At 42.1% G+C, this 132,780-nt stretch overlaps 1 protein-coding gene across 3 annotated transcripts; it reads left to right on the forward strand.

Annotated features, from left to right (window-relative positions):
• The first annotated feature begins 1,355 nt into the window (after positions 1 to 1,355).
• On the forward strand, positions 1,356 to 79,784 carry usp24 (ubiquitin specific peptidase 24). Of its 3 annotated transcripts, none has more exons than XM_051932682.1 (67): positions 1,356 to 1,790; positions 25,271 to 25,439; positions 25,523 to 25,590; positions 25,917 to 26,060; positions 26,349 to 26,471; positions 27,349 to 27,384; positions 27,486 to 27,551; positions 27,661 to 27,726; positions 27,902 to 27,976; positions 28,229 to 28,387; positions 28,616 to 28,730; positions 28,839 to 28,942; positions 29,054 to 29,161; positions 29,351 to 29,446; positions 43,483 to 43,644; positions 43,790 to 43,897; positions 44,666 to 44,815; positions 44,894 to 45,025; positions 45,106 to 45,217; positions 45,601 to 45,677; positions 46,047 to 46,187; positions 46,439 to 46,492; positions 46,640 to 46,755; positions 46,832 to 46,898; positions 46,979 to 47,089; positions 47,244 to 47,342; positions 47,462 to 47,641; positions 54,424 to 54,509; positions 54,603 to 54,711; positions 54,799 to 54,957; positions 55,310 to 55,407; positions 55,481 to 55,576; positions 55,794 to 56,022; positions 58,115 to 58,277; positions 58,403 to 58,558; positions 58,647 to 58,717; positions 58,792 to 58,952; positions 59,027 to 59,088; positions 59,170 to 59,361; positions 59,443 to 59,560; positions 60,446 to 60,590; positions 60,690 to 60,809; positions 60,901 to 61,026; positions 61,118 to 61,216; positions 61,568 to 61,650; positions 61,732 to 61,873; positions 61,954 to 62,073; positions 62,148 to 62,365; positions 67,555 to 67,679; positions 67,760 to 67,901; positions 68,005 to 68,155; positions 68,238 to 68,333; positions 68,762 to 68,865; positions 68,947 to 69,060; positions 69,304 to 69,400; positions 69,616 to 69,726; positions 74,325 to 74,414; positions 74,503 to 74,605; positions 74,708 to 74,829; positions 74,985 to 75,098; positions 75,205 to 75,270; positions 75,448 to 75,514; positions 75,597 to 75,675; positions 75,775 to 75,850; positions 75,954 to 76,040; positions 77,643 to 77,753; positions 77,862 to 79,784. In XM_051932682.1, exons 1-67 carry the CDS (start codon positions 1,476 to 1,478, stop codon positions 77,922 to 77,924), a joined length of 7,824 nt encoding a protein of 2,607 aa, XP_051788642.1. In that variant the 5' UTR covers positions 1,356 to 1,475; the 3' UTR covers positions 77,925 to 79,784. The 3 variants fall into 3 exon arrangements, with proteins under 3 accessions (XP_051788642.1, XP_051788643.1, XP_051788644.1); XM_051932683.1 differs by having other exon boundaries at positions 25,274 to 25,439; XM_051932684.1 differs by lacking the exons at positions 1,356 to 1,790; positions 25,523 to 25,590 and having other exon boundaries at positions 25,306 to 25,439.
• Positions 79,785 to 132,780: the final 52,996 nt, after the last annotated feature.

Here is a 132,780-nt window from a genome sequence, read left to right on the forward strand (position 1 = left end):
TTAAAACTATACAAATATGACAAATAAATACATATAACTCTATTTTAAAGTGATTTCTTTATTATTTAAAGAATATCACTACTCGCATTAAAAGAATGTAGTCTACTACAGAGAAAAAGGGTCTCTTCTGGCTTTTCGTATATAGTTCCTCTGTGTTACAAGACCAGCAATTCGCCACCTCTACATCCACTCTCTGACCGGCCATAGAAACTCCTTGGTGTGCCATATGTCTATAGCTAATAATGGTTTTGCTAATGTTAAGCTGCAGACAATTCCCTTTGCATCAAGAAACAAAGTTCTTCACCTGACTCCTGTTCTCTGCCTTATTCCCCTTTTATCAATACACCCCATTACTGCAGAATCATCTGAGAATTTCTGCAAGTGACATGACCTGGGGTTATATTTATAGACCATGGTGTACAGGAACAGCAGTGAAGGTGACTGGCCTGTTCATTGTTGTGCTCCAGTGCTACTCAGACAGTCCTTGAACCTCACAAACTGGAGTCTGCCACATAAATAAGCCCATTATCCAGGTTACTGTTGGTTCATCTACCTGCATATTCTGAGCCTGCCACTTAAAAGGTATGACACTGGAGAAATCAAAAAGCATAATCTCAAAGTGCTGCCAGTTTTGTCCAGCCTTGTGGAGCAGACAAGTAGTTGCTTCTTCCCCTTCCAATGTTATTAAGTGGAATGATCATTTTAAACTACCACCTAAATAATCATGTAGAAGATTGTCAACTAACTGGTGTTCAATATGTTTTTGTTTATGTCTTCTTTCTTATGTTTTACCTTTTTACATTTTTTGTCAGCTTGGGATCGATCTTCTCTTTTTTAATGTATATAGACGTTTAGTTGAGTCACTCGTTCTTCACGTGTTTCGGGCCTATTCTAGCAACATCAAGGGCAAAACTGAAACCAGCTCTAGGCGAGACCGACACCTTTTTTCTTTGTCTTCTGAGAAGTCTGCATCTGTACCACGTGTGATTTTATTCCACCATGTACTTGCTTCACATCATAATATTTCTTAACAATTACGTGATAATTCATTAGTAGTTCAGGTCACCGTCTTTACCCTCTGGCGCTGTAGGTGCTAACACTTAAAGGCGGGGCTAAGGGCGGACACAGGGGCGTGTCCAAGTCGTGTACTCTTTACTAGTGCTCTTTCTGCCTCGGTTATACATAGGGGCGTGCCTCACACATCTGGGCGGATCTGCATTCGAGCGGGATGTGCCTTCCCTCTGATTGGGCGGCAATGCCGAGTACAGGCGGACCTGAAAGTTTCCTAGGGGCGCGCGAAGACGCCCTCACCGAGTTTGGTGGGCGTGGCATCACGTCGACTCCTGACAGCCTATCGCTACCGGCGGGCAGAAGGGGAAGCCGAACTGTAAACATGGCGGCGTGCAGAGGCAGGAGTCTCTGCGGCCAACTCCCACCATCTTAGAGGGCCGCGACGCGTAGATTAAGCGCTGACCATGGAGACTGAGGAGGAGCAGCAGCACATGACCACGCTGCTGTGCATGGGCTTCCCGGATCCGGTCGCCATCCGCAAAGCCTTGCGCCTTGCCAAGAACGACATTAATGAGGCGGTGGCCCTGCTCACCAACGAAAGCCCCGGGCTCGGCTACACATACGAGCCCATGGAGAGCGGTCCCGGGCAAGGCTTAGGGAGCGACGGGGACAGCGGCGGCGGCGGCGGAGGAGGAGGAGGCGGCGGGCGCGGCCGTGGAGGCAATGGGAGCGGCGGATTCGACCCGCCTCCAGCCTATCACGATGTCGTGGACGGAGAGGTGAGTCCAAGCAGAGGCGAGAAATGGAGTTGTCCGTGAAGCCTAAACGGAGGCCCATGATAGTTGGAACAGAGCCCCGGCGTTTCGGGGACTTTTGCAGAAATCAGAGCAGGAAGCAAGGGTGCAAGGACACTGTATGTAATGGACGCATAACATTGAGGTAACGGGTAGGAAGGCACGAGGCGTGCGGAGAGCAGCAAGAACAGTTAAGTACGGTCAGCCTGAGGGGAAGTCAGGACAGAAGGCGTGCGAATCACTGCACAGCGTGGTAGCAGTTGAGTCATCAAGGGGTAAGACTGATCGATCACAGATTACTACAGAGGGCAAAGAAACAGACGAATCAGTTGGCTAAATGTGGAATTCAGTAATGGGCGTGAAATTGAGTAAAACGAAAAAACTGCGACAAGTCATACCAGGTATGTGATGGCACGGAATGTGAAAAAGAAAGTGATCGGTGCAGTAGACACAGCTAACAGAGAATACAAAATACATATTTATATATTGGCATTGGAGGGCAAGATAAATGAAGCAGAGGGCGTACTCGACAATTGTAACAATTACTTTACAGTAATACCCTTTGAAGTTTTGTCATAGAAATAGCATCTCAAAGGCAACTGTAGTTGTTTGTGCTGAATAGGCAAAAAAAAAATGCAATGAAAGAGACTTTAGGGTCTACAATGACAGGGGACACCACCATCCGCCGATTTGTATTCAGAAGTACAGTTGATGTCAAGGCATATTGTTCTAGAACGTGTATTTAGCTTTAAATACCAAACCTGTTGTAAAGATTATCCTTTGGCTCTGTCACATGGCTGTAAAAACACAACAGCTAATGTTTGCTGGATGTACCATTTTAAGATACACGGCTTCAGTTTTTTCATTATATGGTAAAATGCTGCCATCCTGAATGTAGTGATACATATTTAGAGAATTTCATAGTGAATATTCATTGGAGGTCTGTGATGTGTTTTTGATGGAGGGTCATTGCTTAGGCTGATTGTAAACATCTTATTAACACTCTGTGTTCAATACAGAATTGTCAACCTCTGCAGACAAATGGCTCAATCCTCACCCCTCTGCTGTTATGTATCTACAGTACATGCTTCCCTTTGGCCACATTTATCATTTTTATGTGCATGATATTTGGATCTGTTTCGGTGTTAAAAGTAAACCTTCATCAGAGCGTTCTCAGTGAAATTTAAAACCTGGATGGAATATAACTCCTTAAAATAAGCTGCAACAAAATCAAATTCCTGGTATTTGACACTAAAGCTCATCTTAATAAAATTAGATCTTTTTTAGCCACTTTTGGTGTTGATGTCATCAGACCACCACCTTCTGCTTTGGTGTCATTTTTGATTCCTCCCTTACTTATTCTACCCACATAGATCATACTGAGAAACTTTTTCTTCCACCTCTGTAATATATCCCATGTTTGCCCATTTCTGTCCTTTTCTGATGCTGACAAACGTTTCCCTGCTTTTATTACATCCTACATTGACTTCCATAACTCCGTACTGGCAGGTGCCACTTTTAATCTTTTATCACAGCTCCAGTTGGCTCATAGCCTTTATTTAGCTATATAGTATACAGGCTTTGGAACAACCTCACTAAATTAATAGATCAACTGACTCCATTTATTCTTTCAAAAAAAAAAAAAAACAACTTAAACATCATTTATGTAGGCAGGTATTTAACTTGACATTCTGTCTCTTCTTTCAGTTGACATTTTCTGTTTGTCCAGATGCTCAGTGTTTATATCACAAATTATGCTATTTGTTCAGGAATTTCTTGTGATATTTGTGTTTTTGTACTTTATTCTGGTTTATTTTCTCTTATTCTGTTTCAAAGAGTTTCTGTTAAGTGCTTTAAGCACAGGAATGGTGCTATATATATAAAATTATTATTACAAGTCAGAAAAAATGGGTTGCTTTTACTTTGGTAACATATTTAGTATCTTTTAAAATATGATTTGCCGTTTTTGGAATTGTCCAGAATAAGGAATAATTATGAGTGATCTTTCTTTGTAAGGTGTTTATTATGTTGGCTAGCTGCCTATCTTACTGAATTTTAAGAACCTGTGTAAAAAATCAAGTACACTAATGCATTAGGACAATTTTTTTCTTTTGGTTAAAATAAGTTATTGTTCAATCCTTTATTGTTAATTGGTGCATCATTATGAATTCCAATACAGCAGTAACAAGGTGGTAGAGTCTAAAATATAACTATTGTCCAAGAAGTAGCTTTTCCGTACAGCTCTTACCTGGGTAAGCAGATTAGAAAATTGATAAAAGGTAGTAGCAACAGTGTAGTTAATGAATGGCCATTTGTAAAAGTTAACTTTGAAAGCTTTTCACAGCACCAAGCGTCTTGCTCTGTGCCACTGATATCACTGTGTTTAGAATTTGCATTTGATGAATGTGTGTGTGTGTGTGTGCTAGAAGTATAAGTGTCAATGTGCTGTTGACTAGCACATGACAGTAATAATTTCATTGTACTATGTAAATGGGATAATTATGAACCCATACACCTATCTGAGCCACAGAACAAGGCACTTTTTAAAATGTAAAAATCCAGAGAGGAACTGGAAAACAAGATTGAAACTAAACACCACATAGAAATTGCCAGGATTTCAGATTTAGGAGTGAATTAGTGGGAACAAGGGACATTTATGAAATTGTTTGTGAACATTTGAATATGACGATAAAAAAAATAATGACTTTTAACACTTAACTGTTGCTGTGTATTTGTTGTGGTGTTTAATGTCTGAGTGTTGTCTTGCTGGAGGGCGTGGAGCTGTCCAGCCTTTGCTCCTTTTGTCCAAACCAAGCCACCTAGACACAACTCCAGAGACGTGACCTGAGCTATAGAAGTGAAAGATGCCATTGTTCATATTGTAACAGATTCTTATTTGATAGCATTGATGTGGTGCTTCACTAAGTGAGTTATGTTTTTTTCTTCCCAGAAGTCCAAGTGTTTACCTTCTTTCTCCCTTTCTGAGATGTCTGGGGATGTGTTTTGGATAGCAAGATAAAAAAAAAAAAAAACATCTATTTCAGGCAGTTTCTGCCCCTGGCAAGATGCACACCTATGATGGGTAGACGGTGCTGGTGACTATCTTAAGCGCTGTGTCAGTCCAAAGTGTGCACCTCCTTATGTCTGTAAATTACTTTTGTATTTTATCATATATTGTAACATACAACTACTCCTTCAGTGAAAGCTGAATCCAGCAGGATTTTATGCTGCTGTTTTTACACAACATTATATGGCATACACTATTACTAGTGATGATGCAACACCATACACAGTAATGCTCAGGAGACATGACTAATGACACTACAGTGTGATCACATTAAAAACATGCAAGTGGAGTGGACACTGGACCCAGTATATTTCATGCCACTTTAGGTGGCAGATGTGGTGGAATGATAAACCTGTGTTTATTGTTATTATTTCAAGTATGGCCTCCAAAGCTACTAAATAGGAAATCTTGCCCTGGAATTCCACTGGTCTGTATGATGTGACATTTGCCTTGCACTTCAGATATTGACCTAATAGGAAATTTCAGGAAGATTCAGAATTCTAAGCTCAGCAGCAGGTGAGGGTCCCTGCAACCGCAATGTGATCCCACCAGAGTACATATATATGAGGATAGTTGGGTTAGGAAATCACATCTCTTTTATTGTGGCATTTTTTTACATGTATTTATTTATTAAATAAAAGAGCTGTGAGCTTTCAGCAAGTTCAATTTTGAAGTAACATTAGTCCAGCAGTGGTTCTGCAGCCTTCTGTCACATGTCACCTGATTTAGATGTCCCACTTGGTGTGCTGGGAGGATGACTGAAATATCTTAGTGTCTTTTGCCTTGCTTATTAGAACATTAGGAAAGTGAGGATGAGAACCGGTTATTCGGACAAACAAACTTGTTCATACTATTTACTGTGAATGTCCAAAATAATGTCAAGTTGAGATTTGAAGGTCACAAAAGTCCTATTCTCCACCTGGCTACTTGGTTATTTATTCCATGTTCTTTCCATTTAGGAAATATGTATTTTTTTTTTTTACTTATTGCTTGGTTTGCTGTTTAAATGGTCTCATAGAAAGGTGTCCTGATTCTTTCACTTAGGGACTCTGGGTTTAAATGGTGGTCAGAGTGGCTTATGTCCCTGGAACCAAGGGCCTCATTGATGATATAATGGAATGCTTAGTTTTCTTGGTAGGTGAGTGCTTTGTGACTTGCTTGACTGTCCATGATGTGGTTTCATAGGCAAAATGACAGAGCTTTCATTTTTATCTGTCTCTTTATTTACAGCCACGCAAATTAAATATAACATTTTTTTCTGCTGGGGAAAATATTAGTGTGTTTCTTAAGAAAGATCATTACTGTATTGTTTTTTTATTTACCTAAATTAGATGAGTTACTGGCAAAACATATCTCTCTATTTTAAAAAAAATCCTGGGAGAGAAAGACAGGAGACAAGACGTGATCTTCACGTTAAGATCACGGAAGACACTTAAAAGACCCGTGAGATGAAAGAGAATGGCCATGGAGCGTCTCATGGGGACCTTAAACATGAGACTTTGTGCCAAGAGATTGACCCAGGACCATCTTCGCGATGACGTAGAACATGAGATTCTTGCAAGACATGCCCTACTTACAACCAATATCAAATAAGACAGCAGGCAGAAAAACATTCAGTTGTCTAAAGGATTTGAGCACGCACAGATCCAGGGTCTCAGCGCATATAAAGCATATAAGGACAATATGTTATAAATGAAACGTCGACAACTAAGCAAAGAAGAAAGCAGCACGGAGAAGAGACTCAAAAGCATTGGAGAGAAAAAAATGCAAAAAGAAAAAGAATAATTTACGTGCAAATTCAGAAAGTAAGGAAAGTAATTATCAGCCCGAAACAAGTGGAATTGAAAAAAAGCACATCCAATCGGGCTCAGAATTAAAAGACGGAGAGTAAAAGACAAAGTAGAACTTCATAAAGACGTTCACAAATGTTGGCGCAATACACATGCAGTGCAGGTTAGAAATTATGAAAGCAGTGAAATTCGAAAAGGCTTGAAATTCAAATTTAAAGATCGAAGTAGCACAAACAAACGGAAATTATTACTCGAAAAAGGAAAAATAATCACCATGGACCAGGTGTCATTGGAAAAAAAAGCAGAACAAAGCAAGGTCAGAAATAAAAGACGGAGTAGAAAACAAAGTAAAATGTCATAAAGAGGTTAAAAAACAAGGGGGCCAAACACATGCAGAGAAGGGTAGAGATAATGAAAACTGTAATTCAAAACACTAAAAAAAAACGTAGGCGCGATACACATGCTGAGCAAGATACAGAAAATGAAAGCAGATAAAAATGACAGTGCCACAACAAAGACAGTAAACATCACATTAGTGCAAAAAAAAAAATATTACTCGGCGAAATAACGAAAAGGCAAGTAGAGATCGAATATATGGACAACATAGGTGATATGTCAGAAGTATGTAACTATTGTAAGACTTTGAAGTTTAAGTCAGAGAATTTCAAAAACGGGGTTTACCTCACATGCATTTATTGGTTACTTTGCAAAAAAAATTATTAACTGCTGATGATGTGGCTCGTTTTGTCTGTGCTGAAATTCCAAACAGAGAAACCTATCCTGAATTATGGTACAAAGTCATTAAACATGCCGGGCACAGCCAGAAGAGGCAACATGGGTCCCCCTTCCCATGGGCTCACTACCTATGGGAGGGGCCAAGGAGGTCGGGTGCAGTGTGAGTTGGGTGGTGGCCGAAGGTGGGGACCTTGGCGATCCGATCCTCGGCTACAGAAGCTGGCTCTTGGGACGTGGAATATCACCTCTCTGAAGGAGAAGGAGCCTGAGCTAGTGTGCGAGGTCGAGAGGTTCCGGCTAGATATAATCGGACTCACCTCGACTCACAGCTTGAACTCTGGAACCAATCTCCTTGAGAGGGGCTGGACTCTCTACCACTCTGGAGTTACCCCCGGTGAGAGGTGCAGAGCGGGTGTGGGCATGCTTATTGCCCCCCGACTTGGAGCCTGTTCATTGGGGTTTACCCCGGTAGACGAGAGGGTAGCCTCCCTCCGCCTTCGGGTGGGGGGACGGGTCCGAACTGTTGTTTGTGCGTATGCGCCGAACAGCAGTTCGGAGTACCCACCCTTTTTGGAGTCCCTGGAGGGGGTGCTAGAGGGCATACCTTCTGGAGACTCCCTTGTTCTGCTGGGATACTTCAATGCTCACGTGGGCAATGACAGTGAGACCTGGAAGGGCGTGATTGGGAGGAATGTCTCCCCCCCCTCCCCCCCCCATCTGAACCCGAGCAGTGTTTTGTTATTGGACTTCTGTGCTTGTCACGGATTGTCCATAACGAACACCATGTTCAAGCATAGGGGTGTCCATATGTGCACTTGGCACCAGGACACCCTAGGCCTCAGTTCGATGATCGACTTTGCGGTCGTGTCGTCGGACCTGCGGCCACATGTCTTGGACACTGGTGAAGAGAGGGGCGGAGCTGTCAACTGATCACCACCCAGTGGTGAGTAGGCTTCGATGGTGGGGGAGGATGCCGGTCAGGCCTGGTAGGCCCACACGTGTTGTGAGGGTCTGCTGGAAATGTCTGGCAGAGTCCCCAGTCAGAAGTAGCTTCAACTCCCACCTCCGGCAGAACTTCGCCCACATCCCGAGGGAGATGGGGGACATTGAGTCCGAATGGGCCATGTTCCGTGCCTCTATTGTTGAGGCGGCTGACCAGAGCTGTGGCCGTAAGAAGGTCGGTGCCTGTCGTGGCAGCAATCCCCGAACCTGTTGGTGGACACTGGCGGTGAGGGATGCCGTCAAGCTGAAGAAGGAGTCCTACAGGACCTTTTTGTCCTGTGGGACTCTGGAGGCAGCTGATGGATACCAGCAGGCCAAGCGGAATGTGGCTTTGGTGGTTGCTGAGGCAAAAACTTGGAAGTGGAAGGAGTTTGGGGAGTCCATGGAGAACGACTTTCGGACGGCTTCGAGGAGATTCTGGTCCACTATCTGGCGTCTCTGGAGGGGGAAGCAGTGCAGTGTCAACACTGTATATGGTGGGGATGGTGCACTGCTGACCTCGACTCGGGACGTTGTGGGTCGGTTGGGGGAGTACTTCGAAGACCTCCTCAATCCCACTAACATGCCTTCCAATGAGGAAGCAGAGCCTGGGGACTCAGAGGTGGGCTCCCCCATTTCTGGGACTGAGGTCACCGAGGTGGTCAAAAAACTCCTTGGTGGCAGGGCCCCGGGGGTGGATGAAATACGCCCGGAGTTCCTCAATGCTCTGGATGTTGTAGGACTGTCTTGGTTGACACGCCTCTGCAACATCGCATGGACATCAGGGACAGTGCCTCTGGATTGGCAGACTGAGGTGGTGGTCCCCCTCTTTAAGAAGGGGGACCGGAGGGTGTGTTCCAACTACAGAGCGATCACACTCCTCAGCCTCCCTGGAAAAGTCTATTCGGGGGTCCTGGAGAGGAGGGTCCATCGGATAGTCAAACCTCGGATTCAGGGGGAACAGTATGGTTTTCGTCCCGGTCGTGGAACAGTGGACCAGCTCTACACCCTTAGCAGGGTCCTGGAGGGTGCATGGGAGTTTACCCAACCAGTCTACATGTGTTTTGTGGACTTGGAAAAGGCGTTCGACCGTGTCCCTCGGGGAATCCTGTGGGGGTACTCCAAGAGTATGGGGTACCGGACCCCCTGATAAGGGCTGTTCGGTCCCTGTACGATCAGCGTCAGAGCTTGGTCCGCATTGCCAGCAGTAAGTCAAACCCATTTCCAGTGAGAGTTGGACTCCGCCAAGGCTGCCCTTTGTCACCGATTCTGTTCATAACTCTTATGGACAGAATTTCTAGGCGCAGCCAGGGTGTTGAGGGGGTCCGGTTTGGTGGACTCAGGATTGGGTCACTGCTTTTTGCAGATGATGTTGTCCTGTTTGCTTCATCAGGCCGTGATCTTCAGCTCTCTCTGGATCGGTTCGCAGCTGAGTGTGAAGTGGCTGGGATGGGAATCAGCACCTCCAAATGCGAGACTATGGTCCTCAGCCGAAAAAGGGTGGAATGCCCTCTCAGGATTGGGAGTGAAATCCTGCCCCAAGTGGAGGAGTTCAAGTATCTCGGGATCTTGTTCACGAGTGAGTGAAGAATAGAGTGGGAGACCGACAGGCGGATCGGTGCGGCATCCGCAGTGATGCGGGCTCTGCATCGGTCTGTCGTGGTGAAAAAGGAGCTGAGCCGCAAGGCAAAGCTCTCAATTTACCAGTCAATCTACGTTCCTACCCTCACCTATGGTCATGAGCTATGGGTAGTGACCGAAAGAACGAGATCGTGAATACAAGCGGTTGAAGTGAGTTTCCTCCGTAGGGTGTCTGGGCTTTCCCTTAAAGATTGGGTAAGAAGCTCAGTCATCCGGGAGGGGCTCAGAGTAGAGCCGCTGATCCTCTGCATCGAGAGGAGTCAGATGGGGTGGCTCGGGCATCTGATCAGGATGCCTCCAGGACACCTCCCTGGTGAGGCGTTCCGGGCACGTCTAACTGGGAGGAGGCCCCAGGGGAAGACCCAGGACACGCTGGAGGGGCTATGTCTCTCGACTGGCCTGGGAACGCCTTGGGATTCTCCCGGAAGAGCTAGAAGTGGCGGCCGGGGAGAGGGAAGTCTGGGCATCTCTGCTAAAGCTGCTGCCCCCGCGACCCGATCTCGGATAAGCGGAAGAGGATGGATGGATGTCATTAAACACATGTCTCACTGACCTCATTTAAAAGATTCAGAATATTGGGACTCCAAGGATTCCAAATATTGTTTTTACAGAAGTTCTGAAATAAAAGTGAAACTAATGAAATAGTAACAATTCAAAGAAAAAAAAATCTTAAAAGTGTGTATCCGGAAAGTTTTGTTACATTCTTCACCTGGCAGTCTTGCTGTCACTGCTCATCTATGTAGTGGCTTAGCATTAATCCATTCATATTTCAGAGGCAAATATGGTATGATTGCCTCAGAAAGATTTAATGTCCTTTATATTTTTGTATTTAGATGAAACAAAATACTGTACATATACAATTATCAGAACACTAGGGTTGGCCAGTAGCGGGAGTCTTTCATTGTGATAATGCTGTTCAGAATCATCATGGCTGGGCGACTGTAATGGGGCTGGTCAGAGAAAGAGAGGAGGAGAGAATCTACTTTGACACACTGTGTGTCAGATGCATTGTGCAGGCTTAATATAACATGTGTTTGTACTCAATTCATAATAATGTAGCGCATGTCAAGTGGAATGAGTGGACCGGATCAGTTTAACACAGTGGCTCCCAAATTCCCATCCTCACAGGTGGCGCAGTGGTAGTGCTGCTGCTTTGCAGTAAGGAGATTGTGGGTTCGCTTCCCGGGTGCTCCCTGTGTGGAGAGCGCTTTGAGTAGTGAGAAAAGCACTATATAAATGTAAAGAATTATTATTTAGTCCTGTGGGACCCTTGTGGCTGCAGGTTTTCACAGCAGCCTGTATCACAATTGGTACATAATTCCTACTCATTTTTTACTTACATGCCCTTTTTTTTGTGTTTGTCAGAACATTTAGTGTTTAAGTTCTCCTTGAATTTTCCTTTTTAATTCAGTCTTTTCTGTAGAATTTGCTCACTTTATTGTATGCAAATGCTGACAACACTGAATGCTAAATGGCATCAGTTGCTTCAATGCTATATTTACTTGTTTTCTAATTTGTTAGAAACATTTCTTAGTGAAGTGGCACTGAAGTTGTTGCTCCCTTTTTTATTCAGTGTTGTTGCACGCATGTTTCTTCATTGCACTTAAGAACATAAGACATTTGATAAACAAGAGGATATCATTCAGTCCGTCAAGCTTGTTTGTTTAGCTAATATCTAAGCTTTCCCAGTATTTCATCCAGACCCTTCATAAAGGCTGTGTAGGTCTCTGTTTCAACTAATGTCATAGTAGTTTGTTCCAGATTCACACCACTCTTTGCATTAAGTGCTTCCTGGCTTCAGTCTTAAATGAAGTTCCCCTTAATTTTCACTGCTGTCCTTGAACATGTGATTCACTCATCCTTTAAGCTGAAAGAATACTGCTAGATCTATTTTATCAATGCCTTTGTGGATTCTGAAGACCTGGATGAGGTCCCCACACAGTCTTCTCTGCTCATAACTAAAAAGATTTAATTTGTCACAGCAGAGATGTCCATAAATCCTGGTATACACTTGGTTGTTGTCCTATGCACAGCATCTATTGCTGCTGTTTTTTTTTTTTTTTTGTAGTGTAAGGAACATGTTGCATACACCCATTTCCTCATGTTGACATGTATAAAAACTAAACTTGGGGTAAATGCCACGCAATTTTCACGGTAGCCTCAGACTGTGTGTATGCACATTTCTGATTGGTTTTATAAACGGGTGGCACCCAGCATCAAAGCAGTGCTACTGTTTCTGTGTGTTTTCATTTTTATTTTAATATTTGTATTCATGACACTGGTTTAATCAAATACACAGAATTTAATTACATATCATTTATAAATTTAAAGCACTTGAGTGTAATCAGTCTGTAACAATATAGTGGTGTATGGAATGGCCAAACTAATCCAATTACCATGGGTACTTTAGCATTGTTAGAAGACTTCGCAAATGGAAGCATTAGAAGAGAGTGCATATTTAGAGATCATACTAATTTTTTTGTCCCATGATGATGACTGGCTTCTAAGTCAATTTAGATTTCCAACAGCTATCCTTTTGGGGCTGTGAGCTGAACTAGGGCCCACTTTACAAAGACAGACTTTGAGGAATTGTGCTGTGCCTGTTCCTTTGCAAGTTTTGTTCACCCTTGAGTTTTTAATCACAGGAGTTTTTCAACATGAACTGGCTGACCGATCGGGTATTTCTCAGTCATCACTGAGTTGCGCCATGCTAGCTCTATGGGATGGTATCATCAGCTTGTCATCCAGATATATAAGATTTCTTTACACTGTGGTTGAGTGGACAAATCACCAAATGTGATAGGAGTGATAGACTATGTGCACATTGCTATAAAGGCACCTTCAGAGAATGAATTTACATCCATCCATTTTCCATCCATCCATCCATCCATTTTCCAAGCCGCTGAATTCGAACACAGGGTCATGGGGGTGGTCTGGTGGATCCAATCCCAGCCAACACAGGGCACAAGGCAGGAACCAATCCTGAGCAGGGTGCCAACCCACTGCAGGACACACACACACACCCACATACCAAGGCCAATTTAGAATTGCCAATCCACCTAACCTGCATGGCTTTGGATTGTGGGAGGAAACCGGAGGACCCGGAGGAAACCCACGCAGACACTGAGAGAACTTGCAAACTCCATGCAGGGAGGACCCGGGAAGTGAACCCGGGTCTCCTTACTGCAAGGCAGCAGCGCTACCACTGCGCCACCGTGCCGCCCAAGAATGAATTTGCCTATGTTAATAGAAAGAATTTCCACTCTACTAATGTGCAAATTATATCTGTGATGCAAAAATGCATCTTAGTAATGTTGTGGCGAGATACGTAAGTATACCTAGGTAAAAATATTGATTTTCTAATTAATCTTTTTTTTTTTTTTTTGTTCAAACGATTCGATATCTATCTTGCGAATCCCTATCCTGTGCAATTACTTTATGCAGATTTTTGCTTATCTTTGTTTTTAGCGTGCAGTCCAGTAGAAGTCACCAATGCGCCTGTTAACCTCCTTAGTATTAGGCCCGAGCTCCACTCAGGCTGTAAAAACAGTCCTAAAAGCATTAATCCCAAGCATCACTCGGGCAACTGTATAGATGCATCTTGTGTAAGTGTTAGACTTGAGTATTACTCGGGCTGTAAAAGTGCCAATAGCGTTGGTATCGAGTGCTGCTCGGGAAATGATATAGGTGTGTCTTGCATAAGTGATAGGCCTGAGTGTTACCAAGAAACAGTGCTGCCATGACTTCTCCTAGCCTCATAATGCCTTCTCGTAAGAAATGTTTTTCAGCAGCCCAGGTGTTGCATGTTCTTGATAACGAACATGTTTTGAAATTGAAATGGACAGTGAAATCAAAAGTGATTCTGATGAATCTGAAAGTGACGCTCGTATCAATCGCACATGCACAGTGTGCTGTTCAAAAGCTGATCAGTCTAGAAAGAAAATCCTCCAAGGAATCATACTATTGCCCTGACTGTGAGGTTACGATGCAAAAGATAGCTTGTGTTCAAAGCAGTTGACTTGAAGTAGCACTATAATAGCTGCCTTATCAGTCGTGATGGCCGTTTTTTTTTTTTCTTTTACGCTCCATTCATTCAATGCAGCTGTCAAGAAGCATCACCCCTAGATCTTCATCTTAAAATGCGTTTCTTGTCTGAGGACAGTGAGGACACATTTTTTGAGACTGATTAATGCAACTGCTACAAGTGAGTAAATGGAGAATTATAGAAAAACAAGTCTTCCCGCTGTTTCTTTAATTTGGACTAATTCAGGGTTATTTTAATTGCCCAATATGGGAATAAATTTGGCTAAGAGTTTAGTTGAAGGGTGTCTACATGGAGATTCATAACACATGAACAGGTTATTGAATAACAATTTATAACTTAAGAAGCAATATTTAATTCTTATAGTATTATTCACAATATGATATAGATATTTTATAAAGTAGATGCCATTGCATTGTATTAAAGCAATCCCATATGTTTGCATTCTGATATGGCGATACATATGTTCGTTAAATTATGGTGAATTCTGAATGAGTGCAGTGCTGTTAGGTCAGGTCAGGTTAGGGATCATGCACTGGTACAACTCATTGCCGCACCCAGGACACAATGAAAGAGCTCGGGATACCTGATGGCAACCCTCCAGTCAGACATGCAGTCCAGTCCCACCACCTTGAAATGACCATCTATCTGCTGCAGCCATGTGTTACATGGGCGACCACTTGGCTTGGTCCAGCTTCTCATGTCCTCAGCATGAGTGTCCTGTAAGCAAGATCACCATTTGGGAATCACGCCACATGGCCGTACTGCTATACTGTAACTGATGCTCCCTCACAATTCAATTAATGTGTCTCATTTGGGACTCCATGAGCAACTGCTCATTTGACACAAAGTCAAACCAACGGTACTCAAGGATTCCATAAAGAGACATGGTACCGAAGTCCAGTCTTCGTCTCAGGTCACGGGATAGCGTCCATGTCTCACATCCATATAGCAAAACAGGGAGCACCAGGACTCTAAAGACTTGGACCTTCGTCCTTTTACAGAGTTATGGGGAGCGCCACACACCCTTTTCCAGAGACCCCAAGGCCCCTAAGACATGAGACATGAATGTCACTGCCGATGTAAGTAGACCTCCCGATGCGGTCAACACTTTCTCTGCAAACTAGACACCGTGCTGATTGTTGTTTCCAAAAGATCATTAAGGCCTGGATCTTGGTTTTTGACTAGGTCACTTTCAGGCACAGATACTCAGACTCCTCATTCATTTTCTCAGGAGTCCCAATCAGAGCCTTCATTGACTCCGTGAAAATCACAGCATCGTCAGTAAAGTCAAGATCACTGAATCTCTCTATTCACCAACGGATGCCCCACAGCCGCTGGACCCCATGACCCTGCCCAGCACCCAGTCGATGCAAACATTGAACAGAGTAGAAGCAAGAACACACCCCTGACGAAATCCAGAATCAACTGGGAAAAACTTAGCCCCTTGTCTTTTGTCGCATTGTATGCGCTCAGTGGTTGATGGGTGCCCACGAGGTGACACTCCTCTGGTCATGGGTGACTTCAGTGCGACCACTGGCTGTGATAGGATTGCATTGGTCTCCATGGGTCTCTCAACCATGGTGAAAGTGGCTCCATATTCCTTGACTTTGCAAAAGGTAAAGGGCTGCGGATTGTTAGGTCCTGGTTCCAGCACCCTGAGCCACATCGTTGGACTTAGTACTCCAGTACAAGTGGTGCAGTGAAGGAGATCAATCCCAGTTCTCATGGGTAGACTCTGGAGGCTCCTACAAAACTGCAGGGTCTATACAAGTGCCTAGTTTGTAAATTCCAACCAAAGACTTGTTGTTCCTACTCTGAAGGTCCAGCTTAGGTCCAGTAGGCTACCACCTACAAGGAGAATGAGGCTGGACCTGGCCAGACTCCAAGATCAGGCTGTTTCAAATGCATTTGCATGCAGTTTGTGTGAGGAACTTGCAGACTTTGGTACAACTGCCAATCCTAATGTGATGTGGGAGGCCTTCCATGATAAGATCCTGAAGGTTGTGTTTGTATTGCCAGTGTTCCCAGATGGAGGTATTTCATCTTGCAGGGCACCCTGGATATCATCGGGAGGAGTCACAGTGCACAGCTTGACGGCAACTCTTGTCTGCACCGGGAACTGAAAAGGATGGCTAAAGGAGCACTGAGGACAGATAAGGAGGCATTTGTTAGACGAATCTGTGAGCAAGTGACACGTCATCTAGTAACCCACATCCTGCTTATAGAGGAATCGAAAAGCATTACGCACATTCAAATTTGTTCCTCAGAGAGTCGCAGTCAGAGTGGGTAATGGAACAGTCCTTATGGATGACACTGCAGTTGTGACCCGCTGTGTCTTTGAACAGCTGTTTAAAGCTTATCCTCCAGCTAGGATGTTGGACATCTCTGGATCCATGGCTCTTGAAGCTGATCCTCTAATTAGTTGTGAAGCACCCAATCTCATTGAGATTGCACAGGTGGTGAAGCAGCCGAGGGTAGGAGAGCCTGCAGGATCAGTGGTATCCAGGGTGAACTTCTCCTGACTGGTGGTAAGGCTATTCTCCTGCCATTGCCAGTGATCTTTGCTTCCATTTGGGAGACTGGCATTATCCCAACAAACTGAAAAAGGGGACTTGTCCCTCTGTGGAAAGGGAAGGGTGATCGCCTGGATTGTGGCAACTACAGGGTGATAACAGTGCTGTCAGTGCTTGTTATGGTCCTTACTAGGTTCATCCTCAATAGGATCTGTGATCATTTGCTTACCTACCAGTGACCAGAACAGTCTGGTTTTACACCTAAGAAGTCTACCATCAACAGCATCCTGACACTGAGTGTTCTCATCGAACACACATGTGAATATCGTCAGTTTCTTTGCAGCCTCTGTTGATTTTCTTAAAATGTTTGACTCGGTTGATCAAACTGTCCTGTGGGACATCCTGAGACTTTGCGGGATCCCCATGAAGTTGCTGGACATCATGTCCAGCTTTTACACTGGTACTGTGAGTACTGTGCAGAGATCTGCACTGCACAGATTAAGGCACTCTCTGTGCAATGCTGTCAAAAAGATTAAAAAGAGCAATGATGGCAATTCTAAATTGTGCTTGGTGTGTGGGTGTGTTTGTGTGTGTCCTGTGGTGGGTTGGCACCCTGCCCGGGATTGGTTCCTTCCTTGTGCCCTGTGTTGGCTGGGATTGGCTCCAGCAGACCCCCGTGACCCTGTGTTCGGATTCAGCGGGTTGGAAAATGGATGGATGAATGGATGATATTTTGTTCCACATCTTCTAAATACCGATGTTAACTGTTCATTACTAATCAAGTATTTATTCTTAAATGCCATTCCATTCTTATGCATATGTTATGAAGTCAATATGTAAGCACTTCAAATAAAGTGTTACTGAAATGTGTCACATTATATTAATGTTCTCTACGCATGGTTAAGTAATCTCTAAACAAATCAACACTTCAAATGTGTTGGTGCATGCTAATTCAGTCAGGATAAAATCGATATTGAATCGGAATCAAATTGAATCGGGACATCAGTGATGATACCCAGCCCTATATATAAGTCTGTCACCAACAACTGCAGCAGGTCGCTGCTCAAACTGTGAGCCCTGAAATTCCACTACTTTCTCCAGTGGTGTTGACACTCGGACGGTGGGCTGAAACTCTCCTTTTCAAACCGACTTTGATATCTGTCCACTTCTCTTTTTATTTCAGGCACTTTTTCAAGTTTCTGAACTTGAACTTTTGAGTACCTGTGCCACTCCATCAATTTCCTTTTGTTGCATATACCACTACTTAAGCCACCAAATAGTATGTTTTTCTTTGCTTCCAATCAGAGTAGGACCGCCATTTCGCTTTTGCTAAAATTTTAATTTTTTACACATGCTTTTGCCATTGTCTTTTAAGAAAACACTGAATGAAAGGGGCTGTTTATATTGATTTGCATATATGTGAAATTCTGGGAGGCATTGGGATGGGGCTGTAGGCTCGTGCATGTGTGTTAAAATTCATTTTGAGTTTTATAAGGGTAAAGTGTGTAGAACTTTGCTTATGCACAGTTTTATGCATCTGAATTTTTTTTGTGAGTACACTCATTTGTAGTTATGTCTGTATGCCACTTTTTTGTGTGAATTCTACGCAAGGTGTTTTACATGAGACCCCAGGTATCTCAGTTGTAAAACTTGCATGGATTTGAGCATGAAAACATAAGTATACCAAAGAACATGAAAATGTCCAAAGCCCAAACCCAAAAAATCTTGTTTATTAAACCTGGTGAACACACATCAAATGCAACATATCTTTATAAATCATTGTCATCTTGTAAATATATGTACGTCAATGTGCCCAGTTGCCACCTTTAAACAACCATATATGGACTATGCTAATCACCCTTTTCAATTGCTTCTGCATGGTGCTTAGACAATGGAAACACTGTCGCAACATAAACCCCTAAATCCTTTTCAGAGGTCTCTTCAAGTAGTTCACTGTCTGCCATTTTCCATTTATAATTAATGTTCCTTTTACCCATGTGTAACACTTTGCACTTTTCTACATTAAGCTCCATTTTCCACGTGTTCCCCCTGTTCTGACACTTGTGCAAGTCTTTTTGAGTTCTTTTTACTGCCTCCACAGTCGTCCGCCTTTCTTTGAAGTTTAGTGTCATCTGCAAATTTCATAAGTTTGCTAATTTTACTGGAATCAATGTCATAAATGTAACTCAGAAAAAGTAACAATCCATGCATACGACTCCTGACAAAAGCCACAGTTTCCCCCACTTCATTCACCTCTTATCTGTACTGTGAGATCCAGTTTTGTAGGTTACCTGAAATGCCTACAGCTCATAGTTTCAAAAAGCCTTTGAGTCAGTGTGATACTGAAGATAAATTCTAAAAGTCTGATTCAGTTCTTTTGTATGCTTTGCTTTTATCAACAATTGCAGTTGCCTGGTCAAAAAATCTAAAAGACTGGTTTAGCAAGATTTTCTTCTCATAAACCTGGTTGTTATGTAGTATATTATTATCATATAGATGCTATAGTTTATTTCTGCTATAGGTTCCATATTTTTGCATAATATTGCTCATTGGAAGTCCACCTTAATAAAAGGATAAATGTTTGTGTGTCCACCTGGTTGCTGTTTCTCTATCATTCCAACACATGGTATACAACAAACATTGTATAGTAATAAAATGCATTGCATTTGTCATTCCAGCAATTGGAGAGTTACAAGTACTAACACTGCTTTAACAAATTATGTATCAAATAGCATATAACAGAGACATATGCATTGCATGGTGAGCTACAAATATCAATACTGAGGTCTGCATTGATTACTTAAGCTGTGCTACCCTTCTAAAACAGGTTACACATCTGTTGTCAGTATGTAGTTACATTTGAGAATGTAATTTCAATAGAATAGGTTAAATTATAAAGAAAATGGCAAAAAATATCAACATTTAAAGCTAATGTAAAGAGCACAAATATTTATGAATTTCAAAGAAATATTTGTAGGCCACATAGCTAAACAGATCAATTTAATGTTAGAATGGCATGCAGCTTGTCAAATTGGTTGGAATAAAAACCTGCAGTCATAGGTGTCACTAGATAGATAGATAGATAGATAGATAGATAGATAGATAGATAGATAGATAGATAGATAGATAGATAGATACTTTAAGGACTGAACTTAAAATCCAACTGGTTTGGAACATTAAAAAAATGTATAAAGTGGACATAATAATACTACTTAATAGAAATGACTAATAATAGACTGTTTCAGATAATCCATTGTGCGTTATCTAACCAGCCTAATCCACTTTAAGGTTGGGGGGACCAGAGGCCATCCCTCTAGCATCGGGAACAAGAATGATGCCAACACACCCTGGAGTGTCTATCATGGGCCCATTGATTCTCACACACACACGCACACACACAAATATTCATAGGACCAATTTATTATCCATCCATCCATTTTCCAACCCGCTGAATCCGAACACAGGGTCACAGGGGTCTGCTGGAGCCAATCCCAGCCAACACCGGGCACAAGGCAGGAACCAATCCCGGGCAGGGTGCCAACCCACCGCAGGACACACACAAACACACCCACACACACACTAGGGCCAATTTAGAATCACCAATCCACCTAACCTGCATGTCTTTGGACTGTGGGAGGAAACCCACGCAGACACGGGGAGAACATGCAAACTCCACGCAGGGAGGACCCGGGAAGCGAACCCAGGTCCCCAGATCTCCCAACTGCGAGGCAGCAGTGCTACCCACTGCGCCACCGTGCCACCATTTATTATCCTTAATTCACATTACAAAAAACATCCACCTTGTCAGTTTTGGCTATAAGGATACAAGGGAATGCAAAGAAATATCAAAGTTTCATGCGGTACTAAAACTGGTTTTGAGGGTGTGCTTATCACTCTCATTGACAGGCAAGGTTTTCCTTCAGTGGACCAGTCGTTCCACTTTTTCCTGCATGAGAAACTTTATATCTGTATCAAACGTTCTTTTTAAGTGTAGGCAATTGAGATCTGTGACTCATAACCTTTGTGGATAAGATACAGGTCTGGTATACTAGATGCTTGAATCTCCAGTATGGATCCAGCTTAGTTGGGTTTGCATCTCCGTAAGCATTTTTATTTCAGTACAAAGTAGCAAATATGTGTTTTTAAGTCAGTAAGTTAATTTTATTTGGCTTAAAACTGTAAAATGGGCAGCTGTGTTTTTTTCTTTTTGTTATCCCCCTTCCAACTGGGACAAAGTCAATCACTTTGTCAGGCATGCTTTGTATGTTAACCTCAACTTTAACTTTTGCCACACATGCTTCCCATAAGTTTTACCTCTATTACAGTTTTTATTGCAACAGACTGCCTTCCTCAGTCAAATTTCTTTCTTTCTGTCTTTCTAAACAATACCAGACATATGCTAAAAGAGGAAAAACTGACTATTCATCACTTTTGTTTTGAAATGCTGGTGGCTTGTTAGTAAATCAGCAGTGGGTTTATGTGATTGATGGTGTTAACATCTAGTGGCATGGTCCATCTGAATAATTTTATTAATTTAGTGTTGTGAAAGTTCCTAGTAGCGTCTTGAAGAATATTAAGTTAAGTCTTCCTGTTGACATCTTGCTAAGTTCCGGCTTCCAGTTTCAGATGATTCCATGGGATTCCTGCCAGAAAGTACACCATCTAATGTATATGTTACAAAAAGTCTGAAGAAGTAAATAGCAATTGTCATAAGAATTTTTTCAGATGAGACTTTCCTTTCAGGTGCCTCAGCTGCCAATAAACATTAAATAAATAAACATTTCAATTACTTTGTTTTACTTTTGATATAAAACATTAATAGTTGACTATGGATTACTCACTGAATCATTTTCATCTCAAGAGGAACTCAGACATGTATACAGTCACTGGACTTTCCATTTACACATTCTAACATCATCGTAAGATGCCTAGTTCTCGGTCACTCTCCTGAGCGACAGTAGCTTTTGAATAGTAGAGGATGTTGTCAGAAGGTGCCCAACATTTCTCATGTGTTTTAGCCCTTACCCATAACCCCCTCCAGTTGGTGGGTTGGCAGTGTTGCCCAAATCACTGCCCATCAGCTCCTGACATCTAGGTCTTCTTCACCTTTTCATACCATAGCCAAATAGACTCATTCTGGTGCCTCATTCAGCCTGTTAGCTGTTGTCTTTCTCTCCTTTACTGACGATTCCAAGGCCATAAGCATGTCACAAGTCTTTTTTGTTGGGAATCCTCTACATCCAGCCTCAACTGAGAATAGCCAAGCCTCCAGACATTTGACCCTATGATGATTTTCTCTGTCTGTTCTGACCATCCGCTCTTTGGGATGTTGAACAACTGGTGGGAACTGCAATTTCCTTGCCAGGACCTCTTCTCCCACTTTTACACCTTCTGAAGGATGTTGCTTGAGGCAAGGAATCTCTACCCTGCTCTGATGATCTGGATTGAAGGTGTTACTGTCCCCAGAGTTTGCTGGTTTTTTTTTTTACCTAATTCCTGCTCCAAGATATTTGTTAGAGCAAGAAGCACTTTGTTATGCCTCCACCTGTATCTCTCTTTGGTGAGTGCAATATTTTAAAATGACAGGATGTGGGTTGTGGTGCCTTCATTTCCATGGCATTTGCACAGTGTGTCTTCTCTCCACCCCTACCTATACAGGATTGCTGATAATGGCAGGATTCCTTACACAGATTAGAGTAGGAAAGAAATCTTGTAGGGCTTCAGCTTCCCAAGAGTACATGAGTAGTGATGGTTGAGATTGAAATTAATGTGTAGGTTTTGCATCTTGAAAAAGTATGGGCCAATGGCAAATTTTATATCTCATGTATAGTCCTTTTCCTATGTGCAAAAGCATGGTGATGATGGAGTTTTGTACCTGCAAATAATTTGGAGGCACTCCATTACTAATATCCATTGAGCTAGATATGTGGCTGCTGGCAAGCCCCCCAGAGGGATCCTGGTTTAGATTTGCTTACAGAGTTTGGAAGGTAAGCACAGATGAAGTTACCACTAACCACAAATGAGCAGTGAGGTGAAATTGGTGGCGTGAATGCGCAGGTAGACTATACAGTGCATCCGGAAAGTATTCACAGCGCATCACTTTTTCAACATTTTGTTATGTTACAGCCTTATTCCAAAATGGATTAAATTCATTTTTTTCCTCAGAATTCTACACACATCACCCCATAATGACATCGTGAAAAAAATTTACTTGAGATTTTTGCAAATTTATTAAAAATAATAAAACTGAGAAATCACATGTACATAAGTATTCACAGCCTTTGCTCAATACTTTGTCGATGCACCTTTGGCAGCAATTACAGCCTCAAGTCTTTTTGAATATGATGCTACAAGCTTGGCACACCTATCCTTGGCCAGTTTCGCCCATTCCTCCTCCATCAGGTTGGATGGGAAGCGTCGGTGCACAGCCATTTTAAGTTTTCTCCAGAGATGTTCAATCGGATTCAAATCTGGACTCTAGCTGGGCCACTCGAGGACATTCACAGAGTTGTCCTGAAGCCACTTCTTTGATATCTTGGCTGTGTGCTTAGGGTCATTGTCCTGCTGAAAGATGAACCGTCGCCCCAGTCTGAGATCAAGAGCTCTCTGGAGCAGGTTTCAATCCAGGATGTCTCTGTACATTGCTGCAGTCATCTTTCCCTTTATCCTGACTAGTCTCCCAGTCCCTGCCGTTGAAAAACATCACCAAAGCATGATGCTGCCAGCACCATGCTTCACTGTAGGGATGGTATTGGCCTGGTGATGAGCAGTGCCTGGTTTCCTCCAAACGTGACGCCTGGCATTCACACCAAAGAGTTCAATCTTTGTCTCATCAGACCAGAGAATTTTCTTTCTCATGGTCTGAGAGTCCTTCAGGTGCCTTTTGGCAAACTCCAGGCGGGCTGCCATGTGCCTTTTACTAAGGAGTGGTTTCTGTCTGGCCACTCTACCATACAGGCCTGATTGGTGAATTGCTGCAAAGATGGTTGTCCTTCTGGAAGGTTCTCCTCTCTCCACAGAGGACCTCTGGAGCTCTGACAGAGTGACCATCGGGTTCTTGGTCACCTCCCTGACTAAGGCCCTTCTCCCCCGATCGCTCAGTTTAGATGGCCAGCCAGCTCTAGGAAGAGTCCTGGTGGTTTCGAACTTTTTCCACATACGGGTGATGGAGGCCACTGTGCTCATTGGGACCTTCATAGCAGCAGAAATTTTTCTGTAACCTTCCTCAGATTTGTGCCTTGAGGGAGGTCTACAGACAATTCCTTTGACTTCATGCTTGGTTTGTGCTCTGACATGAACTGTCAACTGTGGGACCTTCTATAGACAGGTGTGTGCCTTTCCAAATCATGTCCATTCAACTGAATTTACCACAGGTGGACTCCAATGAAGCTGCAGAAACATCTCAAGGATGATCAGGGGAAACAGGATGCGCCTGAGCTCAATTTTGAGCTTTATGGCAAAGGCTGTGAATACTTATGTACACGTGCTTTCTCAATTTTTTTATTTTTAATAAATTAGCAAAAATCTCAAGTAAATTTTTTTCACGATGTCATTATGGGGTGTTGTGTGTAGAATTCTGAGGAAAAAAATGAATTTAATCCATTTTGGAATAAGGCTGTAACATAACAAAATGTGGAAAAAGTGATGCGCTGTGAGTACTTTCCGGATACACTGTATATGAGGCAGATTAGCACATGGGAGCTGCGTGGAAGGAGCTGTGGAAGATAGAGGCATTGTTGGAAGGCAGCCAAAGAAGGAGATGGCAGATTAACCCATAAAGAGTAATATTCATTATTTTCCACTCCAGAAAAGCATTAAAAAAACCTCATTCTAATATGTTTTGTGTTTCACTGTTTTAAAATTGCATGCACAACAACTTTTAGTGACGTTTTCGCAAAGCTTGTTGCAGAACCAGTTTCTGCTGTTTCCCTTGTTAATGAAGAGATCAGGACTGAGCTCTCATCATTCATACCACCTTCTGGCCATTTGAGATGTGATTGATATCAATAAGCATACAAGAGCTGCTCTGATGTAACTGACAGAGAAAAAAGGATTGGTTTTCCATCACTTATCAGATACATGCTGCTAGCAGGCACTTGATGTCCTCACAAAACTACAGGGAAGTGGTGAGGCAGTTTTATTTGTTGTTATTAGGGATATTCATGATCAGTCATTGCTCGATTTAACTTAGAAGTTTAAGGCAATGTGCATGGATTTAATCTGCCTGCCTGTCTTCATTAATTTACTGGCACATTATTGTAACATTCAGTAACTCATGTTTGTTAGTGCAGTCCCAATGTTAGTTGTGAGTTTGAACCTATTGACTATGCCTAGATGTGTCTTCGACTCTTCCATCTTTTCAGTATATTGGTTTTTGATATAACTGCTACCAGTGCTTAAAGGATGGTTGAAGGTAATTGATTAGCTTTGGCACAACCCATGCTAATTGATAGCCACCCTTGATTTGTCATCACAGTCAATGTGCGATTTTCCTATTATGTTTGGATGCTAATGCTGCCAGTATGGTAGGGTGCTGCAGTCTGACCTTATAAGTGACGTGCTTGTTTTGGATGTGCTAATGCACCTGTGTTTCTTCACACACAAAATGTTTCAAGCTAGACACATAGCTGAAAGCCTTGCTGAATCTAATCTGTATTGTCATGTTTTGTTTTTTTTTTTTGTTTTTTTTCCAGAAGAGCAATGATGAGAATGGCAATTGTTCAGGTGGCAACATAGAGTTCCCCACTACTAATCTGTATGAGCTGGAAAGCCGGGTGTTTACAGACCACTGGTCCATTCCTTATAAACGGGAGGAATCCTTGGGCAAGTGCCTGATAGCTTCCACGTGCCTGGCAAGACTTGGTAAGTGGGCACTATACCAGGCTCTCACCTGCCAACAGCAGGGCTACCTTCTCCTGTCACTGTGTTTTTGCAATTTTCTGCAGGTCTTGCAGATGCCGATGAAAATTGCAAAAGATTCATGGATAGATGTATGCCAGAAGCATTGAAGAAGGTATGGAGAAACAGGGCAGGTGGGACAGAGCAGAACTTGTGTTTCAGCTTTTTAATATCTTAAATGTTACAATTTGTGGTTGCTGGGATACATTACAGTGGTAAAATGTGCTGCAAGACGTTTTCAGCCTTCATTTATACCATATTCACTGGGGGAAACTTATGAGCTTGGCAAAACATAGGCCACCAGTATATGTGCCATCTCACTAGAATTAGTGAAAGCTTCATATGCTGCCAACCTTTCATAGTAAAACCATTAACAAACTGGCAGCTCCTCTGATTTCTTATATAATAAGACACTTTTTTAACATATCTCCTTGTTTGCAGTTGTTGACGTCAAGTGCCGTTCATAAATGGGGTACAGAAATCCATGAAGGCATCTACAACATGCTTATGTTATTGGTGGAATTGGTGGCTGAACGAGTGAAGCAGGACCCCATTCCCGTCGGTTTAATGGCAGTGCTAACCATGGTAGGTGATACTATCTGAGTAGAATTCTCTGAAATATCCTTTGGCTTTGTTCTGTTGATGTGCAGTTTTGTGTCTTATCGCTGATCACCCCTGATCTTTTTGTTTTGTTGTAACAAAGCCTGCAAAGGAGCTGCATGTTCTCATCTGGTCTTTTTCAGTCCATCATTTTGTGTTTTTCAGTCCTAACCTTATTTAGTAGCAGCATTTAACACAAAGTATGCTGTATGGTTTCACAAAAATGGATTGCCATAGGCAGGCCATTTCAGTGTGCCTCTTTTTTTGTTTTAGGCATTCAATCCTGACAATGAATATCATTTCAAAAATCGTATGAAGTCCTGCCAGAGGAACTGGGCTGATGTGTTTGGGGAAGGCAGCATGTTTGCTGTGCCGCTCAACAGCTCATATCCAAAGGTGAGACCAGGAAAAAGGTTTTGTTTAATTTTAAAGCTTATGACCTATGACTATGCAAAACGAAGTAGCTGACTGGAGAGTTACTGCTGTCTGGCCACCCACGCTGATCTTTACACAGATGGCCCTCATGCCTGTGTGTTCTTGAATCAGCTTGGTGTTCAAGTCATAAGACTGAGTGGAATATTATACCAGCCAACTTCAAAGAAAGACTAGCTTGGCAGGTAGGGAGTTTAGTAGTACGTTCATAGGATCTTGACAGCCCTGCGACTTTCTAGAGGTTAATGGAGGACAAAGGATCTTGGAGCTCACCTGTCCAAACACCAGCTATGTATGGAGAAGAGAAGTCTGCATAGCTGCTGGCCATGGGCCTGATTCCGTTTATGTGGGAAAGTGCTACAGAGTATGTTAAATAACATCTGAGCTGTAAAGGAAGTCTACTTGTAAAATCTTGCATCTCCCACTTAACTTAACCAACTGTTTCCCTACTAATGCCCTTCAGAGGAGACCAGAAGGTCTAAGTAAAGTGATTCTCACATAAAAGTGTCATCATAGTCAGTCCTTCTAAACCTGCCCCTAGTGACATCATACCCTGCAGAAGAGACTATACATCTCCATGGGTAAAAGTTTTGTTTGTAGACATCTCAGTGAAGTCAATATTTTCCCTAGTAAAGTTAAAGTGGGAACACTCCACTCTCAATTTCAACATGCAGCCTTTAGTCCATCTACCAACATCCCTGTCCAGTAGTGCGCTTGAACGTGTCTTCTGGCTTACAGTATAAGTCCATCCCTGTCGATCAACCATAAAAATTAATTTTTACCTTTGATGAGTAGATACAATTTTCTGAAAGGCTATCTGTTCTTGTTTCTTTTTTGGCAGGAGCCCCATGGCTGGCTTGTTGACTTGGTCAATCGGGTTAGTGCCCTTTTTTTTTTGTTCTTTTTGTGAATCTGAGGCATGACTGCCACATCAGTAGCAAGTTTATTGCTAATCTTTTCTTTTTGTTTGCTTCATAGTTTGGTGAGATGGGTGGCTTTGCTGCTATACAATCCAAGTTGCACTCTGAGGATATCGAAATTGCGGTGAGTGGAGTGGAGTGAAGATGGCATCCTTTATAGATAGTCATTCTAATACTTGCACCTATTGCCTTTGTTGCTTTTTCGCATTTGATGATCTTCCTCATTTTATCAGTCTGTCTCAGCCCTGGTCCAGCCTCTTGGTGCCTGTGCAGAATATTTGAACTCCAGCTTGGTACAGGTAAGTTCTTCATTCTTTTCTTTTGCATGTACGCTTTAGGTTTGTAAACTTTAGGTTTTTATGCATCTTTGACAGCGTAGTCCCCCTTAGTACCCAGTCTGAGGATTAATGTGGTTTCAGACATTTAGATAGTGGCTGAATGTACAGAGTTACATGTTTGCTTTGTTTTTTGTAGCCCATGCTGGATCCAGTCATCCATAAAATGATAACATATGTGCAAAATTTAGAGGAGAAAGATTTAAAGGATAAGGTAAGTGATTTCACAAATACAAGCTTACATGGCTCTTTTGCCTTTGGACTGATAGCAAGTATCCTTCTCCCTCTGACTTCAGTGGCTTCATTGGCATGAAGCAATAAGGTGGAATTAGAAGCACCTGTAGATTGCACTCCCAACCCATTTGTACTGCTTATCTATAGCCCTTTTTCCACACTGTGAAAGATGCCACATTGCTAGTCTTCACTGGTGGTTCTGGTTTTGACTACTTTGCCTCTTTTGTGCTAGCGGCTGGTCAGCATCCCAGAGCTCCTGTCTGCCATAAAGCTCTTATGCATGAGATTTCAGCCAGACCTAGTGACTGTAGTGGATGACCTTCGCCTAGATATTCTGCTGCGTATGCTGAAAACACCACATTTTAGTGCCAAAATGAACTCCCTGAAGGAGGTAAGAGGGAATATCTTTCACTATCAATGAAAACTCCCTGTGCAATGCAACTCTCAGCTCGCATGTCATTGTGTGTTTTCTGTATTTGTGAATGGATACAAGAATAATGCTGAGTAACCACATTATTGAACTGTCAAAATGAGGTGTTTACATTTTGCTTTGAGTTTCGGTGATAATCTGAGATGTGGTGCCTGTGTGTTATGGTTGTGCTATGCTCTGTGTGGACAGGTAACCAAGCTGATTGAGGACAGTACGGTGACCAAATCTGTGAAGAATGCTATTGACTCAGACCGCCTATTGGACTGGCTAGTGGAGAACTCTGTGCTGTCCATAGCTCTTGAAGGTGCTTCTCCCACGTCTTTTATTTATCTTCTTTGAGGGAGTGACCTGTGTCCAAATGTTTTTTCTTTGTTTTGTTTTTTTTTTTTTGTTTTGTTTTGTTTTTTTTTAGGGAACATTGATCAGGCACAGTACTGTGAGCGGATCAAGGGTATCATTGAGCTGCTTGGAAGCAAACTGTCTTTAGATGAGCTTTCCAAGATCTGGAGAATCCAGGCAAGTGCTTTATCTGGCCCTTCTTGGGAATGTAGTGAAGTTAGACTTCACGCTATCCTGAGAACAGTTCTTGTAACTAAAATCAAGTGACTTTGTTCTTCCTGTGTACAGTCTGGCCAGTCCTCCACAGTTATCGAAAATATTCACAGCATCATTGCAGCAGCAGCCGTGAAGTTCAGCTTTGAACAGCTTAGTCACCTGTTTGTCCTGATTCAGAAGGTTGGTGCTTGAGTCCCATCAAGGAGAGTGTGCATGCACAGGGTGCTAGCAACCAGCTGCTGTGTCATACTGAGCAAACTTGAGATGTACTAGAATTAATCTTCCTGGCACGCCAAGGACTGTTTTCATCTTTTGTTCAATCCGTTGGTGTCTCACTGATTGCTAACTTTTTTTTTTCTTTTTCCTCAGAGCTGGGAGGTGGAAAGTGATAGAGTACGGCAGAAGCTTCTAAGCCTCATTGGACGAATTGGACGAGAAGCTCGTTCAGAGGCAACAACAGGCAAGGTATGTGTTTGTGTTGCACCATTTCTACATGGTACTTTACAGATTAAAAATGAACATTAATAGATGATTGAAAGGAATGTAACAGGCATTGAGTCTCCACAGCAGAAGAACAAAGGAAGGCAGAGCACTAGATCAAGACATAGGTGAAGACTTGAGGACACAAAGAATGAGACTCGGGAGGCAATAGAGTTGAGCAGTGATTGTGGCTGGATTTAATCCAAAACAGGCACAGGGCCAGAATTACAGATGGTGTCTATTACAAAATTGAGAAATGCAACAACACTACATTGTAACCTGTTATTGGTGCATAGGTAAGCAGCAGAGCTGTATGTGAGTGGCAGGGTGCTGATTTCTTTTTTTTTTGTTTAAATTATATATATAATAAAAACAGAGAATGTTGGTGGTGGGTCAGTATTGTGCATAGCAGATACTAGGCAGATTGAGAACTGGTTCCATGTTTACCCCACTGCTGGTTTTATTTGTGTCAGGGCTTGGGGTGTTGGTGGACGATGAGTCCTAGTGCAAAACACAAAGGCCAAGCTGCCTGTTTGGGGTTACATGCAAGACATGACTCACTATATGGAGTCATTTTGAAGCAGTGGGTTTTGGGAAGGAACAGTAAGACAGAACTGAGAAACTAGCTGAGTGATTTCTTATCAGATCATTAGAGACTGAGGGTCCTGAAACAAACAGGAATAAATTGCTGTGCAGTCTAGACAGGTTACGTGTCCCACACATGTAGTGTGTTTGATGTGTTTTTTTTCCAACTCTCTTGCGATTTTCCAAAAACTCCAGTTTATTTAGGTAGATATGAACACGCCAATCACACTCTGTTAAGGGTGAAAACAACTGGACCAAGACCTTTTGGAAAGGGTGGTGTGTCAATGTGGTACCAAGGGAATCCTGGGGCAGTTCATATGAGGTATGAATGTGGTCCAAAACAAGACCAATCTAAATACAGGAAATACCTTGCATTATGGGTGAATTTGTGCATTCTGTGGTAGTCATGCTAAGTGTCTGCTATCAGTAATTAGAGAATCTTATTCACAGCATAATGAGTCAAGGGTTAACAGGGAGAATTAAAATAAGTAGAAAGAAAGATCAAATTAAAATAGTACTTAGGTACAAATGTGGCAGAATATAAAAATAACAGTATAAAATAACTCCCACGATTACCAGTCAATTAGAGCAAGCCTAGCTCCTGATTTTAGCACCTGATACATGCATCTTGGAAAAATAAAAATAAAAAGTGTTAATTCAGCTGTGCTCAGATCGATCCAAACACATACAGAGGTGGCAAGAAATGAATAGCAGTGTTCTGTGAGACCGAACTTCAAGACCCCAATTGCTTACACAATGAAAGTGATGCGTGCAGGTGGGGCTTCACCTCAGTGTGACTGCTTTCCTGGTTTGATGTGGATAAGGCAACACACTAACTTTGACATACATGGTACACGTTGAACAAATATTCCAAAATGAACATCATTAATAAATATTTACAAGCGTTATGACAGTAAACATGTGATTTGAGATAAAGTACTCTGTGGCTACTGAAAACTAAAGTGTGCATCATCATACAGTTAATCTCGCCTGTTAAAGACTTCTGTCATAAAAGTGAAGCACATCACTGTTTGCCCTCAGCAGAGCTTTCCTTTATTTGTACACTCGCCTGTCTAAAATGCATCCTTTTTGTACCATGTATGATGTGTAATTTTCAATTAGCCTTCCAGTTGTTCAATAATAGGCATTTCGCTCACAGGGCTGTGTTTGGTAAATTAAAAAAAAAAAAATAATTATGGAAGTGCAGTTGTGCACAAATATAACTTTTGTATTCCCTGCATGATACTTTTTTCCAGGAAAAAAGTATTTCTTCTAGTGAAAGAAGTCCACAACATGGCCATGGGATGTTTGTTGATATGTTTAGTTTGCTTGAAAATTGAAGCGTGAAATGCAACCAAAAAACTGAAAGTGAAACAAAACAACAGTCATCCCCTGATTCTGAACAAAGCAAACACTATGATTGTGAAAACACCTCTAGTCATTCTCCTCGGCACTGCTTCAAGTGCTGCAAAGTCTCAGTTTTTACAATACGACTTAACATTTTATTTGTCTTTTTAATTGCTTCTCTGCTTTGTCTAGACCATAGGTGTTGAACTCCAGTCCTGGAGGGCCGCAGTGGCTGCAGGTTTTCATTCTAGAACCATCTTCTTCATTAGTGACCAGTTTTTTGCTGCTAATTAACTTATTTTGGCTTAATTTTAATTAACTTGACTCAGCCCCTTTGTTGTTTCTTTTTCCTTAATTAGCAGCAAAACAATAATGAGACACAAAATGAGCTGCCCACATGACCAGCTATCCACAATATCTGAAAATAAAGAAAGGTGAAGGTCGCAGTAAGACTGATCTCTCAGATCACCAAACAATTTTGCCGGTGTTCTTAGAAAAAACAGATAATCAACAATTTTGGAAATGTGTGCTGTGGCAGAATGAGAGCAGCAACAAGCCATGGAATTAAAAAACGAGTTTAATTAACAGCAGGAATCAGCTTCTCATTAAGAATCTGGTTGGAGTTAAATTGGTTGGAGTTTGAAGACCTAATTTAGCTGGTCTTCTGTTGGCTCGTTTCACATCTCATTTGTGCTTGGCTGTCATTTAATGAAGAAACGAATCAAGTCAGAGCACTGAATCCTTAAAAACAGGGCTATTAAAACAAAGGGCAAATGAGTTAATTAGCAGTGAAAACTGGTCACTGATTAGGAAAAGGGTTAGAATGAAAACCTGCAGCCACTGCGGCCCTTCAGGCCTGGGGCCTCATGTATAAACGGTGCGTATTCACAGAAATGTTGCGTACGAACGTTTCCACACTAAAATCGCGATGTATAAAACCTAAACTTGCCGTAAAGCCACGCACATTTCCACGATAACTCATACCTTGGCATACGCAATTTCTCCGCTCGGTTTTGCAGACTGGCGGCACCCAGCGTCAAAGCAGTGCTACTGTTTCTGTGTGATCACCCTTTCTTTCTTAGCTCCACATTCCTGACGCCGCTTTATAAATACACTGAAACTAACTGCATATTGTTTATTAGTGTAATGCATCTGATTGTTATTAACCTGCAGCAATATAATGGTCCAGGGAATAGCCATAGTATTCCAAATACCATAACTGCTTTAGCATTGTAACTCTCACTGCATCTTCTTCTTCTTTCAGCTGCTCCCGTTAAGGGTTGCCACAGCAGATCATCTTTTTCCATATTACTCTCACTGCACCACTCGGAATATTTATATCACTGTATCTGAGTGGGGAATCACAGCAGCAGCTGATTGGAAAGAGAATTATCGGTACACAGCATGAAGCAGACGCTGCCTGAGCCAAGGCAAAACGCTTCAGAGACTTCCCTGTACGGACTTTGCGGTTTAGAAAAAGTTTCATCCCAAGAACTATAAAAGCACTAAATCAGTCCATCAGGTGCTCCTTGTAGAACTGTTTGTACTTATAAGTACAATCACCTCACTGTAAACTTGCACGACAGTTATAATATTGCACAACCTGCACCACTTTATAAAGCGCGTATTTACATATGATGACAATATCATTTTTAAGATGAAATGCAGCAAAATATGTTGACTATATTATACAGATAAAACTTTAACTTCATTTAAATAATCTGTATTGTTAATAATTAAACATGTGAGGACACGGTGCCGCAGCACTAGCTAGTTCAGGGATTGTTCCTGCATTGCGTTGTATTCTTGCTGGTGCTGACGCGACACTGGAAGGATAGACGGATATGATCATTAAACATGTACTACGAAGATATTTCAATGTTCCTTAAAAGTTTTGAAGAATCGGAGTTTTAAGCTTGCAGATGGCTTCACGTCTACAGTATATAGCTGATTGTGTGGCGATTGGGTTTTTGGAGAAAAAAAAGTAAGGACAGGAATTGGAGATTAGTTCGTTTGAAAGAGACAGTACTTCTGTAATAAATTATTTCATCGAAGGTCGCGCATGGCGCTGCAAGCCTCTTGCGTGAGACATGAACAAGCACTGCGCCACCGTGTTCCCATGTTTAATAACATGCTTTCATTCCTATCATCATGAAAAAGATATCACGTATACATCTCAGTATTTTAATTATTCAGAGAGCTGTAATATCATGAATGTAATGGATTATGTGTCCTGTCGGAGAAAGAGAAAGCCCGTTTAAGAAGCAGGTAGTGATTCACACATGTAGAGCACATAGAAGATCAAATACAGAACAAAGCATTTAATGTGCCACTTTAGTTACAATGTGATTTGAGAAACTAGTAAATTAAACGATTTTAAGATGAAGTTTATGATGTTCTACCTTAATGGCAAAATAAACTACGTGATTAAAGTGGAAATTTCGAGATTAAAGTTGACATTTCGTGCTTTGTTCCCACTGTGTGCCTATTTTTTTTTATCTGTACCCTAATAAGCTTTCATATGACACTCAGACGGTGGGCTACGACTCGCCTTTTCACGGCGACTTTGATATGTGATTTCTTTTTTATTTCGTGCACTGTGCGACTTTGTGAACTTGAGCCTTCAAGTTTCTCCGACACTCTGTCACTCGATCAACTTCCTTTTGTTGATTATACCACTGTTTAAACCAACAAATAGTACGTTTTTCCTTTGCCTCCACTTGGTATTCGCTGAAATTCTTATATTTCCCCCCGTGCTTTTCCCATCGTCTTTTCACAGAAGGCTATTTATATTGATTTGCATATTCAAAGAGGTGTAATTCTGGGAGGAGTTGGGGCGGGACAGAAGGCGTGTGCATGTGCGTTACTTTTCACGCTGATCGGGATTTATGTAGTGGAAGAACGTGAAAGTTTGCATACGTACAGATTCCTGTATCTGGATTTTTCTGTGCGTACGCACAATCCCGCTTTTGTGCTTACGCCATGTTATAGTGTGAGTTCTACGCACGCCGTTATACATGAGGCCCCTGGAGTTCTACACCCCTGGTCTAGACAATGAGAATGTTGTGTCAACGTAAACCCTTTTAAATCCTTTTCAAAGGTTGCTTCCTGCAACATTGCTCCACCAGCCTTGAATGGATTTATAATTAACATATAATTAACATTTTTTTTTTTTTATATATTAAACTGTATATTCCGACTGTTTGCCTAGGTGACTTTGCATTGTTTTTACTGCCTCCCCAGTATTTTTCCAATTTTAATTTTATTTGGATAGATAGATACTTTATTGACCCCAAGAGAAATTTAAGTACCAGTAGTCAATAATAATACAGTAATCCCTCCTCCATCGCGGGGGTTGTGTTCCAGAGCCACCCACGAAATAAGAAAATCCGCGAAGTAGAAACCATATGTTTATATGGTTATTTTTATATTGTCATGCTTGGGTCACAGATTTGCGCAGAAACACAGGAGGTTGTAGAGAGACAGGAACGTTATTCAAACACTGCAAACAAACATTTGTCTCTTTTTCAAAAGTTTAAACTGTGCTCCATGACAAGACAGAGATGACAGTTCTGTCTCACAATTAAAAGAATGCAAACATATCTTCCTCTTCAAAGGAGTGCGTGTCAGGAGCACAGAATGTCACATAGATAGAGAAAACAATCTCTAGCAAACAAATCAATAGGGCTATTTGGCTTTTAAGTATGCGAAGCACCGCGGCACAAAGCTGTTGAAGGTGGCAGCTCACACCCCCTCCGTCAGGAGCAGAGAGAGAGAGACAGAGACAGAGTTTGTTTTTCAGTCAAAAATCAATACGTGCCCTTCGAGCTTTTAAGTATGCGAAGCACTGTGCAGCATGTCGTTTCAGGAAGCAGCTGCACAAAAGATAGCAACGTGAAGATAATCTTTCAGCATTTTTAGACGAGCGTCCGTATCGTCTAGGTGTGCGAACAGCCCCCCTGCTCAATCCCCATACGTCAGGATCACAGATAGTCAGCGCAAGAGAGAGAGAAAAGTAATCAATCTAGCTTCTCAGCCATCTGCCAATAGCGTCCCTTGTATGAAATCAACTGGGCAAACCAACTGAGGAAGCATGTACCAGAAATTAAAAGACCCATTGTCTGCAGAAATCCGCAAACCAGCAAAAAATCCGCGATATATATTTAAACATGCTTACATATAAAATCCGCGATGGAGTGAAGCCGCGAAAGGCGAAGCGCGATATAGCGAGGGATCACTGTAATAATAATATTTCTTTACATTTGTATAGCGCTTTTCTTAATACTCAAAGCGCTCTCCACGCAGGGAGGACCCGGGAAGCAAACCCGGGTCTCCTAACTGCGAGGCAGCGGCACTACCACTGCGCCACCGTGCCACTTATAATTATACCAAGTTAAATACAAACGTTTAAGTACACATTATACAAATACTATACAAATAATAAAGTCACAAGCTGGTGCATACAATAATGCCAGTGCAATGGGAATTGTGCATATAATACAATACTGCCAAAGTGACGGATAATAAAGTGACATTGATATTAAAGTAAAATCAAGTGACATGGCTTAAGCTGACAGGGTAACATGTTTAAAATGACACTTTCTGAAAAGGTTATACAGTAGTGACCAAGAAGTGAGATATCAGAAGTAGTGCATAGCTAATACAGCTTAATGTAGCTTATGAGCAGAGACGAAGCGTCAGGCTCATAACTCAACCACCCCCAACCCTGTTGGGAAGTTGTTAAAGAGTCGAATGGCTCTGGGGACCAAAGATCTTTTGTATCTGTCCGTATTGCAGTTCTGTGATAGCAGCCTACCACTAAACAAACTCCTCTGCCTAAGTATGATGGTGTATAGTGTGTGATGTTCAAATTCCGTAATAGATGGCAGCTTGCATAGTGTCCTCCTCTCTGCAACTGTCACCAGAGAGTCCATTTTTATACCAACCACAGATCCTGCTTGCCTAACTAGATATATGTGTGCAAGTGGGGTAATACATAACATTAGGCAGAATTTAGGCCCAAAGCAGGAATCTGCCCAACACACTCTTGTTCACACGGCGTCAATTTAAAGTCACCAGTTAACTTTTAGTTTTTAGGATGTGCAATGAAAATTCACATTGACATTGGGAGAGCCTGCACTTAAAATGACACAGTACTGGATTCCATCTTGGAATTTCCGGATTCATAAGGTAGTATTGCTTAAGTATTGAGGCAGTAGTCAGGTAGTATTGCACCAAAAATGATATATTAGAATTCTTTAATAAAATAATGTTAACTTATGTAAGATCAAGGTACTTAGAATGGCATAAGAAAAAATAAGAATATTGAAGTAATTACATGTAACTGTTGACCTTAAAAATACACCAAAATAGTATTTGTTAAAATGTGAAAGGCTAAAAACCCAAGTGAAACAGCTTAATAGAATGAATTTTGTGGAAAATATGCACCTGGTAATTTATTTTCATAACTTCTTGATACTGTGCAGGTGCCTGACAGATTCAGGACATTAGAACAGTTGTAACAAGAACGGGCCAACAAGCTTGTCCATCCTTTTCACCTTGATTGTTCAAAATAATATCAAATCGAGTTTTGAATGACCCTAAAGTCCTACTCTCCACCACACTCCTTGGTACTTTATTCTATGAGTCTGTGGTTATTTGCATGAAGAAACATTTTCTAACATTTGTGCAAACTTTACCTTTAACAAGTTCCCATCAGTGTCCCTGTGTTCTTGTTGAAGTATTTTGAAGTAGCAGCTGAGAATTATACTGTACTAATTCCCTTCATAATTTTAAAAACTCCAGTCAACTTAAATTTTCTTACATTTTATATGCTTGGCAGACAGTTTTATCTAAAGTGACTTACTAAAGAGGTAAGCATAATAAAGTAACAGTGGTGCTAGGCGCTGTTTGTTCAGCAAGTGTAGTTGTATAGGAAACAAAGTTGATTGCCACAAGTGAAAAGATGTTGTTAACTGATGAATATACAATCATAGATTACAATTTATAAAGCAATTAAACTTGCTGTAACAACAAATTAACCAACAATATAACATATCACAGTGCAAACTTTTTTTTTTTTTAATCAATTAGACAGATATTATCAAAACAGATGGGTTTTCAAATGCTTCATCAATACAGTGAGGGAACCAGCAGTACGGATGGAGGTGGGTAGCTCATTCCAACAACTAGGAACTACACTGAAAAAGAGTCTAGATTGCAGATGCAGCATAGCTAGATGCTTTTCCCTGGCAGACCTGAGTGGGTGACGAGGAGTACAGGACTTCGCCAGTGTCTCAATATACTCAGGTGCTGAGCCATTGACTACCCTGTAGGCATGCATCAGAGATTTGAACTTAATGCATGCTCCTACATGGAGCCAATTTAGCAACCTGAAGAGAGGAGTGACATGTGCCCTTCTTAGCTGTTTAAATTCAAGACGGGCTGCTGCATTCTGGACCATCTGCAGAGGCTTTGATAGCACATGCAGGTACACCTGCCAGAAGCGAGTTGCAGTAGTCCAGACGCAACAAGACCAAAGCCTGAACCAGAAGTTGTGCTGCATACTCTGTCAGATAAGGTCTGATCTTGTGGATGTTGTACGGCATGACCCTTCATGAATGAGAAACAGTAGAAATGTGGTCAGAAAATGCTGCTCATCAATCACCACTCTAAGGTTGGGTACTGACTACACAGGTGTTAGCAACAGTCAGCCAAGCTTTAAAGAGATGAACTGAGTGGCCTTGATCACAAGAAGCTCAGTTTTTGCCAGGCTGAGCTGTATATGGTGATATCCATGTTGAGATATCAGTAAGACTTTCAGAGTCTCTAGTTGATATCTTATTGTCCTCCAGAGAGAATGATAGATACAGCTGTGTATCATCTGCATAGTATTGATAAGATGAACCATGGGATTGGATGGTAGAGTCCAACAAGGTGGTGTACAAAGAGAAAAGTAGAGGACCCAGCACCAATCCTTGGGGTACACCTGTGCATGTCTGGTGCGCCCTTGACAACTCTCCTCGCCAAGACACACTGTAGGATCTGCCTGAGATGTAGGACTCTAACCATCTGAGAGTGGTCCCAATGACACCATGGCTAGAGAGGGTGACAAGAAAATGTTCAGCTCCTACAGTCTTTCATCATCCAAGCCTAGTCACCGTCTATATGGAATCTGCATATTTTCAGTGTCTGATTGGATTTTTATTTCACCTCCCAAAGACGTATAGTTTTAGTTTTAATTGGCAACTCTTAACTGACAAAAGTGTGCAAGTACGGTATCTTATCTAAGATTAGATACCTTCTTAGGTCTAATGTTGTTAGTGTAGTCATTTCTTGTTTTTTGCCTGGGTTATGTTTCTGAAAAACACCATAAATAGGAAACTGTGTAGGTAAATAGAATATCTTAACACCTGCCCCCAAACCATATGTTAAGGTAACCTGGCTTCCTTGCGGGGGTTGAAAGAGTTTAGCAGAGAAATACTCGCCAAACTGGTTTAAGGCACATCCCATTCCTAAGGGGGTAAACATGAATGCTTCTCACTAATGTAACACTATTTTGCCTAAATTACAAATAAAAACATACAAAATATTTATCAAGTTATATGCAAAATCTTGCATCACAGCATCATCTTATATATAAACGTCTATGTGTGGAAGTATATGTGTGTCTGTCTGTCTGGCCTGGAAGTGTGAGGCTACAGCATGAAGCTCAAAAACAAACCCGCTTAGCCACTAATACTCAAGCAAGGCGAGCACATCTGCAAAACAAAACCTCCGACGAGAGAGAAACTTGCTTACCTGCTGATAGACAAGTGGGGCGAGCATGTCCGCAAAACGAAACCGCAGACTCTGCATTTCAATTTTTTTTTCTGCCGATTTCATTAGTTTCTAGGAGCCTTGGCTTTTTACACCACGGTCTTACACAGTTAGTAATCACATAATTTAGTGTACCAAAACAACCAAAGCTCATCACAACAAATTTGTGCTTAGGAGCACCTGGCAAAACACTTCCATTAGCACTATGCTTCTCTGCATGGAATATTGTTAACAAAAGTCGCGAGAATGAAGTTGTTAAACTGAAGCACATAGGTGGGTAACTGGGCCACCGCAACCAAAAATGGAAGAAGGGGAGCCGAGCGAGTTAGAACAAGGGAATGAATCATTATAGTTCTAGCCTGTGTGGGACCATTGGGAAAGTGTCATGGGGTTGGGTGTTGGGAGCATGGGAGAGAGCAGTAATGGGGTAGTTGGATGGGACCCAGCTCTGGGGAGGCAAGCCAAAGGAGGACTGGCAGAGGAGACAGATTTTGGCAGATGCACCAGTCTTCTGCTCTTGTCCCTCAAGGCTTGGTAATGATCTTTCTACAAGTTCACCTGCAAAAACCTTATTTTTACTTCTAGAAAATCAAGTTTGATTGTCTTCTTGGTACTCCACCAGAGGCTGTAAGCAACTGCAGCAGGACCGATCCAAGGACATCATTACACCATCCAGTCAGTAGTAGCTATTGGGGATGTGTACAAAAGGCAGAAACTTAAATAGTGTGGGCTTATGAACTGTACTTCCTGGGAATTCCTCATTTATGGAGAACAATTGCAAGCTGTGGACCCCATCACAAATGCAGTTTAGAGGCTTACCCTCCCCTCTGAAAACTGGATAGACACAAGCTGATCCATTTAGTGTAATGTGTGTGCTGTCCAGAACATCTAAGGGCATCACAGACCTGTTATTGGTCAATGTCACATGTTACTGCTGCACAATAGACTTTTCCGAAATTTTTTTTCTACTGCGCATGGCCATGATTAAGTAGGAGTAGACCATAGGTGTCTTAAAATGGGTTACATTTTTGTAGGAACGTGTATGCAAATCCGCAGAGACCGATTCAGTGGATAATGAGGATTTACTGTATAGGCTTTGACATAAGAAACATTAAAATGGATTAAATTGATTCAGGAACTAGATGGCTGGGTAAAATAAAATGGTTTGTCTGAGCCTACTTGATGTATAAAAAGTGTGTGTGTGTTTGAGAACAGAACTTCAATTTTATGTAAAGCCATATAACCAACAGAATGACCTACTTTGTGATGTAATAGAACATGAAAATTGAATTTGCTTTAAATGTACCAATATATTTATAACAAGTTATGGTTAATTCTTAAAAAAAAAATTACATGACGCTAAGTCAAGCTCAAATTAGAAATGAGACAAAAAATAGAATCTGTCACATGCTGAATATATAAAGAGAGTGTACTGATGTGTGTGTTAATGTTTTAACAGAATTTGCCATTAGTAGTATAGAGAAAAGCCAAGCAAAATGACACCTTTTATTGGCTAACTAAAAAGATTACAATATGCAAGCTTTCGAGGCAACTCCGGCCCCCTTCTTCAGGCGAGATGTAATCCATTAGTAGTATGAAACCCTTACATAGAAAGGTCTGAATGTTATATTCATGGAATTTAAGCTGTTATGAACTAAAATGTTTTGCAAGGCTTGGTCACTTTATGCTAAAATGCTCCTTGTGTTCACGTTAAGAGCAGTACAATTGCGCAGTGGTAATGCTGCTGCCTCGCAGTAAGGAGACCAAGGTTCATGTCCCTGGTCTTCCCTGCATGGAGTTTGCATTTTCTCCCCGTGTCTGTGTGGTTTTCCTCTGGGTGCGTTGGTTTCCTCACATAGTACAATGACATGCAGGTTAGGTGAATTGGCAATCCTAAATTAGTCCTAGTTTGTGATTGGGGTGATTGTGTGTGTGTTCACCCTGTTATGGACTGGTGCCCTGTCTGGGGGATTGTTTCCTGCCTTGCACTCTATACTAGCTGGGAAAGGCTCTATTAGACCCCTGCGACCCTGTTCAGGAGAAAGTGCGTTAGATGATGACTGACTAATAATGACTGTTCACATTAGACTTCTTGTGTTGCAAAACCAAAAACAAGGGATTACCTGCTGTTCTCATTTAACAAAACTAAACCATGAGATACTTGACTGATGCCAAATACAGTAATCCCTCCTCCATCGCGGGGGTTGCGTTCCAGAGCCACCCGCGAAATAAGAAAATCCGCGAAGTAGAAATATGTTTATATGGTTATTTTTATATTGTCATGCTTGGGTCACAGATTTGCGCAGAAACACAGGAGGTTGTAGAGAGACAGGAACGTTATTCAAACACTGCAAACAAACATTTGTCTCTTTTTCAAAAGTTTAAACTGTGCTCCATGACAAGACAGAGATGACAGTTCTGTCTCACAATTAAAAGAATGCAAACATATCTTCCTCTTCAAAGGAGTGCGCGTCAGGAGCACAGGCTGTCAGAAACAGAGAGGAAAGCAAACAAATCAATAGGGCTGTTTGGCTTTTAAGTATGCAAAGCACCGCCGGCACAAAGCTGTTGAAGGCGGCAGCTCACACCCCCTCCGTCAGGAGCAGGGAGAGAGAGAGAGAGACAGAGAAAAACAAAACAGTGAAAAATCAATATGTGCCCTTTGAGCTTTTAAGTATGTGAAGCACCGTGCAGCATGTCGCTTCACGAAGCAGCTGCCCACAGAAGGACAAGCGTCCATATCGTCTAGGTGTGCGAACAGCCCCCCTGCTCACACCCCCTACGTCAGGATCAGAGAAAGTCAGCGCAAGAGAGACAGAGAAAAGTAAGTTGGGTAGCTTCTCAGCCATCTGCCAATAGCATCCCTTGTATGAAATCAACTGGGCAAACCAACTGAGGAAACATGTACCAGAAATTAAAAGACCCATTGTCCTCAGAAATCCGCGAACCAGCAAAAAATCTGCGATATATATTTAAATATGCTTACATATAAAATCCGCGATAGAGTGAAGCCGCGAAAGGCGAAGCGCGATATAGCGAGGGATCACTGTACTAGGTTGTAACACCATTGCAGGTTTAATTTGTCCTTAAGAGCTTGTACCCCTTCTTCTAAGTCTCTTCTGTTTCAAATGCATAATACTTCCCCATACTTCACTTTGGCTGTATGCCTTTTCTGTAAGGCCCAGACATCAGTGTCCTCATACACCATTTGTAGATCTTTCTTTAAATATAGTATTGCCCCTGTAATCAGAACGCCCCAGAACTCAAACAACCTGGAATCCGAATGAAAAATTCACCCAAATTTTGACCCGGGATCCGAACACCCAGCACATCGTTCGTGCGTACGTTTCCCCAGTGCTCAGGGCACCCATACGCTTTGTCGTTCAGTTTGTTGTCGGAAGCTATAGTGAAAGCATCTTGTGTGATTTTTGCTGCTAATTTTATGCTTTTGTGCTTGTTTTGTGTTATTTTATTATATAATATCAACTTAGTGTTTTCACCATGGGTCCTAAAAAGCCCTATTATTATTATTTGTTAATATTTTACCTTAAAATCCAGTGTATTTACTGTTAAAATCATTTTGAAAATTCGAGTTTGTTGGACCTAGGAATGGATTAATCCAGTGTATATTATTTTAAAGGGGAAAAATTGTCTTGGAACTTGAACGATTTAGAATTCAAACGGGGTTCTGGAATGGATTAAGTTCGGATTCCAAGGTACTGTACTTCAAAGTGAGTGCATTGACTTTACATTAAAATATGAAATGCTCTATGCACACTTTGATGACATTTGACTTGGATCACAACCTTTTTTTTTTTTTTGTGTAGTGGGAACTGGCTTAAGGATGGTAGGGACAACTCTAGTACTGAAATCATTGCGAACTGGTGGTCTGGAGACTGCTGGGGTGTTTAATGTAAGAAGCCGTACATTTCAGTAAAAGGGCAGATGTCATGCTAGCAGATGAGGCTATTTTTGCCATAGTGCTTTATACCTCCTGAAGCCCTTACAGTTTGTTGTGCCGTCACACTTTAGTGCTTTAAATCATAACTTGATGATAGAGTTCAAAGTTCAGCTGGTTGTCTGCCCAATGGAATTATGCCAGAGTCCCTTTTTTCCTTTTGTTCATACCTTAGATGACAATGCTGTTAAAGCAAGATGGCTGGTATCATCAGGAGGCTTTCAGAAGCAATAGGCAGAGTGAGCAGTGTTTTCAGAGAAAAGTCTGTCACTCCCAGTGTGTGATGGCACGCACTTGTCTTCTTGTTTTTCAGGTACTGGAGGTCCTCTGGGAACTGGCCCATCTGCCTACATTGCCCACTGGCCTAGTTCAGCAGGCATTAGAGGAGCACTTAACCATCCTGAGCGATGCCTGTTCTGTGAAGGAGGGGGTGAAAAGGAATTATATTATCAAGTGTATTGAGGACATTAAGAAAGTGAGTCTGAGCTTAGCAGGAGCACATCAGTTGCTGGTTTTGTCCCCAGTTGTGAGAAGCAAGCAGCCATTGAGACTGGTACAACTGCTCAAGGTTATTGGTCTTTTCACTGAGTACTCATGATTTTAACCCACTTGTCTTTCAGTTATCCCAACAGAGCAACCCTCAAACCATGTGGGTAGTGCCAGCACTTCGACAGCTTCATGAGATCACACGCTCCTTCATCAAGCAAACTTATCAGAAGCAAGACAAGGTACGGGAGAAGCCATGTCATGATTCTCAGATGACTGGGCACAAGAGGCAAGGTCACAGAGCTGTATTTTAGTCTTTATATAGCTCCATTAAGTGCATGTTCATTTGCAAACTGAAAAATTTTTCATTATGCAAATGATGTCCAACATTAAATTCAACATAACTAAAACCATACTCTGCAATGGAAGTTAATATGAAAAGCATGAACGCATACATGGTATAGTTTCACAGAAAGTGTTAAAAGGAGCTTGTCATATTACAAACATTAAATATAAAACAACAATGAAGGTTACTTTGAAAAATTTAAATTAACAATACAGAAGAAACTGGTAAATTGTATGCTTACAAAACAGGCAGACCCATGTTAGAACAGAGTACAGTATGGTAGAATCAGTACTGACTCGCGGAACTGCATGGAATGGAAAAACTCCTAAATGAAGGGATAGAACATTAAAACATCAGTGAAAAAGGTGGGTCTTGGACTGGAGTTGAGCATCAAGACAAATAAATCCTTACGAACTGATTAAAGTTTTAGAGAGTGTGAGCTCCAAAGCTTGAAGGAGCTTCTTCTGACAGTTTGGTAATATGATTTTTAGAACAGTGATAGGGCCAATGTCAGGTGACTATTAACTTTCAGGTTTATATGGTATAAGCAGCACAGGCAACTGTTTCTTTTTGTTCCTTGCATGGGTGAGCTTCTATGGGCAGCTATATTAAACTTTAGAATTGTGGCTGCAAATTGTTATCCCTTCCTTTCATTTTTCAATAGAGTATCATTCAGGACTTGAAGAAGAACTTTGAGATTGTCAAGCTTATCACAAGCAGCCTTGTTTCTTGCCATCGGCTGGCTGTGTCCATTGCTGGACCTTCTGGTCTGTCTGGCTGCACACTTGTGGATGGCAGATACACTTACCAGGAGGTAGGAGCACCCGTAAAAATTGCATCTAAATCATAATAGTACCACTGTACCTAATAATGTCTTCCTTTTTTCTTATAGTACCTGGAAAGTCACCTCAAGTTCTTAGCATTTTTCCTCCAAGAAGCTAGTCTCTACCTCGTGTGGAACCGTGCCAAGGAGTTATGGGAATGCCTAGTATCAGGTCTAGATGTGTGTGAACTTGACCGTGAGGTAGGTTTTTCACTACGTCAGGTGTAGCTTTGTCAGAAATATTCAGTTTTCATCTGATCTTTATTTGTATTGATGTCCAGATGTGCTTTGAATGGTTCACAAAAGGACAGCATGATCTAGAGAGTGACGTCCAGCAGCAGCTCTTCAAGGAAAAGGTTCTTAAATTAGAGCCATACGAAATAACCATGAATGGTGAGTCCAGAGGTGGGCCCATGAAATTCCTAGTTTGTTTATGCTACAGGGAGTAATTTTAGTGTCTCATGGGCTTGCTTCTCTTAACTGAGTTATTCCAAACACGGATAGTTTAAGAAAATGAAACGGGCAGTGTCCTGCTCTGCCAGTTTCTATTTACAAATGCCCGATGGCTGACAGCCTGTAAATCCCAGCTAGAGCAGGAAGTTGTGGCATTTATTCTCATTCATCCATTCATCCTCTTCGGAAGCACTGAGGAACAAGAGTGCTCCAATTCACATCCGATGTCTGCCTTAGGCCAACGAGTACTCTCAAAGCCTCATTCACAGCTGCTCGGAAGTGCTATTTCAATTAACAGGCTGCCTCTGTCTTTCTGCATTCAGGCTTTAATCTATTCAAGACCTTCTTTGAAAATGTCAACCTCTGTGATCATCGCCTCAAGAGACAGGGAGCACACCTGGTAAGTAAAGAAGTTTGGGGGGTAAGGAGAAGAAGATTGCCAGGTGACAGTAGCTGCTAATGTTTCAGGAGATTAGTAGGGCACATGCATGTTTCAGGTAGTCAGTGAGTCACTTGTTTCAGTGGTAGATCTATTGGCCAACTCGCCTCCAGTAGCAAGACTGGAGCCACATTCTCCTTATATTTTGGCAAACAATTGTGCAATTATTAGTTACAAGCCTGCAGTTTCCTTGTGCATTCAGTAGGTGGCACTGTTGCACTAGACAGGTTCAGAAAGACCCAAAGCTTGCAGCTGGTCTTTCTTTCACTGGTCAGAACATAGTGATGGTCAGGACTTATGCTCACTTATTTCTCCTGTTGAATGTGTCAGTTTGTGGAGAGACTAGACCTGACGGGCATGGACTTCATCTGGAGGATAGCCATGGAATCGCCTGATGAAGAGATAGCTAATGAAGCCATACAGCTGATCATCACATACAGCTACATCAACCTAAACCCCAAAATGAAGAAGGTAATCCAGCATTCTATAAAGCCATGATGATTAGGTAGTCTATTGACATTCTCACCAGGGCAACAGTCATGAGACAGTTCTAAAGGGGTCTTTGAGCATTGATTTGTAAGATATATCAATTAAGGGTTCTTTTGGATGTTAGTTTATTAGTGCAAGTTTATAATATTGCTTAAGATATTATGGAATATATTTTTGGTTTACGGCATGACTTTTTGGGCAGTCCTAAAATATCATCTGTTCTGTTCCACTAGGATTCTGTTTCCTTGCACAAGAAGTTCATAGCTGACTGTTACAAACGCCTGGAGGTAAGATCTGGAACCCTCATATCTGAGCCTTTTAATAACTTGGAATTACAAATTGTATAAGATGGCAGAGAATTTCCTCAAAGGATGTGGTACTTGCCTTTTAGTCTGCCCTTGAGAAGAGTTTCAGTTCTGATTTTGTGTTTTCAGGCTGCTAGCTCGTCACTGGGTGGACCGACTCTCACACATGCTGTGACCAGAGCCACCAAGATGCTGACAGCCACAGCTATGCCCACTGTGGCCACATCAGTCCAGTCTCCTTCCAGGTAGTGTATGAGGGTTAATGATCAGAAAGACAATACCAATATCTTCTACTAAAAGACTGCTTTATATGTGTTACAGGTCAACAAAGTTGGTGATAATTGAGCGACTGCTGCTGCTTGCTGAAAGATACGTCATCACGATTGAGGTATGGGTTTGGGAGCCGCCTACATCCCGTTATGTCTATTTTTGAATGCTTTTCACACTTACAGTATTGTGTCCCTGCAGGATCTTTACTCGGTTCCACGGACAATTCTACCTCATGGCGCTTCCTTCCATGGACACCCTGTGACACTGAACGTCATGTGCGAGTCCACCAAAGACACCTTTACACTAGAAGTGAGGCCATTTCTAAATAGGGTCCAGGAGTCTTTAGATCAAAAGCTACCCACTGTCTAAAACAGCTGAGGGTCTCCTCATTAAATGAACAATTATTTTTGGAAATAAGCCGATATGACCACTGAGGTTAATTGTTTACTTCTCCGTTTCTTAGGCACACAGCAATGAAACTATTGGCAGCATCCGATGGAAGATAGCAGAGCAACTTAACTGTCCTGTGGATAACGTGCAGATCTTTGCCAATGACAGCGTGGTGAGTAGCAGAGCTGGTACCTTCCTATGTACACATAACAAGTGACACCTTGCTAGCTGTGTACAATGGGGTAGTGTCCTTGGGGGGGAAAAATAATCCTTCTTACTTCGTTCTCACAGCTCACAATGAATAAAGATCAGAAACTCCTCAACCAGCTGGGTTTCTCAGATGAGCAAAACCTGACTGTAAAGACTTCAGGAACAGGCACACCCTCAGGAAGCTCTGCTGACTCGTCAGCCAGCGCTAGTAGTAGCAGCAGCAGTAGCAGTGTCTTCAATTCTGCATATGCCCTAGAACAGGTCAGTGGATGGGGCGTGGAAGGTGTCGTCTTTTGTCTCTGCCTTGGCCTTTTGTATCCTGAGTGCTTTAGGAATAGGAAACCAGTCTAGAAAAGAGTTAGCAGAAGATGCCTTAAACTGCATTCACATTCTATGGAACAGACTGGAAATTCAAATCCAAAATTTAATATAATGTGACATTTGACCTCATTTTAGTATAGAAAATGAAAAATAACTACCAGCTAAGCCAGAAAGGGCAATTTCTTTGCATTTGAAGTGACACCGTTCATGTTTATTGTGCTTCATTTTCTTTTTCATTTTCAAAAAAATGCTTTTTGTGTGACTCAAGCATAGAATCAAAAGAGTTCTTGTATTTCTTTTAAAACTCTTTCCGGAAATTCAAGTGAATGTAACAAAGTTGAACTATTGAATAGTTTGGTACCCCCAGACATTCCAGTAGCACATGACAGCACCATTGTATATCCCGTTTGTGTCAAAGTGAGAAAGTGAGGTTTCATGTAGCTTTTGCCCTTTGGATATGGTCAGTGTGTCTGAGAACATAAAAATGTGGGGTAAAAAAATCACCTGACTTTGATAGCTAGGCCAATAAGAATAATTTGCATCATAAGAAAATTAATGAGAGCAATTTGGAAATCAAAGGTGTAGATCATCTATTTAGTATAATTGTGAGAGCTGACATTTGTGATTAAACTTATTTTGTTTTCATGTAGTGCTTTTCACTGAATGTAGGCTTGGACTGTGGTTTGTCATTTAGGGTCCTATGTTAACCCTATTTTCTCTTTATATTTCCTTATTGTGTAGACCTTAAAATGTCTTAAATCCCATACACTTAGTACTCTGTGATCAGGTACTTTAGGACCTCTACATCTATAAGCTCAGGTAATTAAGTTCCACATTTAATTATGTACTATTGGTAATATGCTCAAAAACATTAAGGAAGCAGAATGCCCTGAATATTGGCAAACCATATCTTTACAGCCTAAGTAGCAGTGCATCTTGCACCCATAGCTGCTCTCAGCTTATCTTCAGTCTAGCTTGCTTTGCTACCGTATACCTTTGAATTGAGTATTGATACAGGCCACACACCTGTCTTAATATGGCTGCCAATACAGAGTTGTCTTTATCATGGGCTTCTTTTCATGGCCAGTGCTGTGAAAGAGACGTAAAGGCAAAGTGACCAACTCTATACCATTCTTACCACAAAACATGAACTAGTGGAGAATTGTGGTATAGAATGGCCTCCAATCCAAAACCAATCATAAATATCCTTATTTCAGACCAGTAGAATTAATCTACCTTCTCCCTTCCTGGGACAGTTACCAATGGAAGTGCTTGGGTACAACTCATCCCCAAGTTTCTTTGTTTAGGCAGTTTATGGTCTTCCTATGGAGGACAGCTGATAGGCTCTGTCCAAAAACAGTCACCCTTGCCAAGCTGGTTTGATACCTTAATATTGATAATAATGCATTGTATTTATATTGCACCTTTCCCATGCTTAAGGCACTAATTTTACACCAAACACACATTCTCTCCTTCAATAATTGGTTAATTAAACATCCAAGCACACTACCTAATCTTACTACATTTGCTTTGTCTAGGTTACAAATAAAAACATAGAAAATATTTATCAACTTATGTTCTGGATATCACTCCACCACAGACTGTTTGCACTAATTTATATTTATGGTACAGATCTAGATAATTGTAAACTTTTTAACTAGTTTACGCTAGTATTATGAGGTATAGGTTAAAGTAAATCTTTATTGTAAAGCATGCTATTGCAATTTAAACTTGAACTTTTTTGTTGTGGGACTGGACCTCATTAGAAGTTAAAACATCAAACTGCACAATCACAGTTGACTTCTGTTTCTCCAATATTAGCTTCTTTACACTGGCTGCCCATCAGTTTTCGAATTGATTTTAAAATCTTGCTAGTTTTTAAATCTTTACATTGGCATGCTCCTGCCTGTTTATCTGAATTGTGTGCTGTACACCAGCCATCTAGAGTGCTTAGATCTTCTGGTCAGTTGTCTCTTGTTGTCCCTCGTACTAAGTGTAAAACTAAGGGGGGCAGAGCATTTGCAGCTGCTGCTCCTCGCCTGTGGAACTCTTTACCTCATTACATAAAGGAGTCGTCTACAATTGAACTGTTCAAAACAAGATTAAAGACTCATTTCTGTTCACTTGCATTCCATGACCTTCAGTAATACTGATGGTTTCCTCATTGTGATTATGTAACATTACTTCTATTTATTATTTATTTTATTTATGTTCATATATTGTATTTCTTTTTTTGTTATTTGTTATTTGTATGTTTCCTTTTATTCTATTATTGTAAAACACTTTGGCCACAGCATTTCTATGTTGTTTTAAATGTGCTATATAAATAAATTGACATTGACTTCTGCACAGGTAACAGCATGCTGTGGTGCAAGTAACCTTATTTCTAGCTAACTAATTAACAGTGAGGATATTCAGAGATCACTAGTGAAGCCACTAACATTTTTAATTTATGGAATAGCTTTGCATTAGGTTGTTGATAATATTAAATTAGTTTATTTGTGTATGTCATTCAGTTAACAGAATCCCTTCAAATAAGGCCTGGACAATATTCAGATATAAGTTAAAAAATGGGGCAAATTTAGTTTAAGGTAAATATAAAATACAGAATAGTCAACAGCTGGGGACATTCAGCTTGAAAGTATGACATATGAAAAAGATTGAGGGGGTAATAACAGACTCATCTCTGTCACCAGCCAGTGTTCTAGTTAGATTAAAGAAAAATACCAAATTTAATTTAATCTTGTATGATGCTCTTTATTGAGTGCAGGCTCAGAGCAGTTACACATTTATTATAATACTTTTAAAGTAAATTACTAAACCAGGCAACAACATTTATTTATATAGCACATATTCATACAAACAATGTAGCTCAAAGTGCTTTACATGATGAAGAAAGAGAAAAAAGACAAATAGTCAAACAAACAACATTTACATATATAATCACACAGTAAAACAAATTAATCTGAATGATTAATATAAACAAATATGACCACATAATGTTCTAGTAACAGAATAATTGACCTGTGGCCACGTAATGCTGTGGAGTCGCACCACAAGGCATCCACATTCACATATTTGCACTGTGGTAAACTGACAGTGGTCAGCCATGAACCCACAACGTCTGGCTCAGAAGCAGTCTCCTTACTGTGTGAGCTTATAGGAGTTCTCCTGGTTTCTGGGTTTTACAGTATATATGTGCCAACTGATTTACATCGTGGTGTGAATCCAGTGCAGTACCCTTGGCAACAAGGCTGGGATTTGCATTTTGGACAGATTGGAGTGTAGCTGAAGCATTGCACAGAAAGGCTGAGGGGAAGAGAGCTCAGCTATCACAAGAATACAATACAATATGTTTTGTGGTGTAATAGTGTCAAGGAAAAGCACCTTAAATCGTTGTACATTGGAAGAGAAGTTAATATTGGAAATACTTTTAACTGTTTGCCTTGAATTTACACACGTGTCCTGCAAAACTTTCCTATTCACCATTTTCTCAGCACATAAATTGTAAATATAAAGCCGGGATATCTCGTCTCTGGCCTAGCCATGCTACCTCAACTTGGATACCTTACCAGGGAGCTCATGAGGCGTCCTTGCCAGGATTAGTTTACATGTCGACAAGTCTTCAGATTGCTTTACTTAAAGGGTTACACTTCAGAATATCCTAGCAAAAACCAGGATCCACTATTCCTGTCATAATTTCATATCCCAATGGCTACCTTTGAAAGGGGATACACAATCTTAACAAAAGCCAAGGGTTAATTGCTATTCCTAACAGTACATAACCTAAATCAGAACAGTCTGTTTCATTAGCAATCATCAGTAATTGCTAAATGTCAGTAAACAACAGGACACTTCAGCAAAGCAATACACTGAACTATTTTAATAATCAGTTATAATTTATTTGAATTTATAGAGTCATGCTGGCTGTCTTATGTAAGATATTGCATCAATCAAAACATTTCAGAGAACCAATAAATTCCCATCATCTGGTTGATTGTTAATAAAGTTACTTTTGGCTAGATATGGTACATGTTAATCTTAAAATCCCAAGCCTCAATTTCACATATTCTTGTAAGCTTCATCTAAGCTTAAACATATACATTCTAATAAACAATGCCACTCTTTTAATAATTGTATCTCATTTTCCCAGAATTCCTGTCTGTCTATTTCGCTTACACCCCAGAATTACAGTTAGGGCCATAAATATTTGGACAGAGACAACTTTTTTCTAATTTTGGCTCTGTACATTACCACAATGAATTTTAAATGAAACAACTCATGCAGTTGAAGTGCAGACTTTCAGCTTTAATTCAGTGGGGTGAACAAAAAGATTGCATAAAAATGTGAGGCAACTAAAGCATTTGTTTTAACACAGTCCCTTCATTTCAGGGGCTCTAATGTAATTGGACAAATGAAATAACTGGAAATAAAATGTTCATTTCTAATACTTGGTTGAAAACCCTTTTCTGGCAATGACAGCCTGAAGTCTTGAACTCATGGACATCACCAGATGTTGGGTTTCCTCCTTTTTAATGCTCTGCCAGGCCTTTACTGCAGCGGCTTTCATTTGCTGTTTTTTTTGTGGGCCTTTCTGTCTGAAGTTTAGTCTTCAACAAGTGAAATGCCTGCTCAATTGGGTTAAGATCTGGTGACTGACTTGGCCATTCAAGAATTTTCCACTTCTTTGCTTTAATAAACTCCTGAGTTGCTTTGGCTGTATGTTTTGGGTCATTGTCCATCTGTATCATGAAACACCACCCAATCAATTTGACTGCATTTAGCTGGATTTGAGCAGACAGTATGTTTCTGAACACCTCAGAATTCATTCGGCTGCTTCTGTCCTGTGTCACATCATCAATAAACACTAGTGTCCCAGTCCACTGGCAGCTATGCACGCCCAAGCCATCACACTGCCTCCACCGTGTTTTACAGATGATGTGGTATGCTTTGGATAATGAGCTGTTCCACGCCTTCTCCATACTTTTTTCTTGCCATCATTCTGGTAGAGGTTGATCTTGGTTTCATCTGTCCAAAGAATGTTTTTCCAGAACTTTGCTGGATTTTTTAGATGTTCTTTAGCAAAGTCCAATCTAGCCTTTCTATTCTTGAAGCTTATGAGTGGCTTGCACCTTGCAGTGCACTCTCTGTATTTACTTTCATGCAGTCTTCTCTTTATGGTAGACTTGGATATCAATACGCCTACCCCCTGGAGAGTGTTGTTCACTTGGTTGGCTGTTGTGAAGGGGTTTCTCCTCACCATGGAAACGATTTTGCGATCATCTACCACTGTTGTCTTCCGTGGACGTCCAGGTCTTTTTGCGTTGCTGAGTTCACCAGTGCTTGCTTTCTTTCTCAGGATGTACCAAACTGTAGATTTTGCTACTCATAATATTGTAGCAATTTCTCAGATGGGTTTTTTCACCTGCATGGAGAGCTCCTTTGACCGCATGTTGTCTGTTCACAGCAAAATCTTCCACATGCAAGCACCACACCTCAAATCAACTCTAGGCCTTTTATCTGCTTAATTGATAATGACATAACGACAGACTTGCCCACACCTGCCCATGAAATAGCCTTTGAGTCAATTGTCCAATTACTTTTGAACCCCTAAAATGAAGGGATTGTGTTAAAAAAATGCTTTAGTTGCCTCATATTTTTATGCAATCGTTTTGTTCACCCCACTGAATTAAAGCTGAAAGTCTGCACTTCAACTGCATCTGAGTTGTTTCATTTAAAATTCATTGTGGTAATGTACAGAACTAAAATTAGAAAAAAGTTGTCTCTGTCCAAATATTTATGGACCTAACTGTATATCTAATCCCAAATGTGACAGACTTGGAAAGTACCTCATGAATATTAATGCTGTAACAAGGTCATTCGTACCTTCCAGTTGTAACAGTTACAGAATATTTCCCAAATGAACTCAAAGCCCATAAGTTAAAAGTCATTATCTCGGTAATTCTAAAATGAAAACAGACTAAAATATAGCACACAAAATAAATATTACAAGTTATATGTAGCACACTATAAAAACAAAGTTGTTTTTAAAAAGCATTACGCAGTACATCTTATCTTTTGTATTCTGCTCTTCACTGAGTGCTGGCACAGAGCACTATTTAACATTTCTCAGTTAAAATACAAGTACAGATGATACTGATTTCTAAAATCAGAACTGGTATGCATAGAAATACAGACTTGCTAAAACATACAGAGAACAAGGTAAAAACAGATTAAACAGAAATGGGAAAACAACAATATGTGTTCATTAATTAATTGATTAAGTTTGGTCCATTTATAAAGGTGGAAATGAAACGTCAGAAGAACATAACAGCACTAGAAGTAGTCCTGGAAAGTGCTACTAAACTGATTCCTGGACTTCGTGGTTTGAGAAGATACATGAATATTACAGGGGATGAATCTTTTCATTTCAAATTAATGGAGGTTAAACGGGGACTTAGAAACAGATGCCATCTGTTGGTACAGAATTCTGTAGCCAACAGAAAGGGATGCAAATATAAACTTGCTAAGTGTGATTTTGTATAAATGGTAGGAAAATATTTTTTTAGACAGAGAACTGTAGGTGTATAGAACAAGGTAACAAATAGTGAAGTTAGAAAGAGTACCAGGAGACTTTCTAATCTTGACTTTATAGACATAATTTAGTGGAACTCCTCTTTGTGTCTTTTGTGAGTAATACTTTTTATTGTGATTTTCTACAGGAGAAGTCATTGCCTGGTGTGGTTATGGCTTTGGTGTGCAATGTGTTTGAAATGTTGTACCAACTTGCTAATCTGGATGAGCCTAGGTAGGTCTCTTGCAGTTCTCAAAGTTGATGCTTACACATTAGTTCTCTGTACTCCAGTTGTGCCTCAGCGCCATTTGTCCTTTCACCGTGTAGGATTACCCTTCGAGTTCGAAAGCTGCTCCTGCTTATTCCCACTGATCCTGAAGTCCAGGATGCTCTCGATAACTTTGTTCCTAAAGAGTCAAGTGTCTGGAGCCACCAGGTGAATATCTTGTGAGTGACTCAGAGTCTCCCAGTGTTTTTCTAACAGTTTTCTTTAGTTCATTTTTTTCTTTCTTTCTTTTTTTAGAAAACACTTTTCACTGTGGCTTCAGGGTCCCAAGCTTCCAAGTCTCCTTCCCTGAGCTCCAAGCAACAGCACCAGCAGTCTGCCACATCTATCCTGGAGAGCCTTTTCCGTTCCTCTGCTCCTGGCATGTCCACATTTCGTGTGCTCTACAATTTGGAGGTATCTATACTTGTATCTTCTCTGATCGAGAGTTTCTGCTTTGCTTCAGACCACATGTACATGTCATTCAGAGGTGCTACAGGTCTTGCTCAATTTATATGGATTCTCTGAGGAAGGACAGTTGTTTGAGATGTAGCCTGAATAGTGAAACTGCAGTGAGTGGAAGCTCATTCTTTCCACTGGGGCTGGTAGAGATGATTCTCAATTCTTAGCTATTGGAGTCTGGGAGGCAGCTTCATGCACTTCCTCTGACACCATTAGGTGGATACCAATTGTTCCTAGTAGTAATTTCTATTTGGCTCTCCACCTTGATCTTCATTTTGGTTAACCTTTTATCTGTGCTATACATCAGGTCCTCAGCTCCAAATTAATGCCAACTTCTGATGACGAAATGGCAAAGACCAGTGTGAAGTCGTTCTGTGAGAATTTTCTGAAGGCTGGAGGTTTAAGGTAAGATTACCTCTAACTAACCTCAGTCCTTTACCTTTGTGCAGCTTATGTTAGTAATGTTTTATCTTTTCAGTCTTGTAGTAAATGTGATGCAGCGGGATTCCATTCCTTCAGAAGTTGACTACGAGACACGCCAGGGAGTCTACTCTATCTGTCTGCAGCTGGCCAGGTATGCATATGCTTATTTTAGGTTGGCATCATTACGGAGATACTTATTATGTCAGATCCATTGATTTCACTGGTTCTACCTGTGTGTTTTGAGTACAGTTTTGCCAGAATCCTCCTTCATTTTTCAGATGTCATTTAGCCAGTTGCTTGGCAGGCAGCTTGTCTGCTCCCTTCTTAGCTATTGACACCATACTGTTTACTTTGACACCCTTGTGCAGGTTTCTCTTAGTTGGACAATCAATGCCCAGCACACTGGATGAGGAAATGACAAAAGAAGGCTTAGATACACTGTCCTCCCGGCCTTTCCGCAATGTAAGCCGCCAGACTAGCAGGCAATTGTCCCTTTGTGGCACCCCAGAGAAGTCATCCTACAGGCAAATGTCATTGTCAGACCGTTCATCCATTAGGGTTGAGGAAATCATCCCAGCTGCCAGAGTGGCTATTCAGGTGCGTACAATGGAGGCAAAGTGGACAGTAATGTCAAGGTGCTGTTCTTCCTGTCTGTGAGGATAGGCTCATGAAATGATTTTGCATGTAAACAATAGAGTATGCCAACCAGGGTGACTTGTTTGTAGTGCCTCTAGCATCTGTGGTCGGACTGTCATCTGAACTTTTAATTGAGATTGAAAGGTTCCATGTTACATACGTGTTTCTTCAAATATGGCTTAAAAATTCTGTATCTTCTCTTATGATTTCCATGACCCTTACATCTCATTGGATGCAAGATTTCTCTTTTCTTCAATAACAATCAAAAGTATTCTATCCCAGAAGTGTTGAGCAAATATAAGTCAGTGACTTGAAAATTCTTTTAAAGTAGTGTCCATGGACTTGATGTTGATTTGTAACAATAGAAATGTTCAATTTAGTTAGAACTTTTCAAAGTATAATGCATTTTCAAATATATGTGGAATTTGAAAAAGAATGTGCAACAGCTGTAGTCTATGGTGACTGTTTACTTGTGGTGACCTGCTTGCCCTAATTGGTCTGCAGTGCCAGAGGAAACTCCCTCGTCTTTGCAGGTATGTGGTTTGGTTTGGTTTGGTTTTTTTGTTTTTCTAACTCCGTGATTTACAAACTGGAGCTTCACCTAGTGTGATGATTGTTCTTTTTTTTGGGGTTGTTTCAGAGCATTGCACTTAAAAGACAAAAAATTGTATGTCTTAGGTGAAGTTGCTTAACAGTCCTCCCACTGCTCCAAACTGTTTTCTTTTGTATAGTGGCACTTTTGTTTTTAATGTTAGTCCATACAGGAAGAAAAAAAAATTGTTTGCCTGTTTCATTATTGAATTACACATCTTACATACAATATTTTTCCATTGGTTACATATTGATATCTTTGCATCATATTTTCATATCATTGCTTTAGGTTATTATAGCTAATGGTTTTTAAACAATAGTTTGAAATATGATTTTTGACTGGCTTCTGTGGTCCAGTTAAGTCCTTGACCGTAAGCCAAAAAGTTAAACACTAAATGCTTACAGCTGAAAGCAATTATATTTCTTCTCTCAGTATCATGGAAGGACTCTCAACCATATGAAATCTGCAGTAAACTTTTTATACTACTGTATCAGTTTATAAACACGTGTCTGTAATGAAGTTTGTTTAAATAAGTCTTTTATTTTTATATACTGGGAAGAAAATCTAATAGTCCCTTGAGGAATAAATATTCTATTCAATTAGTAATTTTATACAGTATTGCACCTTGTAAAACAATCTAGAACTTTTCATTTTGATGATTTTTACAAATCATACAGTAATACAAACTACTTTCATCAAAAAATAAAGTGCACATACTTAATAGTACAGAAAATCAGCAGAATCATTTGGACAACATATTCAATAGTCATTGTTTAGATAATATGAGAGGATACCCTTTGAAAGATTAGGCAATAACAAAAAAATGCCTGTAATTAAATTTCACAATGAAAATGCCCATTTCCTGTTTCGGATAATAAAAAGAGAACAATTCTGTACAAGAAAATCGTTTACTATGACAGTCAGTAGTTACAAAATGAAGGATTTGGATATTTCCAAACTAAGTAATTTTTAAACCAGGTACCAAAGCCATCTTAAATATCACAATGTAATGGCTAATGTTGAGTCAAGTCTAAAAATACTGTAAATAGTAAAAAGAAACATGTGGACCTCTGGTCCTCAAATAAAGGTGGCTCATATAGAGAAGCTGAACTTTTTTTTTCCTTCAATATATATGTAACAAATGCAGTTCAAAGCATCATTTGAAGCTGGTCCTAAACTTACTACTTGAGATAAAGCACTTAAAATGAAATAAGTTAAGACAGGAGCAGTCTCTAATTATTTACTGATAAAGATGTCATCCTGCTCAGCTGCATTAACGGGTTCCTGCTCCAGTGGTGGTAACCCTAACTCTAACAGTAGTCACTACAAATCTGTAAACTTTGCTTTCCCCTGCTAACAGGCTGGTTGTCTCATTCACGTTCAGTCATGTCTGCTACTGCTCTGAAGAGGTCACTTAGGAATCCTATCATAAGTCCCATTGCCTTCTTTGTGTTTTACCAGACTATGGAAGTTACTGACTTCACCTCCACAGTTGCCTGCTTCATGCGACTCACTTGGGCTGCTGCAGCTGGCCGTTTAGATCTAGTAGGGAGCAGCCAGCCTATTCGGGAGAGCACCAACACTCTGTTCCCTGGGGGAATCCGCAGCCGTTTGAGTAGTACTGGTAAGTGACGATGATCTTGTCCTTCTGCTCTCTCCAGTCTGAGGCTTATTCAAGTCTGACTAAAACCATAGTCTTTTACAGCTTTTTTTTGCATGTGTTAATCTGTACTGTGTTTGTATCTACAGGAAGTAATTGCAGCTCAGGTAGTGAAGGGGAGTCAACAACACTGCATGCAGGAATCTGTGTTAAGCAGAACTCTGTCTCCATCAAGGATACCATCATTGCCCGGGAGGCCTTATCCCTGTTGGTCACCTGTTTGCAATTGCGATGCCAACAGTTAGGTGCGTGACAAGTATCAAATTGATAAAGTCTTGCTTAGTGTTGACTTGTCTCCTTTATTGATAGCTCCTCTTCCTTTGCCTGTCTCAGGGTCTTTCTATAACCTGCCTTGCGTCAGTGACTTCATCATTGACATTCTCTTAGGCTCCCCCAGTGAGGAGGTAAGACTTTCTAAATTCAGAGGCAAGGCTGTGGTTTGAAGCTCCTCTTCTTTCACATGTTCATTGCATTTCAGATCCGTCGTGTGGCCTGTGACCAGTTGTACACTCTGAGTCAGACAGACACCTCTGGATTCTCAGACCTGCAAAAACCCAACCTATTTCTCCTGAGGCTCATCCTCACAGCGCAGCTGCCATTGTGGTCACCAACAAGTATCATGAGAGGGGTAAACCAAAGGTGTGTCCCATCATAAATCAATCATTAATTGTTCCCTTTTTGCCACCCTAATCTGTCCTTTCTCACTTTGGCAGGTTGCTGTCCCAGTGCACCGAGTACTTTGACTTGCGTTGCCAGCTGCTTGATGACCTGACCTGTGAGTCTTGCCACAATTCAGCTCACTCACATTCCTTGTTCATTGTTCCCCTAAAGCCATTGCTCTCTCCTTTAAATATAGCTTCTGAGATGGAACAACTGCATGTAAGCCCTGCCACCATGCTTGAAGATGAAATCAGCTGGCTTGATAACTTTGAGCCAACATGGACGGCAGAGCTGGAGACCAGTGAGGCAGATAATATCCTGCTGGCAGGCCACCTGCGACTCATCAAAACTCTTCTATCACTGTGCGGGACAGAGAAGGAACAGCTGGGTGAGTGTCTGTGGCAGCTTGTGGAATAGTGGTGTAAAGAATTGACTTCACTTAATGTTTCCTGCGTTGTCTCTCTTTCAGGCCCATCACTGATCCAGCAGCTGCTTGATGACTTCCTTTTTCGTGCCTCCAGGATCATACTGAATAGCAACAGCTCAGCCAGCAGTGCTGCCATCAGTCAGCAAGACTTTCACCCAAAGTAAGAGCATGGTGTCTTTTGTTAAGCCATATAGTACTAGCACTTCAAATGTTTACCTGTATTCTCATGTGATATGAGAGAAAAATCACAAACACTTGCACATCATGTACTCGTATACAGATTGCACAAATACACATAATCATAAACGTCCAATGGGCACATACACATCTTAATGTACATTCATTTGTGATACACATATGCACTAACTCTAGTCGCCAAACATAGCAGTGCATGTGTCCTCTAAGTTGCTAAAACATTTTCATTCGTGGACATTTAGGATCTATACTCATACTGAATTGTCAAGGACTGGCACCACAGAGGCAGAAGCGGTTTCCTTTCAGTGTGAGCTAATTGGAGAATATCCATTAGTCAGCTGTGTAGAGACCATCTCTGAGCTCTGCAAGCAGAGCACTTTCTGGTGACATCAACTGATCTCTCTCTGTGTCATCCTGCACCTTTTCTGTGCAGCATTAGCACCACACTCCAACCACCCACAATGCAAATCCCATTCTTGTCAATAAGTGAATTGCCAACTTACACAATCAAGCATATTAGTTTAAAGATTTGTGCTGTGGTAACTACCAGTGATCAGTTGCAAATCCACCACATCTGGTTGAAAAGCGATTCCTTGCAGCATGAGCCAAAGTAGTTAACTCCATTAGTCAGCCATGTCAGACCATGTCTCAAACACTGCAATCGGAGTGCTTCATGGTAGCTTCAGCTGATCTCTCTCTGTATCAACCTCCACCTTTTCTGTGCAGCATCCCCATTACATGCACACATTCCTGTAGGTAATGACAGCACACACTGTATCTCATGACAGTCACAGTCTCTGTCTCTACGAAAATTGAATTATGTCCATCTAACCAGTGTCTTCTTGCACAGGTGCAGCACAGTAAATAGCCGCTTGGCTGCCTATGAGGTGCTAGTCATGCTGGCAGACAGCTCCCTGGGAAACTTGCAGCTCATTACCCGAGAACTACTGTCAATGCACCATCAGGCAGACCCTGCCCTTACTAAAGAGTTTGATGTAAGCTTTGTGGATCTCGGGATGTTCAGCATACACATTACATTCATACTTTTTCCTATTTCCAGCACTTAACCACGTCTCTTGAACTTTAACTTCCAGTATCTACCTCCAGTGGAGAGTCGGTGCAGCTCTGGCTTTGTGGGACTGAAGAATGGTGGTGCCACCTGTTACATGAATGCCGTGTTCCAGCAATTGTACATGCAGCCAGGCCTCGCTGAGGTTTGTCCCAGGAGGAACTATTGTCCTCACATTGTAAGAGTTTTTTTTGCAGTTCAAGACTTTGTTGTCACAACTCGTGTGTCAATTTCAGGCATTCCTATCTATTGATGACGAGACAGAAAACCCAGAAGAGAGTGTATTCTATCAGGTTCAGTCACTGTTTGGGCACTTGATGGAGAGCAAGCTGCAGTACTATGTCCCAGAGAATTTCTGGAAGGTATCCATACATAAGGTCTTGCATGCTGGATCATGGGGGTTTGCGAAGCAGCATGAGATGCCCTACTAAATGGCACTCTCCTCTTTTATAGATATTTAAGATGTGGAATAAGGAGTTATATGTGCGGGAGCAGCAAGATGCTTATGAGTTTTTCACCAGCCTAGTTGATCAGCTAGATGAACACCTTAAGGTATGAGTAAAGAGAACTATTCCTATGGTTTGCCCATGTTTCCTGAGTTCCAGAATGTGTCTGGAGCCCCCTATATCTCATTCTTGTGTACTGTTTTAAACTGATGTATCTGAACCTCACTGCCTAGTTGAACTTACAAATACCACCAATAGATAGATAATGGGTGCTTATTTAAAATGTCTGGCACCTCGTATGTAGAATGGGTACACTGATGATCTACAAGGCTGGCATACACGCCAAATAGATCTGGATAATCTTATTCAAAATTTTAGCTGGCCAGCTGCTTGCCATCCTTGGTATCTGGCAGTGCATGTGATACGTCTTAATTAACTGACATTTCCTCCTGCGCAGAAAATTGGCAGAGAGCAGATCTTCAAGAACACATTTCAGGGAATTTTCTCAGATCAGAAAATCTGTAAGGATTGCCCACACAGGTGAGTGACATACACTGCAGAATTTCCATGTGACCAACCAGATGCCCCTGATAACCTCATCCGTTATATTTCTAAATGCAGATATGAGCGTGAAGAAACCTTCATGGCATTGAATTTAGGAGTGACATCCTGCCAGAGCCTGGAGATATCACTGGACCAGTTTGTCAGAGGAGAGGTGCTAGAAGGCAGCAATGCATACTACTGTGAGAAATGCAAAGAAAAGGTAGGAACTGTCCTACTGTGTTCTGTCTGCCCATATACCTTTGAGAAGTGACCACTATCCACATTTTCTTCCATCTGCAGCGAACCACTGTCAAGCGTACCTGCATCAAATCTCTGCCAAGCGTCTTGGTGATCCACCTCATGAGGTTTGGCTTTGACTGGGAGAGTGGTCGCTCCATTAAGTATGATGAGCAGATCCGGGTAAAGGCTTACACTCTAGCTCCACTATCCAACTTGACCTTCCCCCCCGGTGCTAATTTTCTTTCATGTTGTAGTTTCCCTGGGTCCTCAACATGGAGCCTTACACAGTGTCAGGAATGGCGCGCCAGGACTCTAGTTCAGAGCATGGGGATAATGGTCGAGGAGAGCCGGGATCAGGTGGCTCCCCTAGGAAGAAAGTGACCATTTCTGAAAACTACGAGCTGGTGGGTGTAGTTGTCCACAGTGGTCAGGCCCATGCAGGGCACTACTATTCGTTCATCAAGGACAGACGGTGAGTGAGAGGCATATCAGGTTTGGCACATTAGAGAGTTCAAAGGTGGGTGGTGGGTTGCCAGAAACTTCTTGGAGGCACCCATAGGATAAAAGTGTTTGTTTCTATTTGTTCTTGTTCCACAACATGACCTTGATGATTTGTAGATTTATACGTAGTGGTTCCACTTCAAAATTAAGTACAGACCCAGTATCACACTTAAGGTATATATTTATTGGCTGGGTGGTAAATAACAATAAGCGAGTACTCAAATTAAAATCTCATTGCAAAAATAGCCACATTAGAGGAGAAGGTCAGTCTTTTTTCAGTCAGCAACCTTCACCTTCAGTGCTAAATCTAAAGGAAAGTGATGATGTTTCTGTAATAAAGTTAGGAAAAAATGTCTGCAGTGATTATTTCTGCATTTTAAAAATCACTTTGTTTTCAGAAATATGTCATAATTTTATGCATCAATTAAAAACATTTAGCAGTGAGCAGCCTTTGTTGTTATCAAAAATATCTGCAGTGACAAATTATGTATGTTAGTAATTGCTAGTATTAGTTGTCATCAAAAAGGCCAACTCATTTTATGTTATGTCTAAGAAATTAAGTAAAATTCTCTTTCATAAAAACATAGCCTATTTTTGTAATGCCTTCTAATTTTGTATTATGCTTTAAAAAAAATACAGGCACTGTGATAACAATAGAGTAATCCCTTGTGAATCGCAGGAGTTAAGGGCACAGAACCACTGCAAATGCGAAAATCCACGACTATTTTTTCAGGCCCACGATTACTTTATAATGTAAGTTTATTGCTCTAAATAAGATGTAAAAAGATAATAAAAAAAAAAATGTGAGACAGAGCAATCACTTCTCAATTAAATCAGATATGTACGACTAACAAAGATGTATGGTTTCCCCCAGACAAAGAGCTTAGTTCAGCAGTTCCTTAGTCAACTGTAACTTTTTATATTTTTATATTAATAATTTTGTGTGTACATTAATGGCAATTAACATCAAAAATGATTAATATTACAGAGACAAAAGAAATCCAACAAAACACTAAGCACAAGACGATAAACACAAAGCAAGCCTTTTTTGAAGATGCAAATGATGATGGTATAGTTATGAAATAAACTCCCCTGTGAACGGCCCAAAAAAGAACAATGCAAAGTTTTGTTCTACCGTAATGTGAAAATTTGTAGAACTTGGTAGGACTCCCAAATGGAGACGCTTTCCATCCCAGATGAAATCACATGAACAAGTGGGCACAGAACAAGAACATCAGTCCAGATAAAGCTGTAATCCAAAGGGAGTAGTTGTAATCCAATTGTTCACAAAAAGACACCACCAGTTGTGATCCTGTTGGCTTTTTACAGCTCACTTTTAAAGCTAGTTCCCCTCATCTCTTACCCAATAGCCCTCCCAGCAACTGCCAAAGCTGTCCAATGACGCAGTACTCTTCTGGCGTTGTTGGGATTTGCAGTTTATTTAAGTAGCATGGCAACAGTGTCTGTTTTTTCGTAATAGTTTGCAAAACTTGCAAAATAATTTTGATTTAATTATTGATGACAAACCTGCAAATAAGAGGATCTATGCATTGTAAACCAACAAATCTCAAGAGCCGACCTATAGTATGATTTTGTTAATAATTGCAAGTGCAAATACGTATAGCAAACATACAAGAAGGTAAATATGATGTAATAGGGCCTTCAAATATTCTCTTGGTTCACCAGGGAACCATAAAGGAATAAAGATTGAGAGCCACTGAGCTTGACAACCTTGATTATACGTATGACCTGGTATTTTTGCTGTATGCACAATAACAAATATAAGACCAGACTTTGTAGTTAAGTAAATTGTGCAGGATTTACGAAAGTCCATACCCTCATGATGCATTCACATGCAGCTGAAGTTTTCAGAGCTCCAACTTTTGATGTTTGTTCTCAGTGCATCCATGTGAATTTCTGATTAGATTTTTGGTTTGCAAAAAAAGCATTTAAAGATAAAAAGAAAAAAAAATTATGAAAGTAAAGCAAATACTAGCGTATTGGTGGTTTATCGTGCTGTTTTGAAATGTACTTTGACCATAAAAATATCGTTTTTGATTGGCCAGGTTGTATTTTTTACTTTTATACAGTTGGCAACAGTGAAAGGTCAGCATTAACAATAATAATAATAATAATTTTTTAATAATTTTTTGCATTTATATAGCGCTTTTCTCACTACTCAAAGCGCTCAGCAATTGCAGGTTAAGGGCCTTGCTTAAGGGCCCAACAGAGCAGAGTCCCTATTGGCATTTACGGGATTCGAACCGGCAACCTTCCGATTGCCAGTGCAGATCTCTAGCCTCAGAGCCACCACTCCGCCACGTAACGTCACAACTCTGGGAATTCGGGTAATTTTTGTTCGACTGAGAAACTCAGATTTCCCATCTGTCTGATAGCATATAAGCACAGCATTAGTTAGAATTCACTTGTCCTAGAATGAGTCAGTTTACAAGAAATCAGAGTTGTAAATACCTTGGGGGTGTGGTGGACAGGATGGGTAGAACAAAAGGAGATGATAAAATTAGGTTAGGAAAAGCCAGAGCAACCTTCCATCAGCTCAAAAATAAATGGATTGCAAAAATGTTAGTAAAACTATGAAGTTAGTAGTGGAAGGCCTCTGTTGCTCCCCTACATTCCAAAAAGATATAACCGGCAGAAGTAGTATTAATACTAAGATACTCTAGGTATACAGGTGCTGGTCATAAAATTAGAATATCATGACAAAGTTGATTTATTTCAGTAATTCCATTCAAAAAGTGAAACTTGTATATTAGATTCATTCATTACACACAGACTGATGAATTTCAAATGTTTATTTCTTTTAATGTTGATGATTATAACTGACAACTAATGAAAGTCCCAAATTCAGTATCTCGGAAAATTAGAATATTGTGAAAAGGTTCAATATTGAAGACACCTGGTGCCACACTCTAATCAGCTAATTAACTCAAAACACCTGCAAAAGCCTTTAAATGGTCTCTCAGTCTAGTTCTGTAGGCTACACAATCATGGGGAAGACTGCTGACTTGACAGTTGTCCAAAAGACGACCATTGACACCTTGCACAAGGAGGGCAAGACACAAAAGGTCATTGCTAAAGAGGCTGGCTGTTAACAGAGCTCTGTTTCCAAGCACATTAATAGAGAGGCGAAGGGAAGGACAAGATGTGGTAGAAAAAAGTGTACAAGCAATAGGGATAACCGCACCCTGGAGAGGATTGGGAAACAAAACCCATTCAAACATGTGGGGGAGATTCACAAAGAGTGGACTGCAGCTGGAGTCGGTGCTTCTAGAACCACCACGCACAGACGTATGCAAGACATGGGTTTCAGCTGTCGCATTCCTTGTGTCAAGCCACTCTTGAACAAGAGACAGCGTCAGAAGCGTCTCGCCTTTGGACTGCTGCTGAGTGGTCCAAAGTTATGTTCTCTGATGAAACTAAATTTTGCATTTCCTTTGGAAATCAAGGTCCCAGAGTCTGGAGGAAGAGAGGAGAGGCACAGAATCCACGTTGCGTGAGGTCCAGTGTAGAGTTTCCACAGTCAGTGATGGTTTGGGGTGCCATGTCATCTGCTGGTGTTGGTCCATTGTGTTTTCTGAGGTCCAAGGTCAACGCAGCCGTCTACCAGGAAGTTTTAGAGCACTTCATGCTTCCTGCTGCTGATGAACTTTATGGAGATGCAGATTTCATTTTTCATTTGGTTTAAGGACCATGGTATCCCTGTTCTTGATTGGCCAGCAAACTCGCCTGACCTTAACCCCATAGAAAATCTATTGGGTATTGTGAAGAGGAAGGTGCAATACGCCAGACCCAACAATTCAGAAGAGCTGAAGGCCACTATCAGAGCAACATGGGCTCTCATAACACCTGAGCAGTGCCACAGACTGATCGACTCCATGCCACGCCACATTGCTGCAGTAATCCAGGCCAAAGGAGCCCCAACTAAATATTGAGTGCTGTACATGCTCATACTTTTCATGTTCATACCTTTCAGTTGGCCAACATTTCTAAAAATCCTCTTTTTGCATTGGTCTTAATTGATATTCTAATTTTCCGAGATACTGAATTTGGGACTTTCATTAGTTGTCAGTTATAATCATCAACATTAAAAGAAATAAACATTTGAAATACATCAGTCTGTGTGTAATGAATGAAGCTAATATACAAGTTTCACTTTTTGAATGGAATTACTGAAATAAATCAACTTTGTCATGATATTCTAATTTTATGACCAGCACCTGTTTTCAGTTCAAATTGTCAAAGTAGCGCTGTTACATGGAATGGAGTCCAGCACATTTCTCATCAGCTCAGCACAGAAAAAAAATTTGGGGGAAAAATGGCAATGGCTAGAACACCCACTCGGCAAAAAAATGTCACAAGATAGGCTTTGACATGGAACCTATGAGGACAGTTGAGAGAGACCAAGAAATTCATAGGGAAAGGAACTTGAGGTAAATCTAAAATAAAAGAAAACAAATAGAAAAATACGAATGACATGGAAACCACTAGAAAATGTGAGACAAAACGGGACATGCTTGATAAAAAAAAATTGATGGCTAGATTGAAGAAGGGTAAAACAGAGGGTGGGAGACTGTTCATGAGCCTTAGACAGACAGGTACAATAATTTCTTAAATTCACAAAATCTTTTAAGAATATAATTTCCCTTGGAAAATTAATGTATGCCATGACTGTGAAAAAATACTTTGGACTGGAAAAATACTGAAGTTTCCCTTCAATACCCCTCACCCAACAGCTTAACTGTACCTTATTAAATACAAGAATTCACAATAGAAGATTATAGTCTTTTTTTTTTCCTTTTCAGTCTGATCAACGACTTGGGTAACAGTACTACTCCATACACAAACTCAACACAACCACCATCCTCTGGTACTCAGATCCTATTGTTTACCATAGTGGAATTATAAAATGATGGCAATACATGTAAAAATGAAATTTAATATACATACATAACTCCACCTTGAATGAAAATGGAGATGTTCTAGAGTGGCAGAGGGTAGGATGGCAGGTGAACTGACACACAACTGTGAATTGAGTTTCACCAGTGTGGGCTTTGGCAGACTGAAACTGTCAGTTACTTGGTGGTCTGCTTCTGTGTGTTCCTGTTTTGTGCATCACTCATTGTGCTTCCTTCTGTGTAGGGCGGGCTCCAAAGGCAAGTGGTACAAGTTCAACGACAATATGGTGGAGGAGTTTGACATGAATGATGAGACACTGGAGTATGAGTGTTTTGGTGGAGAGTATAGGCCAAAGGTCTATGATCAGTGTAAGTTGCATGTCTCTTTCCTCAGGTCAGGATGTGAGAAAGTACAGTCCATGAGAATAATCAGTTAACTTCTTACGCAGCCAATCCATACCCTGATGTACGTAGGCGCTACTGGAATGCCTACATGCTCTTCTACCAAAGGATTTCTGAGCAAAATTCGCCTCTGTTGCCCAAGAAGAGCCGTGTAAGCGTCATGCGCCAGGAAGCAGAAGACTTGTCTCTGTAAGTCATCTGGGCCAGTTTGAACAGGGGCATCTCTGAGGGTTGGTTAACTGCCGTATAATATTTGGCCTCACTGCTCACCAAGACCTTTTCTTTATTGTAGGTCAGCACCTTCTTCACCTGAAATCTCTCCTCAGTCTTCCCCCCGGCCTCCTAGAGCAAACAATGATCGGCTGTCACTGCTGACTAAACTGGTAAGAAAAGGAGAGAAGAAGGGCCTCTTTGTCGAAAAAATGCCTGCAAGAATCTATCAGGTGAGAAGCTGCAGCCATGATGAGAACTTTGACCTGTAAGGTGAAATCCATATCAACTATTTAACAACATCTATCTTGACAGATGGTCCGAGATGAGAACTTGAAGTTCATGCGCAACCGGGACATCTACAACAGTGACTACTTCAACTTTATCCTCTCTCTGTCTTCCGTCAATGCGGTAAGGCGAGCAGAGGCCTGTGTACATCGATGGTACTCCCAGAGTGTCCCTAACTTGTTTTCACTCCCTCACCTCATCTACTGTACCTGTGTAAATGTTTCCTGGGAACTAATTCTTAGTACTAGTTAATCTTTGTTACTCTAAAAATGCTACAGGGACCCCCATAGAGTAAAGAAAATGAGAAACCAGTAAGTTACCCTTTAAACCCTCTAGAACCATACTAATTACATCAGTGCCCCTGATTTACACTATTATGTCAGACACCTGCCAGTTTAATAATTGTTTCCTTTGCAGATGACTTGAAACATCTCACACTTGCAGTGTATGCCTCCTTTCTCAGTATGGTGTCATTTGAAAAGCTTTTCAGGGTGTGTGGATGTTTTCTGTCTTCCATGGGTATCCTTAAGCTTTGTGTGCTTCCATTGCAGACAAAGCTAAAACATGTGTCCTACCAGGCAATGGCAAAGGTGAGCCTAGAACTGGCCATCCAGTTTCTCTTCCACACATACCTGCGAACCAAGAAGAAGCTTAGGTGGGAAAGAGAAATCATCCTCTTCACAGTGTTCATGCGGCCCTCAGAACTGTGATTAATGCCCCATTTTCTTTTCTGCAGGGTGGACACGGAGGAGTGGATTGCAACAATTGAAAACTTGCTGTCCAAAAGCAGTCAGGCTTGTCAGTGGCTGATTGAATACTTAGTCAGCTGTGAAGGACGGGAGCTCATCAAGTGGGTATTATAGAATCATTTCACCTGAACTCCAGGTTGCAGGACAAATCCTTTTATACCAGTATTTTGATAACAGGGCTGGAGTTAGTCTCCTTTATCTGTAGCCATGATGACCTGTAAGTGTTTTGTTAGCCCAACATTCCTGACAACTCTAGTTTTGCTGCATGTTATGTATTACTTATTTCTGTGCCCAAATTCCACTCCTGTCACCCTGATGGTTTCATACTTCTGCTTTCTACACAGGATTTGTTTGCTTGAGTGCAGTGTGCGTGAAGTGCGAGGTGTTGTGGCAACTATCTTAGAAAAGACGCTGGAAAATGGACTGCGTTATCAGGATCAGGTAGGCAAATTCTGATTGTTTCATGCTGGTGAGATGGAGTAGCTGTGCTCTCACACTCGCAGCCTTGAGCATCTTACTGATTCTGAAGTCTTGATGGACAAATACTCACAAAATCAGGGATCCCAGTCATCTGGCACTCATGTTTGAGATTCATATTTGCCATACTCAAATTTCCTTCTACATTAGCTTTGACAACTGTTTTTCTCTGAATACAGGGTCTTGACCAGTTACTGGAAGTGCTCCTGTTCCTTCTGGAGAAGGATGTCCCTGAGAACTGCAAGAACTGCTCGCAGTACTTTTCTCTGTTTAGCAGTTTCCTGCAAAAGGTAGGCAGAGGTTTAATGTCTCCCACTAAACCTTGACCATCAGGGCTGTCTGATTGAATATCACTATTTGAATACAACTCGAACCTACATGAAAAAATTCTTGTCAATGTCTAACCTGTTTTAACCAGACCAGGGTTGTGGTGGGGTGCTGGAGCCTTTCCCATGTGGTTTTGGGCACAAGGCAGGAACAAACTCCAGACAGAACGGCAGTCCATCACAGGGCGACCACACACCAGACACACACTAGGGCCAATTTAACATTGACAGTTCACCTAACCTGCAGGTCTTTGGACTGTAGGAGGAAACCCGTGCATACACAGGGAGAATGTACAAGCTGCATGCAGAGATGACACAGGACATGAACCCTGGTCTCCTTACAACCAGGCAGTGACACTACCACTGTGCCACCCCAAAAATAATTCTTTTTTCAATCAATTAATTTTATTATGCAAAATCACCATGCACCATAGTCCCAATGCACTATACGAATTAGTAGAATACTTGGGATAAGACATAAAATAATCAAATAAAAGCAGAAATTATAATAAAACAACTAATGTTGAAGGAATTAATAACTAATAACACTGAAATAAAATGACATTAAAATGTTAAAATTTAAGCTATGTCAACAAAGGAATAATATATAATAAGGAATATTTCCAGAATGATAAACCTGACTGAATTCAAAGCACGTTGTAATTAAGGTAGTAAAGGAAAGTTTTTAGTCTTGATTTAAAAGTGCTTCTCTTATACATAATGGCAGGCCATTCTAAAGATAAGGTTGTTTTTCTTAACTGAGAGAATGACCAAAAGACTTGCATTATGAGAGCGAATAGGACATATCGTAATGTATGTCATAATTACCTCAGCTAAGTAAGGTGATGAAAGTCCATGCAATGCCTTATAAAAGAAGAACTTTAAAATCGGCTCTTGATTGAACATGTAACCAGTGAAGAGAAGCTTGAATGGGTGTTGCGTGCTCAATTTTTTTTGTTCTTGTCAAGATTCTAGCTGCAGCATTCAGAACAAGCTGAAGTTTTTTTGTAGCACAACCAGGAAGACGGAAGAAAAGTGCATTACAATAATCAAGTCTACAAAAAACAAATGAATGTTTTAATGTTTCAGCATCACGCAGAGACAGAATGGATGAGATTCTTGCAGCATTACTAAGATGAAAAAATTTTGTCTTGGTCATATGGCCTTGATGTGAGGCTGAGTGTGAGACGATTGTCAAACATTACTCCAAGATCTTTAGTCACTGAACTTTCACAGATGGAACAGTCATCAATATTAACACTCAAGTTCTCAAACAAATGTCCATATTTGGATGGTCCAACAACCAATAATTCTGTTTTATCAGCATTTAAGAGCATTTTTTTAAATTTCTGACAGACATGCCTGTAACTTTAGCTGTTGGGAAAAGGACATTTGACTACAAGTATAAATAGCTATGTATCGTCAGCATAAAAATGAAAATTAACACCGTATTTACAAACAATTTCAACAAGGGGAAGCATATAGATGGGAAAAAAGCATAGGGCCAAGTACTGATCTCTGGGGTACACCAAACTTCAGAAAATTCAGAGATTATATTAAAGGCAAATTTGATTGTAAAAGAACAGTCCTTTACGTTACCTCACAGTAATTGTAGCATTGTGTTACTCATGTCACGCTATGTTGGGTTCAGTGGCAACTGGGCGATAGTCAGCTCGGCGAAAAGACAACACGACAAAAGACAATTCGGCAAAGAAACAACTTGGTGAAATACTACTCGGCGACATCCTTTACCAGTTGGGTTCAAAGAGATTTTTTAATTGTATTTAAATGACCAACATGATTTAAAATGTAAAAAATAAATTTATATAATTGACGAACAAACTTTATTCTGCAGATGGAACAAACTCTATCTTACATTATCTTCTGCAACCAAAATTGCTAATCCTTTATATAAATTGTGTTGATCGTAATCGTATGATAACGATATTTAGAATACAAAAGGTCACCTGCGAGTATGGCTTAAGGAATATCTTTACTCTTAACGTATTGGGACTCTCATAAAGCAGGTGATTCTGTGGATTTTCCCGTGCCCTACATTGTCATTTAAATATCATTAAAAAATCTCTTTGAACCTAACTATTACCTAACTGGTAAAGGATGTTGCAGAGTTGTCGTTTCGCTGAGTTGCCCCTGAACAGCTATGTGACAATACTTCTGTATTTTGCATGTGTTTTACACATCACTTCCGTGATCTGCATTTTCATAATTTTTAATTCTTAGTGTGTTTCATTCTTTATAAAATGAGCAGGTGTTTCTACTGTACTGTTCTGCTTTTGGGCTAACAGGTGTATTAACAGCAGTAGTGCTGTTAGTTAATCAGATGTATCAGAAGTACTATGCAACAAACAAACTACTTTTTTGTATACAATATTTGTAGGTTTTTTTGTTTTTTTTTTTAAACCAGTGGCTAGTATTATTACTGTAGCTCACTGGAGCTGCTTAGCTTTGAACATTCCTGCCATAGATCAGTTTTTGCTTTTCCTAGTGACTGACTTTACAAAACACAATTTTACAAGAAACTGCATTGTTTTGAACTGAAACTGGTTATCACACTATGCTTGCCGGGATAAGCTCAAACTTCCCCGCAACCATGCTCATGATAAAGCAAGTTTAGAAGATGGATGAATTATTATTATTATTTTCATCAACATCATCATCACCATCATAGTGATTTTCATTTGTTTAGATCGTTCACTCAGGTATTACCTTTCGTATTTTTAATCAGTTGTATGTTCAGTGTGTTTTTTTTGGGTATAGCCAGACAATATAGTTGTATTTTACTTTTAATTTATTACAAAAAGCAATGACATTTACAGATTGCATGTTTAAGTGGCCCGTGCACCAAATTAATTGCCTAGACGTTGCTTGGTAGGAAATTTATAGCATAAAACACAAAAAACTTTTTTGTTACAGTCAAGTCAGTAAATGTTTGTATATCGTGCATTAGACCAAATGTCAATATAGGTTGTATGTATTGTCAAGACCAGAGGAAGAAAACTGACTATTTATTATTTGACTATTTATTAACAGCAAATGGTGTATTTGTTTCAGTACACAGTATACACATTTTGGTATTTGGTGTATGTTCTTTAAAGAAAGAATTAATTCACAAACTGCACCTTATAGATGAAAAATGGTACTATGACCTGTATGTGCAGTCTGTGTAGGTGCTAGAATTTTTGGTACCCTAGGTGAAGATGTAAATATCGTCCCCTTACATGGGAGTAGTGACGGTGGTGTTCTGTGTGTGCAAGACTGTGTGGGGGACAGAATCCATGCATTATTTAATAATAATTCAACCAGCGAGGGGTTTGGGTGGAGCTGGGTTCTCAATTATGTAACATGTGTGCAATGGCCTCACCTATGTCACCTAATAGGTTGACCAGTACTGTGTACAGTGTCAATCCCCACTTTCTTCTCATCCATGCAAGTGCCGCCAGTCGCAGCTAATTGTCTTGGGCATAAGGAATATAACTCTGCCTGTATTTCTCTCTCCTTTCCTGGCGCCTGGACTTGAGGTGCATAGCACACCTCAAGTGTGCGGGTACATCTTGCTACACCTTCAGTCCACATATCACTCCGTCTGTTTATCTTTGTCACATCACTTCTACTTATTCACTCGTTCATCCCTGCTATTGGCAAGTGGCACTATTGTGCTGGTTGTGTTCAACTGACGGACACAGATGTCTGCACTGAGTGGAAAAAAGACAGGCTGCGTTCAAATTGCCCACTTTCTACATCATTATAATTGACCAATATTGACAAAAAAAATGTCTCAGCAAATTCTTTTTCCTATGGTGTGATCAAATTTAAATCTGATCAGTCAAAGCGTTTTTGAGATTTTGGGGTAATTAGTTTTTCCTATTGTAGGGTTTTTTACTGCTAACTATTGATGTATCAGTATGTCCTTTCTTCGCAGATATCTTGATAGCCCTTTATTTTTTTAATTTGCTCAGAATAAAAGTGTTAGCCAAATAAAAAATCTAGTGAAGAGGACATACTTTAAGATTATTACAGTGCAATGTTTAGTCTATTCAGCATCTCTATTTGTGAAACACGAATAGATTCACCATGCCTCAGCTTATATAAAATAAGCATAGATGGGCACGGACATCATGTTTTTTGCAACCAAGGATCAGAAAGGCACATAGCAGAGCAGAGGATTTTAAGGAGAGGGCACAGTGTGGGACAAAAGTGAGTAGTGCATTTAATGTATTTAAGTAATCATGAATAATTTTGTTTGGGTTTCATGTGTACATTGACTGTGAAATGTCCTGGTCCTATAAAAAAAACAAATTTTTGCGAAGGGCCAGATGTTCCAATTGAAGGCTGCAAAAGTATTAATAATAGTGAAGCATGCAAAGGCAGGTCAACTGCAAACATACATGTACTAGCACTTAAACCTTTTAACCTATGTTCATATATATTTGGATCCCAGTTGCTTATTTTGAATACAAGTATTCAAACCCTAAACTTTATATAATTTGACAGACCTTTTGATCACCACACTTCTTTTCTCACCCACACCATCTGTCCCACAGGGTCTGCAGCCCTGTCAACTCCTTCTCAAGCACTTGGCCTTCAAGCGAATGTTGATCTTCCTGCTTGGACCTGTTCGGCAGAGCAATACAGTGAGTTGGCAGATGATCACAAAGATTTAAGGAGCTTGTCACTTTCTCAGCATGGTCATGGCCTTATCTTTGTCTTTGTGTCCCCCAGAGCCGGCGCTGGAGCTCCACACAGGCTAGAGAGTTCCTGCACCTACACAACTCCCTCTGCATCATGGTTCTGCACTCTGAACTGTCCAACCAAAGGAGTGTGGGTGAGTGTTACCATTTGATGGTGGAGGTTGCAGAGGTTTGGGGTGATTTCGACCTTAAGCAACCTGCCAGTTTCTTGTCCTTACACCTGCTTCTTTTTGCAGTACCTGGCTCATTTAAACAGACCTATCCACTGAGCATCACCTCAAACAGCACTCTCCTTCCCCTTCACCATGATATTGAAGTGGCACTTTTCAAAGCTGAGGGACAACCCTACTTAATGGAGGTACAGGTTTCATGTTCAGCTGGAATGGCTTCTTGGACGAAGATGTTGCACAGAGATAAATGACATTAGAGTTGCCATTTGGTTTCTGGGAGTGGGCAGTTTATATTTTAGGAAAGTGATCAGGCATGGTGCATTAACTTTTGGACTTTTCCTAGGTGATGTCAGCCCTGCGAGAGCTTTCCGGCCCACTTCCATACCTGCTGGAAATGGTTACGTGGTCCTGCTTTTGTAATGAACGTTTTTCCATAAGTATACTACAGCACATCAAGGTGTGCACAAAACTCTAATTTCATGTTCCTTTGTTTTTGTAGGCAAGTTAGCTGCCTATCTGTATTCCATGCAGTTTGCTCATCTCATTTTATCTTTTGTATGCAGATTCAGCTGGAGACTGCACCACCACATGAACTCAAGAACATCTTCCAGATGCTGCTGGAGATTATGGTGAGATGCCTGGCAGGGAAGATGTACAGTAGTTGTTAGGTCTGCTTTCTGTGGTTGCTACAAGGGGAGACTAGAAACTCTCTAATTGTGCTGGAGATCCTTACTGGTGACTGCCTTGTGTCACTACGTAGTGCACCCTACTCAGCTGCCTGCTATGCCTTTGTTTGTTTATTGCAGATGGTGGAGGACTCTTTACAGCCTCAACGTCTAAAGTATGCATTTGAATCTGATAAAGGACTACTAGGTGAGTACATTGCCAGGTGTGGGCACTAACCTAGTCAACATGTAATGTCTCTCGGCTCATCTTGCATTCTCTTTGTCGGCAGCTCTCATGCACCAGAGCAACAACGTGGACAGCAGTCGCTGCTACCAGTGCATCAAGTTTCTGGTCACCCTGGCCCAGAAGTAAGTGGCAGCAGGTGCCACCATTATTTGACAGCTAGTTGAGAACTGTGTTGCATCTTACATTTCCGCATCTTACATTTCCTTATGATTTTCTCCCAGGTGCTCACCTGCCAAGGACTACTTCAAGGAACACTCTGGCCACTGGAGCTGGGCAGTGCAGTGGCTTCAGAAAAAGGTCCCCCTTTTTAGGACTTCAAGGGAGGGCAGGAGGGCTGAGTGTTGGTTGAGTGGGTGCTGTGGGGCAACCTTCTGACATCTTTTGTCTGTTCTCTTCACAGATGTCTGAGCACTACTGGACTCCTCAGAGCAATGTGTCTAATGAGACATCCACGGCCAAAACCTTCCAACGCACCATTTCAGCTCAGGTATCCACCGCTCTCTTCTGGGTGTCTGCCTCTCATTTACAACATTGTGTCGCTCATTTAAAACAGAAGTGTCCGCTTCTGCGTTTGGACCCACAGTCCTCCCCTCTTGTGATATCATCTCCTGTCTTTCCTTCCCCTCATTACCTAACTCATAAAATGTTATGCTTTTGTGTTCATAAAAATTACTTTTGAATGTTCTGAAATCACTTTGGTTATGTTTTTTTTTTCTGCTGCCCTCTGACTCACTGGTATGAGAAAGTCCCCACATACGGTATTCTATTTGACTCATCTAGATGTCTAGTCATGCGAGACCAAGGTTTTTTGGGTTCCCCCTGACGTTTTGCCCTTTAGACTGAAAACCCCTCATTTTTGGACCATATTTTGTGCAAGAAATTTCACTCCTAAAGAGTAAACCAATAAGTATCTTCAGTAAAAATGATTAGAAGGACTTGGATGTGGTGTATGCCACATCAGCCAACCCCAGGGTTTCACTCTTTAATGGAATATGAGGGGCCAAAATTACTCTGTTTCACAAAACTTTGAAAAAAATGGGCATTGGATTGTTGTTTTATTCTATTTTGAGGTTGCTGATCATAAATACGCTCATATTTTTGAAATTTGATTCCTTACTGGTGGTTGTAGCCATCTTAAAGACACTCCCAGAAGGTTAAAATTGACAAATTCCAAACATAAACATGTGGGGTATTTTTTTACAAAACTGTTTCAAGGTCACTGATTACAAATACGATGTCATTTTTGATAATTTACTAGCCCTCTATGGGAGGGGTCACCAACTCCAGTCCTGGAGGACCCCCATGGCTGCAGGTTTTCATTCTAACCCTTTTTTAATGAGTGCCCTATTTGTGCTGCTAATTAACTTCTTGTAAATTCTTTTTAATTGACTTCTCTTTTAAGATTTGTTCCCCTGAATTTCTTCATTTCTTTCCTTAAATGGCACCCAAACAGAAATGAAACATGAAGTGAGTGAGCCACGAGAAGACCAACTAAGTCAGGGCCTCAAACTCCAACCAATTTTACTCCAAGCAGCTGCTTAATGAGGCTCTGATTCTTGTCATTAATTAAACTTGTTCTTTAATTCCATGGCTTGTTGCTGCTCTCATTGTGCAATCGCAGACATTTACGAAACTGTTGATTTTCTCTTTTCTCAGAGCGCTGTTAAAATGTTTTGTGGACCTAAGCAGATCAACATTCCTGAGACCTTTACCTTTCTTTATTTTCACATATTGTATGATTGACACCAGTTGTTTTGGCTCATTTTGTATCTCATTATTGTTTGGCAGCTAATTAAGGAAAAAGAAACAATGAAGGGGTCCAAGTCTTCAAGAGTAGGTCAATTAAAATGAGTTCAAAAGAAATTAATTAGCAAAAACAAGCAAAAGAAAGAAGCAAAAACAGGACACTAATTAAGAAAAGGGTTAGAATAAAAACCTGCAGCTACGGTGGTCCTCCAGGACCGGAGTTGTCAATCCCTGCGCTATGGGTCAAATGACACATCTCTATTACAATTGAGAATATTTATAATATTTATGCTTACGCTAACTTGGACTTTTTTGTTTTTTGTTTCCCCAAACCCCCTTCCAGGACACTTTGGCCTATGCTACGGCTCTTCTGAATGAAAAAGAGCAATCAGGGAGCAGCAACGGTTCAGAGGGTAGCCCCGCCAATGAGAATTCGGACAGGAGCCTGCGTCAGGTAGCGAGAGTATCTGCACTCTTTTGGGAGCCCATGAGAGGTTCCCCAAACTGTCCCACTCCACTTGGCTGTCACATTAACTCTTATATCTTGGCTTTTTCCTCCAAGGGCTCGGAGTCACCAATGATGCTGGGTGATCCCAAAAGTGACCTTGATGATGTGGACTCTTAGGAGACAACGCACAGGTCAAATGAAGTGTAGCGGAAACAATCATGGCTTCATGCAGCCAGGCAACCAGCAGATGGGGTGCCAATGGAATGACTCGGCACACCCCAAACTGTTACTCCTTTGGTGGCCATCAGTAGGGCCAAGCTGTGTGCAATCGAGAGGGGCCACGTGCTCTTCCGAGTGGCCGCAGCAAGACAAGGGAGGAGCAGCAGCAGCAGCAGAGTTTACTTTTTATATGAATCAAGAGGACGGGCGATTTTAAGTTTTTGCTGGTGTAATTAAATAGATGATTTAATGTGTAAAGATTTGTTCCGTAGATCAAAACAGTGGCTTTAAGATATTTTTAAGCGGGGGGGTGGGGGTGGGAATGACCTGTGCAGCCCAGCAACAAAAAAAAAAAAAAAAAGTTTCACACAAGCACTTTAAAGTCTAATAGGGATGGGGTGGGGCAGGGGTTAAATGTCTCCATGGAGATGGGTACCTGGCATAGGCACTTGGCATCCCTAAATGTGGAATCGACTCAGCCGCTGGAGTCAGTGCAGCGTTTTCGCCAGACACTTGACCTCTGAGGCGGCCCAGCTTGGCCCGGTGCACTCGTGCCTCGGCAATGACCGCTCTTTGCATGCTCATTTTGTTTTTCTTCACACATTTGCCTTTGTTTTTTTTTTTGTTTTTTTTTTATCTTCTCTGCCTTCACTCATGTCCACCCACATGCCACGCCCAGAGGCACAGCTAACCACAAGTGCCTTCAGATTCTCTTGACTGTTCACTTTATCTTCTAGACATCCATGGCAGTATGCTGTCCGTTTCAGTTTGGGTGTCAAAGCGCATGAGAATTTGAACTCAAGTCTTTACTGACACCAATACACGGTCAGACTTTTTATTTGATGTGCTTCTTTTGTTTTATCAGGTTTGCAGTCTTGAGCGGTTGGTTTCCTGTGCTGCAGTGCAGCAGGCCTTTAGATTGGGCAGCAAGGTGCTTGTGCTGCACTGGGAGCATGGGGTTTGAGGAAGATGAGCCTCCTGGAGCCGCCAAGAGGGTCAGCAGTGCCTGACGTGTGCCCGGGTTTTTATGTCCAGGGAGCACCGCTACCACCCTGGGTGCCCCTCAGAACTATACTATGCCTTTTTGAGGCTCTCGAGATTCCAAAGTGAAGATTCCTGGTGTCTCGAGATCTCATTCTACTTATGAGGTGAGAGATTTTCAGGGATCCTGAGGACCTTGTTATTAAAACCAGCGAGACTCTGCATTAGCTAGTTCAGGATGAGGAATTCTCACAATGCTCTTATTCTTTATGTTACAAGAATTGCTTTTCTGGGGTTTTCCACTTGGATGTGTCAGACGTGCCCACGTGAGGTCTAGGGATCACAATGGCCTTAGTTCATTCATGTGGGGTCTCATTTGTTGGTTCGGTCCAGTGATGACATTTCATCCTTTGTATAGTTTGGTCCAAGCCAGAGAGAAATGACAGGAGTTTTGAGGTTTGACTTCTAGGGGACAGGATGCCCCATTTGCAGTCCGATTCCCATGCACGATCCCTGGAATCACATGACCTTTACCTTTTTTTTTTTTTTTTTTTTTTTAATTTTATATGCGTGTTCTGGGAGCCTGCACTGGCGGCTCTTTTTCCGAGTGCCACACACTTGACCGTTTCTTTTCTAGCGTGGCAGGGGTTGGGAGTGGACGAGGATCGATACGGGTTTTTAATTCAGTATGTGTCTTTTCTGCTTTGAATGTTCTTCTGGCTGAAAGCAGTGGTGATGTGAGAATTGTGTGCTGCATGTGGACAGCGAGTTTTCATTTGTACAGCTGATACAGTTTGATAAGCAGACTTTTTCCTAAATAAACTGGAATGCACAGTCTGTGCACTGCTGCCAGCTTCTTTCTTACGCACATGCACACACACTTGCACATGTTTCTTTAAAAAATACAATTTATTAAAAAAAACTGCAACAATAAACAGGAGTCTGTAGCAGATGGCACAGTCAGGAGGTCAGTCTGGTCTAGGTGGGGAGTGTGTGGTGTCACCAGGTGTGCTTGGGCAGCACCCCAGCTTCACTTGTGGTTGTTTGTGGAGGTTCTGAGCTTCAACTGGCTGTCATGGCAGCAGATTGTGACAGCCACCACCCCCTTCCAGCCACTGGAGCTCTGTACCACACAGGTACTGTCCAGGACATAGGCGCCATGCATGTCAGAGCCCCAGGAGAAAATTTTTCACCTGCATCCCAATGAAGAGGCAAAACAGGTCACCCCTACCCTGTATGTGGTGATACAAAGACCTCCCAGCTGCTGGATGGCCATTACTGTACTTTCTCTATGAATCCTACTGAGTTCAATCTCCATCACTTTACATTCCATGCTGGGCACATGGCAGCAGGTGGCACGTATGTCAGTTTCCTCTCAGCCAGAGCACTCGCAGGGCTTGTCAGTTTACGCACGCTGGGGCTTCATGTTGTTCAACAGCCATCCCATAGTAGACTGGGAGAGGCAGAGAAGAGCAGACAGTGACACCTACAGGCTTACCTGTCAGCATGTGGTCCTCCTTCAGGCAGCCCAATGCCCTCTTGTTTCTTTATTTTTGGTGCGCACACTGCTGTGGGTGAGACATGTGGCCTTCTGCCAGGTACATCACCTGGCCACTGCGTACACTCCTAGTCCTCCAAAAGCATTATGGTCAAAGCATTCCTTCCGTCTCTCATGGTTCTGCAGAGAGATGGCAGGTGTTTGGAAAAGTAACACATGGAAAGGGAGTGGCAAGGTGCAGATATAACCACTAGTGAAGCCTGTACACCTGCATGTGAGCACCTTGTCGGTGTCCATTTGTGGAGAAGCTGAAACGGCTGAATATCTCCTCGCCTCCCCTGCGGTGTGCATCCAATGTGGCTAAATGGTAAAATCCGAACTTCTCGGACCACAGGGAGTGACAGAGCAGCTACTCTCCTGAGGGTGAGAAAGAGAAGTGAGTGGGGCCAAGGATGGCTGAGTGGAGTCTCATTCTTAGTCCATCCTAAAATGTGACTGGACAAACATCCATGTTCTAACGACATGACATAAGTGAAGTAGGGGCCAGGGGAGGAGCCTGACAACAGAGTTGGGGGCATGTTCTGAACTCACTACAATTGGGGTGGAACCTGAGCTCTCTCAGTCTTAGTGGTGGTACTTGAACTCACCACCTTCTTATAATTTATTGTAGAGTGTCCCTGTGTTCTAAGGTATGGCCTGAGTGAGAATGTACCTTGTTGGAGCTCATTTTGATTTAAAAGTTGTGGTTGCTGCATTTCAGAATATTTTCAGTTTAATGCTGTCATGAGTCACTCTGAGACTGTTCTTGAGCGTGGGTTGAGCCTGAGAGCAGAGTGTTTTACTGGCAGCTCTTTAACTCTGTTCTGTGATGGAGCCAATGCTGGTTTAGCCTAGTAGCTGTGTGTTTTGGGGGCAGCATGTGACTGGACTAGAGCCTGTGGTCTGTGGGTGAATCCTGGGCACAGTCTGTTCTAAGGTTTGGACTTGAGCACAACCCATAGTTCTAATTTACACCAGATTATTGCTGGACTGGTGCCTGTACTCTGTGTGGTTTGTTTTAGAGTTGGTAGCATTTCACAATGTGAGATTTGAGAACAGAGAAGAACTTTGCTATCTAAAAGTGTGACTACAGCACCATCCTCTCTAGGGATTGGGCTAACTCCCCATTAAGGTGGGGTGGGTCCTGAACTCGCTACTTATTCTGCTACAGCCTGTGGTCTCGGTTTGGAGCCTGGGCACACTCAGTCCTAGGGGAGTGACTTGAGCACCTCCTGTATTTGTAATTCATTGCATTTTATTGAAGAACTTGGGCTGCAGCTCTAAGGTATGGACTGAGTGACGTGAGCCTCAGGGGTAGGTGCTGGATTTGTTTGCAGTGGTCGAGTAGGACAGCTTTTGGCAGCATGCGAGGGGTGGGACCATTCTGTAGGTGGAGCCTGACAGCAGTGTGTTGTAGGGGCCTTGAACTCGTTTGTTATACAGTGTGACTGGCTACTGTGTTCGGGAGGTAAAGCCTGAGTGTAGTCAGGACCAGTCTGTGGGGGTGGAGCCTGAGTATAGTGAGCTTTAATTGGGTGGTCTTCAACACATTGTGACTGGACTGGTTCCTGGAACCCGAGTGTGATTAGTGCTGTTCTATGTAGAGGTGGAGCCTAACACCTGTGCATTTAGGGTTATGTCTTGAACTCATCACTTATTGTACAGTGTCTGGACTGAATCCTGTATTCTGAGGTGGAGCCTGTGCTTTGTAGGTGGAGTTGGAGATCAGTGAGTTTTAGGGGCAGGTCTTGAACTCCTCACTAATGGTACAGTGTGACTGCACTGGATCCTTATACTTTGGGTGGAGCCTCATTGTAGCTGGTCCTGGTCTGTGTAGGTGGAGGCTTTGTGGGTGTGGCCTAACAGCAGTGTGTTTTGAACCCTTCCTGTTAAAATTCATTCCAGAAGGTTGACTTCATTTTCTGTGTTCTGGGGCTGGGGCTTCAGTTCAGTCTGATCCTCTGAAGGGACTTGAATCCACTGTAGAATGTGACAGTGTACTATGTGGGGCTGTCATATTCCAAGTGCAGCCCCCTGCTTGCATCCATACTGTTTGCATGTGTTCAGTTTACCTGCTGTGAGCTCCATGGGTAGATGAGCCACCATGTTGGGAGTGATCATTCAATACTCCTCTGGGAACTCTACTCGGCCAAGGGTGGGCATCAATGAGACACAGTAGGCAATGCAGATGCTGTGAGATTTGGGTTGGCATTGAGAACAACAGTAGCAATCCCAGAAAGTCAGTAAAGAAGAAGCATGTCAGGCGAGCACTGTCCACTTGTCACCTGTACCCCCCTGCGATGTGAGCGGCAGCTTTGGCCATGACACTCTTATCTGTGAAACAGGTGGTGCAGTCACTGGACACCCTCACTATGTTGTCCCCTGATACGAAAGTGTCAGTGCGGTGACCAAAGTGGACCCCAAGCTGCCCATGTTCAGCAGTTGGTCCTGGTAGTTTGTTGCCTCCACTGTTGTGACCTGCGAGAGGTGAACTCTGAGTGACCAGGACATCCTAAAGCTTTGCCCCCCAAGCCCCCCCCCCCCCACAACCACCACTACTGCAGACGGTCATACTTCTGGCTCTGATGCAGACTACTAGAGGCAGGCATCGTCTCTGGAGTTCTCAGTAGCAGGGATAAACACCACACCAGTTTGGACCATCAGGCTGCAGCTGCCATTGAGAGTTTGGCTGTAACCTCTAAGAAAGGGCAGAAGAAGAGCGACTATGAAGCTTTAGTGCTGCAGATGAATACAAAAGCTGCAAAAGAGACCAACCAATGGTTGGTGGGTGGGGAGTGAATACTAGGTGTCCACAGATAAGGAGGTGGACATTTTGAAGTGCAGACTGAGATGCATTATAGCTAATCAGCAGATTAAAGTGAGGAAGAATACAACAGGCATCTCCTTCCATGGAATGTTCAAAGATGCATTAAAATGGCAGGACTATTAGGATAGTGTCAACTAAGGATGATGTTACTGCTTGGGCCAGATGCTCAATGGAATTGAAGTAATAGACTTTAGCTCTCATGTGCCAGCTTGCCACTCAACATCCCTTTGCCCTGGCAGTTCAGCAACCTCAGGCTCCCCTCAGAACTTCCCTTTGCCAATCCAGAGTTCCTGCCCACTCTATACCAACTGTGTGGATGCCATAACTGCCACACTTGCCAGCCTGTGAAGGAAAGAAATGTTGGGAGATTTGTATGGACCTGACCATGAGGGTTGCTTGAACAGTTGCCAAGGAGTGATGAGCTCACCTGTGGATGTTGCCAAGTGCTGTCCTCTTGTGGGACATGGTCAAAGTCTGTGACCAACCATCGAGCTCGCAGTGGTCACTCTGAATGCTGGTATCAAGCAGGTAGGCTTCCACCTGCTCTCCATCATTTGATAAAAAGAAGATGCCATCAACTTTGTCATGGTGGCACCCTGCTGGGCACACCTGACATTACCTACTTGGAGGACTGTACTTCCCATGGCCATGCAGCATCTGCACAATCCTGCCCAGGTTCTAGGGGATGCTCTGCGCAAACACCAGTGAGTCTTCCATGATGCAGTGGATGTGGAGCTCCTTGAGGGGGTGTGAGAGAAGGATGTGGGGTGTTGTGTAACTTGCCAGCCTACCCTGCACAGGGTGCTGTCATCGGATATAAGCCACTCTCCTGCCAGTGCTATCGTTGGTCATCTTACCAGGTAGAACATGTCACTGCTCATCTTGACAATGAAGCCGTTGAAGGTGTGGACAAACGTGGACCATCTCCACCAGATTGCCCCGTCAGGCAGCCTTTGCATCAAGCTGCTGCATTGTCCATTCCACATACAACTTGTGCATCTCATCCTTCAGCACCACCACATAGTGGCTGGGCAGCCACCGGCCTTCCTGTGAAGGTGAAGAAGAAACTGAAGGTAGTGGTCAGTCAGGGTGGACCTGCACTAATGACCCCAATTGAACATGAAGCACCTGAGAGTGCCGACCACTGTCACATCTGACTGCTGCCCACTAACTGTCTGACAACTTGTGAGATTTGAGCTTTTGATGCTTTTTTCCTTCCCATGTCCCTGACTGGATGAGCTGAAGACCCTCATGGTCCTTACTGGCAGGATGAAGATGCAAGAAAGAACATAAAGGCTGACCCTGTGTCCTTCAAGCTACATAAAGGAATTCTGGACAATGCCCAGGGTCCTAGCCAGTGAAAGGAAATCAGTGGATGGTGTGTGTGCAGGCATGCGCCAACTTGGCCACCACTTGTCAGGGAGTCTGTGGGTGCCATGGTGATGAAGATGAGTTGGTCCAAGGCGAACAAATTGGGTGAGCACACCAGTCGATATTCACCACTATAAATGGCTGGAATGTTACATTTGATTTGTAGCCACAGTAGTTCATATTGAGAAATAATCATCATGTGAAACTCATGTCTTGTTAGTCTGGTCCTCAAAACTTTTATCTGGGATTGATCTTTAATCATGAGGTGAAAATGACACCATGTCATCCATAATCTTCTAAACCCCAAGACTAAGCAAATGTGTGCATGAAATCCATTCAAGATACTATTATGATGTCTTACAGCACAATAAAGTCTGTTTACTTCTGAAACTGCTAGAGCACAAACACCAAAGGCCTGCTTCATCGTTACAGTTACGGAGATTGCACGGTGCCTCTCATTGAAGTCAAATTACAACAGAAGCTCAATTTATGTCTCCACATCTTTAAATGCAAAGACTAGCTAGTCGCATGACCTGTTGAAGACATATTTGGTACCTCTTGCCCTACATGTACCTTCAGCACCTGTCCTCGGTATTTGTGTGCATCTGGACCTCCCTTGACCAGTGGGCCATCTATTGAGGGCGACCTCATAAAGTCTACTTCTCAGACTCGTCTCTTGTCTGCTTTAACACTTCCCATCTTTGGAGGTGACTCTTGCTGTGCCTCCTACGCTTCACTCTGCCTCCTGACCAATCAGAGTGCTCGGAGGAGCCACACCCACCCTTTAAGTGTTTTCTCATGTAGGTTATTGACATTTTTGACTTGAGCTTTCACTAATGCCATCTATTTTCCTCACCTCCTCATCCAGGGCAGGGTCACAAGGAAGCTGAAGCCTAGCTCGGCAAGCATGGGGCACAAAGTGAGAACAACACCAGGATGGCATGCCATTCCATTGCACGGGGAATACAGACAAGCTGATTTTGCTTTGCCAATCCACCTAACGTATGTCTTTGGTAGGAAACTCTGGCAAACGGGGAAGCACCCAGGATGTGAAGCTTGGCACTACCTACCACTGTGCCACCATGCCATGATAATAAGTGAGTGTTGTAAGCAGAGGTTATTTTCTTTATTCTTTATATATATATATATATATATTCTACAAGATGTTGACCCCGCTCTGTAAAGAGGGCTAGCCTTGCGAATCCAGAAGTGGACTTTGTCCAGCATGCCTGTTTCAAGGTGGGTTTAGGCTGCATTGTTAATGACCGCTAGAGTTCTTAGATTTCTCAAGTAAGGCAGACTGAAGTCTCGAAGTGAGCAGTGAGTAGCTCGTGCAACTAAGAATTTCACTGGACAATAAAGACCCCCTAAACCAAGGGGGTCAAACTCCACATATGTCACTTTTTATACCAAACACGGTCCAGAACACATTGACTCATTCTGACTGCCACATTTTACTTACACATGATGCCCGCAGGTATCTCTCTGCTCATCACAAGTGTATATTCTGCGTCACGTCTCCCTAGAGTCCCCCTGACCTTCTTTCTCAGCTTTTCCTCCTTGGATGCCAGTGGCTGCAGGACTGAAGTCCACTTTGGGTGGGAAAAAGCACATTGGCACATAAAGTTTTGTGCAAGTGAGATTCCTTCCACACTTTCTGCCTTTAGCCAGACTGAAGTCTGCCTCATCAACATATATGAAATTATGAAGCGGTTCCCTCGAGTCCAGATCCATTATACACTGTACACCAACAGAAAAAACATAATTATAGCACATACTGTACTGTAAAATGTTATTTTGTTTACAGTATTTTGGACCTTTTTCATCAAAAGTTGAACTGTTTACTGTAGATTACAGTATGCAAATAAATATTTTAGTTGAACATATTGGTAACGCAGCTACTTTACTCTGTCATCATTTCTTTCAAATGGGACCCGGTAGATTTGTTTCCTGCTCATTTGGTGTCTTTTCAGCACTCTGTCACTTGTTGACACACTTACAAATGGGATATTCTCAAATACATTGTTGTCTTCAATCACAGCTCTCTGTATCTCCTGTAGTCAAATGGCATTATTTCCAATAACCATGGCACAAATGGCCTCCTCTTGTTGAATAGTAAAAAGATGCCTTCAACCACCCCTGTGAGGTATTCTTGCAGTCCTATTTGGAAAGTATTGTAAAATGGAGAAAATACATAAAGTAAGTATACTAGTGTACAATACAGCATTAAGTATGTAATGAAAATATACAGAAAAGCAAGTTACCGCAAACTCAGTATTTTGAAGCTTTACAATATACATATTTTTTACATCACAGTACCCACCTGTACTCCCAATGAAATGTTTGTATGATTGAGAACACAGTAGTTCTCCCAATATTTGCCTGTATCCTTTGACCAGCCTCAGCCATTGTGAGACCATGATTGACAATATGGTCTCACAATGGAGGCCCTCATTTCATCAGGATCAATCCTGTGACGTCGGCAAAATGAATCCTCCTAGGAGAGAGATGCCCAGAGTAGTTCTTTTCAATTACTTAACATCTCTATATTTTAGGTTTTTTTTTCTGACGATTTCAATAGTTTCTAGGACGCAGGGCTCAGCATGGGCTTACACAGCTAGTGTGTGTATATAATATATATATATAATTATATATACAGTGCATCCGGAAAGTATTCACAGCGCATCACTTTTTCCACATTTTGTTATGTTACAGCCTTATTCCAAAATGGATTAAATTAATTTTTTTCCTCAGAATTCTGCACACAACACCCCATAATGACAACGTGAAAAAAGTTTACTTGAGATTTTTACAAATTTATTAAAAAAATAAAAAAACTGAGAAATCCCATGTACATAAGTATTCACAGCCTTTGCTCAATACTTTGTCGATGCACCTTTAGACAGCAATTACAGCCTCAAGTCTTTTTGAATATGATGCCACAAGCTTGGCATGCCTATCCTTGGCCAGTTTCGCCCATTCCTCTTTGCAGCACCTCTCAAGCTCCATCAGGTTGGATGGGAAGCGTCAGTGCGCAGCCATTTTAAGATCTCTCCAGAGATGTTCAATCGGATTCAAGTCTGGGCTCTGGCTGGGCCACTCAAGGACATTCACAGAGTTGTCCTGAAGCCACTCCTTTGATATCTTGGCTGTGTGCTTAGGGTCGTTGTCCTGCTGAAAGATGAACCGTCGCCCCAGTCTGAGGTCAAGAGCGCTCTGGAGCAGGTTTTCATCCAGGATGTCTCTGTACATTGCTGCAGTCATCTTTCCCTTTATCCTGACAAGTCTCCCAGTCCCTGCTGCTGAAAAACATCCCCACAGCATGATCCTGCCACCACCATGCTTCACTGTAGTGATGGTGCCAGGTTTCCTCCAAACGTGACACCTGGCATTCACACCAAAGAGTTCAATCTTTGTCTCATCAGACCAGATAATTTTCTTTCTCATGGTCTGAGAGTCCTTCAGGTGCCTTTTGGCAAACTCCAGGCGGGCTGCCATGTGCCTTTTACTAAGGAGTGGCTTCCGTCTGGCCACTCTACCATACAGGCCTGATTGGTGGATTGCTACAGAAATGGTTGTAGAGGACCTCTGGAGCTCTGACAGAATGACCATGGGGTTCTTGGTCACCTCCCTGACTAAGGCCCTTCTCCCCCGATCGCTCAGTTTAGATGGCCGGCCAGCTCTAGGAAGAGTCCTGGTGGTTTCGAACTTCTTCCACTTACGGATGATGGAGGCCACTGTGCTCATTGGGACCTTCAAAGCAGCAGAAAATTTTCTGTAACCTTCCTCAGATTTGTGCCTCGAGACAATCCTGTCTCGGAGGCCTACAGACAATTCCTTTGCCTTCATGCTTGGTTTGTGCTCTGACATGAACTGTCAACTGTGGGACCTTATATAGACAGGTGTGTGCCTTAAAAAATCATGTCCAATTGACTGAATTTACCACAGGTGGACTCCAATTAAGCTGCAGAAACATCTCAAGGATGATCAGGGGAAACAGGATGCACCTGAGCTCAATTTCGAGCTTCACGGCAAAGGCTGTGAATACTTATGTACATGTGCTTTCTCAGTTTATTTATTTTTAATAAATTTGCAAAAACCTCAAGTAAACTTTTTTCACGTTGTCATTATGGGGTGTTGTGTGTAGAATTCTGAGCAAAAAAATGAATTTAATCCATTTTGGAATAAGGCTGTAACATAACAAAATGTGGAAAAAGTGATGCGCTGTGTGTATATATATATATATATATATATATATATATATATATATAATATACATACACACACACACACACACACACATATATATATACACACATATATATACTGGCGGCACCCAACAGGGCTGAGAAAATGGACTCCACGTCCCATGATGCCTTGCGGGTATCCTGGGTACATTTACCATCCAGGGGAGCTGCCACCTAGCGTCCTGGGAGAGGCAGTGCCCTGGAAAGGCTGCCCTTGTCCATTCTTCTCATCCTGGGACGTCCCGACCGGATTGAGCTGCCGGCCGTCTATGACAATGTATATATATATGTATATATGTTTATATGTACTGTATATACATGTGTATATTATGTATATACAGTATATATATATGTATTTTTATATGTATATGGATCTTTTTTCTCTATATGTATTTTTAACTTGCTTTAAAATGCAGCTTTCACTCCCAATATACAATGTAGTATAAACATATATACTGTACATATACTGTACATCCAGGCCGGAGAGAAGCCAGTTAGAACAGTACAGTCATCATCTGGGGAATGCTGATGAATGTACATCCAGTTCTGCAAGGTGGTAATTAGATGGCTTCTGGCTTCTTCATGGTCCCTCACCATTAAAAATACATCATGCATATTCATGCATGTTTTTTAGGAACCTTCTCAGGTATGGGCAACTGCCACCTGAGCTTCTCATACGCAAATATCACCTTTTGCAACTGCTCTAATCACTCATGCCTTCTGCAGACAGTGTCCCTTGGCCAAATATATTGATCATCACCAAAAAGGGCACATCTGCCTGAATCGTCTTTCATGTGTGTTTGCACATCTTCCTGTCAGGTTCTCTCTGTCAGCTTATTTGCTTGGTTTCAGCTATAAAATAATGTGTTTGGAATAAACCTCACAGATCACAGTGGTGCACTTTAAACTTTTGGCTACGTATGTTCCTTTTTTATTTAGGGTGGTTTGATGAGAAGTGGGGCCACCTGCCCATCGCCCTCAAGAGACTGTCCTCAGCCCTATAAAAGTGGAGGCAATTTTGAATCCCTTGTTGTTCATTTCGTATGTGCTTGTGGTTTGGCAAGTTTCTCTTCAATTTATGCTTCTGCCTTTGTGAATTACTGAATTTTTGACCTTACACTCAGTTTATTTACTAGATTTGTGATTTAGACTTGTTTGCTTTGGATCTACGTTTGCCTTCTCAGGGAACGTCTTTGCCTTAGAGCTTCTCAGATTTTTATTTAGTTACAAAGCATTCTGTGTGGAATTATTTCTTTATTTATAAAGATTCTTCAACGAATGTTATGTGACCAACCAAGGTTTTTGATTTTATTCCCCCCTCTAGTGGACATTATTGGAATTTTTCAGAACTTGATGCTTAGGAACTCAAGAATTCTTAACATAGTCTGTGTGTGCACTTGACACATATGAGAGGAAAGATCAAGCTGAGGTTGTTCTGGAAATTTCAATAAGACGTTCAGTAAACAAGGGGGCTTCTTACTTATTTTACAGAAAATCTGCTGTGGCTGGCTGTCTTTTAATGTACTGTGAACAGGGCATGAGACAGATTGAATAAATGATAATCGTATTATTTATAATTTTGTGTTATTTTGGAGTTTTACTGTATTTGCACTTTTTTATTGAGTGCCACATTCCATGTGCATCGGCTCTGCAGGTATTCCCAATGCAAATAGTTGTGCAGTAAGTGCTGTCTACTAAGCTAGACAAAATGAAGATGTTAGATTTTGTCTAACATCCTATAAATACAAATACAGTAAGTATTGGCATTTGGATGAATAATTTATCTCATGTATCTGCGGGTTGGTTCTTTCTGGTTGCATTGGTTTGGTTTGATATCTTGTCAGGCGCAGAGGCCCATGGACTTGGGACGTGTCCCCTGAGTAGTGGTAAACTAAAATGAACAGTGAAATAGCAAATGCTCTAAACTTGTTATCACATGTGAAGAAGTTGATAACCTGCCAGAAGTAACAGGGGCTACTAAGGAGGTGTTGAGTGACTGGGAAAACATGGAGAGAGAAGAGCTGCTGAGATTAAATTAAGCAAAAGAAGATTAAGAGGTGACTTGATTGAAGTGTTTAAAATTATGAAGGGAATTAGTCCAGTGGGTCAAGACTGTTATCTTAAAATGAATTCATCAAGAACACGGGGACACAGTTGGAAACTTGTGAAGGGTAAATTTCACACAAACATGAGGAAGTTTTTCTTCACACAAAGAACGATAGACACTTGGAATAAGAGACCAAGTAGTGTTATGGACAGTAAGACGTTAGTGACTGATAAAGAAGTAAGTGGATAGGACTGATGAGCGTTGTTGGGCTGAATGGCCTGTTCTCATCTGGATTGTTCTAATGTTCTAAATAAGCTAAAATCAGACAAATCACCAGGACTAGATAATATTTATCAAATAGTACAGATAATCTTGAGGAGGTTAGTGAGTGCTGATAGGAAATCACTGCACATTGGAGGAAATTCCTAAGGACTTAAAGTTAACATATATCCATCCATCCATTATCCAACCCGCTATATCCTAACTACAGGGTCATGGGGGTCTCCTGGAGCCAATCCCAGCCAACACAGGGTGCAAGGCAGGAAACAAACCCCGGGCAGGGTGCCAGCCCACCGCAGGGCTCACACACACCAAGCATACACTAGGGACAATTTAGGATCACCAGTGCACCTAACCTGCATGTCTTTGAACTGTGGGAGGAAACCCATGCAGACACGGGGAGAACATGCAAACTCTACGCGGGGGGGACCCGGGAAGTGAACCCAGGTCTCCTACCACTGCGCCACCATGTTGCCCACTCCAAAATGTTCCAATAAATAATCCATAAAAACCAGTGAAAAATCCAAATATTTAAAAAGATACTAAAAACAAGAATTAAGAAATTGGCAGCCGTCATTGGGGCCACACCAGCCAAGCACAGTTCCTTCCCTCTCTCTTCAGTTCACCCAAGGCTCGCTCAGCTGGAGAGACATTTGCCGCTGCGGACCCCCGTCTTGGCTGCATCTGCTGTCGTCTGCCAGACCACTTGGGGTCAGTTGTCCTCCCGTCTTCCTTCTCGCACACATATTCATCCTTCGGATCCCTAGGAAGGACACCACCTCGATCGAACCCACCTCTCATATTCAGTGGGTGTGATTCGTGACTCAACCACCGATCACTTTGTTACAAATATTATTCCATCTCTGTCAAATCTATATCTTTTTACAAGTTTATATTTGGTCAACATTTCTAAAACATGCTGCCTTTCCCTGGTATGCACGTGTCGATTTCTGCCTGAACACGATCTTCTGGCAGCTCCTACCATGTTAGGCCAGCTCCCTACCTCTCCTCAGTCCTAGCGAACATAGGAGCAGATTCCTAAATTAGGAAAACTGATAAAATGATTTTACTCCTACTGCTACAGTATGTCGTTTCCTACATATAAAATGGTCCAATAAAGGGTTAGGGTTTTTCTAAGGCTAGAGGGAGAAAAATAGGGGGAACCCTAAAAAGCTCAATGTCTTGATTATATATACAAGAATATAGTCAATAAACTGGTTATGGTAACTACCTAAATGCCAAACTAGGTGGAAACACAAATAATACAGAATACTATATTTTTAGACAGGGATTTAGACAGCATACAGGCTTGGGCAGATTTGTGGCAGATAAAAGTCAATATCTCATTCTGGAGGAGATATTGGGGCAACTTAGCTGTTAGCTAAACAAGCAAACATGATAGATAGGAGACCATTCAGTCCATTGTCAAAGGTATTATGTTCTAATGTAAGTAAATGTGAAGTATTCCAAGTAGGAAATACAAATGTATGAATTGAATACACAATGGCAGGTCTGAAACTTGAAATAACCCCTTAGGAGAAGGACCTGGGGGTTACAGTGGACTGATTAGTTCATTAAGACAGTGTGCAGAAGCGATCACAGAGTTATTAGAGTGTCAGGTTATAAAGCACAATGTGTGGACCACAAATCAAGAGAGGTTATTGTGACGGTACGGGTCCTGCTCCATGCTCCCACCTCTCTTCTGAGAGCCTCTCGAATCCAACACCATCGGTAATGTAACAGCTGGTCTGATGGGGACAAATCAAACTGAGCAAAGGGATGGTGGAAAAGGTGCAAGTGCTTTTATTAAAATCAAATCCAAACAAAACAGTGTCCAACTAAAGTGCAGTGCTCCAAAATGTCAGTCAGCCATTTCCCAACCCGCTATATCCGAACACAGAGTCACGGGGGTCTGCTGGAGCCAATCCCAGCCAGCACAGGCCGCAAGGCAGGAACAAATCCCAGGCAGGGCTCCAGCCCACCACAGGGCACACACACACACACACACCAATGCACCTAACCTGCATGTCTTTGGACTTTGGGAGGAAACTGGAGCGCCCAGAGGAAACCCATGCAGACACGGGGAGAACATGCATACTCCATGCAGGGAGGACCCAGGAAGCGAACCCAGGTCTCCTACCACTGCGCCACCGTGCTGCCCACTCCAAAATGTTCCAATAAATAATCCATAAAAACCAGTGAAAAATCCAAATGTTTAAAAATAGACTAAAAACGAGAATTAAAAAATTACCAGGCTACCACTGCGCCATCGTGCCACCCTAACATTTTCGCCCCTACTAAATAAAAAAATATGATTATGCCACTCCGACTAACTACAGGCCAGTAAGCTTATAGGTTTACAGGTTAATTTAGGGATACATGTACAGAGTATAGTGAAATTCTTAATTGCATGCGCTACACAACAAGCAACCTGGGAAAAAAATGAAAGGAATTATTAAGGGAAATATCTCACTGAACAATACAATACACAATACAGTTTATTTTCATATAGCCCAAAATCACACAGGAAGTGCCACAATGGGCTTTAACAGGCCATGCCTCTTGACAGCCCCCCAGCCTTGACTCTCTAAGAAGACAAAGAAAAACTCCCAGAAAAATCTTGGAGGGAGAAATGGAAGAAACCTTGGGAAAGGCAGTTGAAAGAGAGACCCCTTTCCAGGTAGGTTGGGCGTGCAGTGGGTGTCAAAACAGAACAAATCCTCAATACAGTATAAAATAAAAAGTTTTTTTAGAAGTAAAAAAAAATAAATCAATAAAATAAATAAAAATTTTAGAAGTATGGAGCAGAATTTAACAGATGATATCATATAATAAGATTTGGATATTTTTAGAGTCCTGGAGACCTCATCCATCAAGCTGCCTCCCCCATTTGGCCATTCCATGGGTGAAACAGTGCTGGGCCAGCCAATCCGATGAAAGGACCCCTCTTTCCCACAATTCCTGTGATCCTCCATCAAGGATGACTTTACCTTAGGCGGCAAAACAACTTGGCAGGTGGGCCGTGGCACCAAGTGTCACATTGGAGTGCTGAGAAAAGAAACAGAATAGGTGAAGGTTAGTATCCAATTCTAACTATCATGTTACTTATGCTTTAGTGCTAATGACTAACTGCTGTAGTCTGTACAGTTAATCAGCAGCTCTAGTCAGGGTGTACTAAACTGAAGTAGTGAATCTTCAGCCGGGATTTAAAAGCTGAGACTGAAGGGGCATCTCTTATAGTAGCAGGCAGACCACTCCACAGTTTAGGGGCCCTGTAACTAAAAGCTCAACCTCCCACTGTTATTTTATTAATCCTTGGAATCATAAGCAGACCGGCATCTTGAGATCTTAATATGCGCTCAGGTTTGTAAGTCATGATAAGTTCAGACAAGTAAGCTGGACCGCGGCCATTTAAAAGGAGGATTTTGAAATCTGCCCTAAACTTAACCGGGAGCCAGTGTAAGGATTTAAGAACTGGAGTTATGTGTTCGTATTTTCTTGCTCTTGTAATAATTCCTGCAGCCGCATTTTGGATTAACTGGAGGCTGTATAAAGAACAGTTTGAACATTGCAGTAGTCAATCCTACTAGAGATAAATGCATGAATTAATTTCTCAGAATCCTGTTTATTTAGAAAGCACTTTAATTTCCTAACATTTTTTAGATGGAAGAAACATGATTTGGACAACTTTGTAATATGCGTTTTAAATGACATGCTAGAGTCAAAGATAACTCTTAGATTGCGGGATGATTAAATAAAATTAATTGGGATTCCAACTGAGTTAAATGATGACAGAATATTGCTGTGATCAGCGTCATTCCCTCCAACAATTAACATCTCTGTTTTATCTGTGTTTAAAGACAAGTAGTTCTTATTCATCCACTCCTTTAATTCGCTAACACAACTAATTAAAGACAACATCGGAGAAACTTCATTTGATTTAAATGAAAGGTATAACTGGGTGTCATCTGCATACGAGTGAAAATTAACATGATGTTTCCTAATGAGAGATCCCAGTGGAAGCATGTAAAGTGAAAATAGTAAAGGTCCCAGTACTGAGCCCTGCGGGACTCCATATTGAACGTCTGTGTATAATGATGGAGTCCTGTGAGCACATTTCTGTACGTATTGGAATCGATTTGATAAGTAAGAACTAAACCAAGCGAGCACAGTGCCTGTAAGCCCAACATCATTTTCTAGCCTGTGCCTGAACAAGGAAAGCACAAACACTTTAGTGAGCCTGGGTTCAGCCAGGGAGGTCACCTTTGACTAATATGCTGGAACTGAATGAGGAAAAAACAATGACATTCAGAGAAGTGCACAGTGGTATGAAACTGCTAAAAGCCGATGCCAAAAGGCCTGGCAACTGCCAAAAAAACTGACCCAAAGGACCAAATAACCAAAAATTTAAATCAAGAACAAAAAAAAGGGTAAACACACCAAAAATCTTAGACTATGCCAACACTCATAGATTTTCATTTAAACTCTTTAAGTTCGTTTTGAAATATCTAAACAATAAACATTTATTTACTTAAACTTACTTATTTATTTATTTACTAAAAAGTGCAGACATTAACCTCTGTTTCTGCCTTTTATCCACTTTTCTCCATAGTTTTAACCCCTGAAACTGGAGACTTGAAAGCCCTCTCCAGATACGTATATTTCTGAAAACACTGGCTCAGCGCTCCACTGTGTTTGGGTGAAAATGAGGACTCTAATTGTGCTGTGATAGGTTTTATGCTTATTACAGAGCCCTTCCCTGATTGGATCCTGATTATTACAAAATCTCATTCCCTGATTGGTCAGGGAAAAAACAATATTTCAACATAGCTGGCAAAGAGGAGTTTGTTTCCATGGCTCTTTTTGTGTTGCTTAGTTATATGTATCAATAAATTATGTTTTATTCAATTTAAATACTGTATATATGTGCCAAAAGGCTGTTTGCTACAGTTTAGTAATAAATCCTGAGGCCGACGACATAACTATCTCTTTAAGTATCGCTGGTTTTGGGGAAGACCTGGACAGAGCAGTGCTTGGTAGAACAATTTTGCAAAGGTACAGCGCATCACTTTTTCCACATTTTGTTATGTTACAGCCTTATTCCAAAATGGATTAAATTCATTTTTTCCCTCAGAATTCTACACACAACACCCCATAATGAAAATGTGAAAAAAGTTTATTTGAGGTTTTTGCAAATTTATTAAAAATAAAAAAATTGAGAAAGCACATGTACATAAGTATTCACAGCCTTTGCCATGAAGCTCAAAATTGAGCTCAGGTCCATCCTGTTTCCCCTGATCATCCTTGAGATGTTTCTGCAGCTTCATTGGAGTCCACCTGTGGTAAATTCAGTTGACTGGACATGATTTGGAAAGGCACACATCTGTCTATAGAAGGTCCCACAGTTGACAGTTCATGTCAGAGCACAAACCAAGCATGAAGTCAAAGGAATTGTCTGTAGACCTCCGAGACAGGATTGTCTTGAGGCACAAATCTGGGGAAGGTTACAGAAACATTTCTGCTGCTTTGAAGGTCCCAATGAGCACAGTGGCCTCCATTATAAGTGGAAGAAGTTCAAAACCACCAGGACTCTTCCTAGAGCTGGCCGGCCATCTAAACTGAACGATCGGGGGAAAACGGCCTTAGTCAGGGAAGTGACCAAGAACCCGATGGTCACTCTGTCAGAGCTCCAGAGGTCCTCTGTGGAAAGAGGAGAACCTTCCAGAAGGACAACCATCTCTGCATCAATCCACCAATCAGGCCTGTATGGTAGTGTGGAAAGACGGAAACCACTCCTTAGTAAAAGGCACATGGCAGCCCTCCTGGAGTTTGCCAAAAGGCACCTGAAGGACTCTCAGACCATGAGAAAGAAAATTCTCTGGTCTGATGAGACAAAGATTGAACTCTTTGGTGTGAATGCCAGGCGTCACGTTTGGAGGAAACCAGGCACCGCTCATCACCAGGCCAATACCATCCCTACAGTGAAGCATGGTGGTGGCAGCATCATGCTGTGGGGATTTTTTCAGCGGCAGGGACTGGGAGACTAGTCAGGATAAAGGGAAAGATGACTGCAGCAATGTACAGAGACATCCTGGATGAAAACCTGCTCCAGAGCGCTCTTGACCTCAGACTGGGGCGACGGTTCATCTTTCAGCAAGACAATGAACCCTTAGCACACAGCCAAGATATCAAAGGAGTGGCTTCAGGACAACTCTGTGAATGTCCTTGAGTGGCCCAGCCAGAGCCCAGACTTGAATCTGATTGAACATCTCTGGAGAGATCTTAAAATGGCTGTGCACCGACGCTTCCCATCCAACCTGATGGAGCTTGAGAGGTGCTGCAAAGAGGAATGGGCCAAAGTGGCCAAGGATAGGTGTGCCAAGCTTGTGGCATCATATTCAACAAGACTTGAGGCTGGAATTGCTGTCAAAGGTGCATCAACAAAGTATTGAGCAAAGGCTGTGAATACTTATGGACATGGGATTTCTTAGTTTTTTTATTTTTCATAAATTTGCAAAAACCTCAAGTAAACTTTTTTCACGTTGTCATTATGGGGTGTTGTGTGCAGAATTCTGAGGAAAAAAATGAATTTAATCCATTTTGGAATAAGGCTGTAACATAACAAAATGTGGAAAAAGTGATGCGCTGGGAATACTTTCCGGATGCACTGTAGTTGTGGTTCCTGAAGACTGATGACACTACTTGTGTAAACACACTCTGTAAATGAATGTCAAGCGTGAAGGACACTTCCTGTTTCTGACATTCACGCATGCCCAGTGTAGGTGTGCATATACGTCATATGTGTTTTCATTAATTTTAGTGTTGATGGAAATACTTTTGTAAACAATGTGACAGTGCTAGTGTCAACAGGGATTGTTTTTGTTTAGAAATGCTATTTTTAAAAGAACAATACGTGACATTATGGACTAAGCTTCAAATTGAACAGAGATTCAATAGCAAGCTTAAAAAACGATCTGAAAAGAGCCCAAACAACACATTCAATTACAGCATCCATCCATCCATCCATCCATCCATCCATCTTCACATCCTGGCAAGCACCGGGCACAAGGCAGGAACAATCCCTGGACAGGGCACCAGTCTATCATAGGGTGAACACACACCCAATGGGCCAAAAGGATGCCCAATCAAACACCAGGAGAACATCTGTAACGTGAATATTCCAGAGGTTTGTAGAATGCAGAGCTCATTATACCTTTGTGACATTTTGCTGTCAATCACCCATCCAGCCCTGCTTATCATCAGAGTAAAATGTTTGCTACTTGTTTCCTAAATTAGGAGAATTGGTAAAACACTTTTACTCCTGCTGCTAAGAGTAGGACCAAATTTGCATTAACTTAAGATTTCTGAGCCAGTAAGGACTGTTTTCCTTTTCTGAGATGGAAATTGGTTTCCTTGTTGAGAGGCACCAGTGCTATTAAGTCCAAATCCTTATGTGCGAAGTAAGAAACACGTTTCCCTGAACAATTAAATTCTTTCTTTGCTATCCACACCAAATGACAAAACCAACGTATAAAGATAAACATAATAAGTAACAGAGGCAGCATAAAGTATCAAAACAGAATAGAAGTATAAAGTGTAATTGTGCAGGTAGGTGTGTGATGGACAAGTCAAATACAGTTACAGTTGTGTGAGGTACTGTAGATAGAATGAGGTGGCCCACTGTTATAAACTCCAGTCAGTTATTTAGGAGTCTAATGGCCTTGGGAAAGAAAGAGTTCTTTAGCCTGGAAGTCCTGCATTTCATACTTCCATACCTCCTGCCTGAGGGTAGAAGTGTGAACAGTTCGTGTTGGGGGTGAGTGGGGTCCCTGAGTATTGAGGCAGTTCTCCTGTGGACTCTGCAGTTGTAGATGCTCTGCAGAGAGGGCAGTGGGGTCCTGGTGATCTTCTCAGCAGTCTTTACCACTCTCTGCAGGCGTTTGTGGTCCATAGCAGTAGTGTTGCCGTACCACACGGTGATGCAGCTGGTCAAGATGCTCTCAACAATGCAGCTGTAGTTGCAGAGGATCTTAGTCGACATACCAAACTTCTTCAGCCTTCTCAGAAAGTACAGCCGCTGTTGAGCCCTCTTGACCAGCTGTGCGGTGTTAAGAGTCCAATGTGAGGTCCTCACTGATGTAGACGCCCAGGTATTTAATTCTGCTCACCCTCTCCACTTCAAGCCCTCGGATGAACAGTGGCCGGTGAGGTCTCCTCTCCTTCCTCATGTCCACTATCATCTCCTTTGTCTTGTCTGTCTTGAGGGTGAAGTTGTTGTCCACAAAACCATGATGCCAGACTGTCCACCTCCACCAGTGATGCGTAAAATCACTGCGGTGTCATCTGCGAACTTTAGGATGATGTTATCTTTGTGGGAGGCGACAGTCCTGGGTGAACAGGGTGTAGGAGATGGGGCTGAGGATGCATCCCTGTGGGGTGCCTGTGTTTGTGATAATGGTGGCTGAAATCCTATTACCAATCCTGACAGTCAGAAAGTCTAGGAGCCAGTCACAGAGGGTGGGGTGCAGGCCAAGTGCAGACAGTTCATGGGTGAGTTTATGGGGGATAACCGTGTTAAAGGTGGAGATGTAGTCAACAAAGAGCATCCTGATGTAGGAGTCTTTGTTCTCTAGATGGGAGAGGGAATAATGTAGTGCGGCTGCGACGGCATCTGAGGTGGACCTGTTGGGCCGGTAGGCATACCGCAGGGGGTCCAGAGTGTCCGGTATGCTGCTCTGAATGTGGACCAGCACCACTCTCTCAAAACACGTCATGATGATTGGAGTGAGTGCTACCAGCCTGTAATCATACAGGCAGGTGGGTGGGCTTTTTTTAGCAAGGGGGACGATGATTGTATTCTTAAAGCAGGACGGAATGATGCACTGACTGAGGGAAAGGTTGAAGATGGAGCAGAGAACATCAGCCGGCTTGTTGGCACATGCTTTGAGAGCCTGCCCAGGGATGTTGTCTGGTCCTGCTGCCTTACTGGGGTTGATCTTCCTTAATGCTTTGTGTACCTGACCTGAAGAGACCGTTGGGAGAGGGGAGGGGGGTTGTGTGGTCCAGGTGTGTGTGTGTGTGTGTGCCTGCACTCTGTGCTGTTGTTGGATGTTTCAAAGCGGGTGTAGAAAGTGTTGAGATCATCCGGCAGACTGTCTGTGGAGCTGATTGTGCTGGTGGTGGTCCTGCAGTCTGTGATGTCCTGCCACATACGTCCAGAGTCAGCAGTAGAATAGAAGTCCCCTGGCTTCTCTCTGTAGTGCCTCTTGGCTGCTGTGATGGCTTTTCTTAGTCCGTACTTCGTAGCTTTGTACTCCATCTCAGTGCCTGATCTAAACAGCATGTGGCGCACCTGACTGTTTATCCAGGGCTTCTGGTTGGGGAACTTCCTGACTGGTATTGTGGGCATGATGTTGTCAATACAGGTGCTAATGTACCCAGTCACGTACTCAGCATAGTCCTGTATGCTGATAGAAGAGTGGCTGCAACCCTAAACACTTCCCAGTCTGTCTGAGCAAAACAGTCCTGCAGGGTGCTTCTCAGTCTCTGAGGTCCAAAGTGTAACTTACTTAATGATAGGGTTTGTTTGTTTCAGCCTTTGTCTGTAGGCTGGGTACAAGAAGAGAGTGACATGGTCTGATTGTGCGAAGTGGGGACCCTACGATAATTAAAATAACAAAATGGATAACCACCACAATATTACATTCATAAGAATTCCCGCCGAATGCCTGGAAATCATGTTAGTTTTTTATTTGTCCAGTGCCTACTGGCTCACCAATTTGAGAAAACGCCCCCATATGAAATACCATTTTACTCATACTGATGTCTTGTTATGTAAGTTATTGAGCATTTTAGGGTTCCCCAATATTTTTGGCCCTCTAAACCCAAACCCCACTCATTTTAGGCCATTTTTGGACCATATTGTGTGCAGGACATGGCACCATTATGACAAACAGTAAACCAACATCTTTATCAAAAGGGATCAGAAGGACTTGAAGTTGTGAATGCCACACCAATCGACCCCAGGGGTTCACTCCCTAATGGGATATGAGGGGTCAAAGTTGCTTCTTTTCACAAAACTTCTAACAAATGGGAAAGGGCAATCTATTTATATGGAATGTCATTTTCTGCTATTTCAAAGTTACTAATCATGAAGATGATCGTATATTTGATTCTTTGCCAGTGGTCCTAGCCCTCTAAGAGCCACTCATAAAGGGTTCAAAGTGACAAATTTCAAAATGAGCATATGGGCAATCGTTTCAGACAATTTCAAGGTCAGTGATTATGAATATGATTTTTTTTTTTTTACTAGGAATCAAGCCCTTTGTGAACATCTGTCAGAGGATGAAAGATGACAAAAAAATGACAAAATTCTACTACAATCAAAAATATTTAGATGTTAAAGATTTAAACATTTTAATATTTCAAATATCTATCACAACCACAATCAGTTTTAAATACAGTGTTGAGTCCAAAATAGAACTGATCAACGGAGGGAAGACGTCAGGTTTTAAAGGCAGGTCAGGAGAAGTGACGTCGTCAGGCCCGGAACCGAAAGTGACGTCTTCAGGGCCAGAACTGGTAGTGATGTCCTCGGGACCGGAACCGAAAGTGACGTCTTCAGGGCCAGAACTGGTAGTGATGTCCTCGGGATCGGAACCGAAAGTGACGTCTTCAGGGCCAGAACTGGTAGTGATGTCCTCGGGACCGGAACAGAAAGTGACGTCTTCAGGGCCAGAACTGGTAGTGATGTCCTCGGGACCGGAACCGAAAGTGACGTCTTCAGGGCCAGAACTGGTAGTGATGTCCTCGGGACCGGAACCGAAAGTGACGTCTTCAGGGCCAGAACTGGTAGTGATGTCCTCGGGACCGGAACCGAAAGTGACGTCTTCAGGGCCAGAACTGGTAGTGATGTCCTCGGGACCGGAACAGAAAGTGACGTCTTCAGGGCCAGAACTGGTAGTGATGTCCTCGGGACCGGAACCGAAAGTGACGTCTTCAGGGCCAGAACTGGTAGTGATGTCCTCGGGACCGGAAACCGAAAGTGACGTCTTCAGGGCCAGAACTGATAGTGATGTCCTCGGGATCGGAACCGAAAGTGACGTCTTCAGGGCCAGAACTGGTAGTGATGTCCTCGGGACCGGAACCGAAAGTGACGTCTTCAGGCCTAGAACTGTTAGTGATATCCTCGGGACCGGAACCGAAAGTGATGTCTTCAGAGCTAGAACTGGTAGTGATGTCCTCGGGACCTGAAACGGAAGTGATGTCTTCAGACTCAGGCAGAATTTCCCATGTCAGGTCTGCAAAGATAAAAGAGGAAGGTTTAGTGCACCCCGCCAGCCCCTGGCTTGGTGCGGAATGACCTTCTTTTGGTCTTTTGGCTGACTCCCTTGCGCACATGTGTGACATGCCTCATGAAGTAAATCATTATGTTTCTTATGAACATCTCAAATTAGGGCAGCTTTTTGCTTCTTCTTAATGAATTAATATAGAAACTAATAAACGCAGAAGAAGAAACTAAAGGAAAGAACAGAAGACAAAGTCCAGGGGCGAGAGTCATAGATGACCATAACATGTAGGAGATTATTGATCTGGATTTCAAGAAGGCTTTTTGGTAAGAAAGGCTGGTAAACAAAGCAAAAGTAGAAGCAGTTCAGGACACAGGGGGATAATTAGGGGGTTGAGTAGAACTGGCTTAACACAGGGGTGTCCAACTCCAATCCTGGAGGGCTCCAGGTTTTCAGTTTAACCCTTTTCTTAATTAGTAACCACTAATAATGTAAAACCTCTTTTGGGGCCTCAGGACATGTGATATTGCACACATTAGACTGGCTGGCTGTAATTATGACGAATGACTCTATTTAATGTCCTTGATCATTTTATGCACATCAAACTGCTTTCACTTTCCCAAGCTATAAGCTAACTGAAGCAGCTTCTATCTAATCTGTGGCAGGAGCACAGTTTTCCATTCTTGAGTTATAAACTAACTGAAACAGAAGCAATAACATTATAAAATTACTGGGGCAATGCAGGAAAAATTTATTGAATTTTTTGGGAAAAATTAAAACTTAATACAAGCAGACTGCAGTTTAAAAAAAGTGAAGATTTTAGATTCCAAGAAAGAAGAAGAGAGGGAAATAACAGCCACTTAGGAGTTTCCAAAGAGAATGGCAAGGAAGACACAACCCTGAACTGGATTATTGGGTTAACAAAATGGAAGGATGGATGGACTGCACACGACATTTTGAAAACAAACCAAAATTTAGCAAAAATACATGAGGTGAAGAGTAAAATTACCCAAAGACAAAAAACACCAAACCAGAGGCTGCAGAACATTTCACTGGGAGATGTTCCAGTGCCAAATCAGTATGGGGAAAAACCATAGAAGAAAAATATCAAACTATGTAAAGAATGTGTTTGGTGAAACATATCGCAGAAGGATAAAGGGCAGCATGATGGCATAGTGGTATCAATAGGGTGTCCTGGCTAGATTGGCTCTTGAGGTGTTTGTGTGTGAGTTTGCCCTACAATGGGCTGGCATCATGCCCATAGGCCCAGGCAGTGCTTATCAGAAGAAAATAAGTAAAGAAAATAAAGTGACATGAAATGTGAATACAAAGTAATAAGAAGACCAAAATGTGTAAATAATACAAAGGTCAACACATGTTTGGTAAATGCTACCCTTTTATAAAGTTAAACTAAAATCTGTAAATTTTAGTTCTTTAAATAATTGATATGACAGAGAAGGAAAGAAACCCGAATGAGGTTAGGCAGACATTTTAGATTGATATTATCCCAGAGACAAATTTGTTTTCAGCTGGGAAGTACAAAACATGAGTTATTGTTACATATATAAAGGAAAATAAGCCAAGAAACAATATACGCCTACTATTGTTACAATCACCACAATCACGCATAAGATTTCAATAAATGAGAATCACGAGCTCTACCAATGCACAAGAGGAATTCCAAACCCAGCGGGATCCGCACGACTACTGCAACTCAAAATGCTTTTAGCCCAGGGGATTAAAGAGACCTGAAATCTGCTACTTTAGACCCTTGGGAATGGAAATCTGCAGCCAGCTGGCAAGACGTGAAACATACGAAATGAAAGATGGCGTCAGTCTGACAGAATCAAGTCAGTTTTCTTTCTGACTTGTCTCTGATGCAGCTCAGTAAAAGGAAAAGCTAATTAAAAAAAAGAAAGAGAGGAAAACTAATCAGATTTTAAATTCATCCTGTTAATCTTAGTAAGATCCTCTTCTCATTTGCTGCCATGTGTGCTTAAAACAATGAAATTCTTACTGCATGTCTCCTGAGAACAGCTGATAATTATAAAATAACAACAAAGACACAGCATAACATATAAATACAATGCAAAAAATACTGTATATATTATATAAAGATACATACTGTACATACAGAGTATCCAGAAAGTATTCACAGCACATCACTTTTTCCACATTTTGTTATGTGACAGCCTTATTCCAAAATGGATTAAATTCATTTTTTTCCTCAGAAATCTACACACAACACCCCATAATGACAACATGAAAAAAGTTTACTTGAGGTTTCTGCAAATTTATTAAAAATAAAAAAACTGAGAAAGCACATGTACATAAGTACTCACAGCCTTTGCTCAATACTTTGTCGATGCACCTTTGGCAGCAATTCCAGCCTCAAGTCTTGTTGAATATGATGCCACAAGCTTGGCACACCTATCCTTGGCCAGTTTCACCCATTCCTCTTTGCAGCACCTCTCAAGCTCCATCAGGTTGGATGGGAAGCGTCTGTGCACAGCCATTTTAAGATCTCTCCAGAGATGTTCAATCAGATTCAAGTCTGGGCTCTGGCTGGGCCACTCAAGGACATTCACAGAGTTGTCCTGAAGCCACTCCTTTGATATCTTGGCTGTGTGCTTAGGGTCGTTGTCCTGCTGAAAGATGAACCATCACCCCAGTCTGAGGTCAAGAGCGCTCTGGAGCAGGTTTTCATCCAGGATGTCTCTGTACATTGCTGTAGTCATCTTTCCCTTTATCCTGACTAGTCTCCCAGTCCCTGCCGCTGAAAACCATCCCCACAGCATGATGCTGCCACCACCATGCTTCACTGTAGGGATGGTATTGGCCTGGTGATGAGCGGTGCCTGGTTTCCTCCAAACGTGACGCCTGGCATTCGCACCAAAGAGTTCAATCTTTGTCTCATCAGACCAGAGAATTTTCTTTCTCATGGTCTGAGAGTCCTTCAGGTGCCTTTTGGCAAACTCCAAGCGGGCTGCCATGTGCCTTTTACTAAGGAGTGGCTTCTGTCTGGCCACTCTACCATACAGGCCTGATTGGTGGATTGCTGCAGAGATGGTTGTCCTTCTGGAAGGTTCTCCTCTCTCCACAGAGGACATCTGGAGCTCTGACAGAGTGACCATCGGGTTCTTGGTCACCTCCCTGACTAAGGCCCTTCTCCCCCGATCGCTCAGTTTAGATGGCCGGCCAGCTCTAGGAAGAGTCCTGGTGGTTTACAACTTCTTCCACTTACAGATGATGGAGGCCACTGTGCTCATTGGGACCTTCAAAGCAGCAGAAATGTTTCTCTAACCTTCCCCAGATTTGTGCCTCGAGACAATCCTGTCTCGGAGGTCTACAGACAATTCCTTTGACTTCATGCTTGGTTTGTGCTCTGACATGAACTGTCAACTGTGGGACCTTATATAGACAGGTGTGTGCCTTTCCAAATCATGTCCAACCAACTGAATTTACCACAGGTGGACTCCAATGAAGCTGCAGAAACATCTCAAAGATGATCAGGGGAAACAGGATGGACCTGAGCTCAATTTTGAGCTTCATGGCAAAGGCTGTGAATACTTATGGACATGTGCTTTCTCAATTTTTTTATTTTTAATAAATTTGCAAAAACCTCAAGTAAACTTTTTTCACGTTGTCATTATGGGGTGTTGTGTGTAGAATTCTGAAGAAAAAAATGAATTGAATCCATTTTGGAATAAGGCTGTAACATAACAAAATGTGGAAAAAGTGATGCGCTGGGAATACTTTCCGGATGCACTGTACAACTTGCAATGGAGAGACCGTGTGGTTGGGCTGAACTGGACTGCTTACCTGGCTAGGAGGCCATTCTAATGGAAGGACAGGGGAAGGCAGCTTATTCTTGTTGGTTCATTAACTCTTTCATGGCTGATGTTGACTTTTGTCAAAATTCAGGGGTAGAGGACAGTAATCAGCTGTAAACTGTGACAAAACTCGCCCTTCCGTTTAAGTTCGACTCTCTTTGCTAGAAGGAAAGCTAAGTAGCTTTGTTGATTTGACCGAGATTCCCTGCGTGAGTAGCGAAGAGCAAATAGCCTCTAAAATGGCATCGACATCTGGCGAGAGACTAAAGCGGATATGCAAATTAAAATACTCCATGGACGTTTTACTTATTATCGCTGAATTGGACTCTGACTCTTGGGACTTGAAATTTGATGCAAGTGATCAGGAGATGGAGATCAAAAATGAAAGTGAGGTACCGGTTATCAGCTGATTAGTCTCCAGCTGATCTCGTGGTGCTGAACACATTTTGGTAGCTGATGCACCATGGCAGCATTCACCTGGGAGGATCACCACTTATGATGACGAGAGGTACAAACTATATTGCGTCACACTGTGACTGCCCACCTGCTGTGCAAAGACAGCTGAGGCAGCCAGCCCACCGTGTATTCCTGCTGGCCATCAAGGTGCCCCCACGCAGCCACAGAGATGCCAAACATGCGCCAGACATAGCAACAGACGTTTAAGGTTGATTTATGTGTGAAACCATTGCTTTGTGTGCTTTTCAGAAAAATGAGTTTTTTTGAAAAAATATTCAGCACTCAAAGAGTTAACCCAAAATACTGGATGGCAGCCAACTCAGGCTGGGATCCCAACATGGATACTCACTGAGTATACTGGATATTGTAATCCTGGGGGACAACCCTGTTGGGTTACGTGAGGTCCGCCAGGGGGAGCTGCAGGGTTTAGGTGTCCATGTACCATAGGGCTTCAACCTCATCTGGAAATGCTTCAGAGCCACAGCTTCATACCACTGGAAACACTCCCAGCATAGGATAAAAGGAGCCATCCTGCTTCAATCTGGAAACCAGAGTCAGGAGGAGAAGGAGGAGGACAACAAAGCTTGTTGGAGGAGTGGAGAAGAAGTCTGAGAGAGAACAAAATAAAGCATTGCTGTGCGTATTGTAATCGTGGTTGTGGTGTGAGAAACTCTTCCTGGAAAGAGTTTCACACCAAATAAAAAGCCTTGGTGTTGATGAACTTGCGCCTAAGCCTTTGTGTTGGGTATTTGGGGAGCTGGAGGGCCCCCTACAGGCCACTACATATAAATTTATACACCCCATACACACATATATACAATTATATACAATATATACAGTAGAGTCAGAAAGTAATCAAACCCCCTCACTTTCTGCACACTTCATTATGTTGAAGATTTCATTTTACGTAAATCAATGTACCATTTTTACTCATTGATCTCCACTCAATAACCCATAATGACAAACTAAAAACATTTTTACAGAAAGATTTGCAAATTCAGTTAAAAATCAAAACCTGAAACCTTTCATTCATTGAAGTATTCAGACACTTCCTTCAGTATTTTGTAGAAGCCCCTTTGGTAGTGTTCTCAGATAAGTCTGTATAAGTTTTGCACACCTGGATTTGGGCAGTTGATTCCATTCTTCCCGGCAGATCCTCTCAAGCTCTGTTAGACTGGATGAGAGAAGCACCTGTAAACTGCCATCTTCAGGTCTCTCCACACATGGTCTGTGGGGTCTGGACTTTGACGGGGACGATTCATGGACTCTCAGAGACATGTTCTGAAGCCACCCCAGCATTCTTTTGGTTGAACGCCTCAGGACATTAAACTGTCATCCCCTGTCAGAGGTGGCATGCACTTTGAAGCAGGTTTTCTTCAAGGTCCTCTCTGTATTTGGTTCCATTTATCCTGCCCTCAATTCTGACCAGTCTCCATGTCCTTCCACCACCATATATCCCTGTAGGGAAGGCATTAGTCAGGTGATGAGCAGTGTCTGGTCCTTGCCAGACATACTGTAGTTGTTGTATAGTCGGGCAACTAAAGCAGAACATAGAATGCCTTTTTAAAATGGTTTTATTCAAAACTCCTACATCAACAATCCAACGAACACATTACACACTAAGTTCTCTCTCTTCACTCTCCTTTACAAAACCACTCCTTAATCTCCATGCATACTGCCATCTACTGAACACAGCAGGAACATCACAAATTCCCACAATAGTAAGTAAAGCTTATAACAATTATATTTTGTAAATTAACAAAACATGAGGGTGGCCTCGCAGTAAGGAGACCTGGGTACGCTTCTCTGCGTGGAGTTTGCATGTTCTCTCTGCGTCTGAGTGAGTTTCCTCCCACAGTCCAAAGACATGCAGGTTAGGTGTACAGTAATCCCTCCTCCATCGCGGGGGTTGCGTTCCAGAGCCCCCCGTGAAAGGTGAAAATCCGCAAAGTAGAAACCATATGTTAATATTGTTCTTTTTACATATTTTAAGCCCTTATAAACTCTCCCACACTATTATAAACATTTCCCGCACAATTATACAGCATAAACCCTTTGTATTCTCTTAGATATTAGGTAAGATTCGTTGAAATTATGTATGTAAACACAGTTTATATACAACCATCCATCCATCCATCCATTCTCTTCCGCTTATCCGAGGTCGGGTCGCGGGGGCAGCAGCTTGAGAAGAGATGCCCAGACTTCCCTCTCCCCGGCCACTTCTTCTAGCTCTTCCGGGAGAATCCCAAGGCGTTCCCAGGCCAGTCGAGAGACATAGTCCCTCCAGCGTGTCCTGGGTCTTCCCCGGGGCCTCCTTCCGGTTAGACGTGCCTGGAACACCTCACCAGGGAGGCGTCCAGGAGGCATCCTGATCAGATGCCCGAGCCACCTCATCTGACTCTTCTCGATGCGGAGGAGCAGCAGCTCTACCCTGAGCCCCTCCCGGATGACTGAGCTTCTCACCTTATCTTTAAGGGAAAGCCCAGACACCCTGCGGAGGAAACTCATTTCAGCCGCTTGTATTCGCGATCTCGTTCTTTCGGTCACTACCCATAGCTCATGACCATAGGTGAGGGTAGGAACATAGATCGACTGGTAAATTGAGAGCTTCGCCTTACGGCTCAGCTCCTTTTTCACCACGACAGACCGATGCAACGCCTGCATTACTGTGGACGCCGCACCGATCCGCCTGTCGATCTCACGCTCCATTCTTCCCTCACTCGTGAACAAGACCCCGTGATACTTGAACTCCTCCACTTGGGGCAGGATCTCACTACCAACCCTGAGAGGGCACTCCACCCTTTTCCGGCTGAGGACCATGGTCTCGGATTTGGAGGTGCTGATTCTCATCCCAGCTGCTTCACACTCGGCTGCAAACCGATCCAGAGAGAGCTGAAGATCACGGCCTGATGAAGCAAACAGGACAACATCATCTGCAAAAAGCTGTTATATACAGTAAAACCTAAATATTATTTTAAAGATATCGAGCGTCTCCGATATCACATATGTTACAGCCATTACGACAGACAGGCCACCAGCAATAAATACGTACAATGCAAGAAAAATTGTATAAAGTAAAATGTGTGTACAGTGACACTAAACTATGTACATGTAATAAGTACTGTACGTAGATAATTAATTATGTTACTCACCAACAATGACACGACGACTTGTCCGATAACAATGAGTTTAATTTTACTGCACAACAAAGGAGAGCGTTACAGCTCTTCTAAAGGAGCCTCTCTAGGCGACTGTATAGCACCGCCATCATTCTTCTTCCATCAGTCTTCAATCCAAATCCCTAAAGCAGATTCCATCCAGACTACTGCCTTATCACGTCCACTTGCAACTCGTTTTGCTCCCTGGTTAAAGGACACTGCGGCCGTAGATCTTATATGCTTTTCCTCCTTTTTAAATAAAAAGAATCGTGGACTCATTGATACCGTAATGGTGTCCTGCAGCGGTGTAGCTGTTCCCTTCCTTCAACATATCCAAAACTTTTACCTTTTCTGCAATCATTTGCATCTTCTGTTGGCGCTTGGACACGGCCCCTGAAGCAGTAGCAGGAGCACGTTAATGCTGAATGAGTGAGATGAGACTTCCTGGTTAATGCAGCACTCCGTCGCTGAGCCAATCAGCACACAGGAACTTTAACTGTGTGCTCTGATTGGGTAGCTTCTCAGTCATCCGCCAATAGCGTCCCTTGTATGAAATCAACTGGGCAGACCAACTGAGGAAGCATGTACCAGAAGTAAAAAGACCCATTGTCCGCAGAAACCCGCGAAGCAGCGAAAAATCCGCGTTATATATTTAGATATGCTTACATATAAAATCCGCAATAGAGTAAAGTCGCGAAAGTCGAAGCACGATATAGATAGATAGATAGATAGATAGATAGATAGATAGATAGATAGATAGATAGATAGATAGATAGATAGATAGATAGATTTGAAAGGCACTATATAATATAGATAGATAGATAGATAGATAGATAGATAGATAGATAGATAGATAGATAGATAGATACTTTATTAATCCCAGGGGGAAATTCACATACTCCAGCAGCAAAAAAATATTAAATTAAAGAGTAATAAAAAATGCAGGTAAAAAACAGACAATAACTTGAATAATGTTCAACGTTAACCCCCTCTGGTGGAATTGAAGAGTCGCATAGTTTGGGGGAGGAATGATCTTCTCAGTCTGTCAGTGGAGCAGGACAGTGACAGCAGTCTGTCGCTGAAACTGCTCCTCTGTCTGGAGATGACACTGTTCAATGGATGTAGTGGATTCTCCATAATTGATAGGAGCCTGCTGAGTGCCCGTTGCTCTGCTACGGATGTCAAACCGTCCAGCTCTATGCCAACAATAGAGCCTGCCTTCCTCACCAGTTTGTCCAGGCGTGAGGCATCCTTCTTCTTAATGCTGCCTCCCCAGCACACCACTGCGTAGAAGAGGGCACTCGCCACAACCATCTGATAGAACATCTGCAGCATCTTACTGCAGATGTTGAAGGATGCCAGTCTTCTAAGGAAGTACAGGCGTCTCTGTCCTTTCTTGCACAGCAAGGGATTACTGTATTGGCGATCCTAAATTGTCCCTAGTGTGTGTGTGTGTGTGTGTGTGTGTGTGTGTGTGTGTGTGTGTGTCCTGCGGTGGGCTGGTGCCCTACCCGGGGATTTGTTCCTGCCTTGCGCCCTGTGTTGGCTGGGATTGGCTCCAGCAGACCCCTGTGACTCTGTGTTAGGGTATAGTGGGTTTGAAAATTACTGACTGACTAAACTGAATCATCCCAAATAGTATACAGGATTTTGAAAGGTGAGAAACATGTCAAAATACAGTTGCATTCATAAAAAAGCCAACTGATATTGTCTTTTACATACTGTATGGTAATCATTTTCCCCCACAGGTGGTGGTCTAAGTCTTTCACTCGGGCAGGCTCTGAATGGTCAAGATTGTTTTGCATAACTCAGTCCTGTCCTTCATTCATTTTCCTCTCCAGGATCTGAACAAACAGGATCAAGATGAACAGCATTCCATATACCTCAATCCGACAGATCATATGTATGCTGTTCTTTCTTTCTCAATACTCTAAGTGGTTTAGTAAGCTTAGATTTTTCTTTCTTTTGTTTTTCTGTTTTTTTCACTCTCACAAAAGGTTCAAGCTGAAAATCGACTTCCCTGGCCCCTTCTTTCAGGTCTGTGTAAATTTGACTTTTATCCTGTTTTTGTTTTACCGCATCCATAATACCTTCCTTCTGTGTCTCAGGCTTTAGGTTTTCTTTAAGCACTGCAATATATAACTTTGTATGCCTCTGCCTACCATGAAGTAGTTCTGAAGGAGACATCCTAGTTGTTGCATGGCTAATTTCTCGACAGTTAAGAATTGAAAAATGAAGGTTTTCCTTCAAGGATGGCAATTAGTATTGCTTCTTCGAGACTTTTGTTGAATCCCTCAATTTCACCATTTGGCTGAGGATCGTACAGTGATGGGGCGGCATGGTGGCGCAGTGGGTAGTGCTGCCGCTTTGCAGTTGGGAGACCTGGGGACCTGGGTTCGCTTCCCGGGTCCTCCCTGCGTGGAGTTTGCATGTTCTCCCCGTGTCTGCGTGGGTTTCCTCCGGGCGCTCCGGTTTCCTCCCACAGTCCAAAGACATGCAGGTTAGGTGGATTGGCGATTCTAAATTGGCCCTGGTGGGTGGGTGTGTTTGTGTGTGTCCTGTGGTGGGTTGGCGCCCTGTCCGGGATTGGTTCCTGCCTTGTGCCCTGGGATTGGCTCCAGCAGACCCCCGTGACCCTGTGTTCAGCGGGTTGGAAAATGGATGGATAGTACAGTGATGATTTCCTGTGTGTTATATTCTTCTCTCAGGAAGGCTTCAAATTGTGTACAGATGAACTGAGGTCCATTATCTGAAATCCAATATCCTGGAAACCGATGTGAGGAATGCAATCACAGTAGCAGAGGTTACTTGAGAGGTAAAAGCCACTTCTGGCTATTCACTGTAATAATCTATCAGACTTATTGCAAATCAGCCATCAGCAAATGGTCCTACAATATCTATGGCAAGCTTCTCCCAGGCAAAAGCTTCTACTGGCTAAAGTCGAGGAGTGTGTACAATAGCTGTTTTGACAAGAAGCTGACATGTTACACATGAACAAAGTGTTGCTTCCACCTGGGCATCCATTTCCTGGCCACCAAAACAGATCTTGCAGTCTTTGCTTTGTTCAGACGACTCCTTGATGACTCTCATGTGCAATATGTACAAGTCTGTCCTGTAAGGCCTGTGGCACCAGCAAGTGAGGATATCCACGAATGATATAGCCATCCATTAAAGACAGTTCAAGTGCTGCATCTGACCATGTAAGAACTGAATGTCCTCAAAGTAATGCTGTCAGTGGTCCAACAACAACAACAACATTTATTTATATAGCACATTTTCATACAAAAAGTAGCTCAAAGTGCTTTACATAATGAAGAAAAGAAGAATAGAAGACAAATAAGAAATTAAAATAAGACAACCTTAGTTAACATAAAAAGGAGTAAGGTCCGATGGCCAGGGTGGACAGAAAAAACAAAAAAAAACTCCAGAAGGCTGGAGAAAAAAATAAAATCTGTAGGGGTTCCAGGCCACGAGACCACCCAGTCCCCTTTGGGCATTCTACCTAACATAAATTAAATAGTCCTCTTTGTAGTTAGGGTTCTCACGGAGTCACTTGATGCTGATGGTTATACAGACTTCTGGCTTTTAATCCATCCATCATTGTTGGAACATCATGGTGCTTTGGGTAGATGGTGGTGGCACAAGCCACCACCAATAGGACACCGGAAAAGAAAACAGAAGAGAGAGTAGGGGTTAGTACAAATTTTGAATGAATAGTTATTATAATGAATTGGATATACAGAGTGTCAGGATTAAATTACAGTGAAGTTATGAGAAGGCCATGTTAAAATAATGTGTTTTTAGTAGTTTTTTAAAGTGCTCCACTGTATTAGCCTGGCGAATTCCTACTGGCAGGCTATTCCAGATTTTAGGTGCATAACAGCAGAAGGCCCCCCGCCTCACCACTTCTTTTAAGTTTTGCTCTTGGAATTCTAAGGAGACACTCAGTTGAGGATCTGAGGTTGCGATTTGGAATATAAGGTGTCAGACATTCCGATATATAAGACGGGGCGAGATTATTTAAAGCTTTATAAACCATAAGCAGAATTTTAAAGTCAATTCTGAATGACACAGGTAACAAGTGTAGTGACATCAAAACTGGAGAAATGTGTTCGGATTTTCTTTTCCTGGTAAGGATTCTAGCAGCTGCATTCTGCACTAATTGCAAACGATTGATGTCTTTTTTGGGTAGTCCTGAGAGGAGTGCATTACAGTAATCTAGCCGACTAAAGACAAACGCATGAACTAATTTCTCTGCATCTTTCGATGATATAAGAGGTCTAACTTTTGCTATGTTCCTTAGGTGAAAAAATGCTATCCTAGTGATCTTATTAATATGCGATTTAAAATTCAGATTACAATCAACGGTTACCCCTAAGCTTTTTACCTCCAATTTGACTTTTAATCCTAATGCATCCAGTTTATTTCTAATAGCCTCATTGTATCCATTAGTGCCAAGCACTAATGAGTAATTAGGGTATAATTTTAGCATACCAAGAAGTGAGACACAAAAAGGAACGCAATGTCTGCAAATTAGAGGGTGTGGGAGCTTGTAGAACTGCTTTCACATATTCTAGATCTGGCTTTAAGTCTTCTTGAGAAATGATATGACCTAAGAATGACAATTTGTTTTGTCTAAACTGACATTTTGAAAAATTCAGTTGTAATCCTGCTTCATTAATGTGGTGCAAGACAACTTTAAGGGGTTTTTCATGAAGTTCAGGAGTAGACCAGGTCAGGTTGGGGAGCATGCACTGGTACAGCATGTTTCTGCACCCACCACATGACAAAACAGCTCAGGATCCTGGTTAGCAGCCCCCCAGGCAGACACATGGTCTAGTCCCACCCTCTGGAAATGACCCTCTATCTGCCGCAGCCAGGTGTTACGTTGGTGTCCGCTTGGCCTGGTCCAGCCACACAGGTCCTCAACAATGATGATCCTGTGAGCCAGATCACCCTCGGGGAATCGCGTCACATGGCCGTAGTGACTCTCCCTCACCATGCAGGTAATGTGCCTCATTCGGGACACCATGAACAACACAAGTCAAATCAGCGGTACCCAAGGATTTTCTGGAGAGACACAGTACCAAAGGAGTCCAGTCTTCATCTCCTGTCACTGGATAGCGTCCATGTCTCGCAATCATATAGCAAGACAGGAAGCACCAGGGCTCTAAAGACTTGGACCTTCGTCCCTTTGCCGAGATATCGGGAGTTCCACACACCCCTTTCCAGTGACCTCATGACCCCCCCCCAATGCTTCCCCAATCTGTTGTGGAACGAGCCCCAGATACAGACAGATGGACAACGGTTTGTCACCCAACACACACATTTTATTATGTACAATATTTACAGTTTAGTGCACAACCCAGTGCCTCCAGCACCAATCCCCCAAAGTCCAGGCCTCTCTTTCCAGTGCCTTCCTTCCTCCGGCCGCCTCCACTCCTCGCCTCCAAGACTTACGTCCACTTCAGCCCGACTCCAGTCATTGTCTGGAGGGAGGCGGCCCCTTTTATACAACCCCGGATGGGCTCCAGGTGCTCTCCGACACTCCTCCGCCGACATTCCCCTGTGTGGCGGAAGTGTCGGCTGTGCACCAGGAAGGACTCCGGGTGTCCCCTTTCTTCTTCCCCCCAGCACTTTCGGGTGTGGTGGAAGTGCTGAGGTCCAGGGTTCTCTAGGCACTGGGGCGCCCCCTGGCGGTGACCACGGGCCCCTACAGGGTTGAGCTTCCAAGCCCTGCACCCGTGGTCCCCAACATAACCAGGGCGGTCGCCTCCTCGTGGTCTGAAGGAGGACTTCTCCGGTCCTCCTGGGCATCCCGGCCGGGTCGCCACCCCAGCCATCTCTGACACTGTCTACTGACTTCATAGGAAGAGTCACCAGAGACATGAATGTCACTGCCAAATTAAGTAAACCTCTCGACAAGGTCGACACTGTCTCTGCAGACAGACACACTGCTGATGGCCATGCCCAAGAGGTCATTAAAGGCCTGGACGTTGGTTTTTATCAGGACACTCACAAGTCCAGACACTCAGACTCCTCGCTCAGTTTCTCGAGAGCCCCAATCAGAGCCTCCATTGACATTGAAGATCACAGCATTGTCAACAAAGCCAAGATCAGTGAGTCTTTCTTTGCCAACAGGTGCCCCACAGCCGCTGGACCCCATGACTTTGCCCAACACCCAGTCCATACAAGCATTGAACAGAGTAGAAGCAGAAAACCCCCCTGACAAACTCCAGAATCAACTGGGAAAAATGCAGAGGTTCTGCCTCCACTCTGCACAACACTCACAGTACCAGTGTACAAGCCGCTCATGTTATCCAACAACCTTGACGGGAATACCACAAACTCTCAGGATGTCCCATACACAATAATATCATCCAAATAACACTGTACTCCTTGCTGATTCCTTAAAATTGACACCATCATCCCTTGAAAACAACCAGGTGCTGAAGCAAGTCCATAAGGTACACGTTTGAAACAGAATAAACTTTCATGTGTGATAAATGCAGTGAGATCTCGGCTGTCTTCATGAAGTAGTACTTGATGAAAGGCACTTCGAAGGTCCAGTGTTGAAAATAACTTTGCATCTCTTAGTTCTGCAAACATTTCCTCTATATTTGGTAATATTTTGGTAATGGATAACTGTAAATTATGATTGCTTTGTTAGGTTCATGCAAATCAACACACAAACGAATCCCTCAGGTTTTCTTTATTGTTACTACAATTAGAGAAACCCATTCAGATGACTTCATTTTTTCTATTATGTCTTGTTCTACTCACTTCTTTAACTCTTCTGAAACAGCATCTCTGATTGAGAAAGGTAAACGTCGCAATTTCTGTTACACTGGCTTCACATCTGCTTGTATTTTTATTTTATGCAGTAAATCTTTTTCACAGCCCAGAGCACTGTTGTTAGCCGATGGTATGATTGCAGATACTGGCTGCACTGAAATAAACAGCAAGGTAGTAATGCAGCCATCTGTTAATTGCACAGTATATTTGTTCATTCCTTTACTATATAAAGCCCAGCATCCACACTATTGGACTGATTTGTTACAGTTACAGTTACAGGCAGGCATCCAAGAACAGGAATTGTTTCTCTTAGATAATGTGAACGGCGCTATATAGCGCCCGACCCGGCACAGACTCAGACAGAGGCACGTACTTAAATAAAGCACACTCCTTTATTTTTCTTCAGCCGTGGGGCACGCCTTCCCCGTGTCCCACAGGCCCAACACAGTCCCACAAGCACTTCAATAGCACACAAACCACACTTCTTCTCTTCCTTTCTTTACCACCACTCCTCCTCAGGCTTAGTCCTCCTCCTCCCGACTCTGGCTCTCGAGTGATGGTGGCTGGCCCTTTTTATACCCCACCCAGAAGCGTTCCAGGTGCTTGGCCACCTGGTCCTAATTGCCCTTCCGGGTGGGGCTGAAGATATGACCAGCCAGGCTGCTGACACCATGCAGCTCCCCCTGGCGGCCATCCGAGCCCCCAACCAGGCTGTGGAGGACTCCATCTCCCATGGAGCCATGCGCCGGGTTGGGGAATCATTGGCTGCCAGGGAGGCTGCCACCAAGCGTCCCGGGGGAGGTATTGAGGTGACCATGGCTGCTCCCCCGGAACAGATGCAGCAGGGGCGTCCCTGCCGGGCATGGAACCCGGCTGTCCATTACAATAACTAACTAGTCACAGTGTTGGTGCTCTAAGTAATTCCTTTGTGGAATAAGTATAGGGTGGTCCAGATCTAATTGTGCAATTTTCATTACGCTATAACTTAAGTTTATTACATAGAGAATTCACAGCACCTGCCCTGCACATAAAGATTTCACTTAAAATTCTTTTTGTTGCCGATAGATGTCAGTCGATCAGTTGCATAATTAGATCTGGACCACCCTGTTGAATAAACAGATTCAGGTAAAATATAAACAGCCAAACCTGTATCAAGAATTAGGCTAACTGGAACTACTTCTGTATTTGTTACAGTTGTAACAGAAACAGTGCACGTGATATATTAATATTATTGCTTCCCACATGCAACACTGTCACTTCAGGAGTAGCAAAACATCATGTACATCTGTATACAGTGGAACCTCGGTTCACAACCATAATTCGTTCCAAACCTCGGTTCACGACCAAATCGGTTTACGACCAGAAGCAATTTCTCCCATAGGATCGTATGTAAATACAATTAATCCATTCCAAACTGTACAAACTGTATGTAAATACATTTTTTTAAAGATTTTTATGCACAAATATAGTTAATTACTCCATAGAATGCACAGTGTAATAGTAAACTAATGTAAAAACATAGAAGAACACAAACACCCAGGCTCCCTGCTCAGCTGCACGTGCCCCCCCCCCTCTCTCTCTCTCTCTCAGCTGCACGTGATGCACCCCCCCCCCCCTCTCTCTCTGTAACATTGCAGCAGTTTGTGCTATAGCCTTGCAACTGATCGCTGTATAAACACTTTTTTTAATGAGTTTTAAGCACAGGGGAAAAAAAGGAACATTTGAACAAATCCAAACTTTATTTAAAAACCAACCACAAGCAACCAAGAAAGTAACATTTACAGGAGTTCGCGCTATAGCCTTGCAACCGATTGCTGTATAAACACTTACAGTTTTGAGGGAGAGTCTGGCTCCACGATGGAGGGATGTTTTCCTTCAGGTGTTTTCTCTCTTGTGATTTCTTGGGTTTCTGGTGTTTTTAGCGGTTTAGCTGTTGGGAGCGAAAGCCTCGTGCAGCCATTCCAAAAACAAAGTCCTTGTGACCCAACCCTTTGTGTTTGCCCTCCACATCACTGGCAGTCTGGCTTTGTTTACATTGTGCTGTTTGAAAGCACGAGGGTTCTCAAATTGGTAAATGAGTAAACTGGTAAACAGTTTTTCCACCTCTTCCAGCACTTTAGGCATCTGCCTGGTTAACGCTGTAACTCCTTTTGCAACATCAGCTGCTTTAATAGATTCTTTCTGCTTTAGAATAGTCGAAATCGTAGGTTTTGACTTCTTGTACTCGGTGGCAAGATCAGTAACACGAACGCCATGCTCATACTTTTCAATAATTTCTTTCTTTACTTCGATTTCAATTTTCTGCAAAACTTTCTTCTCACCACTCTTCACTTGCTTAGAAGCCATGGTTAACTGCAAAAGCACACGAAATACTGCAGAGCACAAAGAGTTAACAGGTAAAGCACGCACGTCTGACTGAGAACAATGAACAGGGAGAGGCTGAACACGTGCTTAAATACAGTAATTGGCGCGTACGAACCGGAAGGGAAATGAAATAGAGTTCACAGCGCAAGCACTCACGTCTGACCAAGAACAATGCAACACGTGCGGAAATCATCAGCGCGCACAAACTGAAAGGGAAACTGGCTTGTTCGTATACCAAGTGTGTGGTCGTGAACCGAGGCAAAAGTTTGGCGAACTTTTTGGTCGCAAACCAAGTTGTACGTGTACCAAGACGTTCGTGAACCGAGGTTCCACTGTATCTTGTATTGCAGCAAACCTTCACAAAATGACTATGCTTTTTACATTTACGTCTACATCTTACTACACTGTTCTTGTGCAGGGGCATTTTGTCTGATTTTTGTGTTGGAAGAACAGCTCATTAGCCCCTTGACTAAGTGTTTTGGCCTCGGCCATGGCAGATTCAATGTGGCTTGCAATTCGATAAAGTGAAACACACTCCAGGAGTCATTCTCTGATACGAGAACTAGTTTTTTCCACCACCTGATCAGGTACCATTTCATCTGTCAGTTCTCCAAACAACAACAACATTTATTTCTATAGCACATTTTCATACAAATAATGTAGCTCAAAGTGCTTTATATGATGAAGAAAGAGAGAAAAAAAAGACAAAGTAAGAATTAAAATAAGAGAACACTAATTAACATAGAATAAAAGTAAGGTCCGATGGCCAGGGAGGACAGAAAAAAACAAAAAAAAAAATGGAGAAAAAAATTAAATCTGCAGGGGTACCAGGCCATGAGACCACCCAACCCCCTCTGGGCATTCTACCTAACATCAATGACCTCAGTCAGTTCTAATTGTATTCAGGGTTCACATGGAAGAACTTGATGATAACAGTCACGTGGACTTCTGGCCTTTAATCCATCAATGTAAGGACATTATGAAGCTTTGATTAGGTGGTGGTGGCGCAGATCGAACACACAAGTAACAACCAGTTCTTGTAAGGCTGCAACGTATTGCTCAGTTGGCTCACCGGCCCTTTGATCGTGTTGCCAAGACTTGTAACATTCAGTGACAACATACAAAAACGTTTCCGAGTATGGTTACAGCAGTGTGGTATCTATTATCTTCTGTTGGCAATGTATAAAAAAATGTTCTACTCCGAGACAGTGAATAAACAAGGCATGTTTTCTCTCATCATCTATATGCTACACCGATCCCTCTCTCACTTGGACAGAGGCAGTGGTGCTGTAAGAATTATGTTTCTGGACTTCTCTAGCGCCTTCAACACAATCCAACCTCTGCTCCTTAGGGACAAGCTGACAGAGATGGGATTAGATTCATACCAAGTGGCATGGATCGTGGACTATCTTAAAGACAGACCTCAGTATGTGCGTCTTGGGAACTGCATGTCTGACATTGTGGTCAGCAACACAGGAGCGCCACAGGGGACTGTACTTTCTCCAGTCCTGTTCAGCCTATATACATCTGACTTCCAATACAACTCAGAGTCCTGCCATGTGCAAAAGTTCGCTGATGACACTGCTATCGTGGGCTGCATCAGGAATGGGCTGGAGGAGGAGTATAGGAACCTAATCAAGGACTTTGTTAAATGGTGCGACTCAAACCACCTACACCTAAACACCAGCAAAACCAAAGAGCTGGTGGTGGATTTTAGGAGGCCCAGACCCCTCATGGACCCCGTGATCATCAGAGGTGACTGTGCAGATGGTGCAGACCTATAAATACCTGGGAGTGCAGCTGGATGATAAATTAGACTGGACTGCCAATACTGATGCTCTGTGTAAGAAAGGACAAAGCCGGTTATACTTCCTTAGAAGGCTGGCGTCCTTCAACATCTGCAATAAGATGCTGCAGATGTTCTATCAGACGGTTGTGGCGAGCGCCCTCTTCTACGCGGTGGTGTGGTGGGGAGGCACCTCACGCCTGGACAAACTGGTGAGGAAGGCAGGCTCTATTGTTGGCATGGAGCTGGACAGTTTAACATCTGTGGCAGAGCGAAGGGCGCTCAGCAGGCTCCTATCAATTATGGAGAATCCACTGCATCCACTAAATAGTATCATCTCCAGACAGAAGAGCAGCTTCAGCGACAGACTGCTGTCACTGTCCTGCTCCACTGACAGACTGAGGAGATCGTTTCTCCCCCAAACTATGCGACTGTTTAATTCCAATCCAGGGGGGTAAACGTTAACATTCAACATTATACAAAGTTATTGTCTGTTTTTCACCTGCATTATTATCATTCTTTAATTTAATATTATTTATTGTATCAGTATGCTGCTGCTGAAGAATGTGAATTTCCCATTGGGATTAATAAAGTATCTATCTATCTATCTATCTATCTATCTATCTATCTATCTATCTATCTATCTATCTATCTATCTATCTATCTATCTATCTATCTATCTATCTATCATCGGGTAGCTGAACCTGATTAGCAGCCTTCATGCAGTTTCCAAAGATGCATAGCCATGCACTGAAAATATTTATAGGCCCCCCGGGTGTGGAAGGAAAGCTGCAGGCTACTGCAGAGATAGTAAAGATGTCCTCATCGCTAATATGTTGTAGACCACCATTTTAACTCTTTTAGGGTGGATGTTGACTTTTGTCGACACAAGGGGCTTAGGGCAGATGTCGACTAAAGTTAACATTCAAGGACAGGGTGTGAAAAAAACCTGGAAATGTTGATAAAATTCACCATTACGTTACAGGTAGACCCTCTTTGCTAGAAGAACTGTTACACTCATTGACTTGACGTTGAATCCCTGCATGTGCGTGAGACCAAGAGAGCGAAGCAAATGGGATTTGCGCATTATTGCTGAATCGGACTCTGACTTATCGAACTCCGATTTCGATGCAAAAAATATGGTTATCAAAAACCAAAGACCAGTACCTACATCAGCTGACTGGTCCCCAGCTGATCGTAGTGGTTAACACACTCATGTGGCTGATGCACCTTATGGCAACGTTTGCCTACACTACACAGGCATAGATCCTTGGGAGGCAAGCTGGCAACTAGAATTTATGAAACAACACAGCATGCTAACGGACACTACGGATTACCAGCCACTCGACTACTTCAAGCTGTTTTTATCTTTCAGAAAGTGCCTTACAGTTTATGAGTGATGAGACAAACCGGTATGTAATAAGAAGTATGTGAATTTAAATACTGTAGGTGCTCATGGAACATAAAGCAGCATGACATTTATCATAAATAAGTATTTTATGTTGATTTATGTGTGAACATTATGTGTCAACATTAACAATCCAACAGACACATTTCATGCGAAGTTCTCTTCGTTCACCCCTTAACCTCCATGCATACTTCCGTCTGCTGAACACAGCAGGAACACTATAACAATGTTTGGTGTTCTGCCAAAAGAGTTTAATTTTTGTCTCATCAGACCGCATAATCTTCTTCCTCATGCTCTCAGAGTTTTTAAATGCCTTTAGGCAAACTCCACGTAGGCATTCACATGTCTTTCATTCAAGTGTGGCTTCCTTCTAATTGATGGAGTGCTGCTGAGAAGTTGTCCTACCAACAGCTTCTCCCACTTCAGTAGAAGACTTCTGGAGCTCTGTTAAATTATCATGGGGTTCTTAACCACTTTCCTGACCAAGGCCCCTGTTGTCCAAATGGAGTCCAGCTGCAGGTGAGACAGTCTAAAGCCTCAGACTGATTCAGCAACTTGAGACATTCTGAGGCCCATAAGATGACGCCCCTGTCAGTGACATCTCTTTGACACTGCCCACTTTCCAGGAGCAACTCCCCATGTTGCACCGGGATACTGATGCCTAAATTGAATCCCCATCATACTGATTTCAATTCCTTTTAGATCCTGCTCTCAACCCTGGTATTGTTTTGTCTACGTAGAGTCATATTTTACTCTACTTTTCCCTTTTGTGTTATTAATATGTAGCCTTTGTCAGAATGCATCAAATCTCACAGACTTACCACTGTTTCTCAGGTATTGTACCATATAACTTCTCCCCATCTTCCCTTCAACATTTATAACCTGAGGCAATTAGGTGTAGCTAAAGACAAGCAGGAGTTAAGTTACAATTTAAATAATTTATTATTGATAATATTCATAAACTAGGGGGCTTCGCTCGCCAACCCCCGTTTGCTTTTTATGTCTTTGAATTGTTGGTATTTCATTAGTTTCACTTTTATTTCTGAACCTCTGTAAAAACAATATTTGGTATCTGTCGAGTCCCAATGTGCTGAATCTTTTAAATGAGGTCCGTCTGATGTGATTCATGACTTTGTACCAATTATTCAGGATTGGTTTCTCTGTTTAGCATTTCAGCACATACCAAACAATCCACATCATCAGCGGTCAATAATTTCTTTTGCAAAGTAACCAATAAATGCATGTGTGGTATTTCTCTTTCTTTGCGCTAATGCAATGTTTACTTTGGTTGTCTTGACACTGTCGTTTTTTTCTGCTTTCATATTCTGTATCTTGCTCTGCATGTGTTTCGTGCCTACGTTTTTTTTGAAGCTTTTGCATTTGTAGGAGCCTGCGTTGTTTTGAACCCGTGCTTGCCCTGCTTCTGCGGTTTGAGATGCGCGTCGTAGGCGTCCATGTTCATTGCATGTGTCTACGCGGGCTCGTTTCTGTAGCTTCGTTAGTGGAGCTGTATGGTTTTGGAGCCGAGACAGTTATGCTTCTGCGGTTTCAGACGCGCATTGTAGGTGCCTACGTGTATTGTGGAGCTGTATAGTTTTGGAGACGTGATCGTGACTCCAGTAGTTCTCTGTTGTGTACCGTTAGTAATAACCTCTTTATGACGTTTTACTTTGTTTTCTACTCTGTCTTTCATTTCTGACCTCGCTCTATCCTGCTTTTGTTTCAGTGACACCTGGTCCGTGGTGATTATATTTTCCTTTTTTCGAGTAATAATTTCCATTTGTTTGCGATACTGTGATCATTACCGTATTGTTAATAATGTATCACTGTAATGTGATTCATTGTGGACCACTGCGGACTCCGTAGTGTTTCCCGTTTCACTTTGTATCTCGGTTAGTCAAGCTCTTTCTTTTTGGAGCCGTGTCTGCCTGGTTTGCGGCATTTCAGACGCACGTTGTAGGCGCCTGCGTTCATTAATTATATCCAGGCAGGCGCGTGTTTGTATCTCGGTCACTCGAGCTGTTTCGTTTTGAATCCATGCCTGCTTTGCCTCCGTAGTTTGAGACGCGCGTTGTAGGCGTCTACGTTCATTAGATCTGTCCACGTGGGCTCGTTGTTGCAGTTGTGTTAGTTGTTGAGCTGTTTGGTTTTGGAGCCGAGACAGTTTTGCTTCCGCGGTTTCAGACGCATGTCCGTACCATCACGGGTTTGATGTATGAACCTTTGTGGACTCCGTAGTGTGTCCCATTTCACTCTGGGGTGGGGCATTGACTGCTCTTGTTTTACTATGTCTCCTGCGTCCATGGGTATGTACCAGCTTCCATATTACTTCTCTCCTGTTTTACGGGGGGGGGGGGTATGGGGGGGCTTTGTGTGGCGCCTGCGCACTATGTCTCCTGCGTCCACGGGCATGTACCTGCATCCATATCTGGTTTACCATTCTCGGTTAGTAATATAGATAATAACAATAAGCAAAGTACAAGTGAACACTGGCAACCATACAACCTGATAAATTGATGTGTAGTTTCAGGCGGCACACAGACTTGTTTGTTAGATAGATAGATAGATAGATAGATAGATAGATAGATAGATAGATAGATAGATAGATAGATAGATAGACAGATAGACAGATAGATAGATAGATAGATAGATAGATAGATAGATAGATAGATACTTTATTAATCCCGATGGGAAATTCACATTCTTCAGCAGCAGCATACTGATACAATAAATAATATTAAATTAAAGAATGATAATAATACAGGTGAAAAAAACAGACAATAACTATGTATAATGTTAAATATTAACGTTTACCCCCCCTGGTGGAATTAAAGAGTCGCATAGTTTGGGGGAGGAACGATCTCCTTAATCTGTCTGTGGAGCAGGACAGTGACAGCAGTCTGTCGCTGAAGCTGCTCTTCTGTCTGGAGATGACATTATTTAGTGGGTTAGTTATAATGTCTCTAGTTAAGTCCTCATTTGCGGTCAGCTTTCTTCAGGACGGGCCGCATACCTGTCTCAATATGGCTGCCGAGCTGTGCTCTTCATTTTATTGTCCTTTTCAGTTCATGGTGTGTGAGATGCTCTTTCATCAGATGTTTGTAAGAGAGAGAGAGGGAGGGGTAAAGCAAGCAAATTTATAGATTCTCTGTCCACACCCTACAGCCAATAGGGTGTCGTGGTACTTAAAGGCTTTTGATACAAGCCAATTCCAAACAGCCATACTTCAGACCAATGGGGCACAGAATACCTTTACACCTGCCCCCAAAACCATTTGTTAAGGTGAAGCTTGCCAGCTAGATAGTTGGTCTCCATGCAGGGGTTGTCTAAGAGAGTCCTGCAGACAATCACTTGCCAAACTTGTTTGAGGTACTTCCCCTGACCTTGTCATAAAATTACAAAGACTCAGTCCTAAAAAGGGTTAGGGGTACTTAACCATACAAATAAAGACATCTATATATATATACAATCCCTATGTGTGTCCAGGTGTCCGTGTGTGGGTGTCTTCTGGTGAAGTGCGCATGCGCGGGGCACGGTGCGATGCGCGATATTACTGTCAGAGAAAGTTAGAGGAGTTTTACGGAAATACAAACCAGTATTACTGCGAGAGGAAATTAAAGGTACACAATACAGTGACGCATATTACAGCCTCATACAAGCCAGTATTACTGTCAGAGGAGATTAAAGGAATATTACCGACGCGCACGCCTGTATTACCGCCAAAGAAAATTAAAGGTATATTACGGACGTACAAGCCAGCGGACATACAAGACGGTATCCTTCAACAAGGGCGCGCACAAAAAGGCGAGCCTCAAAAGGACGACCTCAATTGGGCGCAGCGAATAAAGGCGCGCGTAAATAAAGATCTGCACCTGTTGCTCTTCACATATTCCAGAGCCATTTGAACTAAATTATCTACGCGCCTTTATTGAATAGAGCCGTACAAGACAGTATTACTGTCACAGAAAATTAAAGACACACAATACACGGCGGCAGCCCACGAAGAACGGTCAGCTCAGCAAGTAAACATCAACAAAAGAAAGGCTGAAGAAAGAAAAATACGACCAACAAAAAGAATGAGGTCAAAGTCCCTTGCCATTTAATATAGACTGTTCCTACTAATGTTTATGCACTACTGTTCTAGCGCCCGTTATTGTAACAGGCTAAATGACTAGTACAAAATATTTATCAACTTATATGCAAAATTTCACACCACAACAGGTAGTTTAGAGGCCTGCGTATTCAGCATTTATGAAGTTTAATTTATTATTTAAACTAAGGGGTTCCAACCCCTGCTCACTTCTCTCGCCCACCCCTGGGTTTGGTTAACTGGATATACAATTCAAAGAGATTGTTATTTTCATGGGAATTGTTACATACTCTTTTGATTCTATGTTGCATCGCCTTTCCATGATAATAAAATAATAATTCATTACATTTATATAGCGCTTTTCTCAGTACTCAAAGCGCTATCCACACAGGGAGGAACCGGGAAGCAAACCCACAACCTTCCACAGTCTTCTTACTGCAAAGCAGCAACACTACCACTGCGCCACCATCATAAATATTGACCTGACCGAATTGTGGTTTCTTCGAAATTAAATTTGTAGTACCTTTAATTGTTGCGGGACCACAGATAGAATTGCTTATGGTCCATTATTGTTTAAATCTACGTTTTTGTGTATTGTATGATGCAAAAAGATTATTGTAGACTCGGATATTTTGCCTGTAGTGTTTGTGGATTTCACTTTCACCAAACAACAACTCTTTTAATTCTCGTGGATGCGCTCTTTTCCCTGATGGCAACACGAATTAGCCAATCTACAAGTCTCAGACTTAAACTTTAAAGCCTTACAATATCTACATACTTATGCCCATATATTTGATCACTTTTTGCTGTTCCATTATTTCATCAAGTAATAATTTCCATTTGGTTGTGCTAATGCAATCTTTATTATCTTTTTTTTCCTACTTTCATATTCTTTAACTTGATCTGCATGTGTATCGCGCCAACATTTTTTTTTGAGCCTTTCGAATTCCACTTCTTTCATAATCTTTATCCTGCTCTGCATGTGTATCACACTAACGCTTTTGATCGTCTTTATGAAGTCTTTTATTTCTGACCCCATTGGACCTACGAGCTTTTCAATTCAACTTGGTACGGGCTGATTATTACTTTTTTATGAATTTGCACATCAATTATTATTGTTCTTTTTTGCCTTCTTTCCTCTCCCTCGCTTTTGTGTCTCTTTTTGACACGCTGCTCTTTCTTCTTCGCTTAGTCATTGACGTGCCATCTAGAATGTATAATATTTTTAAGAGCTAGGAGAACATGAAGTGTGTCTGCCAAAAGCATTCCAACAACTGAGAGGTTAGATGTCTGTGATCTTGTTTTAAATTGTTTGTAAGTATGGCGTGACGTGCAAAAGTCACCATCTCACGGGTATTGCTTCCAAAGGTTGTAAAGTCTAGTCTCGCGGGATGTCAAAGTGTCTTTCCGAGAAGATCACGTCTCAACCCAAGAATTTTTTATTATAATAGAGATATATTAAATTATTATTTATTAATATTATTTATTTGAATGCATTAAATTTATTAACTATCAAGGTCTCTCAGTTCTTCATCAGAAGCAAAACCACAGAATGGATATGTCTTTTGTTATTGGTTTTATATACATTGGAAGCAAAGGTGCGTAGACCTGATAAGTCCCAATATAGGTGAAACACATGTTATGTACTCTTTGTATTATTTGTCAGGTACTGTATCACATATCTGTGATCTGATTCTCACAACTGAGAAGATGTGGCAGATGTTTGCCGACTGGCCGACCAACCACATGTGTTACCTGGTAGGTAACCATCCAAATAATCAGATTGTGATCCAGAAGTAAGAATGTAATACTGTAATCTGATCTTCGCGCTGTCAAACAAGTGAACCAGCCACCATGGCGTAAGGTCTGAGGCTTCATCTCAGTTGCTGGCATCCGAGGTTTGATCCCCGCATTGGGAAGCAAAAGTGTGTACACCTGATGAGCCCCAATTAGGGAGAAACACATGTTGTGTACTCTTTGCATTATTTGGCAAGTATGGTAACATATCATACATACATACTTTTTTTTCATAAGTCAACATTATTTTTTATGAATGGAAAAAAAAATTCAATTTTCTATGTAAAACAACACACCACATTAAAAATGTCTACTGAATCCAGTTAGTAAATTATTTAATTGTTCTGTTATACAACAGGTAAAAATAAATGTCATATTTGTCACATGAATACAAAGAGGTTCCGGGTCTCATGATGTTTGGAGTGCTCAGATCTGTCGAAGGCCTAAAATTGTCCTGACTCCTGCTGGATACTTCTCTATCACCCAATTACTCAGTTTGGACGGCTGATCCTGGTGTTTCCAAACTTCTTCCATTTCACAAGTCTTGAGGCCCCTGTGCTCTTGGGAACACTCAACGTTTTACAAATGATTTTATCCTCTTGCCCTGATCTATGCCTCTCCACATTTTGATCATGGAGGTCACCAGAGAGTTCCTTGGACTTCATGGCTTGGTTTTCATCCTGACATGCACTTTGTTCAGAAGGGCTGTGGCGGATTGCAGGGCTCTTGCCCAGCTGCCTCGATGCTGAAAGGACCAGGGGAGGAAGGGTGGCCAGAGCTTTATCTACCCCGGAGTGCTAGGTTGCAGCCCCTCTGGATTGCAGCGGTGCCTCGGACTCCCACAGGGCTCCATGGGAGTTGGAGTTAGATACAGCCCTGTGGGGATCTGTGGGCGCCGCCAGGGGGTGCTGATGTTACTGCTGAGCCCTGGAGAGCAGCTCTTCGACCATAACTGGAAGTGCTGCCAGAAGTAGATCAACAAGCACCTGGAGCACCTCTGGGTGCCTTATAAATAGAGCCAGCAGACACTACTCAGGGAGCCAGAGTCGGGAGGAGTGGAGGAGAAAAAAGAGAGAAAAGGCAAAGAATTGTGTATTGTGCTGTGCTTGGGACTGTGTTATACTTGTGGGGCACGGGGAAGGCCTTTCCCACAAGGGAAAAGAAAAATAAAAGCCCTGTGTGCTTTGAAGTTGTGCCTCTGCGTCTGTCTGTGCAGGGTTGGTTTAGGGGTAGTGCCCACCTTGGAGGTCCACAGAGCACATATGTACCTGTGTATAATATTTCAATGTCCAGTCAATTCAGTTTTCTCCAGGTGGACTCCAGTCAAGTTCTAGAAACATCTCAAGGAGAATTAAAGCAAACAAGAGGTACCTGAACACAATATGGAGTGCCACAACAAAGGATCAAATTACTTTTAGGAAGGAGAGATTTCAATTTTTGTGCCCATCCAGCCCCTGTGGCATCTACACACTGTATGTTCAAGTATTCCTCACATGCACACAAAGACACTATTTGTAATCCTTCACACCATGCACTTTGTCTTGTGTGCTTAATACAAATCTGAAACACAATGGTATAATAATTACATTTTGAGATTTTTTTTAGTCACTGAACACATAAGGTTCCAGGTAAGGTGGTTTGTTCTACTTGCTCATTATGGTGCTGTTGAGTGGTGACCTGTTACATGATGATTAGCATGTGCTAGTAAGAATTTCACTGGAATTGTATACATGACAATAAGGACCTTGTGAACCTACATATGTATACACACACTTAAGTTACAATATTTGTTATGAAGACTGGATGTTCAGTAACTTTAGGTACTGTGGATGCAAACTCTCCTTAAATCTACTGGCACAAGTGCCAGTGGCCCTGTGCCATTTGCTCAATATCAGGTCAAGTTGTGGAGCATGCACTGGTATAGCGCGTTGCCACATCCAACACATAAAGAAACAGCTCAGGATCCTGGTTGGCAACTTGCCTGGTTTCCAGTCCCACCCCCCGGAAATGACCATCTATATGCCACAGCCAGGTGTTACATGGGCATCCCCTTGGCCTGGTCCAATGATCCACCGAGGATCCTGTGAGCCAGATCACCCTCAGGGAATCGTGCCACATGGCCGTAGTGGCGTAACTGACGTTCCCTTACAATGCAGGTAATGTGCCTCATTGGGGACTCCGTGAGCTACTGCTCATTTTACATAAATTCAAACCAGCAGTACCCAAGGATTCTCCAAAAATTTACCATATTGAAGGAGTCCAGTCTTTGTCTCAGGTCACTGGATAGCACCCAGGCCTCACAGCCATGTAGTAAAACAGGAAGGACCAGGATTCTAAAGACCTGAACCTGCATCCTTTTGGAAAGATATCGAGAGTGCCATACATCCCTTTCCAGTGACCTCATGACCCACCCCCATGCTCTCCCAGTCCATCCCTGACATCAGAGGAAGAGTCACCAGAGACACAACTTTCATTGCAGATGTAAGTAAACTTCTTGATAAGATCGACATTCTCACCACAAACAGACACACTGCTGATGTCTGTGGCCAAGAAGTCATTAAAGCCCTGGATGTTGGTTTTTATCAGGACACTCATAGACCCACACACTCAGACTCTTCACTCAGTCTCTCGAGAGCCCCGATCAGAGTCTCCATTGACTCTACAAAGATCACAGCATTGTCGGTAAAGTCAAGATCAGTGAATCTTTCTTAACCAACAGATGCCCCACAGCTCCTGAACCCCACGACTCTGCCCAACACTCACTCCATGCAAGCATTGGAAGGAGCCGATCATCTACAGCAACAGCTACTCACTGAGTATGACAGCCATCAGAGCGACAAGACCAATAAAAGGTGTAGATAGATAGATAGATAGATAGAGTGTACAAACCTACCCAGTCCCAAGTCTACACACCTCAGAGAGTGCCTCTACTAAAATGCAGTTTACAAAGCTCCTTTGACAACAGAGTAAGATGATGATCATGCCGGACAGACAAGACATTCCACACACCTACCTTGACGGGCCACCTCAAATTGGGACCTGAGCGCTGCCGTGCACTTCAGCAGCACACCAGTTCCAATCACCAACAAGCCTGAACCCACTAGCTCTCCAACACTTTTGACTCTTTCGGAGATGAGGCTCCCGAGGGCTTTCCCCCATCCCCTTCATAGTGCAGGCAGCCATAGCAGAGCTACTCCCAGAGGGAGCAGAAAGGAGTACTGGGTGCCATTTTGGAGATGTGTGAAGTTTTCTACAGTAGCTGGGGTGCCAACCTTTCCAGCAATCCTCAAGATCTCCCACCACATTTGAGGACTGCTTGCAGGACCAGATGCAGTTTAACGTCATACCCTGGACAGATATGATGCTTAATATGAGAAAATAAAACTATTGACGCCATGATACAAACTTTAAAGAGAATAGTGAAGTAAATTACAAACAATGCCAGCTGAAAATAACAGCTCTTCTGTGTTGGGGGTTTATTCATCTGGTATTCTCTCCTGCCAAGAACAAGTGATAGATAGATAGATAGATAGATAGATAGATAGATAGATAGATAGATAGATAGATAGATAGATAGATAGATAGATAGATAGATAGATAGATAGATAGATAGATAGATATGAAAGGCACTATAAGATAGATAGATAGATAGATAGATAGATAGATAGATAGATAGATAGATAGATAGATAGATAGATAGATAGATAGATAGATAGATAGATAGGAAAGGCACTATATGATAGATAGATAGATAGATAGATAGATAGATAGATAGATAGATAGATAGATAGATAGATAGATAGATAGGAAAGGCACTATATGATAGATAGATAGATAGATAGATAGATAGATAGATAGATAGATAGATAGATAGATAGATAGATAGATAGATAGATAGATAGGAAAGGCACTATATATGATAGATAGATAGATAGATAGATAGATAGATAGATAGATAGATAGATAGATAGATAGATAGATAGATAGATAGATAGATAGATAGGAAAGGCACTATATATGATAGATAGATAGATAGATAGATAGATAGATAGATAGATAGATAGATAGATAGATAGATAGATAGATAGATAGATAGGAAAGGCACTATATGATAGATAGATAGATAGATAGATAGATAGATAGATAGATAGATAGATAGATAGATAGATAGATAGATAGATAGATAGGAAAGGCACTATATGATAGATAGATAGATAGATAGATAGATAGATAGATAGATAGATAGATAGATAGATAGATAAGATAGATAGATAGATAGATAGGAAAGGCACTATATGATAGATAGATAGATAGATAGATAGATAGATAGATAGATAGATAGATAGATAGATAGATAGATAGATAGGAAAGGCACTATAGGAAAGATAGATAGATAGATAGATAGATAGATAGATAGATAGATAGATAGATAGATAGATAAGATAGGAAAGGCACTATATGATAGATAGATAGATAGATAGATAGATAGATAGATAGATAGATAGATAGATAGATAGATAGATAGGAAAGGCACTATAGATAGATAGGAA

Source organism: Erpetoichthys calabaricus, chromosome 10 (assembly GCF_900747795.2).
Source record: "Erpetoichthys calabaricus chromosome 10, fErpCal1.3, whole genome shotgun sequence".
NCBI classification, from domain to species: domain Eukaryota; kingdom Metazoa; phylum Chordata; class Cladistia; order Polypteriformes; family Polypteridae; genus Erpetoichthys; species Erpetoichthys calabaricus.

Coding starts and splice junctions, on each gene's coding strand:
- usp24 (XM_051932682.1), top strand. CDS start 1,476: ATGGAGACTGAGGAGGAGCAGCAGCACATGACCACGCTGCTGTGCATG. Junction 26,472..27,348: donor TCAACAGCTCATATCCAAAG/GTGAGACCAGGA, acceptor CTTTTTTGGCAG/GAGCCCCATGGCTGGCTTGT. Junction 75,271..75,447: donor AGATGCTGCTGGAGATTATG/GTGAGATGCCTG, acceptor TGTTTATTGCAG/ATGGTGGAGGACTCTTTACA.